The 115,993-nt window shown below is 41.5% G+C and overlaps 5 protein-coding genes across 14 annotated transcripts in view; 2 read left to right on the top strand and 3 right to left on the bottom strand.

The window, feature by feature from the left end:
- Positions 1–495: 495 nt before the first annotated feature.
- Positions 496–5,096, bottom strand: TMEM69 (transmembrane protein 69). Its single transcript, XM_046661943.1, has 3 exons — positions 4,962–5,096; positions 3,304–3,536; positions 496–2,127 (listed from the first exon to the last, which is right to left on the bottom strand). Exons 2-3 carry the CDS (start codon positions 3,343–3,345, stop codon positions 1,414–1,416), a joined length of 756 nt encoding a protein of 251 aa, XP_046517899.1. The 5' UTR covers positions 3,346–3,536; positions 4,962–5,096; the 3' UTR covers positions 496–1,413.
- Positions 5,097–5,134: 38 nt separating this feature from the next.
- On the top strand, positions 5,135–57,760 carry GPBP1L1 (GC-rich promoter binding protein 1 like 1). 5 transcript variants are annotated; one of them, XM_046661938.1, is made up of 12 exons: positions 5,135–5,267; positions 27,434–28,457; positions 29,057–29,171; positions 31,378–31,507; positions 32,443–32,729; positions 44,089–44,161; positions 45,820–46,013; positions 52,342–52,482; positions 53,189–53,347; positions 54,817–54,941; positions 55,884–55,986; positions 56,866–57,760. In XM_046661938.1, exons 3-12 carry the CDS (start codon positions 29,112–29,114, stop codon positions 57,016–57,018), a joined length of 1,425 nt encoding a protein of 474 aa, XP_046517894.1. In that variant the 5' UTR covers positions 5,135–5,267; positions 27,434–28,457; positions 29,057–29,111; the 3' UTR covers positions 57,019–57,760. The 5 variants fall into 5 exon arrangements, with proteins under 5 accessions (XP_046517894.1, XP_046517897.1, XP_046517895.1 ...); XM_046661941.1 differs by lacking the exon at positions 5,135–5,267 and adding an exon at positions 6,138–6,257; XM_046661939.1 differs by lacking the exon at positions 5,135–5,267 and adding an exon at positions 6,159–6,286.
- Positions 57,761–59,998: 2,238 nt separating this feature from the next.
- On the top strand, positions 59,999–71,219 carry CCDC17 (coiled-coil domain containing 17). 6 transcript variants are annotated; one of them, XR_006888662.1, is made up of 15 exons: positions 59,999–60,305; positions 60,389–60,463; positions 60,583–60,784; positions 60,869–61,031; positions 61,223–61,306; positions 61,397–61,515; positions 61,795–61,905; positions 62,117–62,262; positions 62,342–62,439; positions 62,578–62,808; positions 62,971–63,181; positions 63,254–63,364; positions 63,648–63,976; positions 65,477–65,644; positions 70,707–71,219. XR_006888662.1 is itself a non-coding variant. In XM_046661746.1 (13 exons), the coding sequence occupies exons 1-13, from the start codon at positions 60,132–60,134 to the stop codon at positions 63,741–63,743; spliced, it is 1,821 nt and encodes a 606-aa protein (XP_046517702.1). In that variant the 5' UTR covers positions 59,999–60,131; the 3' UTR covers positions 63,744–64,171. The 6 variants fall into 6 exon arrangements, 3 of the variants coding, with proteins under 3 accessions (XP_046517702.1, XP_046517705.1, XP_046517704.1); XR_006888661.1 differs by lacking the exon at positions 65,477–65,644; XR_006888663.1 differs by lacking the exons at positions 65,477–65,644; positions 70,707–71,219 and having other exon boundaries at positions 63,258–63,364; positions 63,648–64,171.
- Positions 65,756–96,781, bottom strand: NASP (nuclear autoantigenic sperm protein). Its single transcript, XM_046661745.1, is given in 16 exon segments — positions 65,756–65,944; positions 66,422–66,550; positions 67,241–67,318; positions 67,408–67,464; positions 68,193–68,359; positions 68,473–68,661; positions 69,028–69,101; positions 69,213–69,298; positions 69,691–69,770; positions 73,934–74,417; positions 74,419–74,930; positions 75,631–75,740; positions 76,681–76,761; positions 78,428–78,538; positions 82,481–82,531; positions 96,588–96,781. Coding segments are annotated over 16 exon segments (2,349 nt in total). The 5' UTR covers positions 96,647–96,781; the 3' UTR covers positions 65,756–65,863.
- An 11,962-nt stretch (positions 96,782–108,743) lies between these two features.
- Positions 108,744–115,993, bottom strand: part of AKR1A1 (aldo-keto reductase family 1 member A1) — a 10,761-nt gene continuing 3,511 nt past the window's right edge. Inside the window, exons 3-10 of the mRNA XM_046663488.1 lie at positions 113,911–113,997; positions 112,056–112,175; positions 111,738–111,889; positions 110,891–111,086; positions 110,117–110,316; positions 109,779–109,851; positions 109,553–109,639; positions 108,744–108,904 (exon numbers count right to left, since the gene is read on the bottom strand). Coding sequence (XP_046519444.1) covers positions 108,839–108,904; positions 109,553–109,639; positions 109,779–109,851; positions 110,117–110,316; positions 110,891–111,086; positions 111,738–111,889; positions 112,056–112,175; positions 113,911–113,991 — 975 coding nt within the window. The 5' untranslated portion in view covers positions 113,992–113,997 and the 3' untranslated portion in view covers positions 108,744–108,838. The remainder of the gene's footprint in view (positions 108,905–109,552; positions 109,640–109,778; positions 109,852–110,116; positions 110,317–110,890; positions 111,087–111,737; positions 111,890–112,055; positions 112,176–113,910; positions 113,998–115,993) is intronic.

Raw genomic sequence — 115,993 nt, forward strand, 5'->3', positions numbered from 1 at the left:
TTCTATAAAGACCCTATCTCCAAATATGGACACATTCTGAGGTATTGAGGATTAGGACTTCAACATGTAATTCAACCCATAACAAGTGTGTAAGAAAATAAACATGTTACCACTCTAGATCCTGATCTCTTCACAGCAAGAATCATTAGAGTAGAAATCACATGTATATAATTTACTTATGAAATTTAACTAATATTTGAATACGTATATTATGCAAAAATAACACATACCAGGTGATACCATTTCCTGATTTATATTCTTACACCATTTAAAATGTTTTTCTTTTTTTATGAGACTAAGACTCCCAAGAGACTAGCTTTTCAAGTTAGAATCCAGGGTGTTGCTTTTGCCATTTTAAAAAAGCTTCTCTGGGGCCAGCCCTGTGGCAGAGTGGTTGAGTTCGCACACTTGGCTTCGGTGGCCCAGGGTTTCGCTGGTTCTGATCCTGGGTGCGGACATGGCACCGCTCATCAGGCCATGCAGAGGCAGCGTCCCACATAGCACAACCAGAAGGACCCACAACTAGAATATACAACTACGTGCTGGGGGGCTTGGGGAAAAAAAACATTGGCAACAGATGTTAGCTCAGGTGCCAATCTTTTAAAAAAAAAAAAGATTGTAAAAGGCTTCTCTGAGTCAACATGTAAAACTAGATGGCCCTGCTCTTTACAACATCAAGGTGGCTCCAGCTTGACTTTTCCTAATTTATATGTACTAGTGGCTTTATTCTTTTAACTATTTTTGACCAGCTGGTGTTATGTTTCATGATTAGGAGATAAGTTGCATCAATACTCTGCCAAATATCCTGATAAAAACTGGAAAATATATTCAGCTTTTCTTTGAACATGGCTTCTCCTTGTGACACTCCCTACTGACTTTAGAGCCACAGATCTTTCAGCTCATATAACTAGGTGATACCAGGTAAAATGAGCTTGGAAATGCAATGCCCAGAGGCAAATGCAATGAAAACTCCACACTGGAACCACCTATTATTTTTAGACACTCATGGATACGAACCTTCCCTCTTGAAGTGGGAGAATCGTGTGTGTTTTTTTCCAGTGATCACAAGGCTCTAGCAAAAGGGATTTTTCATCTTTTTAAAAATCATTTTGCATTTTTCAAAACAATTAAAACACTGAACTGTTTAAGTGAATGACTGCATAATTCATAAAAAGACTGAATGAGAACTGTAACCTAATATTACATGAAAAGGACTTATTATGGGTTTTCAAGCTGTTGCTTAAGTAATTCCTATGAAACAAAGATTTCTAGAAATGAAAATAATCTGTGAAGAATAAATTACCATTGGTGGGAAAAAAGAGCCAAATAGGAGAAGTACAGAAAGGTGATGCCAAAACACAACCTTACAAGGCTTGTAGCCAGCATGCTAACATCATCCTCATAGTTTTATATTTATTCTGCTTGACCTGGTCTCTTGGGTCCTTTCTCTGGATAAATATCTTTAACTAGTAAAGTGATTAAAAATGACAAAAAAGCCACTGAAGTGACTACTATCCTCAGGGCTTTGAACCAACTGGGATAATGTGGCAAGAGAAAAAGTTCAAAGTGTAATGCTATCCCCAAACCTATTATTACTGTGACTATAGCTTCACTGAGTCTTTCTGAAATAAGGAAGGCAAACCATGAAAACAAAACAGGAGCAGTACTGTTAGCTAAATTGAGGAAGTCTGGTTTGGCTGGACTACCTTCTGGCAGAGCAAAACCCCACCTGATCCCTCCCAAGAAAGACAGGAAACTGGCTCCATAAGCCATCTGAGTAAAAGCTAATAAGGGGATATAAGTCTTTGTCGTCACCATGACCAGTGGTGGAGCAATGAAGGGGATTAGTCCTGCCAGAGTTATATATAATGCTGGCTTTGGGCTGTCAGGCAGGTAAGTCATGGTGCTCGGGGACCTGGCTGGAACTACTGCTTGCTTCTGCTTCTTCTTAAAGCTGCACGGGGAAGTATGATAGTATTGTGTCTTGCTCATACACACTGGAAATGTTGGGAAAAGCCAAGTCCTTGGAAACAAAGGGGAAAAGTTCTGCTGGAGACATGTCTTGAGAGAAAACGTATCTATTCTCCTGCTGGCACCTAGTCCGACTGTGAAGGGGTGCTTCAGCATCTATAGAGAAAATAGAACCAGAAGGAAAAAACAGATTTAAAAAAAAAATCACCCAATGTCTTAGTTAATCCCAATTTGAAACAACATAAAAACAAACCATATGCTTTCTGTTGGCATATCGAACTTTACAGAAAGGTTGAACTGACTACAGGGTGAAAATATCACAGGCTAAGACTACTAAACAGCTATACAACATGCAAAGGAAACTACTGAATAGAACCCAGTGATGTTTCTGCCTACCACTAATCTTACCCTGTGAGAGAAAAATCTGAAAGAGGAACAAGTAAAGACTAAGTCTTTTGTATTTGGCATGCTAAACTTTTTTATTTATAAATTGCAAAAGCAGCAGCACTAATTACTGTGGGAATGCTATTTTATGTATAGAAAAGCAATCTACCTTCCAGTTTAGCTTTGTAGACAATGCACACTTTTCATAGCTCTGTGCCTTTCCACATGTCTGCCTAGAACTCTAGCTTATTACTTTTCTACCTAGGGAACTCGTCTTATCTTTCCAAATTCAGCTTGAAGCTTTCGCCAATCTGATTTAATGCTCCTATAAGTAAGTACCCTATGCACACTTCCATCATAATTCTCACAATGAATTAAATTGTGTGTTTACTTGTCTGTCTCAGCAGACTCAAGAGCCAGGACCATATTTTTTTCTTTGCCTTAAAAAAAAAATATCCAGTGCCTTTCCTGGTACATGGTCAAAGTAATAACCTTTCCTGCTGATTCTGTGCTTTAGTGAGCAGATTCCAGACTTCAACTAGTGAACAGATCAACAGTAACTCAAAAAGTGTTGGATGAAAGAAAAAATGAAACAGTTATTTAAGAATCTTGGTGATTCCTCAAAATGGTAGGAATGATTCCACCTTGAGGCCTTTTTTCCCATTTGTCTAGAATGGTCTTCCCTGAGCTACCTCCATGGCCCCTTCCCTCATTTCTGACCACCCTGTTTATAACTGCAATTCTAAATCTATTGTCGACACTCTCTGCTTTCCTTCCCTGCTTTATAGTTCTCCACAGCACTTACCACTTGACATATTAAATATTTTACCCACCTCTTCCTCTCCTTATCTGAATATAAGAGAATAAGGAGCTTTGTCTTCTTTTTCACTGCTATTGCCCCAGCAAAGCGAGGCAGGTAGTGCTCAAATATTTGCTGAATAAACCAACCTTTGAAGATGCTTGAGAAAACTTCTTGATGAAGCGAAGCATACTGGGCCCAGTTGAAAGTCTTGCTCAGGAAGATGCCAGACAGTTCTGATTAATGTAGTTTTACAGCTAAGTGGGGGGGCTGAATCAGAAGCATGCTGCTGTGTACAAGACGTCACTTAATTTTCTTCATTTTATACATAATTTTTTTAAAGTAGTAACTCAGCAGAATTTCTTCCATATAACACAGTTTCCTTTGAAAACAATCATTAATGTTTTCAAAAAATCAGTAACACATTAAGTAAATAGATCCTTTTCTTCTCTGAACCGTTCATTTAGCTTTTGCTTGTTGGTGTAATAGAAAGATTAGTGCACCAAGACAGAAGATCATACCTCCGTCATTTCCCAGCTGTGTGACCTTGGGTAAATTGCTTGCTTGAAGTGCCAGTATTCTCATCTTTAAAACTGAAGGTCATAGGTTCTCTGTTCTCTTTTTTCCCCTTAGCTATCTATTTTGGAGCTTAGGAGTTTACAGCTCAAAATACTAATGGTAGCAATCAATACAATTTACCTGTAAACCAGGCACTGCAACTATGAGTTTTATATGCATTAACTTATTTAATACTCACAATAACCTCATCAGCTGGTGATAAGAGAGTGTAGCCTGTTAAGAGTGCATACTTTGGAGTCACACAATCTGGGTTGGAATCCTGGCTCCACTACTTATTTACTACGTGACTTTGCACAAGCTATTTAAACTTGCTATGGTGCAGTTCACTCATTTTTGGAATAAGGATTATAATAACCACATAGGGTCGTCATAAAAATTGAGTTAATTAATGTAAAGAGCTGACAACTGTCCCTGACACAAAGTAAGCACTCAAAAAATCTTAGCTATTATTCCCACCTTACACAGGAGGGAATGGTTAAGAACCCTGTCTAATGTAAGCAGCCAGTAAGTGGCTGAGTGAGAATGTGACTCCAGATCTGTCTTGCATGAGTCCTACTCTTGACCAGGAGAAAGGTGTCTAAAAAAATCCAAAACCCACAGTTGCTGCTTAATTAAAAAAAATATTGAACTAAATTCTTGATCACAGATCTTAGGGCTGGTTCAAGAAATCTGTATACCAGTCAGTGTCTTTATTCTATACATAAGGAAACAAATAGGAATTAAGTTATTTTGGGCCTTTGAGTAGATCTTAGATGACACCCACATCCACTTCCGGACTCCCAGACACACATATCTGCCGGGCCCACACACTGACTTTTGCTCAAAATTGCTTGTGTAAGGGCTTTCCAGACCACTCCACTTAAAATCTCAACGCTCCCTCCACCTTAGGAGTAGCCTATGCCTCGTGACACGTGCTTTCCAACTCACGAGTATTAAAGCAAAAAACAATGATAGCGTAAAGCCCGGGGACGGCAACTAGTGAGGTAATCAAGGACAAAGACCCAAGGGTCAATCCGCTCAACTTAGGTGAAAACGCTCAATATTTCCACTGCCCCAAAGGACAGAGTTCGAACTGCAAGCCTCAAAGCCGACCTCTGAGAAAAGAAGGCGGAGTTTGGACGCAAAGATCCTCGGGAAGCTGCCAGGCAGTGCCCAAGACTTCTATTTACTCCCAACCCTTGGAGCCCCCTCCCCAACCAGCACTCGTGACAGCAGCCCTGCTACTTACTTGCCAGCGTCGCGCCAGCAGATGAAAAGATGAGCTGCGTGAGCAGCCAGGTGCTCATGAAAGGCACTTCCGGCAAGTGCGGTTAGACAACCCCCCACTTCCTGAGCACCGACAAAAATGAGTCCGGGTGGGGACTGGACCAGTGCTAACTGGTTCCGACGCCCGGCTTTCCGTCTTGGGCCATTCGTTTAAAATCTTAATTCTGGTGGAAGACGGCTTGTGAAGTCTGTGGGGTACCAGAACGGTCCTTGCCTCTCTATTCCAGGTTTCTGAGCCAGCAGAATCGGCCTCGGACAGTTTGGGAAGGTAGGGTGAAACTACTGAAACAGTAATGGCGGTAGAGGAAGGTAGGAGAGATTTGGAGTCTAGGCCAAGTGTGACTTGGCTAAATTACTGGCCATCTCTGGAACTCATCTTTTACTTTGCAAAACAACAGGGTTTCTAGGTTCAACGGGGCACATCTCACGTAGCATTAGGGTCCTGAACTACTAATCTTATTTATGGGGGAAAAAAAACCCGTTTGTACTTCCATTCTCTTTGCTAGGACCTGGAACCTTCATTGAGAAATAAAGAGCACAAGGGGGAGTATTTGCACTCCCACGAAAGGTGTAGTGATAAGAGCCCTGGGCTTGGTGGTGATCCGAGAAGTTAGATCATTCCTCCCGTTCCTCTCGCTTTAACTTTTATTTGTTGTCTGTGTGACCTTGGGCAAGTCCCTTCCTTTCTCTGGGCCTCCATTTCAGTCTATGAAAGGAAACAGCACCAGGCAATTTGGGCGTCCTTCCCGAAGACAACTAATAGGGGAGCTTAAGGGGCCCACGCCGGCCAGTTTCTCCGTTCCCCAGATTCTAGGTAGCCTAGCTTTCTGGTTCCCGGCCATCCTATGGCTTAGCTTCCCGTGCAGGATGGGCTCACAGCGAATTCTTCTAGTCGCGATAGCCTTTCATTTTTATTTCCTTTTTCGTCTGTCATGGCAGCGCCGCTCCTTCCCGTCGTGCGATACCCAATGAGACTTTGAGTCGGAGAAACAACTTCTCCGCCTTGGCACAGGGGCAGGCTCGGACCAGAAATCCGTCCTGCGCTGGGCCGGGGGCGTGACGCCAGCCGTCGGGCGGAACTACCACTCCCAGCGGGAAGCGCGTCGCGCCAGCCGCTCAAGACTCCAGAGCCCGGCCGTGTAGCCGGCTGGGGGCTGGAGTCTTAACGACACGCGCGCGTGAAGGAAGGAAGGAGCGGAAGGTGGGAAGGCATCGGAACATAAGCTCCTACGAAACCGCTTTGCTAGTACTTGTAGAGGTAGTTTGGGGACGCGTTCTTGCCCAAAGGTGGGTGTGGGAGGGTGAAGAACGAAGGGGCGGGGAAAAACGGGTACATGTATGTACATATATACACACCCACTCATTTACACGCGCTCAGGCCCTCGTGTTGGGCAGGGGGATTAGAAGGGGAGTACCAAACTCAGTTGGTCTCCGCCCCTGAGGCGGCGCGAGGAAAGGCAGAGTATTCAACTCAGCAGAGGGGCGGGGGTGACAGCGCGCCGCCCCGAGCCGCGGTGAAAGGAGCTGGGGGCGGGGCAGGGAATAACCGCCGTTCGCGCGGCCGAGCGTTGACGGCGCGAGGCGCCAGCAGGGTCACCCGAACGTGGCTCGTGCGCGTGCGCGTGCGCCCCTGTGGGCGGTGCGAGTGGTGGGCGTATGTGAGGCGGGGTCGGATTGGAGGAGGGCGGGGCTGTCGTCGCTCCTCCCCCTCCACCCTTTCTGCCCCTCCTGGGCCGTGTGGGTCGGGCAGCCATTTTGGGAAGAGCTTTGTTATGGTTGTGGGCCCTCCACCTCTTGCCGGATCAGGAAGCTGGGGACGCGCCCTCCGACGCCGCGTCTGGTCCCTAGCTGGAACCCCGTCGCTGCCAGGTGAGTGGGAGTCCCGCACAACTGGGCAGTAGGGGATCTTGAGTCCTCCCGGAGCAGGGCTCCGCCCGGTGCCTTAACCGGCCGGCTGCTGAGACAAGTTAAAGGAGGCTCTCACACAGGTGGTTGGGTGTGGGGCGGCCCGGGGGCGGGGAGCGGAGCCGTCGGTCGTGTGGTTCGGCCGGGGCACCTCCCCCCGCTGGGGAGCTTTGCACTGGAGCGTCGCCGTGGCTCGGCCGGAGCGCCGCGACTTCAACTTTGGTCTTCGGGCGAACGCTCACCTGCGGCTCTCTGGCTCCTCTCCAGGCGTTCCGGCTTGGTGGGTGAATGTCTCGGTTTACGGGCTTCTTGTGCTTTCCTTCTTAAATTGGAGCCAAGGGCTTTTGTTTTCCAATGAAGGACAATCTAAGGAGGAAAAAATCGTGTTTAAGTCTAATTTGGAGTGTCTTGAGGGGAAAAGAGGAGCTGTAACCCCCCCCAGCGTTGCTGTTCTCCTTCGTAGCGAGGGGTCTTCGTTGATTTAGATTGTCTGTCTAGCACCTATCGACCCCCTCTCCCCCGAAAAAAAAGCTGGTGGATCTTGAAGTGTTTCAACGAGGATTTTTTTTTCTGTTTTAAACCTACTTCTCCCCACCGCCGTGAAATTCAAAGGAAAGGCTGAATCTAAAATGGCTGTAGCTTGGGGAAGTGCCGTGCGCTTCGGTAACTTAAATACGTTAACATGTCTTAAATGTTTAGTTGTTTCTCCTGCGGGGACAACAACTGAATCGTTTCATCTTTTGGCCTTCTTGGAATTGGCGTCTCATCTTGAAGAGTCCTTGGTAGGTGAAAACAAAGGTGAGGCTAAAGAAGTTTGCTTACACCAAAAGTTTACATAAGAGTGGGTGCGGTTTTTTTGTTTTTTGTTTTTATGGTTGCTTATGGTTTTGAAATTGTGCTGTGGTGTTAATTTTATTAGCCAACTTTGTGCTCTGAGGTTGCTTTGTCATATTTGTTGAAGTACTTGTTCCTAACTTTGGTATTTATTACTTACCGGGGGAAAAACGGAGTTAATGCTCGTTCGTGTTTTAGTTTAGTAACAGAAGTCACGTTCCTTTGTAAATCCCATCCAAAAGTAGTTGATTGGTAGTCTTCGGTAGACTTAGATTTGTAATTTGAACTGCCGGCCTTTTGTAAGGTCTTTTATTTTATGTGTAATACTTGAAGGGGAACTAGAGTACTGTTAAGTTTGGGACATTTACTAGAGAATTGGAAGACGACAAGTGAAAACAAACTTAGATGCTGGGTTCTTGATTGTTGTGCCCTTTCAAACAAAAGCCTGTCTTTTTGTTTGCTTTTTTTTTTTTAACCATTAGATCCAGAAGTTTAGCTGAAAACAAAAGGCATAGAATGGAAATCAAAAACAGTGAACTTCGGTGTTTGGAAAGGTGCTTGAGTTTCAAGTTGCAGGCTGTCTAAAAGATAAAATAATAAAATGCTAATTGTGAATGAGAACTTTGGGATTAATAGTAAAATAGAGAGTCGTCTTTCTTAGGGAGTCAGTTTCAATTTACCTTCCGACATTCTTTCAGCACAAAAGTTCATTTTTGTCAGTTCTACTAGGATTTTTTTTGTTGTTCTTAAATTATTTTGGTGGTTTGTACAAGAAAAACATTTAAAGTTAAAAATTATATGTCAGTTGCTTTGTGTTTTGCTGTTGTTGCCTACTCGACCCGTAAACCTAGGTGAGAACTTAACTCTAATTTTTTTTTCGGGGTAGTCAAAACGGTTTGTATGTATTGATATAAACTCTCATTCACTTGATTTCAGAGCTCTTGAAATTTTGTGGGGCAATGTTAGGAAGCCATTTATTTTGAATGAATTCGACTTACTGGATTTTTCATTAGCGGCTGTTTAAAAGCTTGGCTGAAAGGGGCACATGCAACCATTTTAGTAAGTTTGGAATGATGAGAAATCTGGGACACGCTTTTGCTTATTCATTTTTAAATGCTCAGTTAAAGAGAAAAATGCACAATTCTGAATCATACTTCAGCAGATTGCATATCTTTGTTTTATGCTTAATTGTATGCACTTAATAATAGTGATAACTCTAATGTGCCATGGACTGTTGCTCGAAGTGCTTTATATTTATTAATTTGTGTGAGGTAGATATTGTTTTATTCCCACTTTTTAATTGAGCAAATAAGTCCAGTGACTCATCCAGCTAGTAAGTAGCAGAGTCTATATTCACACCGTAGCAGTCTGTTTCTAAGTCATTATGCTTAACCATTATGGCTGCTGCCTTTAACCATGGAAATAAGACTATTGGAAAGATGAGAGGCACAAAAAATTTTAAAGGATCCCAACTAAAAAAGTAGTTCATGAAAAAGGGAAATTTTGGTGTTTGTATTAATGGTTTTTCAGATGGATGGTAGCGGGTGGTGGGGGGAATCTAGGTGGTGCATACCTCCTCACGAGTAATATAGTTATTGCTATTGTCTGTAATTTAATATGTGGTTGTGCTGAGACCTAGCTGCCCAAGTTATTTCTAAATCAGATTCTGATTTTTATTTCCCGCTGAAGTCTGCCCAAAACAAAACTGCCTACAATCAAATTTGAAAAATGATTCAGTAAGAGGAACTGAACTTCTTTGTCTACAGGTGTATCTTAACTAATGAGATAAAATATTGCAAGTGTTATGTAAATTGAATTTTTATAGGTGATTTCAAATATACTAGGCAGACATTTAAAGGAATCTAATAGTTATTTTCCTTGACTAAAGCAAATAATCAGCCTTTAATAGATCTATTGGGCAAATTTTAAGAGATGCTAGAGGCTACTATGGTGCTAGTTTCAGTGTGCCAGGGGTAGGAATGCCCAGATGACCATAAAACAGTCCTGCCACCAAAGAACTTAGTAGTTTAACAGATAAGCGTAAAAATATTCACAGGATAACAACATAGAAAGCTGTCTTTCTTAAAGGAGTTCATTTTTAACATACTCATTAGTTTACCTTCCTTCTCTGTGATAAAACTACTTTGCCTTGTATTAACCAGATGTCAGGCTAGAGAATCAGGAGCATCAACAAAGTTTTGGTACACTTTTATGAGCAGTAGGTCTGTTTTTGTGGAATAAGTTTTGTTTTCAGAAGAATCAAATTCATTTAAGTTTGGCTATACTTTAAATTTAGATTACAGATTCTTGTTTCTGCTGGTTATGTTTAAATTTCATTATATATAAAAAATTCTCTTCTGAATTATTGCTGTCCTTGAAGTTTATAAGTATATTGAAAAGTTAGTTAAAAGGTGGAGCTATTCCAGTGTACCTGCTATGTGTTTATGAATTATTAGCTCTACTTTTTAATTAGTCTTACTAAGTATGGTGGGGAGGGTAGTGGGAAGCATTTATTGTGGGCTTTGTAAGCTAGAGGCTGTAATGGGGTCCAATATATATAATCTCATTATTCCTTAACAGACTTGTTTAAAATGGATGATATTAACCCTTCTACAAGTGAGCGTACAAAAGTTCCAAGAAGTTAAGTATAACGTAATGAGAGATGGGAATTCAGGCAGTTTTCTCTGCTTCTAAAGCTTGATTTCTACCACCACGTCATGTAGAGAGAAGTCATGTATAGTAATTTAGAGCACCAACTTTATGGACTGGGTTTGAATCTCAGCATTGCCATTTACAGCTTTGTGACCTTGGGGGAGTTTTAGGTGAGTTTCCTATGCCTGTTTCTTTCTTTGTTAAATTGGGATAATGGTACCTTCTCATAGGGTTATTGTGGTAAATAAATGAAATATTTGTAGAGTTTTTTAAATAATGCCTGACTATAGTAATCACTTCATAGTTGTTAAATAAACTGTATGAAATTGTCTTTAATAGACATTCTTTTACCTGTCGAGTGAAATTCGGTAAAATGTAAACAGATTGTTGCAAGTGGAATTCTTTGATTTTTGGATTTTGTTTTCTTGGCTAGTACTTGACTGTTGACTTTTTCTAGTTTATTTGAATCAGGATCTAGGTCCACACACTGTAATTGACTGATAGTCTTTCAAGCTTCTTTGTATGTTTTTTTCCCTTGCCCTTTGTTGAAGAAACCAGTCATTTGTCCTGTAGAGTTTCCCACATTCTAGATTTTCCTGATTTCCTATAACTTGGTAGTTGGATATAGAAGCATAGATTAAGATTTGAGTTTGCTAGGGGGAGAGTGAGGAAAAGACTTTGTAGGTGATTCTGTGCATTTGGGGATTTTGTTCAGTGGTTCTCATCTCTATCGTTTTCTTAAATTTCTCTCGAGCAGCATAGAGTTAATTGTATGATTATTTACCCTCCTTCGATATGCTTGTAAAATGGAGTGTTTGGTTTGCTCCCCTACCCAATTCAGTATTAACTTTTCCAGGTAGTTTGTTTCCTGTCCTTCATTTCTTCCTAGTGTATATTTATTTTATTATAACAGAATTGAGCTAGGGGCTGGCCTGGTGACGCAGCGGTTAAGTTCGCACGTTCCACTTCGGTGGCCCGGGGTTCGCCGGTTTGGATCTGGGGTGCAGACATGGTGCCACTTGGCAAGCCATGCTGTGGTAGGCATCCCACATATAAAGTAGAGGAAGATGGGCATGGATGTTAGCTCAAGGCTAATCTTCCTTAAAAAAAAAAAAAAATAAGCTAAATATGCTGGGTTTGCAGTGGTTTTGTTTTCTTGGTTTTGGTTTCTAGTGAATAATTATCTCAGCCTATTTGGTCTGAAAATTTCTCTTCTCAAAGTGCCTTTTTCCCCCTGTTGTTGATCCCCCCCAACCATTAAGCATTTTAATCTTAACACTTATTGAGTACTCACTGTAGGCCAGGCGGTCACTCCACCCCCAAAACATCCAGGCACTATTCTTGGTACTTTACATATATTCGCTCATTTAATCATCAACTTTCCAGTAGTCTCCAAATTACAGATAAGAATTTGAAGCAAAAAGAAGTGAAATGACTTGCCCAAAGTCACACAGCTAGTACATGGCAGAGCCAGCTAGATCCAGAGTCCACTCCTCTAACTGAAAAGTAATATTTGGATTGGAAGCAAAGTTTATTCTTGAGAAGAAATTTTTAGAAATGCTTGTAAGTAAAATGAACTTGAAGTAAAAATGTATGTCTCATGATATAGTAGTTACTACTGTTAAATCTCTCAATTATAAAAGCTGTGTAGTTTTTAAATGTCACAAATAGCCTATTTTATATTCATAGGAAATTGGAGCCTGTCAGAGTAACCGTAGCTGCAACTATTTGATAAAAGTTATCACTACGAAGTGGCTTGTTTCTTCGTTGTGTAGTTGATACAGTGACATTTGGAGCAAATGCTGTAAAAACATTTTTTGCTGGTTCTAAAACCTTATAGTTTCTGGTACTTACATAAATCTTAGTTATCTGAATCTTACAGCCAGAATTTAATGTGTCACATTGCATTAGGTCATAAATGTACTTCTGTAATATACTATTCTTGTTTGGAACTGTTGTGATTTAAGTAAATTCTGTTTCCCTTAGTGGGATAGTGAGTGTTTAGGTATGGTTGTAGCAAGTGTTGTGACATTTGAATGACAAAATATTGGAAGGGAGATTACCTGAGAAAGGTTATAAATTTTCCTCTTTAAAAATTTTGTACTTTGTGAAATTACTTTCAGGAAATGTTTTTTGGAATAATGAAGCGGAAGAAGGCAGAATGATTAAAGATTATTACTAATGGGAAGACTGGCAGAATTCCTGTGTTGAACATTCTACCACTTGAGCCTTAAAGTGATTTTTATTGTTTCTTTTGTCTCTTTACCATTTTAAGCCCGTTCCTTTTTTTTTTTTTTTAAGTTTTTTTTTTTTTTTTTTTATGTACAAATAACTAGCATCATTTCTGCCGTCGGTAGATGTCTCGAATAACCCATTCCTGGAAGGTCACTCAGTCCAACTTCACGAAGCCGATGTCCTTGGCGTACTGGCGGAAGCACTGGCAGCACATGTTGAGGCCGTACTTCCGGATCAGGCCGTGCCTGTTCGAGCAGACTCATTAAGCCCCTTCCACTATTGCCTTTTTGTGTTTCTTAGTGAGAAAGAAAGCTGGAAAGGCTGTGTGTGTTAACTTGTATGCATACACATATCTTGTAGATACACTGCCTGTCCCGGACCCCTGGCAGCTGTCACCCAAGCTGTGTGAATCAAATACACTTGACTAGGGACTTGCATGTGGAGTGAAAGATGCAAAGAAGGAAGGACAGTTTAGAATTCATTCCATCAGCTGGTAGCAGTGGCATTGCTAGCAGAGCAGTTTCCTAAGCATGCTCTTCCTGTGGTGTGACCTTGGTTGATGATTTTGACTGCTGAGTTTTACTTGGTTACTGCAGGTTTGCCAGGTCAAAGAAGTTCTCATTCATTCTCTGAACTCCCAGTATCCTTCTGATAAATTCCTTTTCTGCTTCATCGACCTAAACATGGTTTCTTTTTTTCAGCCAAAGATCCTGACTTGTGAAATTGGCTAATATAATTTGCTCCTTCTAGAAGATTTTGTTACTGGCTCTATATAGGGTAGTCTCCTAACTCGTGAAGTGAAAAACTTCCATGCACGTCTGTCTTTTTTTGAGGAGGAGGAGGATTAGCCCCGAGCTAACATCTGCTGACAATCCTCCTCTTTTTGCTGAGGAAGACTGGCCCTGAGCTAACGTCTGTGCCCATCTTCCTCTACTTTATACAAGGGACGCCTGCCACAGCATGGCTTGCCAAGTAGTGCCACGTCCGTACCTGGGATCCGAACCGGCGAACCCCGGGCCGCCAAAGTGGAATGTGCGCACTTAACTGCTGCACCACCGGGCCGGCCCCATGCATGTCTTTTTTAAAGACAGTCTTAGACAAGAATTTTACCTTTTATCCACTCCCAGTTCTTTTTGTGTGTGTGTGTTTTTGTGAGGAAGATTTGTCCTGAGCTAGCATCTGTGCCGATCTTCTCCACTTTGTATGTGGGATGCCTCCATAGCATGGCCAGTGAGTGGAGTGGGTCTGAACCGCGAACCCCAGCCTGCCCAAGCAGAGCCTGCGGAACTTCAACCACCCTGCCACGGGGCCAACCCCTATCCACTCCTAATTTTTTTTTTAAGATTTTTTAATTTTTTTCCTTTTTCTCCCCAAAGCCCCCCAGTACATAGCTGTATATTCTTTGTTGTGTGTTCCTCTAGTTGTGGCATGTGGGACGCTGCCTCAGCGTGGCTTGATGAGCAGTGCCATGTCCACGCTCAGGACTTGAACCAACGAAACACTGGGCCGCCTGCAGCGGAGCGCGCAAACTTAACCACTCAGCCACGGGGCCAGCCCCTCCACTCCTAATTTTTAAAAGCAGTAGTTCTCAATCTTTTAAAATTTATCTGGGGTAAGGCCTGGGCATCATTAGATTTATTAAAGCTGTCCACATGATTCTGTCTTCTAATAATTGTTTTATTATTACAAAAGCAGTATATGTCCTTTGTAGACTATTAGAATATATAGATATGCAAAAATGAAAACTCAACATTCCCATCATCCAGAAATCACTGTTAATAACTTCTGGTGCATTTCTCCACAGATCTTTCTCTAAGCACGTATATGCAGGTTTTTATTTTTATTTTGCTAAAATGAGATCAACTTGCAACTTGCTTTTTTAGTCAGTGATACCTTCTCTTCATGTGAGTAAATGTTTATTTCCTCTAATATCCAGGGGCTGTTCAAATTTCCTTTCCTTATTCAAAAAAATGTTCATTACAGCCGGCTATCCAAACTAATATCTGATCTTGGACCTTGTGGTATATAACAGTTTAATTTCCTTATGTCTCTTTAGCTTAGCATAGTCCTTATTTTTCAGTGACACTGGCTTTGAGACTGAACTAGTTGTCCTGAGAATGGTTTTGTACAGTTGCATTCTTCTGGTATCATTTAATTTGTTCCTTTAATTCCTGTATTTTTCTCTCAAGTTTACAGTTAAAAGCTTGAGAGAGTCACATCTAAACATTTTTCCTTAGAATGCATCATAGTTCTATCTCATTTTGCATCACGTTGTAAAACACATAGTACCTGGTTGACCTACTTTAGTAATGCTAGGATTGATCCTTGGATTAAGGTGATGGTAGTCCAATCCATATATTAAACAGTAAGTCTTCTCTTCTTGCAACAGGAAACTGATTTGCGTGGTGTTACCTTGCACTAAAAGAGTTCTCAGTCCCTCATCAATCATTGACTTAATTTAAAAAATAGCCTTATTGAGCTATAATTTACATAACGTAAAATTCACCCATTTTATACTGGTACAAAAACAGGTGCACAGATCAATGGAACAGAATTGAAAGCCCAAAAATAAAACCACACATCTATGAACAGCTTATCTTTGACAAAGGAGCTGAGGGCATACAATGGAGAAAAGAAAGTCTTTTCAACAAATGGTGCTGGGAAAACTGGAAAGCCACGTGTAAAAGAATGAAAATTGACCATTCTTTTTCACCATTCACCAAAATAAACTCAAAATGGATCAAAGACCTAAAGATGAGACCTGAAATCATAAGTCTTCTGGAAGAAAACGTAAGCAGTACACTCTTTGACATCAGTATTAAAAGGCTCTTTTTGGCCACCATGCCTTCTCAGAGAAGGGAAACAATAGAATAAACAAATGGGACTTCATCAGATTAAAGAGCTTCTTCAAGGCAAATGAAAACAGGATTGAAACAAAAAAACAACCCACTAACTGGGAAAAAATATTTGCAAGTCATATATCTGACAAAGGCTTAATCTCCTTAATATATAAAGAACTCTCGCAACTCAACCACAAAACATCAAACAACCCAATCAAAAAATGGGCTGGAGACATGAACAGACATTTCTCCAAAGAAGATATACGGATGGCCAATAGGCACATGAAAAGATGCTCATCATCACTGATCATCAGGGAAATGCAAATCAAAACTACACTAAGATATCACCTTACACCTGTTAGAATGACAAAAATATCTAAAACTAATAGTAACAAATGTTGGAGAGGTTGTGGAGAAAAAGGAACCCTCATACACTGCTGCTGGGAATGCAAACTGGTGCAGCCACTATGGAAAACAGTATGGAGATTCCTCAAAAAATTAAAAATAGAACTACCATACGATCCAGCCATCCCACTGCTGGGTATTTATCCAAAGAGCTTGAAGTCAGCAATCCCAAAAGTCCTATGCACCCCAATGTTTATTGCAGCATTATTTACAATAGCCAAGACATGGGAGCAACCTAGGTGCCCAGCAACAGACGAATGGATAAAGAAGATGTAGTACATATATACAATGGAACACTACTCAGCTGTAAAACAGAACAAAATCATTCCATTTGCAATAACATGGATGGACCTTGAGAGAATTATGTTAAGTGAAATAAGCCAGCGAGAGAAGGATAATCTGTGTATGACTCCACTCATATGAGGAATTTAAAATTATGGACTAAGAACTGTTTAGTGGATACCAGGGGAAAGGTGGGGTGGGGGGTGGGCACAAAGGGTGAAGTGGTGCACCTACAACGTGACTGACAAACATTAATGTACAACTGAAATTTCACAGGATTGTAACCTATCATTAACTCAATTAAAAAAAAAAGATTGGTGGGTCATAGAAATTTTACAACTTCAGCTTTATATTCGCCAAACTGTTTTCTGAAGTGGTTGTACAGGTTTACATTCCCACTAGCAATATATGAGAATTCTTTGTTGCTTTCCATCTTTATCAACACTGATTAGTTCAGAATTTGTTTTTGCCAGTTTGGTAGGTGTGAAATAGTATCTCATGATTTGACTCAGGTTTTTAAAGTGTGAATTTGTAATTCAAGGTGATGTTTTATGCAGTGTTTTATATTATTTCAGAGGACTTGTGTATCACATGCATGTCTCTTATGGGCAGGCTAATTTGTTAAATATCCAGTTATATTTTTTGATGGAAATAGCTGTGGTCATTGAGTTGGTACTAGAAATAGAAATTTTTTCCTTTATTGGACCCAATCATATAATAGACTTCATTTGTCTATATTAATAACCATGGTATTAATTCTTTTCTTTTCTTTCTTTCTTTCTTTTTTTTTTTTTTTTTGAGGAAGATTAGCCGTGTGCTAACATCTGCTGCCAATCCTCCTCTTTTTGCTGAGGAAGAGTGGCCCTGAGCTAACATTCATGCCCATCTTCCTCTACTTTATAGGTGGGATGCCTCCCACAGCATGGCTTGCCAAGCGGTGCCTTGTCCACACCCGGGATCTGAACTGGAGAACCCTGGGCCGCCAAAGCAGAATGTGTGCACTTAACTGCTTTGCCATCCTGCTGGCCCCAAGTATTTTCTTAATAGAAATGTTGCAGTGGAAAAAATCTTAAAGGTGTCTTATATCGCCTTTTGGTTCATTGAAAGACATGCTTAGATTTCATGTCCTTTAGAAATTCTTAGATAGGAATTTATCTCCTCTGAAATTAAAATAAATACTAAAGTAAAAAATGACGTTGGGCTCTTTGCTGGGCTGAAGTATCAACTGAGGATTGAAAATAAATGAAGCAGGGCACCGGTAACTCTTGTGTTCTCCTTATTGAGGACTTAGGAGGGAAACTGATGTGCAGACAGTTAGGAAATGAGTATAGACTATACTGTAGGGATACTTAATCCTTTAAAGGAAGTGAAAGTAGTAGACATTTAAACTTTAAGTAGTTTTCTTTTCAAATTGTGAGATTTGGAAAGGAAATATTAGAGCCAGTGAATATTTGAAGATAGGCAGAGATATAGTCTTAGGCTCTGTAATTTAAGGAATAAACAATGTTAAAGGAGAGCTCTTAAGAATAGTAAGATAAAGGAGATACTAATTGATGGAATTGTCAATATCTCTTAAAAAGAAATTATTTAATAGGTATCTTGTCTGTACTAAGAGATTATTCCATATGCTGTTAATCCCTAGCAACTGTGCCTCATTTATACCAGAGGTAAGTATGTAAACAGGTAAATGTAATGCATTGTGAAGGATGATGGAGTATAGGTATTTCTGTGATAGAGTGTTTCATGAAGTAAGAATTTATATGTCACCTATTTAGAGGCGAGAACTGAAGACTTGAGTGAGATAGTGAGGAGATTCCAGAGAAATAGGAAAAGTGCTGCATCAAAGCATTTAAGTAGCTGTTACATTTACAAGGCAACAGAAAAAAGAAAAGAAGTAATCACAAGGTAGGGAGAAGACCAGGATTATCTTATAGCAGGGGTTCTCTGACGAAGATTTCACCAACCCCTTGTGTGAATATTGTCGATGTGAGGATGCCAACTTGTCTTTCTTTTTCTTTGATTTTAAGATGAGTTGTTCTTTTTCCCCAAGGTTTGTCTTTCTTTCTTTTATGACGTTATTGCCTTTTCTTTTACGAAATGGTAGTATTAGGGTTTTTTTTAAATGTTCTCCTTATCCAGATAAAATAGTCAACCAGTATCAGCCTTTGAAACATATTTTGAAATTTTATAGCTTGATGCAATCCACGTCTGAAAACTGCTAATCTAATGATGTAATGTCATAGAAACTAGGAGAAGGGATTTTTAACGTGGAATTGGCTCAGGAATGTGTAAACAGTGTAAGCCAACTGATTGAAGTGTTAAATGTGAAAGGCAGGGGCCGGCCTGGTGTCTGAGTGGTTAAGTTCACGGGCTCTGCTTTGTCAGCCCAGGGTTTCGCCAGTTCTGATCCCTTGCGCGGACATGGCAGACATGGGGGCCTTTGGGGAGAAGAAGGAGGAAAAAAAGGGGGAAGATTGGCAATAGATGGTAGCTCAGGTGCCAATCTTAAAAAAAATAAATGTGAAAGGCAACACTATAAAACTAAGAAGACAATAGAGGTAAATAGGTACATTCTTTTTTTTTCCCCCCCGTTTTTTTTCCCCAAATCCCCCGAGTACATAGGTGTATATTTTTTAGTTGTGGGTCCCTCTTTGTTGTGGCATGTCAGATGCCGCCTCAGTGTGGCCTGAGGAGCGGTGCTGTGTACGGCCCAGGATCCGAACCAGCAAAACCCTGGGCCCTCTAGGCCCCCTGAAGTGGAACTTGGGAACTTAAACACTCGGCCTCAGGGCAGCCCCAAGGTAAATTCTTTGAACCTTGGAGAAGGAAGACTGTTATACATAAGATGCAAAAATGTAAATCATACAGGAAATGATCTACAGCTTTGACTACATTTAAATTAAGAACTTGTGTTCATTGGGGCTGGCCCCATGGCCCAAGTGGTTAAGTACAGGAAACCAGTGTTTCTGCGGGTTCAGATCCTGGGTGTGGACCTAGCACCGCTCATCAAGCCATGCTGAGGTGGCGTCCCACATGCCACAACTAGAAGGACCCACAACTGAAATATACAACTATGTACGGGGGGCTTTGGGGAGAAAATGGAAAAAAAATTTTTTTAAAGAAGTTGTGTTCATCAGTAGACACCTTGTGAAGTTGGATAAAGTATTTGTAATGTCTGTCATCAGAGATTAGGGTCATTGTATTCTCTTAGTTCAAATAAGAGAAAGATCACTGACCAAAAGAACAGTAAAAAGATAGGAGTAGGTATGTTATAAAAAAGGAAACATGAACAGCTGATAAATAGATTAAAAATGCAAATGTAGACCACAGTAGGTGATCATTTTATACCCATCAGCCGAGCAAAGAATAACTGCCAGTCTGGCAATGCCTAGCTTGGTGAGGTATGGAGCAGATGGAATTCTTAAAATAACCACTGCTGGTGGTGTAAACTGGTAGTGCATGATTGGAAAGCAATATGGCATTGCCATGGGAAGTTGAAGATAAACTACCTATTAGCAGTCCCTTTATTTATTTATAGACTGATTCACCATATATTTAGTGAGTACCTACCATGTGCTAGGCAGTGTTCTTTTTGCCTTGGTTCAGTGGGAGACAGTGAAAGATAAGTTATATAGGTGATCAGTGCTATAGGAAAATGTTGCTTATTATTAGAATGAAAGCAGTTCAATGTCAGGTCTCTTCTTGTTTTTTCATTTTTATGGATATAAGTTCTAAGAATGTTATATGTGGTTTGTTATATCAGTGCCACTCAGTTCTTTGAATCTTTAGAGTTATTTACGAAAAATTATTTCCTAATCCATCATCAAAAGTTATTTTTAATAATCTCTTAACTGAGAACTAGGTTACATCCTTTTTCAGTTCTGTGGGCTACACAGATTGTAAACTGCCTGATCTATGAAATGATTTGTTACCCAGTCATTAAATTTCTCAATTTCTAGAAGATACACCCAAAAAAGACTTATCAAATGACTAAATTATATCTTTTATTCTTGTATGTAAAGGCACTTTGTATATTGAGCCATAAAATTAAGCAAGATTGGTTAAAAAGCACTGCATATTTTTGGATATTCCCATAGGTTTTTTAAAAAAAATCTATATTAGAGCCAAACCTCAGTGATGTTATAGAGGTAACTTTTGAATTATTGTATATAGTATAGAGAGAATAGAAATTTGATTTCTTGGTTGAACATGTGCTTATAATTATGCTTTTGACAGAATTAAAATGGTGCCAGCATCTGAGAGGGAGAGATTATTTGAGTTAAATGAAGTTTTTTTGTTGTTTTTAAGTTTAGGGCGTTACATCCTAGAATGCATTTCAGAACATTTGTCCTACCTAATATGTAGATGTAGGTGTTCTGTTTTTAAGAATGCAATTTATGTTGCTAGGAACTTTTTTTAAGAGTTCCTAAAGAGTTCATAAAGAGTCCCTTTAAATTAACTAAGTATATGGTAGGGATGATTAGTTGTGCAGTGAAATACTTGACATATGACAGTGAACAAGACTTGTACTAAAGTAAAAATGAAAATAGATTTATCGTACCAAAAACCTTTCAGATGGGGCTGGCCCGGTGGCGCAGCAGTTAAGTTGGCACGTTCCGCTTCGGCAGCCCAGGATTTGCCGGTTCGGATCCCGGGTGCGGACATGGCACCGCTTGGCACACCATGCTGTGGTAGGCGTCCCACATATAAAGTAGAGGAAGATGTGCATGGATGTTAGCTCAGGGCCCGTCTTCCTCACGAAAAAGAGGAGGACTGGCAGCAGATGTTAGCTCAGGGCTAATCTTCCTCAAAAAAAGAAAGCAAAGATGCCACAAGAGGTTCTTTCTGCAAAAGGTTATCAAGCTTAATGCCAGCTGACCCTGGCTAAAAGGAATAAGTGGACATGGAGACTTTGAAAGGACCTTCCCTACCTTCCACTTGCCTAAAACTGATCTGCCTCAGAAGGCACCTGTAGTTAAGGCATCATGTTGGTTCTTCTTTCTCATCTCCCTGGTTCACAAGTGCCATTGTCCCTCTCACCCATCTTACTATCGTATACTACCTCAAGTGTATTAAAAAGAAAAATAAGTCTTTTGATTCATCTTGGAGTGTTCTGGTTGTAGGATGTGGTGACAGGAGCGATGATAATTTTTAACAGCCTCACCTCTTGGTCTCCTTACTAGTATCAAAGAATGTCTTGCTTCTGAGAGCAACTATGATTAAAGCATAGAGAGTGTGGGTAAGGTATAGAGCCTTATTTCTTGTAGGTGACAGATTCACAGCAATGCTGCTGGTAAAGCATGCTGAGAAAAGAGCAATCTCCTGTAAAGCTTGGCGAGGACTTGTTCATCTGCACCTGAGACTGTGTCCTGCTTGCACGTTTTCCATGATTCCAAGTTGTTGAGAGTGAAAAGGTCCAATTTACTTCCAACAGATCAACATTACATCTCTGAATAAATGAAAATATTATAAAGTTTGAAGCATGTCTTTTTAAAAAAGGGACTATATTAAACATATGTTGAGGATTTACATTACATTTTCTTGAGTAGTTATTTAGGACATGAACCTTTTAATTAACTTTTGCTGAAAGTTTTTTTTTTTTTAAGGAAGATTAGCCCTGTGGGATGCCTGCCACAACATGGCTTGCCAAGCGGTGCCATGTCCACACCCGGGATCCGAACCAGTGCACCCCGGGCTGCCAAAGCGGAATGTGCGCACTTAACCACTGCGCCACTGGTCCGGCTGCTGTCTTTGCTCTCTTTTCCTCAGCTAGCTGTGAATATGGCAGGTCCTTGGAGCTTCATGGCTCAGTAGTACATGTTTTGAGTTATTTTTCCCAATGAGGAGTTGGATTTATGGGTGCTGATCTTACAGGCTAAGGATATTAAGATTGTACTTTTATTAAGATCAGGAACCATGTGCTTACCAGCCACATTTTATTAGGTGCCTTTTTTCTTATCCCCGAGGAAGATTTGCCCTGAGCTAATATCTGTGCCAGTCTTCCCCTATGTTGTCTGTGGGTTGCCGATGAGTGGTATAGGTCTGTGCCCAGGAACTGTTGCTCTAGTGGTTAAGGTTGGATGCTCTCATCCAGTCCAGGGCCCAGATTTGTTTCCCAGTCCTGGAACCACACCACCTGTCTGTTGGTCATCATACTGTGGTGGCTGAGTGTTGCTGTGACACTGAAAGCAGTGCACTAGTATTTCAAATACCGGCAGGGTCACCCATGGTGGACAGGTTTCACTGGAGCTTCCAGACTAAGACAGACTAGGAGGAAGGACCTGGCCACCCACTTCGGAAAAAATGGCCATGAAAACCCTGTGAATAGCACTGGAGTGTTGTCTGATAGAGTGTCAGAAGGTGAAAGGATGGCGCAAGAAGACCAGGCAGGGTTCAGCTCTGCTGTACAACGGGGCTGCTAAGAGTCAGAATTGACTTGATGGCACTAACAACCACAGTTCTTAAAGTGTACAGTTCAGTGGCGTTAAGTACATTCACAGTGTTTTGCAACCATCACCACTATCTAGTTCCAGAATTTTTTCATAATCCCAAACATAAATCTGGTATGCATTAAGCAGTCACTCCCTCCAGCCCAGCCTCTGGTAACCACTAATCTGTTCTCTGTCTCCATGGATTAGATATTTCATATAAATGGAATCATCTAATATGTGTCGTTTTGTGTATCTGGCTTCTTTCACTTAGCATAATGTTTTCAAAGTTCATCTGTGTTGTAGCATGTATCAGTACTTCATTCCTTTTTATAGCTGAATACTACTCTGTTATATGGGTATACCACGTTTTGTTCATCTGTTGATGGATATCTGGATTGTTTCTCCTTTCTGGCTATTGTGAATAAAGCTGCTGTGAGCATTCACTTACAAGTTTTTGTGTGGACATATGTTTTCATTTCTCTTGGATAGAAACCTCTAGGGGTGGAAATGTAGGTCATGAGGTGACTCTGTGTTTAACTTTTTGGAGAACCGTCAACTGTTTTCCACAGCAGCTGCACCATTTTGTATTTCTATCAGCAATGTGTGAGGGTTCCAGTTTCTCTGCATCCTTGCTTTATTATAATTTGCAAAAATTAATTCATTAAACCTTTGGATCCTTACCACATGCAAGGCACCGTGCTAGATGCTATGTGAGTTTCAAAGAAGGGCAAGGCAGGAGTCTAGAAGCAGTAAGTTTTTGATCTGCTGGTAGTTAAGGTCAAAATTTGTAACTGTCTTGGAAAGAGTAAGTGTCGAGTGCACTAGAAGGCACAATTAAAGTATTTTGAGGATTTCAGAGGGGGAGATTACTTGTGAGAAAAGTCTTATTTCTTGACTGTCAGACCAAGAAACTTTAATCCAATTCTGTAGTTGGTAGGAAGCCAGAAAATTTGTGGGCAGGGTAGTGATATATTTTGAACCTGGATTTAGGAACAGAGACCTGGCAGCCAGAGTAGAGGCTGAGCCAGAGGGTGGAAGAGACTAGTAGTGAAACCAGTTTTTTTTATTGGAGAGTAATTGAAACCTAGAGTGACAAACAGTTATGGAACCTAAGGAATGGAACAGACAGGACTTGGAAACTCTTAGATCTTTAAAGTCTCCCTAGATCTCATCTCTTCTCCTGACTCTGAACATCGTCTACCAAATACTGACAGTTCCCAAAATTCTGTCTCAGGAACCACCTCTCTGAGCTCCAGAACACATACTTGACATCTCATTTAAAAATTTTCTTTTTAAATCTTGATTTCCCCTCCAATCTAGTCTTGCATAATGTTTTTTTTTTTTTAATTCTGAGAGAGTTTTAAGTGATGTATTTTTCCTCCTCAGAATCTCTCCCCAGTAAGCAAAAGCCCCTCTAATTAGTCATTCTATAAAAATAGCCACAGCTATAAAAGGCATCACTGAAGAACTTTATGAAATTTTATAAAAAGTTACAAAAATTCACAGAGCAAAGTAATTTCATTACAAAAACGTTTGACTAATAGAGAACTTAAAACAAAATGCCCATGGTTTTACCACCCTAATGAAACCATTATTGGTATTTTGTCATGTTTCCCTTTAGTTTTTTCCTTCTAGAACAGGAATTTCTTTTAAAGCACAGGACTTTGTTTTATCTGTCCTCTTTCATCATCTTTTATTTGTTCCCTTTTACTAAACATTCTCATTTGCCATCCATCTCCTCCCCACCACATACTCTGTACGTGCAGGCGCAGACCACACTTTCATAACTTTACAGCCTAGGTGTTGGAATATGTTGAGGATGGTGAGTAAGTAGTTGTTATGGAATCTATAACAGCTTGAGAATTTTCAGACCAGTAGCAAAGCATTGCCAGTTAATATTTCCTCTGCAATCACTACCTTAACTGGGACTCTGCTTAGAGAAACTTGGGGTTGACTGTTGACTGAAAAGATGGTGTGTAAGTGTCAATTGGAAGACTGGAACGTGTGTAATGGGGTTTCAAAGGGGGAGATGTTTATTTAAAATTCAGACATTTTCCTTCATGTCTGTTTCATAACCTAATGGGTGCTTCATCTCACTGCCTTGTATTTCAGGTTCTCTGTGGTTTAAGCCAGAATTCTTAAGACAAAAAGTATGCAATAAATAGTCAATTATGTCTTTTCCATAATGAAGTTTGATTTGATTGATATTTCCATAAGAACCTATTACAGGGACATTGTCATCATACTTATTACTGGGAGTTGCACATGTAAACCTATATAAAAACAACTCTGAATTATACTGAATAAACAGTAGCCAGTCAGCATTTACTCCCTATACCAGCAAGTGATGTGATGATCATCCACCTAGTTGTACAAGCTAGAAATCACAACATGAGCCTGGATTTCTCCTTTATCCCCAATATCCCACTGGTTGTGAAGTCCTGCTTATTTCGCTTCTTCCTAAATATTTTGTGAATATTTTAATTTGTTTATATTAAGAGCTGGTCTTCCCTGGAGTGTGTCCTGCAGTCAGTCTTGATTTTAAAAATCTCTAGACTGATTATCCAATATCAAGGGATTATCCTTGAACTAACTGTTCTTTGTACGGGCTGGCCCTAAACTTCAGGCCTGGGCCAAAGTGCTAACCACCTCACTCCCAGCTCACTAACAAGGCACCTCTTTGCTGCCCAAGAGAGCAAATTACAGGCTTCTTTTTTTCACCTGGGACACTTTAAGGGGGGATGGGGTTTGTCTGATTCACATTTAAGTGTCCGTGGTGTATATAATAATGTAATATAGGTCTATCAAGTTTTCTGTTACTGTGCCGATTTTGCCATTTCATAGAAATGCATCTAGTTTAAGATTTTCAAATTTATTCACATATAATTGCTTGTAATATTGTTTTGTTCATAGTATTTCTTAATCTGTTGTGTGTGTTTACCCTTTTTCATTGTCTTTATTTGTATCTTTTTTCCAAGCAAGTTTACCACTTTGTCTCTTATTAATCTTTTTCAAAAGGATTATCTTTTTTTTAATCATCTGTTTTTTTCTGACCTTATCTTTTTTTGCTTCTTTCTATTTCTTCAGGTTTGCTTTACTGCTCTTTTCCCATCTTCTTGATTAAAATGCTTAGGTTAGTTTGTTTTTAGTCTTGTTTTAATAAGGACAGTGTTTATAAAGCTTATTTTCCATTAAGTACTGGTCTAGCTGTTATGTTGCAAGTATATAATCTTAGTATTTTTTACTTTTTGATTAATTCCCAGTATGTAACCAGCCTCCAGTTGCCACCTCCTCTCTTGCATGGATTTCTTCCTCACCACACCCAGGTTGCAACACTTGTGCAAGGCACCTTGCTGCGTGGAAGCCCTCAACTTGCTTGACCTTGTCCCTCTGCTAGGATGCACTCTTTATTGCATTGAGGCACCCACATTCTGCGTTGGGATGCCTTCCTCCTGGGACGCTCACCTTACGTTATCCAGTGGGCTCTGACATCCTGCACTGGGCTGCTGCCATACACACAAACATTTCTCTGTCCTCCACCCTGCATGGACACCCTCCACATCCTGGTTAGGTCCCTGCACCTACTCTGGGCCTCTGCAGCTCCCCCTCTGCCGCCCATGGATCCTTACCTTGCTTGACCTCACCTAATGGCTTTGGACAGGATTTCTTCAGGAAGAGGAGGGAGAGTGGGACTTACAAGAGAAAGTTGTTTTCTAACTTTAATACTATATGGTCAGAGAACATAGAATGTTTTATGCTTTGGAATTAATTGAGGCTTCTAACTAGTATAACTTCTAACTTCTGATAGTTTTTATAACTGTTCCATGTGTGCTGAAGGAATATATATACTCTGGATGATTATGTATATCGTAGGTATTTCAACTTATAAATTACGTTATTTAAATCTTTTACCTGACTCTCTATATGCTTGTTCTGTTAATACTCATAAGTATTACAAGTTTATAAAAAGTAGAGAACACCTGAATAGTGTCATACCCATCATTCAACTTAAGAAATAACACATTACAGATGCAATTGAAGCCCCCTGGGACCTCTTTTTGATTCCTTTCCCTTCATTTCCCCACAGAGGTATTTACTATCCTGAATTTGATGTTCTTATTCTCATCAACTTAAAACAGTAGAGCAAGGCTGCCAGTTGATTATATGAGAAATATCCACCAAACTAGAATTTACCAGCATAGAGTAGACTTGCCCACAGATGTAAGCATTCTCTTACATCAGAAAACTTTCTAGCCACTGGAAGAATGTTGGGGATTTGCCAAAGAAATATTTGTGCATCTGTTACTGCATGTCTTAAGTCAGCATTAGAGCTTAAGTCTCTTAATTAATAACTAGATATCTAAAAATATGTAAATATATATACAAAGAGTACTATGACAGATGTCTCATTTTTAAGGATCTAGCTGTGGTTAGTACTAAATAATTAGGTAGTTGATGACTGTGGTAGTAAACCAGAAAGTTAAATAGTCTCTTTGACCACCCATGGCAAGCTATTCCATGTATGAGAGAAAATCTAGATCTAACAGACTCATTAATTTGCATTTCTGAATTGCCTTTGATAGCTAATTGGAGAAATGGTTATATGAAAAAGCAAACTCTATTCAGGTGACTTTTCTAAAGTCCTTTAAAACAATTCTTAAAAGAATTGTAGCCAGTTATTTTGTTGCTATAGGTGGTGGTGACACATTAATGTCTAAATTGGACTTGAGTCTTGACTCCTAGGACCTTTATTTGATTGATCGTTTGACTGTGTCTCATTTTAGCAATTATATATAATAATGATTTTGCCTCTTGTGATACTATGTATTATTTTGTTTTTTTATTTATAGTGATTCCTGTGGCCTTTTAAATGGTTGAATAATGATGGACATGGATTCAAAATAAGTGACTTTTCTACTGAAGCAGTAGAAGATTCTTCATATCACCTTCCAGTAGCTCAATTCAATCTTCAGGAAGGAGCAGAACACGTGAAATACAGAGAACTGAGAGAAGAAAACTTCACTTTGGAACTTTCTCCTTGACTCCCCCTTAGCCCCTGTCTTTCTGCTTGTTTTAGTTTTGCTCTGAATTTATAAATAGTGAAGACCAAAGAAATAGAAGATACATTTGGGAGCTTTATACCAAGAAATTTGCCTTGAAAGCTGCTATTCTTTGGAGGGAAAAGTATATCAAGTTCCTGTCTGATTTTTTTTTTTTTAACAAGATTTCTTGTGTCCTTAGATTTTGAAGGAGAAGACAAATATAAATACCTATCTGCACACTATTTTAGCAGCTGTGTAAGAATAATGAGATTTGTAAATTAAAGGCTTTATCATGTGGATGTTTTGCCACTGGAGTTGACTCCTGAGAAGATCTTTTGTAGCTCTTTAATGTTATATTTTTGATCTATCACTTTGATGACATTATTTGCCCACACATGAGTCCACCTATTTTTCTATCTGTGACCTTGTTATGAACAGTGTTTGCACTCACTGTCCAAATATCCATGTATTATCTATTTAAGCAACATCATAGTGCCATCACCCAAGGAAGTTGAATGAGGTGAACACAGACATAGGTCTTTCCCCTTCCCCCCATTTTTTAAATGTAACAAATACTTTTTATGTTCCCCTCCCCCCTTCCCCTTTCCCCTTCCCCCTTTTGGAAACGTGTCAGGAACTAGATAGTTTAAGATGAGCAATTAAGGGGACTGAGAGAGTGAGCCACACAGAGTCTGGCTTCTTTGTGCTTCATCACAAGGCGTGCTGCTGGCCAGCCTAATTAAGCACCCTTTTAACAAGAGAACTTCGTGGGAAATCCAGCTGGCAGACTCAAGGAGTTCAGGAAACAGGACCACAGAGGTTACACTCTGGGGTAAATATGCTCCTATGCCTAACTTTGGAAGAAGACTGTGTATGTATATGTATCATGGAAAATATCTACTGCTTTCTGATGTTTAATTTTGGAGACTATCAGTAGAGTGCTTTGGAGACACCAATGGATCTCTCAGGAAAAATGACTCTAACTGGTGTTTAAGGAAATTAATGTGAACTAAATAGAAAAACTCTGGAGAGGTTGTATCACCCTTCTCTAGGAAGATCTTTTGTACTGTTTTTGCCGGAAGTAACCTGAGGACCTGAAGCAGATTAATCTCTTTTCAAGTATCTGTAACTATGTAGATGTTTATTCTTAAGGTTCTTCTGATATAACTCAAGAATTCATTAGCTTCTTTCATATAATCTTCTAGAACTATGTCACGTTTTTCTGTTTATGTTTTTTTCCATGGTCATATATTCACAGACTATTGCTTTTGTTTAGAACTTCTCTGAAGAATAGAGCCTGATAAGTAATCTGGAGAGGCTCAGAGGGCAGGTCTTTCTGTAAAGAGAGTATCGTAGAGAAATCATTGGCTCATTTACACAATGGTATCGTGTTCTTGTAAGCATAAGTGATTTGAGTTTTCTCATTTTCAGATCCTGGCCATGAGGTTGGATGCCTCACCTTGCTGAAAAGAGACACTGGACCTAAATGGCGCAGCATGACTTTGTTCCTGCTTGGCTAAATTTCTCAACACCACAGTCAGCTAAGGTACTGTTCTCCATTCCTGTAGTAACAATCCAAATACCAGTTCTTTTCATCTCCAACTGGTCTATGGCCTCTGTTTTATACTCTAGGTGTGTTTTGTATATTCAACCTTGCCTGAGGATTTCAAATGTGTTTTCATAGACGTTACCTTTATTTTAATAGTATATAAATTAATAGGCATCCAGTTCAGTGTGTGCCCTACTACTGCCAAGTGTCCCACTTTTTTCCTTACGTGCTAAGCTGTCTCATTACGTGACACACTGAAGACTTCCTGTGTAAGCTGCAGCACACTTTGGAAGTAAAACATACCTGCTAACCTGTTGTCGAGGACAAAGGGGCAGGCATAAAAGGGAAATGGTTTCTGGGGAAATGGACCTTTAGAATGTGCGCACATTTGTCTAAAGTAGTAGATGAGGAGGAAGGAAAAGGAGAGACAGTGATTGATTGACTACTACATGGATCTCATTAAATCCTAGAAATTTAAATCCTTAAATTGCTATTTTAGAGGCAATAATCTATTTAATGATTTCAGGGGAAATGTGTGTTGTGTTAGGGATAAAGACAAATGGGACAACTAGTTCATATAGAATAAAGTAGCCCTAGTCACAGTACGCAGAACAGCCTAAATTATTGATAAAGGAAATCTTTGGGAAGCTAGTAAACTTAAAAATTCTTCTCATTTTGCCAACTAATAGACAAGGGACAGAGCTGATAGGTAGTCTTAAAAAAAAATAGCCTGTCTTACCTGTATTTAAATGTGAATTTTGGGGAAGATGTTCCTCATCTATCTGCACCACAACCTTTTGCTCTCAATTTCATTTTGAATTGCCCTTGTGAAATTCCCAAGATCTCATAATTTATATAATCTGACCCAAGGCTAGGGGGTGGTAGGCCTGAAGGATTAGGTATGGGATCCAGGAAAGCATTTAAAATTAAAGTATGCTGAGGTTATATCTGCAGAGTTGTTGATTTAGCACAACGAACTAAGTGAAAAAAATTAGGAAATATTTCAGTATTTCCAGTAAAGCTGTTGTAAGCAAAGTTGTATGGTACTGGCATAAGGATAGACATATCAAGCAATGGAATATAATAGAGAATTCAAAAATAGTTCTGTACATAAAATCAGTTGATTTTTGACTAAAGTGCCAAGGTGATTCAATGTGAAAGTGATAGTCTTTTTAACATATAGTTCTAGAACTGGATATCTGTCTTGGGGGAAGGGAAAGAACCTCAACCTTTACTTCATACCACACATAAAAATTAACTCAAAGTGGATGATAACCTAAATTGCAGAGCTAAAAACCATAAAACTTAAAAGAAAGAATAGGAGAAAATCTTTGTAACCCACTAGAATGGCTAAAATAAAAAAGACTGACAATACCAAGTATTAGTGAAGTTATTAATAATAAGAAAATAGATGTAAGGATGTCTATGCCCCAACCTATAGTTTTCCTATATGCACTTGTCAAACATACTCATACTTTTCATGGCGTTTTAGACTTTGGCCTCTATCATCTGAGACTAAAGAATGTCATAGAATAAAATTAATTTGAAAAAGGAAGGGACATTAGAGACCATCTATAATAGTGGTTCTCAAACTGCCTGCTTTTAGTTGTTAACCTCAAAGACTTATTTTCCCTGACCTCTTTCCTCGAGTGTTAATGAGTAAAATGGGGATGATACCAAATTATAATAGTATTATGAGTATTAAGTAATGTTTGGAAATAAGTGTTTTACAAAACTATAAACACTCTGTGTAGTTGTTAATGGCCTAGCAAGGTGGTATTTAAACATTCCTTTCTCTTCACTTGTGGAATAATTTACAGAAATAATAAAGCTGTTGAGAATTTTTTAAAGCAAACATCTTGCTTTTCTTTTTCTGTTGCAAGATTAACTTAGTATTTTTAAGAGTAAAGTTTTGGGGCTTATTCTTTATGGATATTGACAGGATTCTTTTCCCCTCTCTCATGCAAACAACTAAGTGTTGTAACTTCGTTTTCTCCCCTTCTGGGATAAAGGAAATGAGTTAATGATTGAATGTGTAACCTAGGGCTCATCTAACTGAGAGGCCTCTGGTACCCTTATGCTCATAATGGGGGTTTCTACTGCCATTATTACTTGTTTTCTAAAAGCCTGATACAAAACTTAAGATACTGAAAGAGACTCATATCTACTTACCTGTTTACCTCTCTATACTTTATCGTCTTAGTCACCTACAGCCACCTTCGAAAAACACGGAGAGCACCTACCCCGAGGAGATGGTAGATTTGGAGTAAGCCGTCGTCGACATAATTCCTCTGATGGCTTTTTCAACAATGGACCTCTACGAACTGCAGGAGGTGAGCCATGCCCAACTTCCATGAGTCTATTTAAGCTGCTCAGGGTAAGCCCAGGCTGGGGTTGCATGTCCATAATTTTGAAATAATGGTCCTTTGTAAAAATAGTTCTCACCTAGATCCTCCAGTAGTCATTACTCAGCTACATTGGCTTTCTAACATTCTTATGTTCTCATGAGTTATTTATTCAATTGAAGAATTCATATAGAAATTACTTAAAAGAAAAAGATGTATTTTGTGATTGCTTTTTTTGGGGACTTAATCTTTTATTTACGAAGTCTCCTGGGGGCTGGCCCTGTGGCCGAGTGGTTAAATTCACGCACTCTGCTTCGGTGGCCCAGGGTTTTGCTGGTTTGGATCCTGGGTGTGGACATAGCACCGTTCATCAAGCCATGCTGAGGCGGCATCCCACATAGCACAATCAGAAGGACCCACAACTACAATATACAACTATGTACTGGTGGGCTTTGGGGGGAAGACGAAGAAGAAGAAAAAGATTGGCAACAGATCTTAGCTCAGGTGCCAATCTTAAAAAAAACAATAGGGGCCAGTACCATGGCCGAGTGGGTAAATTTGCGCACTCTGCTGCGGCAGCCTGGGGTTTTGCTGGTCCGGATCCCAAGCACAGACATGGCACCGCTCATCAGGCCATGCTGAAGTGGCGTCCCACATAGCACAACCGGAGGCACTCACAACTGGAATATACATCTGTGTACCAGGGGGCTTAGGTGAGAAGCAAAAAAAAAAAAAAAAGATTGGCAACAGATGTTAGCTCAGGTGCCAATCTAAAAAGAATAAAAATTAAAAAAAAAAAAAGTCCCCTGAAGGGCCTTTCAGCAGTACCATACATAAACCAGATCAGGAAGCATCTGGCCCAATTGTTTCTGAATTTCCAGGAAGCACACAATCTAATGTGCTACTTTGCCTTACTATTCTAGATTCCTGGCACCAGCCCTCCCTGTTCCGCCATGATTCTGTGGACTCTGGTGTCTCTAAGGGAGCACATGCTGGAATCACAGGGAACCTGTCTGGTTGGCATGGCTCTTCCCGAGGTCATGATGGCATGAGCCAGCGTAGTGGCGGTGGCATAGGAAACCATCGCCACTGGAATGGCAGCTTCCACTCCCGGAAAGGCTGTGCCTTTCAGGAAAAGCCATCTACAGAGATTAGGGAAGAAAAGAAAGAAGACAAGGTGGAAAAGTTGCAGTTTGAAGAGGAAGACTTTGTAAGTATGAAGGGTTAGATGTGTAGTTAAAACCTAACAAATAATGTCTTAAATATAAGACCCTGTTAGTAATGAGAACATTTCAGGAATTACTAAAAAGGGAGTCCTTAAGTTTAGATTTTTGTTTTTAGAGGGAGAGAGTTGATAGTATGAAGATGATGACCAAAATTCCTATGTAACTTTTAGCAAATTTTCATGTTTTTCGTCTTTATGCCTTTGAAACTTTAAAAAAAAATCTTTAATTTCCCTTAAGTTTTATAAGGTTCAATGTTCAAATATAATTATGTAGTCTTGCATGTTAAATGTCTTTCTCCAACTATCATAAGAGGTTTTTTCTCTTGATTTTACCCACTTATATAAAAAAATTGTGATAAATTATAAATATGCAGTCAGGAGTATTTTAGCTATTGTCTATATATTCAGTAGCCACATCCCTGGTGGTCTAGTGGTTAAGATTCACTGCTCTTATGCTGTGGCCTGGGTTCATTTCCTGGTCAGGGAACCACACCACCTGTTGGCTGCCGTACTGTGGCAGCTGTATGTTGCTGAAAGCTGTGCCCCTAGTAATTCAAATACCAGCAGGGTCACATGGTGGACAGATTTCATTGGAGTTTCCAAACTAAAACAGACTAGGAAGGAGGACCTGGCCACCCACTTCTGAAGAACTGGCCTTGAAAACCATAGGAATAGCAGCAGAGCATTGCCTGATAAAGCACCGGAAGATGAGAGGATAGTAAAAAAGATGGGGTAGGGTTCTGCCTTACTGTATACAGGGTCACTAGAAGTTGGAATTGACTCGATGGTGCTAACAACAAAAAGATATTCAGTAAAACTTAATGCTATTGTGTGTTGAGTTAGTGCCTTTTGACCTCTAAACCAAAAGTAGAATTTTTAGTGCAACTTAAAAAAAAAAAGTTTAATATATTTTATTTAACCAAATATATCCAAATTATTATAATTTTAACATGTAATCAATATCTTAAATTATTAAGATAATGTTATATATTCTATACTTGTAGCACATCTCAATATAGACTACGCACATTCTGAGTACTCAACAACCACATGTGGCTAGTGGCTACCATATTGGGTAGTGCAGCTCTAGTTATTTTTAAGTAGCACATTAGACCAGCAGTCTCTACTGTGACAGCCATTTTAATATGTTAATAAAGCCAACTAAAGAAGAGTCAAATTTAGGCGTCAACCCCTCTTCTCCTGAGTCTAGCAAGTGTCTTGGGGGTCCTTGATTTAAATGTTATTTATCACTGTGAATTCTTACCCCCAGGCAGCTGTCCTTCAAAGCGTTAGTCTTGCAAAGGTCTGTTTTGTCCTGACATATTGAATATTTGTCCAGAATGTTCTAGATATCCAGTATTCCAGAAATTACTATGACACTAAATTATAACTTTGATTATTTATTCAATAAAATTTATAAGCAAATCCAAGAAAGACCAGTGGGAGTGATTAAGAAACAAACTCTTGGGCTAGCCTGGTGGCGCAGCAGTTAAGTTCGCACGTTCCGCTTCAGCGGCCCAGGGTTGCCAGTTCCGATCCTGGGTGCGGACATACACACCGCTTGTCCAGCCATGCTGAGGCAGGCGTCCCACATATAAAGTAGAGGAAGGTGGTCACGGATGTTAGCTTGGCTAATCTTCCTCCAAAAAAAAAAAAAAAATCTCTTTTGTTCATCACACTTTGGGAACTCGGTGAAATCCTCATTAAACCAGCAACCAAAAAAAGTTTAATTATAGTCCTATTATAAAATGAGTTTCTTTTTGTACTTTTAATCTGCATAATTAAGTAAAACCCACTGTAATTATTTATATCTGATGTGAATATTTATGTAACATACATCTTAGATTATGACCACAGCCAGTGAGCATGTAGTAAACAAGTTTATTTGGGTCTCTTTAGTAGTTTTGTTTCTTATGTGCCTTGGTAAAAAACAGTTTGTAACAAATAAGAAGTAGTGTGGGATAAAGTGGAAGTTATTTAGAGTGCCTTTTAAACTACTCCATTATCAGTTCTGGGGCATTCCCAGTGGGAAATGAATTGACAGTGGAAAGATAAATGTCAAGGTAGCATTAGTTTCACCTAAGTGGTTTACAGGGAATTTTGCTATCAAACCTGAACAAGGTCAGTAAAGGCAAATTTAGCATTTATGTTTTTATGAAATAATTCTGAGTGTATGTAAAAGTATGGAGAAAAATAATCAAGCAGTCACGTCACCTAGCTTCGTGAAGTACTGACATTTTGCGAGATATGCCCTATACCATTCTTTTACAAAAGAGACAAGATATTACAGGTACAGTTAAAGCTTCCCTGATTGTATTCTCTTCACTTTCTCCGAGAGGTACTCACCATCTTTGATTTCAGTGTGTGTCATCCTTAAGCATGTTTTTGAGAAACTTTTACTGTATGTGTGTATCTGTAAATAGTCTATAATATCATTTTGCCTGATTTTGATCTTTATATGAATAGTATCATATTGTAATTTTCTTTTATTTGCTTAAAGTTGTTTGAGATTTATCTGTGTTGATAGATATGGCTTTAGATTAGTGGTTCTCAACCAGGAGCAACCTTGCACCCCAGGGTACATTTGGCAATATCTAGAGAAATTTGAGTTGTCATAACTGGGGGTAGTGCTATTGGCATCTAGTATGTAGAGATCAGGGATGTTGCTAAACATTCTACAATGCACAGAATAGCCCTGTAACGAAGACTTAACCAGCCCAAAATTTCTGTTGTACCGTGGTTGAGCAACCCCGCCCTATCTTTTCCACAATTGTATAGTAAATATTCTGTTGTGTGAATGTACTAGATTTATTTATCCATTTTCCTGTTGACAGACATTTAGTTTGTCAAAGATCTTGTTTTGGAGAATAAATCTAAAGGATTAGAACTGAGGTATTGTAACTAAAGAAAGAAGAGTCAAAAATGAGATTTCTGTCCAAAGTGAGTTGATGAATAATAATTAATTTGAAAAGGAAGCACAAGAGGAGCAGAATTGTAGGGAGTAGATAACAAATTCTTAGGACCAAAGAGAAGGGTGAGATCTCGAGATAGGCACATGGAAGTAGAATAATATTTGAGGTTTGTGCATGGATAGAATCACCCAAGGAGAGTAATATATACCGACAGGAGGCCTAGAGCAGATACCTGTGAAATAGCAGTAAACTGAGAAGTAATTGGTTGAAGAAGAAAGGGGTATACCAAGAAGGAATAATAAAAAATAACGAAGGTATTTTGGGACCTAATTGTTTACAGTGGGTTTTCTATGTATATTTTTTTCCATACTGTACATCATATGATTGGGAAGTTATTTTTCTGTTTTGAAATAGTATTAGTTTAATGTTATTAACAATCCTATATTGTTACCTTGGACAAGTTAAATAGCCCTGATTTTTCCTGAGTTGTTAGGTAGATAGTAATGTCTTCCTTGCAACATTGTAGTAAGGAGTGAAGATCACATATGATGAATGTGAAACATTTACAGACCTTCCCACATAGGTTTTTAAATAGTAGATATTATTAAATGTGGGCGAGAACTTTGGATTTGGCAGTTTGAGGTGACCTTTCAAAGGTTACTTTCAAAAGTGATGGGCATGGTTGAAGACTCTTCTTTGAAGAAAGAGAAGCCAAGTGTGAGGCTGGAGTTTCTAGGATTGAGAGACTTTAATATGTTTGGAACCTGAGAAGTAAGAAATTTGTAGAGAGGAAGGATTCTGAGAGGATGGCAGCAGTGTAGCAATAGTTTTTCAGTCTCCCCAAATTCTCCAGTAAAGGCAGTGCTCCCTTTAATATTAGGAGCAATGTTAAGACATTTACTCTCACCGCTTACATTTAGCATTGTACTGAAAGTCCTAGCAAGTGCAATAAGGCAAGAAAAAGAAATGAAATTGCATACAAATTCAAAGGAAGAACTAAAAGTCTACTTGTAGGTGACATGATTGTTTACATGGAAAATCCTAAGGGCTCTATAAATTACAAGCTTTTGGGATATGAGGTCAATATAAAAAAATCGTCTTATTTTTGTATACTAGCAACAAGCAGTTGGGAAATAACATTTTATAAAATGCCTAAAGTAAAGTGAGCAAAAACTGCTTAGGAATAAATTTAACAAAAGATGTGAAAGACATCTATACTGAACCTCAAAATATTGCCATGAGAGCGTAAAGATCTAAATAAAAGGAGAGAGACACCATTTTGTATGGGAAGCTTTGACTTGGAAGACTCAACAGTTAGGATATAAATTCTATAGATTCTGCACAACCCCAACCAGCATGCTTTCTTATAGAAATTGACAGAGTTATCTAAAATTTATATTGAAACACCAAAGACCTGGAATATCCAAAGCAATCTTGAAAAAGAACAAAGTTGGAGGACTTATCGTACGTACCTTGAAGACTTAGTATAAAGCTGCAGTAGTCAAGATGATGTCACATTATATGTCTGTATCCTCTACCTCATAAGCATACAAAAAAATGAATTTGAGATGGATTATAGACCTAATCCATACTAGACTTCTGAATAGACCTAGAAGCTCAAAACTATAAAGCTTTTAGAAGAAAACTTAGAATATCTTTCTGGCTTAGGGGATAGAAAAATATTTCTTTGAACACAAGAAGCAATAACAATAAAGGAAAACATTGATAAATTGATTTCATCAAAATTGAAAGCTTTCTACTTATCTCACAGACTCAGAGAAAATATTTGCAAAACATATGTCTGAAACGGGACCTATATCCATATTATGAATAATTCCGACAAATCAATTAAAAAAAAATCATGAGTAAGACTTGAATAGACACTTCACAAAGGAAGATATATGAATGGCCAATAGGCACATGAAAAAAATGATCACTGTCAGTCATAAGGGAAGTGTGGAAATTCAAATTAAGACCGCTCTGAGATACTGCTACGTACCCACCAGCATGGCTAATATTTGAAAGTATGGAAACACTAAATTTGGTGACATTTTAGAGCATTTGGAACTCTCATATATTGTTAGTAGGAATGTGAAGTAGTACAGGCATTTTGGGAAAAGGTCTGGCAGTTTTTAATAAAACTAAATATAAACCTACCCTATGACCCAGTACTTCCACTTCTAGGTATTTACTCAAGAGAATTGACAGTTGTATTTGTGTTTATTGTAATTTTATTCATAATAGTCCTGAACTGGGAGCAATTTAAATATCTGTCAACACAAGAATAGAAAAATTGTGGTGTAACCATGTAATGGACTACTTACTAAGTAATAAAAAGGAGTGACTGATACAACAACATGATGACTCTCAGTGAAGCCTTACACAAAAGGGTACATACTGTATAATTCCATTTATGTGACATTCTAGAGCAGGCAAATAATCTATGATGAGAAAGAAAATCAGAACAACGGTTGCCTGTGGGAAGTAGGGATTGACTGGGAAAGGGCATGAAGGAATTTTCTGGTTGTAGGAAGTATTTTTTATCTTTATATAAGTTGGGGAGGTGTAAGCATTTTTCGAAATTCATGAAAGAGTATACTTAGTATTTGTGCATTTCATTTTATGTAAATTTTATTTTGTTAAAAGATAGATTAACATCACCAGTCATGGGACAGCTAGATATCAGAAGCCTCCTGAGGTGATGCATGGAGGATGCACTATCACCTTTGTGAATTCCTTCCAAAAATGCATAGCTTGAGAAAACATCACACAAACTCAAATTGACGTTTCCACAAAAGATTCTACAAAAGAACTAGCCTATACTCTTTAAAAATGTTACGATCGTGAAAAAAAAGTTCCAGGTTAAAGAAAACTAAAGAGAGAGGACAGCTAAAGGTAACATGTGAACCTAGATTGGATATTAGATGAGGGAAAAAACATTATTTTTTAAACTTTGTTTTGCTACAAAAGGCATCAGTGTTGCAGTTTGAGTAAGAATTGTAGATTAGATAATAGTATTTAATAATGTTAATTTCCTGATTTTTATAATTGTACTATGATTATCTAAGAGAATATTGTTTTAAGGAAATACAAATAAAGTATTGAAGGGTAAATGGCATCCAGTCCTTCAACTTGCAAATGTTTCAGGAAAAAAGTATAGAGAATGGTGGAGCAAATGTGGTAAAATGCTGACATCAGAATTTAGATGCAAGAAGTACAGGGATTCTTTGTATTATTTTTGCAAATTTTTGTAAGTGAAATTATTTCAAAATAATAAATGAAAAAACACAAAGCAAATGGAATTGAAGAACCAAAAAACCCATGAATGTCATCTACAACAAAAAACAGTGAGGTATCACAACATTAGGGACAAACCACCAAAAGTAGCGTTAGCATTTGTGCGGGAGAAATTGAAGGAAGCAATAGGGCATCTGACAACCCCAGGATTCCCAAAAGAGCTAACACTTGTTCTAGAAAGCTCAGAGGGCTCGTTTGAAAAAGCAACTAGAAATTAGGAGTGGCTTTCCATATTCGAAAAACTAGTAAATACAGAGGTTCTGGGATGAAATATGAAGGATCTGACTGGACCAATCAGGAGAGAGAAACCACACAATTGTTTGATGAAAGGAAAGTTTATAATATGAAGAATTATTAACTATCACAGGATTGGGGTGATGAGTGATTGGGTAGTAAGAAGTAAAAAGAACTCTAAACAATATAGAAATAGCAGATAAAAGGAGCAGCCACTAATCCAAGGGCTAATTTAGAGTGACCAAGGAAGAATCCCTCATCCCCCCGTCACACTCCAGGACTGAGATCCAGACCTTTTTGAAAAGGGCTTAGCTGTGGCTCACTTAATGGCAGAGCAGTTGCTAAGGTGCTTCTCCCAGGAACAAGCTAGAAATCTGCCCACTAGAGTACCTGGTAAAGCTGTTCATGGGAGATGTCACTCTGCTACAAAACTACTCAAGTCAGAGCTCACTTGCACTGTAGTACCTGGCTTAGCAGGAAATAGAAGCTACAGGTACTTGCTGAGTAAACACCCTGGAACAGGATGGAAAAGTCTCTCCATTGCTCTCTAGTGATAAAAGTTAACATGCCAGCTTACAAAGGGAAAATTTTAAACTGCTCAGATAAATTTACGCAGCAAGCAGAAAGGATGTCTTTGGAACTAAGAGGCAATAAATATTGATAAACAGCACAAGTTCTATCATTGTTCATACTAGCGAGCTAATATTCCCTTCCAGAACAAAGCCCCTCACTGAGGACAAAATTTTGGAAATAGAATCTATGTTGAGCTACGGAGACAGAGACAATAAAGATAAAACAAAGGGAAGGTTCAGATGGGGGGGTGGGGGCAGCCAGGACATCAAAGAAAGTAAACCACTATATTTTTGAACACTCCATGGAAACAGAAGAGAGAGCTCTAAAGCATGATGTTAGAAAAGCTGTCTTGAGCCACATTCACAAAAATTAGTCATATGTAACCGACCAACGTAAAAGGGTCAAGGGAATAAGGAGCAGAATAACATCCCTACAGGGAATGCAAAGTATACCTGTGAGACATATCCACAAAACAGCTAAGAACTATAGCTGCTATTTTAAAGTTTAGCTAAATGATACCAAGAAAATAGTATAAGAACAACATAAACCAGATAATCTCAAGGTGCTAGAACTCTGGAAAGAAGTAATAAAAGATTTCAGAAAAAGGAAGAGTAAAAAAAGTAACGGAGGATAAATACTAATTTTTTTCAAGAGTTAGAAGACAGGAAAAATTTTAAATGACAGAGAAATAAGAGTTGAGAAAAAAATGATACAGAAGTTTGGCAAAAAAGATCCAATATATGTATAATAGGATTCTCCCCTCCCTCTGCCCCCCACCAAAAAAAAAAAAAAAAAAAACAAAGGAACAGCTTAAATGCTAAAAAGTATAATTCAGGAATAATTTCCTGAAATACAATGAAATTTGAAGCTACAAATTGAAAGGAGCGCCAAAGAGTGGACACCTCAAGACTCAGAAAATTCTAGACTCAAGTGAAAAAGAAAAAGATCCTTTGGGCATTCAGACATGGAGACCAAGTAACTTATAAAGAGAAGGAAAATAGATAGACTTTGATAACAAAGCTTTATAACAGAAATCAGTGGAGTAACAATTACAGTACCTACTCAAGGAAAGAAAATAGGAGCTGAGGGTTTTTAGACTCTCTCAAACTTATCTTCACTTATAAAGGTCACAAACATCAATGTGTGAGAACTTGGAATATTGTTCCCAAGACTTTTCCTGAGGAAAGTACTAGAGAACAGGATTTAGATAACCAAACTAACCAGAAAGATAACAGAAAGGAAGGTGGTAAATATAGGGTTAATTGTAAAACTAAGACTCAATGAGAATTAAAAGGGAGTATAGCATGTAATAGCTATGGACTCTGACAGTCCAGATACAGCATCACTTTTAATGGGAGAATGAGGAGAGCATGTGCCAAGAAGTTAACATTGTGTTAATCACATTGGTGGTGTAATATTGTTATTCTGAGACTGTCGTATGTAGTATGAGATAAAACAATTGAATACGATATTCTATACCTTGTGTCCTTGAAAATCAGAATCTCAGTGTAGAAGAAAGGAAATAACAGATACAAGATAGAAGATGTTCAGTAAAAACACAAGGTACTTAATTTGAATCGGAAATATCAGTAAGAAGTCATGAGGTATTTTATCTTTGAAAATGTGTAGATATGTATTCAGGCTCTGTCCACTGAAAAGACCTAAAAACCATAATCAACCAGCAGTGAGCATCTCTAGTGCCCAGATTGTGGTCTGAAAATCCTGTTGCTGGACTGGATATTTACAAGCTAAGTTCGGAATATTTTGTCATACTGCATAGCAAAGAAGTGATTATAGACTACTAGGGTTGTATCAAAAGGATTCAGAATCCAAAGTAAAGAGATTCCCACCAGCTGAACATGGGATATTTCATGCAATTAAGGATAACAACTTTAAGAGTTTGAATCACATCAAATATGATTAAATCTGTGAGTTCACAATAATACCTCACTTAAGAAACAAGCATGTATTCTATCTTTTCCATGTGAATCGTACCACAGAGTCACCGAATAGATGAACGGAAGTTCCTTTTTGGTGGAAGTATACTAGCCAATGAAGAAGGAAGATCAGGGGCCGGCCCCATGGCCGAGTGGTTAAGTTCACGCATTCTGCTTTGGTGGGCCAGGGTTTCGCCAGTTCGAATCCTGGGTGCAGACATGGCATCGCTCATCAAGCCATACTGAGGCGGCGTCCCACATGCCGCAACTAGAAGGACCCACAACTGAAAATACACAACTATGTACCAGGGGGCTTTGGGGAGAAAAAGGAAAAATAAAACCTTTTAAAAAAAAGAAGGAAGATCATTGTTTTGCTGCTTGTGTTAACTGTTATAGGCTTTGAGCATCAGTATCTACCAACGTCACAAAAAGAAGCACAGCCAGACTTTGTATGTCTCCTAATGGAAGAACACAAAACCATCAAGAAGTTTCCTTGCCAATGCATGTGGGGGCAGGGTTCTGTAGCCACTAGAACCAACTACCAATTTATAGGAAATAGGTGTAAGATTTTTTAAGGTGACATATAGATTAAGAAAGTTGAGATGTTTTTTGGAGACAAAACTATTGTTTTGAGGGATACACACTTGGGTGGTAAAAGAGAAGCAAAGAGGTGATCACCGTAAGTAAGGATTATTTTTAAAGATCAGGGAGGGATTTTTTAAAAAAATTTTTTTGAAAAAGGCTTATAAAATGTTTCTGGTTTGGCCGGTAATGTTCTGTTGCTTAAACTCAGTGGTGATTACAAGAACTTTTGCCCATCTGTTTTATGCAGTTTTCTGTATTTGTTTTATACTTTACTGTTTTTAAGAATCAGTGGAAAGAGATCAATATCACATGAATAGGATCAGTATCTCTGAATACCCTAATAGAACGTGACTAAGAACACAGGCCTATTAAAACAAGAAACCATAGCGTTTGTTCATGGGGACTCCTTCTTCCTATACTATTCCATCCAGAGGAGTGTATTTATCTGTCCTCCTTATTCTGTCTCTGATTGTCCATTTATATAGTGAGTTGGTAGGTTCAGTTTGTATCCGTGTTTGTTCTATGCCAGTGGTTCTCATTTTGACAGGTTGAAAATACATACCTATTGGGGCCCCACCCCTGGAGATTTTGATTCGGAGACTGTCGTAGAGTTTGGGCATCTTTCTGTTTGTTTAATGTTCCATGGGCAATTGTGCTGAAAAGCCATTTTCATACTCTATTACCAAATTGTGAAGTTTGGGCTTGGACGCCAGTGTCATCCTGACACTCCCTAAACAATTAGTGTTAAGTCCAGTCTACTGCTCTTAACACTTCTCCGTCCTTCCCCTCATCTCTTCCTCTACTCTCATTGCCTTTATTACTCTCCTGGACTATGGAATTGGTCTCCTACTTCATGTTTAAACCCCACAAATACATCCTTCAAGCTTTGGTAAACTAACAATTGGATCATGTTAACTCTGAGCATAAGAGATGGATCCCCATTACCTACAGAATAAAACTCAGTCTCCCTAAGAAATAACTTCACAGTCTGGCTCTTGCCAGACATCCCTTTCCCACAGAGGGTCCGCTCCTTCCCTAGCACTAAGCATGCTGAACTGTTTGCAGATCTCTGAATATTCTTTTTCCTGCTTTTCTGTCTTGATGTTCATTGAGCATTCTGTTCCTGGAATCACCCATTTTCCAGCTTTGGAATTCATCATCACCTCTAATGAAACCTTTTCTGTTAGCACTTCTCTTACGAGTGGAATTGACTAGTCCTTCTTTAGTACTCCTCTTCCCTGATGTGAATCTTTATCATAGTCCCTGTAACCTTTTATTGTACTTATTTGTTTATAAGTTTATTTTTGTAGTGAGACTGTGACCCTTGTGAGGACAAGGGTTGTTCTTAATTGTCTTAATTGCCTTTGTATTCCTGCTCAGTCCCTGGCACATGGTCTGCCTCTGCCCTAAAGCAGTCTTAGAAAAGCTATGAATACTATACATTTCGCTGACCAGATTGTGCTCCTTAAATCTGAGAAAAGTGATCCACGTTCTTGTTCATTCAGCTTTCTTTGCCTCCTTATTTGGCATACGTGTCCTATAGGAAGATGAGAACTTGCACATTTAGTCTGTTTATTAAAAAAAAATTAAAATCCTCTTATATTAAAGGAAATGAAACCCAAGAGAGCCTATGATTAATGTAAGATCTATTGTTTTTCGACATCTGTTTGTTAATTCTGAATACAGCGTTAAATAAGTGCTGCTGATAGATAATTATTTGATAGGTTCCATGATAGTGGCTACTTTGCAGAAAGTGCCAAAATGATTAGCTTTCTGTATCAACCATTAATATCCCTTTTTTCCTAGCCTTCTTTGAATCCAGAAGCTGGCAAACAGAATCCGCCATGCAGACCTATTGGGACCCCTTCTGGAGTGTGGGGTAGGTAGATTTTACCATTTTAAAAGCCCAATTTTAAGTTTTTCTTAAGAAAAGGAGAAAAAAATTCTTTATCTCTTGTTTGTTTCTTTATCTCCTGTTTCTCATCCCATCCATTTGCACATGGTAACTAACACCTATTAGCTCATACTCTGCCCCCCAAAATATCATTGAAATGTACAGTCATGCACTGCATAATGACATTTGGTCAATGATGGACCTCCTAAATGACAGTAGTCCCATAAGATTAGTTCCATATAGCCTAGGTGTGTAGTAGGCTATACCGTCTTTGTGTAATGTTTGTGTAATAACACTCCATGATGTTTGCACAACAACAAAATCGCCTAACAACAAATTTCTCAGAACATATCACTGTCGTTAAGCGATGCATGACTAATGGTAGGGGAGTCAGAATAAAGGCACTTGAGACCTTGTAGAGCTCTGAATTTGGAAGCAGATTTTAAGCAAAGGGAAAACAATAGAAAACTCATAAGAAGTAGCTTTTAATTAACTTTGCTAATTAACTTGTAACAAATTGAATGTTATGCGTTATAGTTGTCTCCTAAATTCTGATGGGCATACAAAACAATATATTCTAAACATTGTTCCATGTTACTAAATAATCTTCTAAAATATTCTTTGAAAGGCTATATATTACCACATTCTATAGACCATTTTGTTTAACCAGGTTCCAATTGTTGACTTTTTTTGTTTCGTTGAGATTTTGGGGGCAATTATAAATGATGCTTGTGGGGCCGGCCTGGTGGCACAGTGGTTAAGTTCACACTCCACTTTGGTGACCTGGGGTTCACGGATTCATATCCCAGATGCAGACGTACACACTACTCATCAAGTCATGCTGTGGCGGTGTCCCATGTACAAAATAGAAGAAGATCAGCACAGGTGTTAGCTCAGGGCCAGTCTTACTGAAAAAAAAAAAAAGATGTTTATTGTATAGGGCAAGGGGAAAACATATAAATACACACATTTATATGTATGTGTTAGGAATAACTAGCCTTATAAAAAAATTAACACAAATCACTATTTCAAACCAAACCTGATCTGTGGCATTGAGATGTTTGGCATTTACAAATTGGACTCTCCTAGTCCCTATAGTAGACACATTCAGTAGACAGGCGTCTTACTGGGAAGGCTTTAGCATATCCCAATGTAGTTTGGATCTTGAGTCAATAGGATTATGGGTGATTGCTGTGCCGTTTCCCCTTGGTTAATGGTGTATAGCTTTACTTTAGTTTGCCTTATCAGAAGGTTTCATGGCAGACTCTTTTCCCCAATTTCCTCATTCCTCTCCATTCCCAGCTGACAGGAGCTGCCACCCTTAGATACCATTCTTTGGTCTATGGCTGAGTGATCACACCATACTCTAGACATCTTATACCCCTGAAGGACTGCTAACGTCTTTGGGCTTTCTGGTTGATTTATGAAGTTAGAATGAAGTGCTTCAAATGCTGCCTTTCTTCCTACAGTACCCAAGTAGTGTCACTTTCAAGAGTATCTGTCAAGTGCACACCAGGAAATGTTTGTCCCTCAGTCTCCACTCTCAGCTCTTTGTTGAAAGTGAAGCCTTTTTCTATAAATTGTGCTTCCTGTTAACGAATGGATTTGACATTCTTGTGTCTCTCCACTGTTGTATTTCACAGAAAACCCACCTAGTGCCAAGCAACCCTCCAAAATGCTAGTCATCAAAAAAGTTTCCAAAGAAGATCCTGCTGCTGCCTTCTCTGCTGCATTCACCTCACCAGGATCTCACCATGCAAATGGGAACAAATCGTCAACCATGGTTCCAAGTGTCTATAAGAACCTGGTTCCTAAGCCTGCACCACCTCCTTCCAAGGTATGATTTGGAATCAGTGTAAGAACCTTATACAGCAGATGTTTGGGAATAAATCAAAAAATTTTAGTAAATTTGTTTTTTCCTGTTGAATCATTCACCATTCATTCATTCAGTGCCTGTGATGTGTATAGTATTGTACTCTGTCTCCAAACTGTTGCCAGCTGGATTTTTAGTAGGCTTCTCACACTTGTTAGCTTCATTTCATAAACCTACTTATCCTGATTTGCTGTTTGCAATAAAAGCATCAGCATCCATCTGATCACTTGGGATATCTTGGCTGCTTCTTTCCTGCTCCTCACTCACTCCCCTTTACCAAGCAGTTATAAAGTCCTTGTCAGTTATTGCCTCTGTGATATCCTAATGCCTCGTACTGGTGTAATATATCCTTCTATTTGCTCCTCTCTACGTATTCGTCTTTCACAGGACTGCCAGAATGATTATCGTAAAACAATTTGCATATATCACATGCTTTCCTAAATCCCTTCAGTGCTTCCAAACCATCTATAACACGGGTTGGTGAACTTTCTGTAAAGGGCTAAATGCTAAATATTTCAGGCTTTGCTGGTCATATATAACATATGGTCTTTGTTACATGTTTTGTTCTGTTTTTTTTTTTTTTTAACCACCCTTTAAAAATATAAAAAACTTTATTAGCTCCTGGGCCGTACAAAAACAGCTTCAGGAGGCCAGATTTGGACCATGAATTGTAGCTTGCCACTCCTTGACTTTATAATGCAGTGTACACACTCCTTGGCAGTGTTATATATAGTTCTTTATAGCCTAAGCCCAATCTATCTTTTACATTTTACTGCCCTTTCTTTTTCTTTCCCGGGAAATTATTCATCCTTCAGGTTCATGTCATTCTTTCTCTGAATCCTTTTCTATCACATACATCTAAAGATCTAATTTATTCTTGTATCTCTGTAATTGAATAGCACTCTGTGTTTTATCACAATATCTAAAGCACTTCATTGCGTCTGTTTATTTCTTCACTTGGTAGTAATCTCCTTAAGGGCAGGTTTCAGGTCCTTTTCATATTTGTATCCCAAGCACCCTGATAATAATTGCTTGAATGAATTCCAGCCACTATAAGGAAACAAATAATTAGAATTTACTGGGAGAAAAAACAGTGAGCATTAATTAATTCACTTTCCTCTAGATGCAAGCACTGTGTTTGCTGCTTATGAGCAATACAAAGAAGTACAAAATGAGTCTTGACCCTCCGTGAGCTGAAAGTCTAATTGAGGTGACAAGATATGACAAGATAAAAGCTCCTATTATTGCATATGAAATAAAATAAATCCTAAACAGATTTGGAATAACTAAATTAATTAAACACTGTTTACACAGTTCAGAGGAGCAAGATCAGCTCAGACTATGACCATCAAGGAAAATTTTACTGAAAAACTGATTTGAACTGATCTTTGGAGGGTGGTCCAGGTTTGGATAGGCAGAAGAGTCTGGAGAGTATTGTGAATGTTAAAAGAAGAGATAGGTAAATAAAAGTTCTGAATCCAGAAAACGCTAGGCATATTTGAGGGATAGTGAATGAACTATTTTAATTATTCCTGGTAGCACTGGAGAAATATCAGGACTGAGGGTCATTATCCTCGTGATAATGAAGCTTTTAGGGTAGATAAGCTTCTAAGGGAAGAGTATCAAGAGGAGTAAAGAATGGGAAAATAAGACTTGAGGGAAATAGTTAATATTTCATAGATAGTAGGAAAATAACAATGTAGTCAATAGGACTGAAAAATTGTAATTCAGACTTAGAAAAAAACGGTGTACTATCACAGAAAGGATGAAGAAAATCTGTAGCAAGAAGCCCCTGGGGGCAACTTGAAATATACCTGAAAGAGGACATTAAAGGAGCATAGCCCAAGGAGAAATGAGTGGGAATATAACTGATTGACAAGTGGAATTATCTTTGAAAAAGGTGTGCAGGGTACTTGTTCCACTGATGTAGAAGGGAAAGAATGAATTCAAGTCGAGAGCAGCTACTAAAAGAAACAGTGTAGCATGGAAATTAACAGCAGGGCTTTGCTGTAGACAGATTCTACTTTGCACCTTCTTTGTGATAGAACCTTGGGCAAGTTACTTAAGTTCTAAGTGTCTGTTTCATTATTTATAAAATGGAGGTAATGGTACCTATCTTTTAATGTTTTTATGAGAAGTGAGAAAATTTTGTAAAGTACTTAAAACTGGCATATAGTAAGTGCTAATAAATGGTAGCTGTTATTATCAACATTTTATAAAGAGTTTTCATAAGTGTTACTTCATTGAAATGTCTGCATGCATTCTGTTAGTATATAGAAAGTCTAAAAGTGAGTAAGACAATACCATATTGTCAAGGATCTCAGAAATCTTCTGGGAGTGAAGAAGTGGCAAGGATAAAAATCATGGACACAGCATTTAAGATCAGTTAGCCCTGTTGTGTAGGACTGAGTTAAGGATAAAATGAATTCAGGAAAACTAATGTAAAGGCTGCCGTTATCCTTGTAAATGGTAATGAAGCTTGAACAGCGGTGGTGAAGGTAGGCAGAGAAGGGAGGTGGCGATGGCACCTAGTGGGAAGCTAATTAGACGGGAGAAAAACAGGATACTGAGCATTCTTCCCTGGGAAACTGGGGTAACTCTGCAACCATTTCCATAGGGTTAGACAGGAGAGAAAGATGAGTTTTCAGGAAAAATTAATGAGAGTGGTTCTGGTTACCTTGAATGTGAGATACTAGAGAAATGAAGAGGTGTGGTGACTAGTAGGCAGATGTGGCTTTATCCGTTCATTCATTTTCTCTAGGCATTCAGCAATTATTAAACATTGAGTACTAGGTACTAAAAGCTGTGTGTCACTAGAGGCACAAAATTATCTCAAAGAATTTGCTGTCTAGTGGAGAGAAAGATATAAAAAAAATCATTGTACTCTTCTGCCTGGAGAGGGTCAGAGTCTTTACAGACAAGATCATATTTGAACTGGGTTTTGAAATGGCAAAGGAAAGAGAACTGCCATTTGTTGATATCTTACTATGTTCCAAGACATGCATTAAGCCTTTTACATATTTTATAACATTTACTCCTCTAAGCCTATCATATATAAAGTTATGTAACATACAGTTACATAGCTAATAAAGTGATAGGGTCAGGACTCTTAAACCAGGTTTGTCTGACTTCACACCAGGGCTCTTACCACTGCCCCAGAATATCTCCCATCTTGAAGGGTAAAAAGAAGAGAGGAAGTTGAGAATTCAGGTTTTAGAGTCAGACTTCATGCTGCTCCCTAGGGCTGTGATTTTGAACAAGTTATTTAATTTTGTTAAACTTGTTTCCTTAAAAGTAAATTGGAGGGGCCATGGCTGAATGGTTAAGTTTGCATGCTCTGCTTCGGTGGCCCAGGGTTCACCAGTTTGAATCCTGGGCACAGACATGGCACCGCTCGTGAAGCCATACTGAGGCAGCGTCCCATATGCCACAACTAAAAACACACAACTATGTACCCGGGGGGCTTTGAGAGAAAAAGGAAAAATATAATCTTTAAATAAATAAATTGGAGCTAATTATCATTTGTCATATAATTGTGGTAAAAGAATAAAATTGAAGTTCTGAAAGTACTCGGAATATATTACTGGCACATCCTAAGTAGTCAGTAAATGGTAGTTTGCAAAAACAGTAGAAGTTTGTTAGAGAGCAAGTAGGTGATCATTCCAGGCAGGAGTATTGTTACCCCCAAAATTTGGAGGCAAAACATGCCAGGTTTGGGAGAAGACAAGTGGTTAAATATAGTTAGTAGTTGGGAAGTAAGACTAAAGCCAAATGGTGGAGGTCTTTGTAAAAGCTCAGGAGAGGCTAGGGATAGAGAGACAGTTTTACATAATTTTAGCAATTTAAACAAACAGTTACGAATAACTAGTTTTTCTAATGAAGTTCACCTAGGAACAGATTCCAGCAGAAGAAGAGTACTGAGACTAGAACCTTGGAGAATGCCTACATCCACTGAACAGACTGGGAAGAATTCAGGAGCTAAGGAGAGTGAAGTATCAGGGAATTGAGAAGGGAAAGAGGGACAGGTTGAAAAAAGATGGGTAACGAGCAGTCTCTCATTCTCCAAAAACAGATACTTAAGAGCTGGCCTTGGAATATAATATGAGGACAAGATTTTTGTTTACTTACTCAAAGAATTATTTTATTAAAATGGGGATAGATAGAGGCTGAGTATTGCAGGGAATTAAAAACTAAGTAATAATGAGCAATAATGAGCACTGAAAGACAGCAGATATTGACTCATGCAGAAAAGTTTGGCAATAAAAGGATAGTAATATAAGGGAAAATAAATCTGTTTAGTTTTTTTCTCTTAGTTCAGTAAGATAGCTTAGCATGTTTGTAGATAAAATAGAAGAACTTAATTGGAAGGAGATTAAAGACACAAGGGAGAAATAAATGGTAAATTCACAAAGGGAATGAACAGATGTAGAATGGTAGAAAGGGAGGAGGAAGCTATTGAAGGAGCTTGAGGTGCAAAGGAAAGAATTGGGGAAAGTTTGGATTCAATGACTTCTGACTTACTCCAGTAGGAAAAGGCAAGATCAACTGAGGTGGAGAGTATTGGGGTTGATTTGGAGTCTGGAGGAAAGGAGAGGACATTTTAAAAAGAAAGCAATGGTTGATATTGGTTTACTTTAGTGGATTTCCACATAGGTAGTGCCTCTAATAAAAAGGGGTGCGGGGCATAATGTTTTTCTCCATTGAGCAGCCAGCTATACCATAGTGTTTGAGTTAGCTGAAAATTAAGATTAAGTTGGAATAGAGTTGGGCAGAGATGTGAGTATCCTGTTGCAGGTAACACTGTCTGGTTCTACTATGGCAGAAACCCAAGTGTTTTTGTGCCCTGAGTTGGCAGTGTTAAAGACAAGACATCTGATGACCCTCTCCAACTTTTGGGAAGCCACTAGGGAACTATCATCTTGGATAGTTAGCCTGACATAAACAGCCTATCTTTAGATTTTCATCAGTGCAAGAAAAAAATCAATCTCCATTCCAGTTGGGTCATTGCATCTCTTATCTGCTTGCTTGTTCTTTTTGGAGGCATTGTGAAAAAACAATGTCACATACTGGCTGAGTAACTTTGGACAAATTGCATGACTGACTTAACCTTAGAGTCATTCTCTGTAAAAAAGTTGACATAATAATTATACGTGAATGGGTTAAGAATTAAATAAAACCGTATGACAAGCATGTGGTTCATGGTAAATAGTTAATTCTCTTCCTGAAGCCTGTAGTATCCTCTTTAATACCAAGAAAGAAATTCTTTTCACTCAGACCCTTCCTTTGTCCTGAAAGTCTCTTAGTTCTAATTGTTTCATTCTGGGAAAATGGACATTTTTCCCTTACTTTAGCCTCACTCCATTGACATGCCTCATCTTCCCTATTCTTCTGAAACAGTGTGATTGACTCAAAAAAAGAAAAGGATTATTCCAGCTATACTACACTGCCATCGTAGTTGGGGCCAGGGGCAGAATGACAGAATGGGCCCACACCCCACAAGCTGAGCAAAAGAAGGCCTCTGGACTAAATTGGGATTGTCCAGCCATTCACATTGCCCACCCTGGCTTGGAATTAGTCCCCTGCCATTGAAGTTCCCGGAAAGCAGCATTTTTCTGATGTGCCTTTTTTTCTTTCTTTTTTTTTTTTTTTTTTTTTGTAAGGGTACTGGATTACATCAGAGGTTAACAAACACACCATAAAAGAAAACATTTTGGGGTCAGATAAGTTTGGAAAATGCTACATATTATATCTGCCTCTCAAATTCACATGTGCATATTTTGAGAAATAGCACAGTAAAGGAACCTGTTGAGGGGCCGGCAGAGTGGCATAGAGTTAAGTTTGCACGCTCTGCTTCAGTGGCCTGGGGTTTGCAGTTTCGGTTCCCGGGTGTGGACATAGCAGTGCTCATCAAGCCATGCTATGGCGGCATCTCACATAAAATAGAGGAAGATTGGTACAGTTGTTAGCTCAGTGCCAATCTTCCTCAAAAAAAAAAGAAAGAAAGAAACCTGTTGAATTTTATTCACCCCAGCATCTTCCAAGCTTATTGAACTAGAGCTCTCTCTCTGAGAAGTACCTATCAGTATCCCATGGCCCTTCTGGTTCCTGTCTGCCTTTTTCCTTCAAGTGTGTAACCTCACAAAGAGGTTACATACCTCCCAAACATGTTGAGACAGGTAAGTTCTGGGAACTCATGTTCCCACATACCATTTCACTCTTTACTTTATGATCTTACTAGCTGAGCTTCTGTCTGCTTCTTGTTCTGACTGATTTGTTCTTTCTTCCCATGTAGCCCAGTGCATGGAAAGCTAACAGAATGGAACACAAATCAGGATCCCTTTCTTCTAGCCGGGAGTCTGCTTTTACCAGTCCAATCTCTGTAACCAAACCAGTAGTACTGGCTGGTGGCACAGTTTTAAGCTCTCCCAAAGAGGTGAGTGAGGAGAAAGCTGTGTAGTCTTTTCTAAAGTTGCCATTTCCCATTTACTTACACTAAGATATGTGGTGTGACATGTACTGCTCTAACTCCACTTCTTTTGTAGCTGTGCTTAGCTCAGACTCGTTCATTTACTGGTGATTCCTGTTAGCATCCAAAGATGGGCAGTAGCAGGATGGGGCAGTTGCCGTGTGGTACACCAAGGTTGGCCTGTGTTAGACTGGCATTATACCGGTATCTGTATAAGCTGTCCAGTCGTAACCATAAAAACTCTGCAAAGGTGAAGTCTGTTTAAATGAAAAGGATAGTTTATTTTTGGTAACAAACAGAATGATAAATAGGCTACCAGATTCTGGAAATCAGTACCATAAAAAAGTAACCCATAGGGGTTGGCCCAGTGGCGCAGCTCTGAAGTTCACACATTCCGCTTCTCAGCGGCCCATGGTTCACTGGTTCACATCCTGGGTGCGGACATGGCACTGCTTGGCACGCCATGCTGTGGTAGGCATCCCACATATAAAGTAGAGGAAGATGGGCACGGATGTTAGCTCAGGGCCAATCTTCCTCAGCAAAAAGAGGAGGATTGACAGTAGTTAGCTCAGGGCTAATCTTCCTCAAAAAAAAAAAAAAAAAAGTAACCCAGAGAATCTGGAAGTTCTTGCTCTTTGCTGTCAGGAGCAACCTATTTGTGATATCTGCCTAGAGTCCCTCCAGCACCACTCCTCCGATTGAGATCAGCTCCTCTCGTCTGACCAAGTTGACCCGCCGAACTACCGACAGGAAGAGCGAGTTCCTGAAGACTCTGAAGGATGACCGGATTGGAGACTTCTCAGAGAGCAGAGACTGTGACAAGCTGGAGGATGTAAGCGCATAGGGTTTTTCTGGGGCAACTTAGCTGTTTTCCTTTGTTATGTGTGCGCTTTTTTTCTTCTGAAGGGAGAAAGATATGGCAGGTTTTTTAAATGTACAGAGATTTATCTGTAGGAGTGACAGCCTATGAAGTGAGTAATCCTCTCTTCAGCAGATTTCAAGTTAGGGCTTATTTCAGTGATAGTTGCGTTGGGAGTCAGGGTTCTTAAACAGGCCAGCACTGCCAGTAAGTCTTGAATTGGTCAGTGCTGTAAGAAGTTGACAGGGGCCGGCCCCGTGGCTGAGTGGTTAAGTTTGCGCACTCTGCTTCGGCGGCCCAGGGTTTCGCTGGTTCGGATCCTGGGCACGGACATGGCACTGCTTATCTTGCCATGTTGAGGCAGCATCCCACATACCACAACTAAAATATACAACTATACTTGGGGGATTTGGGGAGCAAAACAGAAAAGGAAAAAAAAAGATTGGCAACAGTTGTTAGCTCAGGCGCCAATCTTTAAAAAAAATAAGTTGAAAAATTACAGAAGCTTTTGTCAGTTAGGATTATATTTAGTGGCAATATAAGAAAATCTGACCAACAGAACCATCAAACAAGAGTTTTTGTATTCTGCACCAGGAAGGTTAGAGGTCACAGTCCAAGAGGTCATGCCAGCTCATTGGTATTATCAGGAAATTTGTAACTTTTGGTTACCTTGGACTAGGATAGTTGTGCACCTCTGGGCTTCCAGTCCACATTCTAGTTAGGGAAAGGACAGAGAGCCAAAAACCTGAAAAGGGATGTCTGCCCCTTTTTTAAATGCTTTCTTCAAAGCCACACCTGCAGTTTCCACCTGTATTTCATTGGCCAGCTGTCAAATGGCCACTCCTAGCTGCAAGGAAGTCGTACGGGAGTGAACTTTTTAAAGCTGAGTGTGTTGGTTCCTTAGTCCAAGTCAGTAAGGAAGAATAGAGAATTGATACCGCACAGGCATCTAGTAGCTTCTGCCACAGTTGACATGATATGAAGTTAAGATGGTGGCCAGTTGGTATCCTTTGAAAATCTTAGCAAAGTGAACAAATCCTCATTTTATTTATTTATTCATTTTTTGCTGAGAAAGATTGGCCCTGTGCTAACATCTTTTGCCATTCTTCCTCTTTTTGCTTGAGGAAGATTGGCCCTGAGCTAACATCTGTTCCAGTCTTCCTCTATTTTGCATGTGGGTCATTGCCACAGCATGGCCACCAACAAGTGCTGTAGGTCTACACCCAGGCACCAAACCCAGGCCACTGAAGCTGAACTTGCCAAACTTAACCACTTGACCACAGGGCCAGCCCCCAAGTCCTCATTTTTAAATGGGGAAGACCTATGGGTTAGATTTTCTTCTGGAAAGCATTTTCCTGTATTAGGATTCCTTAATCTTGTAGATTGCTTATCTTACCCCAAAAGATCATTAACTAAGTGTGTCCTTCCTTTCCTTATTGCAGCTGGAGGACAACAGCACTCCTGAACCAAAGGAAAATGGAGGGGAAGGCTGTCATCAGAATGGTCTTGCACTCCCTGTAGAGGAGGAAGGGGAGGTCCTCTCACACTCACTGGAAGCAGAGCACAGGTGAGAGAGGATTGGATTACAGGGCATGCTGTGTGTGGCCTGCAAGGAGCTTGAAGATACTTAAGAAGACGTCTCAGATTGAGTCCAGCATACAGAGAAACGTGCCCACAAGCACCGTTAACTTGTTCTCTGTATGCTCCAGGTTGGCTTGTTGCCCACTAGGCGCTGCTTTAGAGACTCGGCTAGCTTTCTCACACTCTTCTCTCCAAGGTTTTCATGTAGTTTAGTTTCAGGCTCAGTTTATGGCTCCAGTTGGAGCGGAGAGAGGGGATCTGAGACTATTGTGCTGGCCCCTGGGACCCTCCTGGCCCAAGTGAGCACTTACCGTAGGACCCCCTAAAGGGGGGACCTTGGGAGGCGTGAGACCCCCATGTGTGGAGCTTGTTCTTTAAATGAGGGCTTTGAACATAGAGCAGCCAGCTGTCTGGGCAGCTGGATGACAGGTGAGGCCTGCCAAGCATGGCAGTACCTTTCTGAAAGGAGGCTTCTGTCCAGAGGAACTTTGGGAGTCAGCAAGATCACAAGATTATGAAGGAGTCCACAATGCCATGAAATTGAAAGAGAACTTATGTACATGTGGAGATGTGTTAATCTGCTCACAAGAAAGAAAAGGGAGATTTCTTCCTCTGTTTTGTCTCTGGGACAGAGAGGGCTTTGCAGTTTGGCTTGTCTCTCTTTGCTGGCGTATTTTCTGCTGCTTCTACTGTCTCTTCTCTATAGCTCTTATCGTCTCAACTGTGGAGATCCTCCATTTAATTAGAAGCACCTAAGTAGCCATAATTAAACCTTATCCCAGTGAGGAGAAAAGAAAAACCAAGTTTCTTCTCTAATATCCGAGTGGATACCATTCCCCTGGGCAGGAAAGTTTTCTTTGGAAGGTTGTGGGCTTCCCACTTATGCTTAAAGGTGTCTTATTTTCTTTGCCTGACCTGCCTCCACCAGGTTGTTGAAAGCAATGGGATGGCAGGAGTATCCTGAAAATGATGAGAACTGCCTTCCCCTCACAGAGGATGAGCTCAGAGAGTTCCACATGAAGACAGAGCAGGTATGTCAGAACCCTTCCCGGGAAGACAGTTAATGACAAGGACAGAAATGAGACAGTCATAGCCTCTGGGAGCCTAAGTTTAGTGTGAAGAAGGACATTGAACAAGAAAGTATAAGTTGCCATAATAGACATAGAGAGGAGCATCTCATTTTGCCAGAGCAATGGGAATCTTCAGTGGTGGAGACAAAAACCACATCAGTAGGTAGCAGATTTCAGAAAGAAGTATGTTCTTTCATCTTGGAAGCTCTAACCTCTTAGCAGAATCACAAAGCTGGGCCCCAGAGTTAGGAGCTGAGCCCTGGGTCTCTCGGGGAGCAGGCTCACCCTCCTATGCCTCCAGGCCTGGGTTTCCTGCGGGTCCTCTGGCCAGAGCCAAGAAGTCAGATGGCCTATTTGAATTTATTTAACAAATGCTTGGATTCTTTCTCCAAGTCAAGCACTCTCAGATATTAGGGTTTACAGCAGTGGACAAGACAGAGGGGTCTCTGGAAACCTCATGCAGCTGATGTTCTGCTGATACCTATTTAAAGCATAAAGAGCAATTGTGTTAAGTCCTATAAAGAGAAGGTACAGGCCGACATAAAGACTGCCACTCAGCGCTCTTCCCCCGCTCATTGACTTCACCTAAGAACTCTCAGAACTAGGGAATCTCAAGCCCTACCCCAGAATACTGAATCAGAATCTGCATTTTGAAGATCCTTAGATGATTCGTTTGCACATTAGAGTTTGAAAAGCACTGGTCTAAGAAATCTTCAGTCTCTTAGAAGGGCCCTCCCCCTTATTCCGCCTAGAATCTAATGGAGGCCTGGCCTTTCCTGGGTCCCATGGGCCAATGTAGTTATTGATTTCTTTTTTCTTTCTTTCCCGTGCTAACCACAGCTGAGAAGAAACGGCTTTGGGAAGAATGGCTTCTTGCAGAGCCGCAGTTCCAGCCTGTTCTCCCCTTGGAGAAGCACTTGTAAAGCAGAGTTTGAGGACTCAGACACGGAAACCAGTAGCAGTGAAACATCCGATGACGATGCCTGGAAGTAGGCATATCAGTGCTTACAGTTCAGTCTGAGCCAGTAAACTCCGCTTGTGTGTTTGGGGAGTATACAGGAGAAAGCGTTCTTTTCCTTTTCTTAGGTTGTTGTTGAGTACTTCGTGCACAAGGGAAATAATCCTATCCCAAAGAGAGAGCAGTTGGCTTGTTGAGCTTTCGTTGTTGTTCTTCCCTGTTATCTGCTTAATAGAGAGAAGTTTGTGTGGTGGGAGAGATTTTTAAAATACACACACACACACAGTCTATATGGGGCGATGCACAGGTGGGAGCTGGCTGTGCAGAGTGGAGGAGACGCGGGTCTGCAGCAGCAGCTTCTACTCCCAGCCCTTGGGGCACTCACCCCTGTGCTCAAGCAATCATTGTCAATGACAAAGTGACTATTGAAGTTATAATTGTATTAAATTAATGCTAATAATTTGGATATTTTATTTTCTTTTTGGCTGCTCGGGTAACATTAGCCCTTAACCAAGCATATGTGGTTTCTTTTTTTTTTTTTTTTTTCCTTTTTGGGTACAGCTGTAAAATATTTGGATATAGAAAAATGTTGTGTTATTCTTGCAGCCTTGATATTCAGGGTGGATTGTAAAATATAAATTTTTGTGAGATTTCAAAGATTAAGATTATTTTGATAACATTATTTACAGATTTAAAAGAAGTGGTTATCACAAGTCTGTTGAGGGGAAACTACTGCATAAAATAACTAACTTGGAATAAATATTTTGCATCAGTTTGGATTGTCTTGTGTAAGAATATATTTTCTTTAAAATTAGATGAATGGCTTCTTTTTTAGGGGAAATGCTTTTAGAAGTCTGAGGGAAATCTGAATTCAGACCCACTTGTTTCTCCTTACAGCAGATACTTTTTCAATGCAGAAAAACCTGTGCAATAAATTACCAGTAATAAAATCAGAAACCCAAGTTTCCTTCCTGAAACTGTTTTTTGCTGCCCGTGTGTTTAACAATGTGCATATTTTAAGGAAGGCCTGTGCCTCAATTTCCCTGCTAAATAAGAACTTAGGGAGGAAGGCTTAGAGCTAATGCTGGCTGGCTGGCCAGTGAAGGAGGCAGGGTTCTTCATTCAACAAATACTTCCCAAGTTCTTGTGTGTCCCAGGCATTGTGCAAGGCTCTGGAGATACGAGGAGTGCCCAGCCTAGTACAGAGGAGAATAAACACGTTAAAAATGAAACCTTAGGGCTGGCCCAGTGGCATAGTGGTTAAGTTCACACACTCTGCTTTGGCAGCCCCGGGTTCGTGGGTTCGAATCCTGGGTGCGGACCTGGCACCCTTCATCAAGCCATGTTATGTAGGCATCCCACATTCAAAATAGAGGAAGACTGGCACAGACATTAGCTCAGCAATGGTCTTCCTCAAGCAAAAGGAGGAAGATGGGCAACAGATGTTAGCTCAGGGCCTTTCTCATCAAAAAAAAAAAAAAAACTTAGGCCGAGATCTGTTGGAAAAGCAGACGTTTATTGAAACAACAAATATTTAGTGACACTGGCACTCTTTGTCCCTACAGTACATAGTCTCTAATGGATATAGAAGTCCAAGATCATACTCTAATGGGAGACAAGCAGAGGAGTAACAGGCCTGATAGCATGTTAGAAAGATAACTAACTTGTATTGTGGGCTCCAGAGGATGGAGGCTAGAGGCAGAGCGACCAGCATCACATTTGCTAGGTTAGATTCTAAAGGCTAGGAAGGCAGAGCGCCTGTCTGCCATACTCCCTCCTGCTCGTGGTATAAGCAGTCCGTGTGCAAACTGTGGAAGTGGTTGAGATAGAGCAGTAAGAACTAGAACTCATTTCATTCAATATATTTTAAGACATGTACCAAGAATAAGAAACTTGCCATTTAATTTTATGACACTCCATTAATTGTGAATCCTGATTTCAGTGTTGTTAAAAAATGTGCATTTTAGAATCAATGAAATACTATAAAATGAACTAACTTGGAAAAGTATTAACCTGGAAATGAGAAGAAGGTTGAGACAGATTCCACCTGTTTGGCCTTGGGCTTTGCCACTTACTAGCTTTCTTAGAACGAATTCTAAAAAATTTTCCTTTTTCCTCACTTGGAATTAAGCTAGACTAAGATCACGTACTTTGAAACTCTTTGGAACCTGCTGCTGGGGGTACCTTGGCCTTACATTCCAGTGGTGGAGCGGCTCCCGTAAGTCCCTATGTTGTTTCGAAAACGGTGCTTGTTTAGAAACATGGAGCTAGCTGGGAGCACCTCCAATAGATGCCTGTCTTTCGGGAGGTGGTGGGGAAATTTGCCGGCAGGAAAGGGCCTGCCTGGGCCCTGGCCGGTCTCAAGTGAAGGGGTGCCTTTCTGTGTTTGATTCCCTCCTCCGATAGATTAATTACCGTCCGCCCAGAACTTGCATTCCTCAGGCTGTGCTGATTATCCTCCCTCTACAGCAAAACCCCAGGAGTCAGGGAATGGGAGGCAGACCACTAGCCTCAGTGTGACTTGGCTATGCAAAAGCTGTGGTTGCTTCCAGGGAGGCACAGTGCAAGGAAGAGCATTTCAGCCTAGGGGAAAGACATGGTTTCCAGGCAGAATGCCCCAAGGGGCAGACTGCCTTCTCTTCTCCAGGTGTTCCCTGGAATGGAGAATGACGCTAACTCGCGTTACCTCTACTTGGGCAAAACGGCAGTGAACATAACACTTCCCTGCCAGAGGCTATTAAATGACCAGAGATGGAATACATCATGCGGGCCCAGCTGGTCTAGGAGGCAGCTGTTTGTTCCCCTTTGTTTTATTAATGCATGCTGAGAAAACAAGGTGTAGTGTTAGAGACTTGCCCATGCTCATGAAATGAAGTGGGACAGACTTCGTGCTGTTTTTTCAAGCCAACGGCTCCTCCCAAAGGTGACCAAGCCTTCCACACCCGTCCTCCAGATCTGCCCAGACCTGTAGTTGCTGCCCAGGGAGCTAAGGCTCCTCCCCAAACATAAACTCGATCTTGAAGCTACAATAGACCTGGCCTTTCTTGCTGCCTCTGGCTTTCTGTCTTTCATCCTCCTCTCCCTTTCCCCAGCCCTCTCTCCTGTCTCCTACAGGTCTTGGCTGGTGTCGGGAAAGGGGTCCCATCCCATGGCCTCTCACTTGGGGGAGCCAGGGTTCCTGCCCTGTGGGTCCTGTGACATGGTTTTCCGCTCCTGGGCCCTGTTGGCCACCCACACTCAGCGCTTCTGCATTGGCCGTCTGACCCAGGAGGTGACACTTGGAGCACAGCTCTCAAAAGCCACTGAACCACAGGGCCCCACGGTAAGGGGCCTCTTCCATGGCCATGGGTGGGTATTCAAGCAACCATGACTCTCAGGATTCCTCGCCCCACACCGTGTCCCCAGGTTGTGCCACAAGAACATCAGGGCCTCCTAGAGCAGGAGGCCAGCAAACCGGCTCTGAAGAGGCTAACAGAGGAGGTACACCGGTGTTCCCCACAGGCTGGAAACTGAGCATCCTCTCCAAACCTGTACATCATGCGTGGGTCAGATTACCCATCCCAACACCCCTAGAGATGGCGGGGTACCGTTATTTCCAGGTGCAGGGGGTGCGGCTGTACCTGCAGGAAATGCGACCCAAGATAACAGAGGTTCCCCCGAGGTCAGAGGGGCCGACTCAGGGCCCCAGCTCCGAAGCTGCTGGGAGCCCAGGCGAGCGGCTGCGGGCGCTGCACGGGTCTCACGCCAGGCGCGTGGCGGAGACGGAGGCACAGAGCCGGGCCCTGGAGCGACGCGGCGAGGGTGAGGGGAAAGGTGGAGACTAGGGGCTCGCCCTTTGCCTTGAGGTTACTCGGACCCGGTCGACTTGGTCCCTTCCCCCCGCAGAACTGAGCCGGCGCCTCCAAGGTTTGGCCCGAACCCGGGGCGGGATATCACGCCTATTCGGCCTGGAGCGGGAGCTTCGAGAACTCCGAGCAGAGGCCGGGCGAACGCGGGGAGCTCTAGAGGAGTTAGGGGCGCGAGTTCAGCAGCTACTACCCGAGCCTGGGTGACACTCCGCGCGCGGGATCCCGGAGCGTCTCGGAACGGGCGTGGGGGCGGGCCGGGGAGGGGCGGGAGGCGCGAGGCGTCGGTCCGGACTCAGCTGGATGGCCGCGCCTGTGAGGTCGGGGAGGGGCGGGGCTGCCGGAGGCCAGGTCTGGATCAGTGACAGCTTCTGCGCGCTGTCCCCGACCCCAGCACCCGGCTGAACTCCTCGCGAGAGGCAGAACTCTGTTGTCCGGTGCTACAAGCCAACCCAGGGACTCTGGCTGCCGAGATCGGGTGAGGTCCGGGGCCCGGGGTCGGCCATGGGGCGAAGCTCTAATCAATTCTGGAAAGACGCTGCCTGCCTTCTTGTCCCCTACTCCCTAGGGCTCTGCGTGAAGCCTACATTCGAGGCGGGGGCCGGGACCCCGGCGTTCTGGGCCAGATATGGCAGTTGCAAGTGGAGGCATCAGCCCTGGAGCTTCAGCGGTCGCGGACCCGCAGGGGTGAACAGGAGGGGCCAGCCAGGAAGGCCTCTCAGAAGCGGTGGTCTTAGTCCTGGGAAGAGAGAAGGGCGAAGGGTGGGAAGCGAGGGTGTCTGGCGTGGGAACCACCTAAGCAAAAGCCCCGAGGTAGAACACTTGGGTGGTCTTTGTGGCAGTGGCTAGAATATTAGGTGACAAGTCCAGCCTTGTCCAGAGAGTCCTAAGGCTGGAGAGCTGCTCAGAACCGGACAAGTTGGTCACCAGAGGTCAGAGGTGACAAGTAAAATTTGTTCATCGCAGGAAGACGGACAGGTGCCGCATCCGGGGAACTTCTATTAGTGGAGGCAGAAAACCGGCGCCTAGAGGCAGAAATCCTGACTTTGCAGAGGGGCGGAGGCGCAGCGCCCTGGGGTCAGTGGCACCGTAGTCCCACGCCGTGTAGCCCTCCCCTGCAGGCTGGGCTTGGAGGAAAGGGTTAGAGGGACTGTGCATGGGGAATGAGACGCGTGTTTGCGCCCCGTCCGTGCGTGTCCACGCGCATCTCCAGGTGTCCGTGTGTGGGGGTTCGCCTCTCCGGGAAGGGGTATTCTCAGCCCACTTACTTGCTACGTCCTGCACCTAGGGCCCGGAAAGCGGGGACTTGTGGCCAATCCCAGCCCACGCCTGAGGAGGGAAGATCCCCCACGCCTCCCGCCGCCAGTGGCTCCCCCTCTGCCACCGCTTCCACATTCGACAGGCGGCCTATTCTTGGGTGGTCCGGAAAATGCTGTGAGGACCCAGGGGTTGGGGGCGGGGGGAGCATAGGCACCCAGGAAGCCTTCTGGAGGGGTCAACTCTTCCCCCACAGCCACAGCTTCCTGCAACCGTGACCAGGAACCTGGGCCTGGATCCACACTTCTTCCTGCCCCCATCTGACGTTCTGGGCCCTGCACCCTACGACCCCGGGTGAGGCCTGCTTCATCCTTTGATATCCTCTGTGACTTCGTCATTACCACTGGTTAAGGATACCCACTTGGGCTAGCTAGGGCTGGGGAACTGGCTGGAGGACGGGGAGGTGAGAGGAGTTGGGGTGTGTGTGTGTAGGTGTGCACTGAGAACTGTGTTCCCCAGAGCTGGCCTGGTCATTTTCTACGACTTCCTGCGGGGCCTTGAGGCTTCTTGGATTTGGGTGCAACTAACGACTGGTTTGGCACGAGATGGACAGGATACAGGAGGGACCACAGTTTTGCCCCCAGCCCTTTGCTTGCCCCCGCCTCCAGCTCCTGGGCCCATGGGCAACTGTGCCATCCTTGCCAGCAGGCAGCCTGTACCCAGGTCAGTAGATGGGGATTATGACTTTGGTGCTCTTTGCCACAATTGTGGCTTGTCCCTCATTCTGCTAAGTTTGTTTATCTGTACACAAGGCCACTGGCCCCGAGGACCAAGTCCTAGCACTTACAGCCAGTTCTGGCTCTGACACCTGTTTGGTTGTTTTAGACTACCACCGTCACCGTCAGTGGCCTTGGTCTGTGAGCTACAGGCCTCACAGGGCCTGGCCTGGGCTAGGGCACCGCAGCCAAAGGCCTGGGCCTCACTGGTGCTATTTGACCGGGATCAGAGGGTGCTAAGTGGCCGTTGGCGTCTCCCACTTCGAGCTCTTCCTCTGGACACCAGCCTGGGCCTTGGGCAGCTGAATGGTATTCCCCAGGTGAGTGTGGAGGATGGGGACTGGGTCTACTCCTCCAGGGTACAGATGTAGTACCATTTCACCTCTCCCCAGGTAGGTCAGGCTGAGCTCTTTCTGCGGCTGGTGAATGCAAGAGATGCAGCTGTCCAGGCACTGGCAGAGATCAATCCAGCAAGTGCCCACGAGTACCAGTACCCACCTCCGGTGAGGGCCCAACTAGAGCTAGGGACACCACAGGTGTGGTTAACAGCCAGCCTTTGTTGACCCCGATACCAAGTCACTACCAAATGCTTTCTGTGGATTAACTTGCGACCCTCACACATCCTATTAGTTAGGTCCTATGTAAACAGATAAGGAAACCAGAGCACAATGAGGTTAATTGCTTCACAATCAGTAGTCAAGACTCTAAGGCAGTCCCACTGCAGAACCTGTGCTGTTAACCACTACATAAACCTTTTGCTAAGGACCCGCCCTCCCTCTTCCACAGGTGTCCAGCTCATCTTCACTGGGAGCCAGCTCCGCTGCCCCAAGAGCTGGCTTTGTTGATCCCCCTCCTCCTGCAGAAGAGCCCGTCGGCTGCTGAGTCAAGGAGAGGGATGAGGGTTTGGGCCCTTGTGGCTTTCACGCACCCCCACTGGCTCTGAGTCCAGAAGAACGTGGCTATGAGTAGCTTAACACGCATAGGACTAGGGCCTAAATTGAGGCCTCTTCCCAAACCTGCAGCTTTACTCCATCATGTTCTGACAGAGAGTCCAGCAAACAGCAGACATGAGCACAAAATATGAGCTCCAACCACAGCTTTACCACCTTCCACAAGTACGTGGCCTTTCCTTAACTGTTTTTTTTTTTTTTTTGTAAACAGATTGATGTGAGAATTAAATGAATGCCAGGTATTTACAATACTGCCTGGCACATAGGAAATTCTTTGAAAGGTGGCTAGGGCGCACTCTTTAATTCCAGCTAAAGGAACTTGATAAACTCATTCCCACATGTCTTTTTGCTAAAGCCAGTCTTACTTCTTCATTCAAATTCAAGCTTCCTCAGGCCATCCTTCCAGGCTTCTCAAGGCAACCCTCAAGGACATCCAAGAAGCCTTATAGACTTACAGATTCAAGGACAGGGCCCGGACCCAATAATGTTCCTCTCAAGTCGGGGCGGGGCGCGCTCATGTGAGCTGTAGCTGATATTTGATATTGGGCCTGGCCCAGACCCCAGTGTCAACCAAAGGTCAAAGGCCTGGGAGTCAAGTATGTCATGACTGTGTTGGCCTGACCAAAAAAGTAAATAAAAATAGAATAAAAAAGCCTCAGGATTTGAACCATGCAACACAATGGCATCTTCAGGAGGGAAGTTCAAAGCCAAAGATCCTGCAGCCACAAGTTACTGTAACTAGTCCAGAAAAACTCCAACTATTTTCTCTCGTATTTAGAGAAACAAATATAAACCCTGAAAAATGGGGTTGGCTTGGGGGTCAGCAGAGCTCCCTCTGCCTCCAGCACTTGATGTTCAAACAGCCGGTTTTAATCTACTGTCTGTCTAGTGCAGTAAAGTAGCCCTGTGGGTGTCACAATCATTAAATCCCCGTGGGTATTACAGGGCAGGCACCATTTAGAATTCAGATCCAAACAGTGCCTGGTGCACAGCAAGCTCTTAAACTAAGGGTCTGGTCAGAGGCAGCTCAGTCAGAGTCTCACACTAGCCCTGAGTCCTGGACATCAGAGAGGGCCCACTGGCATAGCTTTAGCGCCAGTTCCCTGAGCACCAGCACCTTTGGACTGGGCATTCAGAATTGCTGGGCAAGTTTCTGCCTTTCAACTCCACATCCCACTCTGAAATACTCCAGACAGCCAGGGATCCTGCTGTAAGATCTTTAAACACCAGTCCAGACTAGGAGCTTTGTATTAGCATCTTTATTTGAGAAGTCAAAACTGCAGACGGGGAACAATTCCAAGTGTTGATATATTTCAACCTTTCTGTACAAAAAATAACAAATATTAACTCAGCCAGCCAGCCTCCCCACAGATTCTTCCAATCTCATCCCAAGTGTACATCAGTCAGTCCTTCAGCCACTTTCAAACCAGAAAACTCAATTCTCTACAATGAGCGTACCAGTTTTCCTCAAGGATCACTCACCACCCCCAAGCTGTCTTCAGTTCTTTACCAGGACAGGATTATGGCCCCAGCTGGAAACTAAGTGGATAAAAGACAGGTACCACCCAAGGCCTGCCTTAGAGGCTGTTATCAGCTCACAGTCAAAGTCCATTGAACAGTATCAGCACCAAAGAGCAAGATCTTCACCTCGTCTTGTTTCTGTAGCCCCTACCAGGGACAGCACTACTGAAGCTCTGCAAGACAGCTGGGTTCAGTCAAGTATTTAACATGGAAACACTATAGCACCATTGGAAGACAAAGGGCCCACAGCCACACCTGACTTCATCACCTCCACATCACACAGGAATTTGGATTAGAACTTCAAACACAGAGGTCAGTAAGAGAACAGGAAAAAAAGTACCTTTGGCCATTACACAAAACCCAGAGTGCTCCAAGGCACAGATTCAGCCAATATTTAAGAAAAAAAACAGCAAAGCCTCAACCTTTGCTTACAATCTTTATTGAAGTTATACAAAAAGAATCCCCCAAAAGTGAAAAAATACATTATATACAAAAACACTTTCCCTCAGGAGGAAGGCTCTGTTCCCTCTCTTAACAGGCAGTGCTTTCAACTGTAGCTCCGGCCTCCACTGTCCCCTCCACTGCTGCCTGGCTTTCAGCCTGATTCTCAGCCTGGAAGATAAACAGGGAGCCTGGGCATAAGTGACCCTAGTTTCACCCATTCTATCTTTTACAACTGAGCAGGCTTCAGTCAGAGGAAGTAAACACAGAACCCCCAAACTCTGCTTTGCTCCCTACACTACATGGCAATGACCAAGTATAAGGCCGTTTCCTAAATTCTCTGTCATAGGGCTGACAGAGCCATTCATTGTTCATTCATTACATGGAAAGGAGAAAGCAGAAGGGACCCAATGGTCTTGCTGATCAAGTGCCTCCTCATCCGTGCAGAAGGGGATTGTGGTAGGTATATAGGTTCCATTTGTCCATAACCATAACCGTGTCCTGCACAAGCATTGTTTCTATGAGGCTGCACTCAAGCAATCCAAACAGGTTCAAGATGGGGAACATGCACTTGGGAGGACTGGTAGCCCCAGGCCCTGAGAACAAGGGGAAATGAGGCAAGAGTCCAAGCCCTGTTTAACTGCCCACCTCCTCTTCCATGTTTTCGGAAACTTCATTTCCACTAGAGACAGCATCCCCACTGCCTCCATTCACTTCCGGCTCTTGTTTGGCTTTCTTTGCATCATCTTTCCGGGGGCTCTCTTCCTCTGGTTTCCTCTAAAGATATAATTGTGAAGGCTTCACAAATGTGCTTAATGTTTTTAAAAAGACAACTGCAAAACACTTCCTTAACACCCCCCTCCCAGCCATGGTGCAAAGATCCTAACCACCAGGATTCACAGCTCTAGGGGTCTGTCCCCAGCCACAGGAGGCAGATGCCAACCTGTTCTCTGCAGAATGAACTGGTCTGCCCCAGCATACCAATTCAGCCTCTCTAGTGGAAGGGTCAGGTAGGGGTGAGAAGCAGATCTGAATAATAATGAAACGCATGTTTGAATTCCTGCATTTGAGTCAGGAAACAAGATAGGAGGTGAGACTCTCCCAAAACTATTGCAACCACAGGCAGAAGGCAGACTCACAGGAGTTTAAGTATCAGCAGGCCTGCTGCTGAATGACTAAACTACTGCCCAAGAAAAAGCGGGGTTTCCTCCGAGGATCTGACCAATCCTCAGCACAGCTTTCCTGAGAGTCCTTGAGCTGAAACAAGTCAGGAGAGCTGTGCTACAAGAGGTATTCAAGTGAAAACTATCTTCACTCACAAATCCTCCCCACCTTTACAAAATGAATGTCTTACTGTGCCAAGTATTAGGAGTGTCTAGAGGAAAGGTATTCCTCATGTATCATTTGGAGGGGGAAAAAAGCACACTGGGAAGAAGACACAAAAGAACTAACTGCATGTAGTTTTACCTTCTTTCTGACAAGATGGGAAATATCTGTCACACAATTTGATGAGGAAGCACCATCTGTCGGCTTTCTATTGGCAATCTGGCAAGAAGGAAGCTTTTGTTAGCAATGTGTATGAGAAAAACACTGAGGCCCAATACTAAGTGACAAAAAATCACCTGAATACCCACCATGGAGACTGAAGAGCCTCCTCCACTAGGAGTGAAACCTGAAGTAGAGCTCTCCACCTGTGAGAGATGACAAACGACAAGTGGGTCCCAGGATAAAACCCACTAGGTCGTCCACAGTCCTGCAAGTGCCCACCATCCAAACAACAGATTAAGACCTCAAATACTAGTGTCCTCCATATAGTAGCAACATCATGCACCCCCTCTACCTGCACCTGCCACCCCCGACCCCAGCACAGGCAGAGCGTAGACATGAAACTAAACCCTCCATATCCTGTCATCATCAGCAGGACAGAAAGCTCCCTGACATTCCAGCAGCCAAAAGCAGAACCAGGCAATCTGGGGTTAAAAGCCTTCAATATCTCACTAACCTATACAGAGGAGTTCTCAGAGATGGAAATAATAGCTTTCATTTGTAAGCAAATATTATTTGTCTTCTACTGTCAGAAATATAACATACAGGTACCATTATCCCGATTTTACAGATGAGTCAACTAAGGCAAATAAATGTTAAATAAAGAAATGTTAAATAACATGCCCATGGTTGCACATAGTAAGTAGCAGAGACAGAATTCAAACCCACACAGTCTGGCTCCAGAGTGTATTCTCCTAAGCCTTACAGTATTTGATAGGAATAATTAGATAAGTTCCCACACTTCCTCTGACCACCAACTCCCCAGAAACCAAGTCATGACTAAAATTTCTAGCAAATGGAACACTAATACCATGATACCTTCAACAATATCAAACATGCCGTTATCAAAACTTTAAAAGGAAACCAAACCAACCAGAGTTGCTTTCAGAGCCAATTCAGCTACATTCCCACTATGCTGGGACTCCTTTGCGTCTTCTATCTTCTCTCTAATTTCAGGTAGCAGTTCCTTCAGCTCCTCAATTTCTTTCTCGTATTCGGTAGGTGATCCTTCAGCCTCCTTCATCTGCTCGTTTAGTACAGCTACAAAGAACAGGCTGAAGTGATCAGTAATAGTTATCACAAAAGGATCCATTTTTTTACCTTGTCAATTACTGGATCCACCCAGATCTTAAAAACAGCTCATGGTCACTCACCCATTCTCCTCTCAATAACTTCAACAGACTTGCTGAACTGTGCCACTGCCTCATCATACTGAGAGTTGTACCCGTAGGCCAAGCCCAGCTGGTAGTGGGTCTCTGCAAGGAGACGGTCATGGGCTTCCAGGTATTGCTCCTGCAGGGTTAGGCATGCCTGGAATTCCTCCACAGCTTGGACGTAATTCTCTAATCAAGAGAAAAAGGACAGCAAGCAATAGACAGCATTAATATATAGTAATTCTAAATTTCAGACCATTCTGCAGGAAGGCTCCCCCATTTTACATTTCATTTTTCTTTGTAGCCATCTCCAGGACCACTGACTACAAAAAAAAAATTTCAAAACTACTAAGAAAATCTACTGAACGACTTTCGGTTAGAGTATCAGTTAGAAGAGATCATTCGTTATTCTAGGGAGTATAAAGAACCCAAACCTACTGTCCTTTTATAGCAAAAGCCCACAACTTATGATCAATCAAGCTGGATTTTAAGGAATCACAGGAAGAACGGGGGGAGAGTCGGGGTTAGAGGAGAGTAAAACAGAAGATGTCTTACCAGATTCAACACTGACTTCTCCGAGTTTAAGATGTGCCTGCGCAGCATAAAGCTGAGCTTCTTTTGTTTCCTGCCTAGAAGCAAAGGTGATCAGAAACCATAAGAGCATTTGTCCAACCCCTAACTGCTTTCTGTTTTCAACCAACAAGCTCCCACCCTGAGCCAAGAAGCACCAAGAGTTTTACCTTTTAAAAATGATCTTTGCTAAATCCAGCATATCCCAGGCAAGCTCTAGGTTCCCAATCTCCTCCTCTTCATTTTCTTGAAGAGACTGAAGTATATCCAAACCATTGGTATTAGGCAGAAGTACAAGACAGGCATCTTTATAAATCTTTTTACAAATCTAAATGTATAATTTAGTACGGCTTTAGAAAACAAACAAACCCTGATATAGGATTCAAAATTTGGACTTTCTCCCTAAAACTTACAGAATGGGTTCCTACCAAGTTTCTATCCCAAGTCATCACCTTATGTCAGTGATATTTGACAGTGATATGTTGGGTCCTGTCTGTTAGGGTCAAATGGATCTATCTATTCTAGGCATAAATAAAGGGTCCCCAATCCCTAACTAAAAAATAGCTATCTATAATAACCACACCTACACTAGTAAGCCAGTCCTACAATAAGAAAACTAACAATGATACTGAACAAATAGTAATTTACCTTGTTTTCAAGAATTGAATCATTTGGTGTTTCTTCAGTCTTATCATTTTCTTTATCCTCCTCTTCTGAGCCTTCAGTTTCTGCAAGCAAAAATTCCTCAGTATTGAGAATACTAAGGATACCTCCTGACTAGTCAGAGATTCCAATAAACATCGGTAAAATAATCCATATTCTGAGGTAGGAAGGCCAAATGCTAACTAAGCTAAATCAGTTAACATCTGAACTGGATTTAAATATAAAGCCAATGGTTGCAGTCTAATTCAAGTCTAATCTAGACTTAGATTGTGTTATCTTATAGTGTCTATGGTTCAGGCCTTCAACAACCAAAAGGCTGAGTGTTTCTCTTCTAAAAGTCAATCTGGATCATTCAGATCAAGAAAGATTAGCTGCTGCCTCTTGTTCATTAGAAGCTCCCATCTGCTCGGCCAGCAGTTGGAGGCCTCAGCCAACGTTCTTGGTGTCTTTAAGTCACTTGTTAGATAATCCTAATAGGTTGAGAAAGTACCAAAAGTTAAATTACTCCAGTCCATTCAGAGCAAGAATCCCTAAGAGACTAGCCTTCCCACAATAGAACCGTGGAGAGAAAAGCATAGCCCTTACCAACTCTCACCCATGAGCATGCCACAGACTCCAGCCAGCTCCAGCACGTACAGAATTTGAATGAGCACCACTACAACCACTTGTTCTAGTCCAGTACCATGTTAAATTTGCAGCCATACTGACACATTGTGTCATACTGGCATACACTCACAAGTCAACTGCCTCTAAGGACAGGCTGCTAATAAATAGCTCCACACACCACTTAAAGTTCACAATGTCAAGTGACTAAAATGGGCTTTTGGGGATACAAACAATTCATGAACTGAGTATAGTGTGCCTACCTCTGCCATCTTTCATTAAGTATTTTTTTTTCTTTGAGGAAGATTAGCCCTGAGCTAACTGCTGCCAATCCTCTTTTTCACTGAGGAAGCCTGGCCCTGAGCTAACATCCGTACCCATCTTCCTCCACTTTATAGGTGGGATGCCTACCACAGCATGGCTTGCCAAGCGGTGCCATGTCCTGACCCAGGATCTGAACCAGCAAACCCCGGGCCACCGAAGCGGAACATGCGAACTTAACCACTATGCCACGGAGCCGGCCCCATCATTAAGCATTGTTAACGCCAACACAAGAGCTCAACTAGACTCCTAACAACCTATGATGGGAATTTAAAATATGGCAAATTAGGCCTTAGAGCCATGAAGTCAGGTTAAAGGACTTTTATAATTTCTAGCACTACTGCTTCTGGATGGGAACAGGCACAGAAAATTCCTATATATTATAAATTAGTAAGACAAACTAAAGTCCTCCTCTAAGAACCAGTTACAAGTCACAAGCAATTAACCTCTGTTTTATCAAGTTAACTCACTTTTCTCCTCTTGACCATGTAATTTAGTGCTTCTGAATATCCACCAGCACACACCATTATCCTTCCATGCCCAAACTGATAAGTGGTTTGCGTACTTAGTTCCTTCACATTAGACTAGATGGGTGGTTTTACCGACTCTGATGATGAAGCCCATCCTCCAGGAGAATATGCAAGACAGGTAAAGTAGACCTATGCATTTCTCATAATAAACCTCCAAAAAAACACCTCATTCTTCCGAATTTGCAGGAAAAATTAACAAAATGTTTATTGTTATTCTGTATTAATTATCTCCTATCTATTCCTATTCATACAAGAATGCTAGAAGATGACATCTAATTTGGCATAGACTATCTAATTATTTGGAGTTTTACATCAAATTTGAGTCAAGTGTGAGAAAAATACTGGTTTCTTTTAAGGAATCTGCACTACCTTCAAGAATGATGGAGAAGAAGCTAGGTTAATGAGAAAGTCATTACTTTTAAAACAACACTTTCCAACCTGGTAACCTGTACCCAGGTATTAAGGAAACGCCTGAGAAAGTCATTACTTTTAAAACAACACTTTCCAACCTGGTAACCTGTACCCAGGTATTAAGGAAACGCCCTGATATCCTCAGTAAAGAGATCTGCTAAAATATTTTTGGAGCTGCTTCGAAAATGGAATCTTCTTTGTGGTATGCACATTACCATCCTTCAGAGAAAGGGTAACACTGTTTTATACCATTTCTCTGATCTCATAGCCTCTTCAAAACATGGGCACATAGAGTAGTGCAAACAAGAATGACTCTTAGAGGCAATCTGTTCCTTCTCTGGTTTTTCCAGCACTCCCAGAGGATGAAGCCAGGTAACCACTACAGTTTGACCAGTATAATCTGAGCAGGGGCAAGCTTTATGCCTAAAAGTTTGAAATTTTGTTTACTTACCAATCGTATCTAGCATGACAATTAGAAAAGACCAGACCAGTTATCTTTGTAAGGGATATGGACAGCCCAAGAGGTGGCAGGAAATGGGGTTTCAAGAGAAAACCACTTGCAAGATTCCTGCAGGCTAGTACTGCCGCAGATAGAGTGATAAAGCACTGAAAGGAAGAGCCTGGGCCCTAAAGCCAGATGTTCTGGGTAGCCCCCGGCCCTTACTGGCTGTGTGACTAGGGCGAACAACTTTACCTCTTTCTGCCATTTCTTCATCTGTAAAATATGGAAAACTGCACTTTTTTATAAGTAGAACAGCACCTAGCACACACACTAAAAAAAATGCAACTAACGACTCCTAGGACTTACGTAAGTAATTTTAAAAAAGCGTGACTAGGAAATTTCTGGTAAGAGATAGGTTAAGGGAGAGGATGTAAAAGTTGCCTTCCTGAGTGTGAAGTAGCTTGGGAAGGACAATACATTCAAGTCAGATCTATGGTCGGATGCCAGTACTACAGACTTACTATTTGGTCCTAAGGAAGTCACAAAACCCCTAAACTCCAATTCCTGCATTGCTATAATTGGAATAATGCTACCTAGTACATAATATTAATGTATTTGAGAGAGCTGTAAAAATGCTGTGATCCAACTTAACAGTTTTTGAACAAACTATGGAGAAATATGACATCTCTACTATAGCTTATTATTCAAAATCCAACTTGAGAGAGCCAGCAGAGCTTTTCACTATCTTTGCTCACTATCATTAAAGATCAAGACATGGGAGTTTTTAAAAAATTGAGAAATACAGTTCTGTGTTTTTTTTCATAAAGAATTCCTAGAGCCCAATAAGCAGCCCAATGGTGCTACACTTCTGGTTACCATGTCTGTGCTGGCTGGAGTGCAGGGACCTGCACATAGGTAGAAGGAAGTTTACCAGAATGAGCTGCAAATACTAATAATGGGTCTTTGAAAAGCTAAAACTTTAGAGAACTCTTGAAGTAGTCTGGCAATTATATTAAGTAATAATGATTAACTGGAATATACCTGTGCTTATTAATACCAATGTTAGATGAACCTTATAGACAGTAGAATCCTCAAATGATAGTACAACTCAAGTCAGACGTGCCAATTACGTAATTACTAATTAGAGGCTTATACATCTTGATGAAACTGAATCACAATTAGACCAATAATCCTACACAAAGCAGCCATACTTCATAGCATTCTAAGTAACAGAAACCAGTTTAACAGCCAAAGCAAGCATGAAATGGCGGGGAAAGAGCAAGAGGGCTAATGGTTAAGTTTTTTGTTATCTTTTGGAAGGGGCTAATTTAACTAATGTGAATAAGCCTCTAAACGTCCCTGAAGACTAAAAGTAAAGAGAGTCACCAGAATTCTTTTGCTGTGGTGATAGAACATTCAAGAGTTAACTATCTTCACTTAAGTGGCATGCCTGCTTAAGTGTACCAATTCAGTGGATTCTACTGCTCTAATCCTGCTTCCTAAAGCAGAGAAAAGGAACCACATGAACAGTAAATAGAAAAATTCAGAGGCATGCAAGTGGACATCCATTCAGCATTCTCTGCCAGCCTAGCCCACAGTCTCCCTACCTCGCCCACAACCCAGCCACCTTTATTGGCTAGTATGGTGCAACAAGTTACTGATAGCTAGCCAAGTCTCAGAAATCACAGAGGCCTATTTTGCAGTTAGTAAAAGCATTAGTTTATAAGCCAGCTAAAGACTTGCTTTTGATTTAACTTCACAACTTATCACAACCTTCTTAAACTACCCCATTTTCATTTAGCTCTTTCCTAATCCAAAGGCAGACGGAAAATCCTGAATGGAAGGCTGACTTTTACCCAGGATTAGTGAGTCAAATCCAGAATGTACTCCACCCACTGTAGCTCTTGCATATCCCGGTTACCTTCACCCTCTTTCATCTGTTCTTCTCTCTCTTGTGTTTCTTCATTAGCAGCTATCTTAACTTTGTCTTCAGGGGATTTCTCAGTAGCCACCTGGGCTACCTCAGTCTCAACCTCATCTCCAGCTGCCTCAGACTCTTGTATCAACAGCTTAGTCTCCTCCTGGCTAGGAACAAACTCTGCCCTGACATTCTCCTCTAGTCCTGAGCCATTTTTTGTTTCTGTTGGTCCTTCTACATTAGTCTGTGGTTCAATAGGAGTCTGATCTCCTGCAGCTGACAGTCCATTGACTGTACCATCCTTAGGGAAAACTGTGGCCTCCTGCCCAGGCTTCTCAGAGACTTCTGATCCAGCTTCTGCAGCCTCTGTTGTCACCTCTGGTGACTCTTCAGCAGGAGGCACTTCTTGCCCTACCAGCTGCTCAAGAACAGCCTTTCTTGGATCATTTTCAGAGGCAGCTACCTGCTCCCTTGGCTCATCCCCCCCCCATATCAACTGGCTTGACTGCTGGATCTATAGGCTCGGCTTCTACCTCCACTGCAGTGCACTGCTTTTCTAGAGTTACAACAGGCTGCTCTTCTGATGCTTCTTTTGGTTTCTCCCCTATGCTCACAATTACTTCTCCCTGCTTCTCCTGACCTCCTTTTTCTCTGTACTCTTCTTGGACATAAGTTCCAAAACCTGGTTTTCCTTCCTCAGCATCTGATGCTGCCTGTTCTGGCTTCCCAGAAGTGACCTCAGCTTCCTTTAGTCCTGGTGCTGCTGCTCCTTTTGTCTCTTCAGTGGTTTCAGTTAACTGATCTGGAGTTGATTCAACTTTTTCCTGTAGTTCCTCTGCAGGCTCACTTACATCCATATCCTCTCTTCCACCCTTCTCCATTTCAGTCTCCTGCTCTTTTTCAGTTTCAGGCTTTACCAGAGACTTGTCTTCTGTTTTTTTGCCTTCTTTCTCTCCCATGGCGTCATAAACCTGTTCTCTCAACTCTTCCCTTGCTTCCTCTACATGGTTAAAGAACATGAAGCATAAACATGTCTTCCAGTTTAATGATAAAGGCATAAATGGAAACTAAAAATACATTCCCTTTAAACTTTCAAACAGCCTGGCTTAAGTTTTAGCAGATGGCCTAAAAATTATCTGCCCCCTTGAGAAAAGCAAAGGGAAAAGTCCCAGATAGCAGAGCAACTTATTGCAAAAGAAACCCAAGCTCCTTAAACTACATATTGTTTTACTTGAGCATTCTGATTATCACAGTTAGGTAAGAGATGCCAAGCTTTACATTCCCCTCTAAACATTATAGACCTCCATCTGATATGTGAAACTCTAGTAGCCAAACTCAGGTTAGAAACTGACATTTCTTAGACACAAAAAATGTAACAGGCTCCGAAAGCACTGCTATTAAACTAAGTGAGCTGCACAGACTTTTAAAAATTTGCATCAGAAAAATATTTAAGGTTGTTATAATATTTAAAACATCAATTTAAATAACCAGATTTATTTGGGAAATTAAGTTATCCTGTTACAAAAGCCCACTGTCAGTTTCAATAAGTGGCTACCTCCACTGCAGTCTCCACCAAATGCAGGTGTCACCCCGGGCATCTTAGGAAGAGACCATACAGGATAGGGAGAGCCCTATTTTCATCACTTGTACATGAGAAATATACGTCGCATCTCTTGAATGTCACATGCAACTCCACATACCATCTATGTTATCATTATTTTCTACCAGAGATTCGTCTTCTGTTTTTTCTCCTTCCTCCTCTTCCACATGCACACCTTCCAGAGCATTTCCCAACACACCATTCTCCATTCTAGGAGAACAAAAGGAGAAAGCACCAAAGGTATGATGGCTAGAACCTAACAATTTTTGTAGTCCTATGTTATAAAAGCAATAGAAGAGTAAGCAAGTGCAGAAAACTTAAACTATAAGTACTCACGGCAAGAAAAGCAATGATCAAAACTATTAATATAAATTAAAGCTATAAGAGCACCGAAGGAAAGAAGCATACCCTTCACCCAGCCACCTTAAAAGCACTGATGACTCATGTCAAAAAAAAAACACATCAATATATATTCCCTTCACAATAGGGTCATAATATTTCCCCAAGTTCACATCCATCGACATTTCTCCACATGGCCAAAAACATTCTGGCAAGATTTTCATGACAAATCATCAGAATGCTCTACAAAATTAGAAAATTTACCAGAACTGAGATTAAGTAGATCACAGATTATTTGCTAGTTTGTGTACCCTCAATATATTTTATTCTGGTTAATAAATTCTGGTGGAAGATACGCCACAACTTTCCAACAGTTAAGACCACTTGTGAGTCTTATTTACTAGATATTCTCACATGCGAGTGTTTTCAAATTGTCCTTCATTCAGTCCTTGTTAAACAGGATGATTGTTTTGGGATAAGAGTGCTTTTAAAGGTTTTCTCTCTGTATCGGACTTTGATAAATTATTGACCATTCACTAATGGAAAGACTTCTACTTCTAATGACCCCAAAAGTCAAAACCTAAGTATAACTTTGCTCTTAGCATCAAAATTCTAAAAACTTCATTTCAAAACTTCCATCAATATTTCATGTTCCTTCTACACTCCCTTTCTTAGTAAAACTGGTCTCACATAGCTCATGTGAAATCTCAAAGCTAGTAAACAATTTTAGCAAACAAAGAAACAGTTTGTAAATAGACCATTAAGGTGATGCAGAACATCCTACTTATAAACTGTAGCTTTAAAGACATACCTTGCCAACTCCAGAAGTGATTTCCCATAGAAAAAGAAGGCTTCTCCACACTCATTAGCAGTCTCTCCATACTTCTTACCTCTACAAAGAGAATAAAAATCTAAGATCTGCATTAACATCTACTCTAAAACATTTATTTCTGGTTCTTTAGTTATAGAATGACATTTCTTCAGAAACACATCCTTCTAGGAAACCAATAGTCCCATCTTCTTGCTTTCACATCAAGGTCAAAGGGACTTTAAGAAACAGTGCATAAAGTTAACGTATATAAAAGCCTTTAAAAACAAATGCTTAGAAATACAAAGAGCACTATACATAAGTGTTAGCTATTAATATTTAGACAGAGAAGAGGGAGGGGGGAAAAATCACACGAGTGTGATAGATGGGAAGGAGGAGGTACTCTCTGGAGTAAGGAGACCAGCTTTCATGGAGTAAAGGAATGGCATAAGTCCACACAAAGTCAGGCCAACCAATGAACTTGAGTCTAGTGAGAGCAACTAGAGACACTAAGCAGGAAGTATGGTGATGAAGACTGTGTTTAAGGGTAGCCTACTAGATTAGAATAGTGTATCTCAAACTTTCCTCCTAAATACCCTTAATGGCAGGACAGTGAGAATATTGATCTCTCTAGGAATCTGGGAGGAATAAGCTAAGAATGTGTTTATTCGTGCTTAATCTCAAGAACTTGGACTTTAATATTTTACACTGTAGGATAACCATACATTTTAATATAAAAATACCTAAATACTTAGCATCAGATAAAATCTAGGCTCTACTCTTAGCACACCACTGAATGAATATCAGAGCCCCAGTTCTTCAGGCCCAAGTGGTAAGAAACAAAGAGGCCAGAGGCCAGGAATCAAACAAGAGATTATTGCAGACATCCAAGAATGAGATTCTGTTCTAGATGTTTGGGAGAGGGAGTGGAGGCTGGGAAAAGAATGGACTGATGACCCTGACTGACTGAAAAGAAGAAATAAAAAAGCCAGAGGCTTTAAACCATAGTGAGCCTCAAACTTGAAACCCAGATTTATTCTAAGCCTTTATTTTATAAGGAAGATGCCTTCAACACAACCGTATATAGTGTAATCAACTAATTAGGAAACATGACTAACTTCAACTGCTATTGCTAATAATATCTTAGAGGAAAACTAGCTCAAACCGAGTCATAGGCTAAAAGGCTATTGCTTAAAGATTTAACTTATACGTTTTCTGTCTCAACTCCAGAGATACATTAAAGTCTTTGGTTACAATAAATCACTTTTGAGGCACTAACATTAACCTGTCCCCCAAAGATATAGATATATATGGCCACCTGGTAGTAACTGCCAACTTCCAGTAGTTGCAACAGATAAGAAAGGTGTTTAAGAATCTATGAAAGATGCTGTGCTATTATTAAATAGCATTAGTGGCAGGGTGACCACCATCATGGCTTGTTTGGGACAGAGGAGTTCCCCAAACACAGAACTTCCAGTGTTAAAATTGGAAAAGTCCCAGAACAAACCAGGACAAGTTGGTCACCCTGATCAGTGGCAAGAGGAAAACAAATTACCTTATTCAGGAAAAATCAAAGGCTGAAATGTTCAGTGCTTTGTAGGGTTTATAGTTAGTTACAGGAATAAACTCATAGGTGAAAAATAATCAAATCTTTTGAACTCTTGCTCTTCATTTTTTCCTCCACAAAACAACTTTTTATGACTTACGTTTATAACAACATAGTATCACATCATGGCAAAACAGTACTTACAAAAGACTGGCTGCTTCCTGGAATGCATTAACAGCTGCTGGAATATCCCCCATCACCAGATGTTTCTGTCCTAAACCCAATAGTTTCTTAGCTTCACTATCCACATCCAGACTGCAAGAAAAAGATTCAAGTGTCAAATACTTTTAAAATCAACACTTTTTCAATACCTGCTACATCTAAATAATAGTTTCTTTAATTTCTTTAAACCTCTGAACTACTCTGGCAAGGCTTAGCTAACCCACACTTATTTATCCCACACTACAAAAGCAAGAGAAATTTCAAAGGCAGTCTTCTCAGTTTGACTAAAATATTTTCTCTTAACAGTTTATCTACTCACAAAGTCTATATTGCATGTTACTATAAATATTTGCTAATTAAGCAACAGATAAAGATGGAATCATAAAAGAACCATAAATTCATAAAGCAAGTTGTACTAGCATAAAGAAAAATTAAATCAAGAAACAAAAGGCGGTGATCTCAAGATCAAGACAATGTGGTATTGGCATAAATAAAAGCAAATAGATCAAATGGAACAGAATTTAAAAATAGATCCACATATATGGCCAACTGAAATTCTGACAACAGTCCCAAGCCAATTCAATGAGGAAAGAATAATCTTTTCAACAAATGGTGCTGGAATAATTGGATATCCACACGCAAAAAAGTGAACCCCACCCTTATCTCACATCATATACAAAAATTAACTTGAGGGCCGGGCCCAGTGGCACAGCGGTTAAGTGCGCACATTCCGCTTTGGCAGCCCGGGGTTCGCCAGTTCGGATCCCAGGTGCAGACATGGCACTGCTTGGCAAGCCATGCTGTGGTAGGCGTCCCACATATAAAGTAGAGGAAGATGGGCACGGATGTTCGCTCAGGGCCGGTCTTCCTCAGCAAAAACAGGAGGATTGGCAGCAGATGTTAGCTCAGGACTAACCTTTCTCAAAAAAAAAAAAAAAAAAAACTAACTTGAAATGGATCATAGACTTTTTTTTTTAAGATTTCTTTATTTTTTCCTTTTACTCCCCAAAGCCTCCCAGTACAATGTTGTATATTCTTCGTTGTGGGTCCTTCTAGTTGTGGCATGTGGGACGCTGCCTCAGCGTGGTTTGATGAGCAGTGCCATGTCCGCGCCCAGGATTCGAACCAACGAAACACTGGGATGCCTGCAGCAGAGCGCGCAAACTTAACCACTCGGCCATGGGGCCAGCCCCAGATCATAGACTTTCTAAATCTAAGATTTAAAACCATAAAACTTCTAGAAGAAAATATGGGAGAAAAATCTTGGTAACTTTGAGTTTGGCAAATACATCTTAAATATGATGGAAAAAGCACGAACTATGAACTAGACAGACTATTAAAACTCCAAGAAAAATTCAATTTTTCATTCAAACAATCAAATGAGTGCTTTTCCTAAAGACAACAATCATTCCTACTTCAGTATGCAGATCTAGTAACCATATTTCCAATTTTGTCATACAAAATATAAAGCCATGAAGTGAAGGGCTGAGAATAAACTTAGCTTGAGGCACTTCATCACGAACATTCTTAAGTGAAACAGGTGTAGTATTTTATATCACGGACATTCCTAAGTGAAACTGGTAAAGAACGACAAAAGAACTACTCATACTGTTTGGTGCCACTGCCTTGACTTATGTTAAGGGGCCAGCAGGTTTATCCACCATTGCTTTTGCACCGTTAGTGCCAATGTCAATACAGTAAAAAAGACAAATGGTGTTCCTTATTATGAAAATAGTTTTGATCTTGCAAAATCTCTGAAAGGGTCTCGGGGACCCAGCAGTGTACAGACTATACGTTGAGAACTGCTGAATAAGAGCACGGACTGACGTCCAAAAGAGAATATGTAGTACAGATTTATGGCAGAGTGTTAAGAAATTTCTCTTCCTATTGCTTACTCACTGAACAAACAAAAATAGAGGGGCTGGCCCTGTGGCCAAGTGGTTAAGTTCGTGTACTCCGCTTCGGCAGCCCAGGGTTTCGCTGCTTCGGATCCTGGGCACGGACATGGCACTGCTCGTCAGGCCATGCTGAGGCGGCGTCCCACATGCCACGACTAGAAGGACCCATAAACTAAAAAATATGCAACTATGTACTGGGGAGATTTGGGGAGAAAAAATCAGGAATAAATAAATAAAGTAGAATCATCAAGTAAGAGCAAGAAGAGAGGTGATGGTATTGAATGTTTAAGAAAATGTTAAGAAAAAGTCCTTCAGCAGAATGGGAAAATAAGTTGACTGGGGAAATGTGCTATAACTGCCAGATAGTACTAAATATCCACTTCAGGTCAATATGAATTTATAATGAGGCTAGTCATGCTTTTTCCTTTTTTGTTTTTGAGGAAGATTAGCCCTGAGCTAACTGCTGCCAATCCTCCACTTTTTGCTGAGGAAGACTGGCCCTGAGCAAACATCCGCGCCCATCTTCCTCTACTTTATATGTGAGACGCCTACCACAGCATGGCTTGTCAAGCAGTGCCATGTCTGCACCTGGGATCTGAAACGGCAAACCCCAGGCCGCAGAAGCATAACGTGCAAACTTAACAGCTGTGCCACCGGGCTGGTCCCTAGTCATGCTTTTTCCAACCAACCTTCATGTTTGTCTCAGAATCAGTATCATCCTCTTCAAAAAATCATAAATGCTTATAATATTGCTAATTCCATATCAGCACTGTGTTGTAGGGGTCAGGTAGCCAAGCTCTATTTACACTTTATGCTCAGTCCAGAGATTTAAAAACTATGGTATATCCAAGAATAACCCTCTAAAAAGGTTACATGAATGTGTGTTTAGGACCAATCCTGAGTGGTACCCCTCCTTCCACAAAACCAGACTGACTCACAAATCATTACGTAGTATTTCTAGAAGACACAGTTTAAATAACCAAGATGAAAAGAGGATTTAAGACCACAACATGAAAAACATGAAATAATAAAACAAACAAAAAAACCTAAAGATTCGTTAAAAACAGATGTGCAGATATTCTGCAGAAGGATGAAACAGATTTTAGAACAGTGATTCTCAACCTAAGTGAGCTTAAGAATTATCAGGAAGCTTTTCCAAAAGACACAAACCTGAATTCTATCTCAAGCTTAAATAAAATCTCTAGGGGTACAACCTAGGCACCTTACCTTTTGGATAAGCTTCCTAGTTAATTATGCTTACCTCTGGTTAAGAACTTTGGTCCCATCAAGATGAAGAAGTTATGCAGAAGTAGATATGGGCTCAATATAAAATTTAGAACTTTTAAACTAGAATAACAACAAAATTCAAAATGGCAATCTTACAAAATAGACACCTAAATCAGTAAAAGTATTCAAAGAAAAATAGGTTAGCATTTGCCAGGCATGTACTGAGTAAAGAGAAGAACTAAATAACTTTCACTTCTACTATTTTAAGCAAATGCAAAAACCCTGAAGATATCAATTGTCTGGACTCCATACTTTAAACTACAGACAAGTACCTTAATATTCAGTATTGTTACCTATTAAATATAATGAAACGAACTGCCCTCAAGTTATATAGTTTATATTCCAGATAAAAATATAAAATTGGGGCCAGCCCCAGTGGCATAGCGGTTAGGTTCAGCGCACTCTGCTTCAGCAGCCCAGCTTTGGTACCCAGGCATGGACCTACACCACTCATCTGTCAATGGCCATGATGTGGTGGTGGCTCACAAACAAAAAGTACAAGACTGGGGTGAGCCCCATGGCCGAGTGGTTAAGTTTGCATGCTCTGCTTCGGCAGCCCAGGGTTTCGCCGGTTCAAATCCTGGGCACGGACATGGCACCGCTCATCACACCATGCTGAGGCGGCATCCCACATGCCACAAGTGGAAGGACCCACAACTAAAAATACACAACTATGTACCAGGGGGCTTTGGGGAGAAAAAGGAAAAATAAAAATCTTTAAAAAAAATTTTTTCTTTAATTTTTAAAAAGTGGAAGATTGGCAGTAGATGTCAGGTCAGGGCGAATCTTCCTCAGCAAAATAAATAAATACACAAATAAATCTAAAATTGTACCATGTAAATAATCTTACCTCTCCACTTTATTTGCAGAGGTAGAAGGAGCAGGAGCATCATCTTCAATTCTGTAATGAAAAATTAAGGGGAAAAAAGTAAAAATGGAGGCTATTTTAAGCCTGGAAATTAAATAAAGAAAAACATAAAGCCAAAAGAGCTAATGCCCAAATGATATTAAGATCTTAAAAGTAATATTTACTGGACTATAACTAGTTTTTGGGTGGTGAACATGATGTAATCCGCACAGAATTCAAAATATATTATGATGTACATCCAAAAGCTATATGATGTTATAATCCAATCTTACTGCAAAAAAAAAAGTAATATTTACTTACACTATCAAATTTAATCCTTACCCATTAAATATCTGTTAAATGTTTATTTGCTAGGCATGAGAAATACTACAATAAATAAGACAGTCACATCCTCGCTTTGATCAGATGGAAGATTGGATTTATGATCAGATAGAAGAGAATGAAATATTTGTTATAATGCAACATTTGCATTCCTGAAAAATCTCATTCTGCAAAACTGCTCACTAAAAATAAGGTTTATGGTTCTAAAAAAGGAAGAAGCAAAGTTTCCCAGAACATTCATTTTTGAAAAATGCTAATAAATCTTTAAAACATTTCATAGTTGTGTTTACTGAAAAGATCTAGAAATAATGACCAACTCAGTAGAAATGAGTACCCTCTTGCAGCCAGACTGTGTTCCCGAAAATCCATTTCCCACTAATAGGAACCAATTATTGAGAAACAGTAAATCCTAAGCCAGGGCAGGGGAAGTACAAAGGTGAGTCTGGGACAATTTTGTGCCAGAAAGCAACAAAGCTATATCTAATATTACTTGGGATCATAACTACTTATGGTCATGCCAAAGGAATTATAACGCAAATACGGAGAATCTGAGGAAAGGCATAGGAAGAGTTCTTTGTACTATTTTTGCAACTTTTCTATAAATTTGACATGTTTCATAATAATTTACAAAAAAATTACAAAAGCACACTCAGGAGCCACCCTGAATAAAATCCCACTAGCCAAGAGAGTCAATTTGAGCATTGACAAAGATAACTAAAACGGACTGAAAAACTTCGAACGTATTTAAATCAATGAGTTTTCAATGATACAAACAAAAACAAAAAAATTATTAGTCATCTTTGGAGAAAGACAAGAGACCACTGAATTATTTTGAAAATTAAAAATGAGCGGGAAGAATTATTTACCTTTTCTTTACAATACAATTGTACCTTAGGTAGGTTTTAAGACAGGGTTGACTTAAGTTATTACTAAGGAACTCTATATATTGACACCATGAACTTGATATTAATTTAAATCTTTGCCATTTTTACCTGCTCCACCACTGGTTTTCACCTCTATCCCAAAGGCAATATTCAGACAAAGACATATATCATTTGTATGTGTGCCCCCAAAGCACACCAGAGCTTAAATCAAGAACCACTACATCTCAAATGAGCGCCAAAAGTGCTGTTAGCTGTGGTGAAATAGAGAAAAGGGAAGCACAGCGGGGAAGGGGTAACTTTACTACCAAGTACTAATAACACCTCAGAAGGAATAAATTAGAAGTGGAATACAGAGAGCAAGAGAGCTACAAGCATGAGAGAAGAGAAAAAGCTGTAGGAGAGAACAGGGCTCTCCAGTAGACATTTCTGAAAACGCCCCAAAAAGTTAAAATATACACACACAAACAGGACAGAGTCAATTAGTTTTACACATTTGGACTTTCTTATTTAGCTACACCAAACTTATGAAAATAGATGTGCAATATATGCAATATGGATGAAACAAATGAACAATGAAAAGTTAGCTTGTTCAATTCAATAAATATTTAGTTAAATAGACATTTTAATACCTAGTATGTGCTAAGCATTGGAGAGTCTCCAAGAAAAACAGTTAAAGCAGAGGGGACAACTTGTTTAGAAGCACAGAGAAAGGCAGAGGAGAGGAGATTAAATGACTATTGGGGGAGTACTAGAGTCTGAGTTCTAGAACATGCTTTATAGACAACAAGTTGTCAGTTACTTTCAGCAGGATCCAAAATCTTTGCTCCCAACTACTGATCCTTTTGTGGATATTATACTGGTCTACTAGTTTGATGAAAAGCCCTAAGGAAAGGGGAAAAAATGGAGTTGAAAATAAGCAGAGACTTCACAGACAGAGCCACAGGGAGGAGGCATAATTTAAAAGGCAGTGCTTCCAGCTGCAGGTAAGCAAGCAGGCAATCTGCCCAGAACCCTGCAATGGCCTTGGATCTTTATCTACAAACACTTTCTATCATAGTATGTTCAAAATTTCACTAAGAGGTTATTCTGACCAAATCCTCTCAGAGCTTCTCAAGTTACCTGTGAGTGAAGGACTAGATTTTTTATTTCCAATGTGTAACAGATGGGTTTTTATATAAGAGAAATGTCAAATATCAAATTTCTTTGTTTCAAAATGCTTACTCCAGATTTTTATACTTCTCTCTTTGCAGACCAGTAACAGAAAGTTCACAAACTAGCACAATGAAGTAGTAACACAAATGTCCCATAAGAGTATGAGTACTAAAAATAAACACATTAATGCTGCACATACATGCTACAAACATTCAGGCACCAGTGGCAACAGGAACACACGAAATGTTCTGTACCCCACACAGGTAAGGGGTGATGTGCAATACTATTTAACTTTCACTATTAGCCATGGTGGAAGTGAACAGGGACCAGACTCAGCCTCCCACCTCAAACAACTAAAAAGAACAGCCAAAATACATGAAACATCAGTTTTCAGACACTGAACAACTCGTAGCACAGGACAGTGATCTGAGAGAAGGCAAACAAATGAGGTGAACCCTACCATTATCGCCAGCTTACCGCCTGGAGAGTTTTGTCCACAGCATACAGGAGGAAGCCAAACAGAGTCCATCTCACAGAAGTGAGGAGACAGAGTTCCAGGTTTGGGGAGGTCTAGGTGGCGGCAATTTACAGGACAGAATAGAGAGGAGAGAGCGAGCTCTGGAGATCTGCAGAGGGTTCCCTCCAGTCTTTATCTAAGTCCTGATCGGTTTATGCACAAGAAAAATGAGGCGTGGGAAAGAACCACCAGAAAGGAGTAGATGGAACAATCCTCAGAGATCATACAGGGTCTAGAATAACTCATGTTCCCATAGCCAGGGTAGACAGACCTGCTACCACACAGGGCATCAAGTACTACTTTAGCAATGGCACGAAAGACCATTCCAGACCTGCCTAACAAAACATAAAGGCAAACCTCAAAAGGACTGAGGTTACTGTTACTGTTTCCAAGAAAATGCATCTCAAACAAAGTCAAAATATATTCAAAGGAATAAAAAAAATTCTGTACCCAACAAACATTACAATATCTAAGAAATTATATAAGTAAAAAAATTATCAGGCAAATAAAGAAGCAGGAAATTAAAATCCATAATGGAAAAAAGTAACCAACAGAAAGAGACCCAAAAGTGACCTAGATGACAGAATTAGACAAGAACGTTAAAGCAATTATTTTAAATATACTCCACATGCTCAAGAATGTAAAGGAAAGCATTAGCATGATGATGAGAAAAATAAGATATTTTTTAAAAAGACCCAAACCAAACTGCTGGAGATGAAAAATACACTTTACAGGATTAACAATGATCAGACCTGAAGAAAAAATTCATGAATTTAAGGATACAGCAGTAGAAACTATCAAAAATGAAAATATCGAGACTTGAAAAAAACAGAACAGAACTTTGGGAATGTGAGACACTAAGCAGACTAACATATGTTAACTGGATTCTCTGAAGGGATTGAGGGGGATGGAGTAGGAAGGAAAATATTTAAAGAAATGATGGCAAAAACAAAACAAAATAAAAACAAAGTTTTATTTTATTTTCTTTTTGGTGACAGAGATTGGCCCTGAGCTAACACCTGTGCGAATCCTCCCCCATTTTCTATGTGGCATGCCACCACAGCATGGCTCGATGAGCAGTGTGTAGGTCTGTGCCTGGGATCCAAACCCACGAACCCCAGGCTGCCAAGGCAGAGCACGCGAACAGAACCACTATGCAACCAGGCCAGCCCCTTAAAATATTTTTTTAAATTGGAGTATCTACCAATATGCTCACACAATCAGCTCAAGTTGAACAGGGACCAGTCACTTTAAGGGAGAAGAATTCACTACAATCCCCACCACTTCACTTTTTCCTATCTGGCCCTCTAGGCTTAACATTTCTCTTTCTTTTTTATTTTTTTTTTCTTTTTCTCCCCAAAGCCCCCCGGGTACATGGTTGTGTATTTTTAGTTGTGGGTCCTTCTAGTTTTGGAATGTGGGATGCCGCCTCAGCATGCCTTAACGAGTGGTGCGATGTCCGTGCCTGGGATTCGAACTGGCGAAACCCCGGGTGGAAGTGGAGTGTGCGAACTCAACCACTCAGCCACCAGGCCAGCCCCTATGCTTAACATTTCTAAGCACTGCTACAGAACACCAAACTGCTAAATACTGGTGACTGTTTGGAAATCAGAAAAGGAGGAAAGGTAGTCCAGAATTCTATTTCTGAGGTTGGGAAACAGTGCTATCCAACCAAAATAAGGTTTGAGAACAGGATTCATTAGTGAAAATTGAGGGGGTTACATATGCTGATTTTGAGGAACACCTAAATGGACAATGTTCAATACCCAATTCAGAGCAAACATTTGACTTCCAGACATAGCACATGCAGTACCTATTCTATTTTCATTCAGTTCTCTCAAAAAAAAACTTGTGGCAGGTGGCAATATTCCTATAATCCCATTTTACAGAGAAGCAACTTGCCCAATTACACAGATGACTTAGTAACCTAATGACCCAATTATAACTCATACTCTATTCTAATTGCCTATTGACTTTCTGTATTCCCCATCAGGATTAAGCTCTAAGGAAAGAAACCACATCCACCTTATCCTAGCTGTATCCTAGCACCAAACACAAGGCCTGGCACCTAATCAATTATGTGCTAAAATAAGTGATCAATTCTGAATCACTAGGATAGGATTAGGGCAAGTGACTTTGCCACTTGGCAAGTGAGGTGCCTCAGTTTCCTCAACCATAATTAACAACACCTCTCTCATAAGATTTGTTTTGAAAATTAAATGAGAAAGTTCACAAAGTACTTTGTTCAATGCTTGACACATAAGGAGTCAATATATTCTAGCAATTATTAACAATGAAAGAACAGAGAGATAGGAAGAAATGGAGGTAGTATCAAAGGAAAACAAAATGAAGGAGGGAGTGTCTGGTATCAGATACAGCAAAAAGGTTAAGAACTAATGAGAAAGCTAAGAATGAAAAAGACTAATTTAGCATTTAGTGATCAATGATTACTTTCAGCGATGTTGTTCAAATGGCACAAAGTTTTCAAAAAGAAGTCAGATTGAGGCAGGTTGAACAAATGTGTATAATCTCAGAACACATCTGTCCTATTCTTTTGACCTAATGACCACAAGAAACTGAGATATTATTCATCTTCTCATCTCTAAAACCTAATGCATTAAAATATATATTAAATACATTGGTTAAATTAAGCAAACAGAAGGGAAGAAAATAGGGACTAGGAATGCAGACTCTTGTCTAAAGAAATTTAGCTATGAAGGGAAGAACCAAAGACAGGAGCTAAATAGAGATATGTGATAAAGAAAATGTTTTTAAATGCATCCACTTTAAGATGTTTGATTGCAGAGGAGACACTGCTATCTGAGGGGAAGGAGAGGAAGCATCAAGAAGAGACCAAACAGGTAGTTGCTGCTAGACAACTAGACATAAAAAGCAAATCTCCAAATTGTTTTATCTTCAAAATATTTTTTTCCTTCACATAAACCCTCACTCTGTGAAGAAATTATTCTATTCAGATTTTTCTTTTGGAAACTCTTAATTTCCACAAGAACTCTCAACTTCCAGCCATCTATTCTGTGTCTGCTAAAGCAGAGCAGCTGAATGAACATCTGAAGGAAACATACAACAGCACTGACTGGACTCATTTTAAATTCTGGCCACAAATCTAAAACAAGAACAACATTGGCAATCCTACCACATTCCTTAGAATATCTGTCACCCAAGTCTCCAAAATGACTCTTTCTCTCCTCAAATCTCCTATACCATACTCTACTCCCCAGTTACTTCTGGAGGATCTTATCTCACACTTCATTGAGCAAAAAGAACCATTAGGAAGGCTCCTTTCCTTAACCACCAAACCTAACTTGCTTGCATAGGTATCCATATCCTCTGCTATCCCTATTTAGATGAAGTTTCCCTGCTAAATCTTCACATAGCTGGTCCCTTTGTCATTCCTATCTCATTGAGACAATCCATAACCACCCAATCTAAATACGCACCCAGTTACTCTGACATCACCGTAAAATAGGGTAAACTAAAATAATTATCTGCATAGCACTTTTTCACCAACATCCTCTAATCTATACGTTTATTGTCTTTATCCCAGTAGTGGAAGCTCCATTTGAGAGCAGAGACCTCTTATGTCTCCTTAACTAAGGTACCTCTAGTAACTAAAACAAATGCTCAACATACATAGGGAAAATATGCTTGTAACCGGGGAGGAAAGAAAACTGCTTCACAAAATTTTCCTAAAAGAATGAATCTTAGTTAACTTGTAGAAGCTCCCCACTACTGCCATCACGGGAAATGAGAAAACCAAGGGCGACAGCAGCAGCCAGAAAGAGAATCCAGTTTTCCTGAGTCCTGATCATCATAGAAACTTAACATCATCTGTCATTCCCCCTAGAAAGTTTTAAGTTACCCTTACAAATAAATCCAAGTTCAATGTCCACCTATGATAGAATGGATAAAGTGTAGCATATTCAAACAATGGAGCACTATACTGCAGAAAGAAAGAAAACAGTACAAGAACATGTAATGTGGATCAATCTCATAATGTTGAGTATAAGAAGCCAAACATGACTACATACTGAACAATTCCATTTATATAAAGTTCAAAACCAGTAAAAACTAATCTGTGCTTTTACAAGTCAGAAGAGCTGCACTTGGTGGGAGGAGTATGACTAAAAGGGGGATTCCGGGTTCCATATAGTGTTTTGTTTCTAACTTCCCTTTACGAAAATTCACTCAGCCGTACATTTACCTTTTCTGCATTTTGTATTGTTATACTTCAATAAAATGTACTGAAAAACTGACAGGTAAATTTCTTTTTAAAAGTTCAATGATTTGCCTTGTACTTTTACCTAAAAGAAATTAATGTTTAAAAAGAACTATCTGGGGGCCAGCCCAGTAGTGCAGCGGTTAAGTCCGCACATTAGGCTTCAGCAGCCCGGGGTTGATCTGTTTGGATCCCAGGTGCAGACCTACACACCGCTTGTCAAGCCAAGCTGTGGCAGGCATCCCACATATAAAGTAGAGGAAGATGGGCATGGATGTTAGCTCAGGGCCAGTCTTCCTCAGCAAAAAGAGGACTGGCAGTGATTGTTAGCTCAGAGCTAATCTTCCTTAAAAAAAAAAAAAAAAACCTATCTAAAATTAAAAAGCAGGGATCTGCAATTAATAGAATTCTTTTGACTCAGGACGTGGCTTCTTTCTGCCAACTAAAATTTCCACTGCATATTTAAATGGGAAAAACAAAAGGACCTCAGTTTTGGTTTTCTTGAGAAGTTTCTTTGCAAATTTTATTATTTTCCACTAACTCCACAATTTATACTTGACCTTGTCAGTAACAAGGAACTGAAGGTTAAGAAGTAGAGGATTACGCATCATCGCTGATCATCAGGGAAATGCAAATCAAAACTACACTAAGATATCACCTTACACCCGTTAGAATGACAAAAATATCTAAAACTAATAGCAACAAATGTTGGAGAGGTTGCGGAGAAAAAGGAACCCTCATACACTGCTGGTGGGAATGCAAACTGGAGCAGCCACTATGGAAAACAGTATGGAGATTCCTCAAAAAACTAAAAATAGAACTACCATACGATCCAGCCATCCCACTACTGGGTATTTATCCAAAGAGGCTGAAGTCAGCAATCCCAAAAGTCCTGTGCACCCCAATGTTTATTGCAGCACTGTTTACAATAGCCAAGACGTGGAAGCAACCTAAGTGCCCATCAACAGACGAATGGATAAAGAAGATGTGGTACATATATACAATGGAATACTACTCAGCTGCAAAACAGAACAAAATCATTCCATTTGCAATAACATGGATGGACCTTGAGAGAATTATGTTAAGTGAAATAAGCCAGCAAGAGAAAGATAATCTGTGTATGACTCCACTCATGAGGAATTTAAAACTATGGACCAAGAACAGTTTAGTGGATACCAGGGGAAAGGTGGGGTGGGGGGTGGGCACAAAGGGTGAAGTGGTGCACCTACAACATGACTGACAAACATTAATGTACAATTGAAATTTCACAAGATTGTAACCTATCAATAACTCAATAAAAAATAAAAATAAAAATAAAATAAAAAAGAATCACAAAAAAAAAAGTAGAGGATTACGAATCTTTATTTGAATGACCCCAAATATTAATTTTTTTTCCAGAAGGAAAAGTATTTCCCTTTCATTTGAAAAGCCAATTTTTTGTTCATCCCATGCTTATGATCTTTTTTGTGTGTGGTAAAAAAGACACAACATAAAATTTACCACCTTAGCCATTTTTAAGTATACACTTCAAAGGTATTAAAGTATATTCACATTTTTGTGACAACAATCTCCAGGACTTTTTCATCTTACAAATCTAAACCTTTATACTCAATAAAAAACAACTCCCTTTTTCCTCCTCCCCCCAGCCACTGGCAACCATCATTCTACCTTGTTTCTATGAATTTGACTACTTTAGATATCTCGTCTAAGTGGAAACACACCACTCGTCTTTTTGTAACTTTTTTGTGACTTATTCCACTTAGCATGATAGCCTCAAGATTCATCCACACTGAAGCACCAGAATTTCTTGATTTTGGGGCTGGCCTGGTGGCGCAGTGCTTAAGTTCACACATTCCGCTTTGGCAGACCGGGGTGCGCCAGTTCGGATCCCGGATGCAGACATGGCACAGCTTGGCAAGCCATGCTGTGGTAGGCATCCCACATATACACAGAGGAAGATGGGCACGGATGTTAGCTCAGGGTCAGTCTTCCTCAACAAAAAGAGGAGGATTGGCAGCAGTTAGCTCAGGGCTAATCTTCCTCCAAAAAAAAAAAAAAAATTCCTCATTTAAAGACTGAATAATACTCAATTGTATGTATATACCACACTTTGCTTATCTATTCATCCATCAATGGGACATTTGGGTTGCTTCTAGACCTTAGCTATTGTGAATAGCACTGGTAAGAATGTGGGCATGCAAATATATACATCTCTTCAAGATCCTGTTTTTAATTCTTTTGGATATATACCCAGAAGTGGGATTGCTGGATCATATATGGTAGTTCTACTTATAACTTTTGGAGAAATCCCCATACTATTTTCTATCATCCACCAACAGTATACAAGAGTTTCAATTTCTCCACATCCTTGCCAACACTGGCATTTTTTTTTTTAAGGAGCCATCCTAATGCGTGTTGATTTACATCTCTTATTAGTGATGTTAATAAGCACCTTTTTATGTTTCTTGGCCATATGTCCGCTTTGGAGAAATGTCTAGTCAAGTACTTTGCTCATTTTTTTTTTTAAAGATTTTTTTTTTCTCCCCAAAGTCCCCCAGTACATAGTTGTATATTCTTCGTTGTGGATCCTTCTAGTTGTGGCACATGGGACGCTGCCTCAGCGTGGTCTGATGAGCAGTGCCATGTCCGCGCCCAGGATTCGAACCAACGAAACACTGGGCCGCCTGCAGCAGAGCACACGAACTTAACCACTCGGCCACAGGGCCAGCCCACTTTGATCATTTTTTTAATCGAATTATTTTATTTTTTTTGTTCTTGAGTTGCAGTTTTTAATATAGTTTTTAATATATTCTGGATATTACCCTTATCAAATGTATGATTCGCAAATATTTCCTCCCATTTCATTTTTTGCCTTCCCACTGTTGACTGTGCCCTGCAATGCGCAAGTTTTTCCATTTGATGTAGTCTCATTTGCCTATTTTTGCTTTTGTTGCCTGTGCTCTTGGTGTCATAGCCAATAAATTACTGCCACGTCCAATGTCATGGAGCCTTTACCTTATGCTTTCTTTTGGAGTTTTATAGTTTCAGGTCTAACATTTAGGTCTTTAATCCATTTTCAGCTCATTTTTGTATATGGTGCAAGATCCTTAAGGTTCCAACTTCATTCTTTTGCATGCGTGTATCCAGTTTTCCCAACACCATTTATTGAAGGGACTGCCCTTTTCTCATTGAGTGGTCTTGGCATACTTGTCAAAGTTCATTTGACCATACGTGAGGATTTATTATTTCTAGGCTTTCTATTCTATTCCATTGGTCTATTTGTCTGTCTTATGCCAGTACCATAGTTTTGATTACAGAGCTTTGTAATGTTCTGAAATCAGGAAATGAGTCCTCCAACTCTGTTCTTTTTCAAAACTGTTTTGGCTATCGGGGGTCCCTTGAGATTCTATATGAATTTTATCATAAACCTTTCTATTTCCACAAAAAATGCCATTGGGATCTTGATAGGGATTGTGTTGAACCTGGAGATCTCTTTGGGTAGTGTGGACATCTTAACAATGTTAAGCATTCCAATTCACGAATAGGGGATGTCTCTTCATTTATTTCTGTCTTTAATTTCTTTCAGCAATGTTCTGTAGTTTTTACCACAAGTTTGTACAAGCCTTTCACCTGCTTGGTCAGTCTTATTCCTAAGTATTTTCTTCTTTTGATGGTATAGTAAATGGAACTGTTTCCTTTTCACATTGTTCATTATTAGTGTATAGAAACACAACTGATTTTTGTGTTGATTTAGTATCCTGCAACTTTGCCGAATTCATTTATTAGTTCTAACAGGTTTTTTGTGGAATCTTTAGGACGGAACTCAGTTTTTAAAGTGCTAAGTGAAGAATACTTTTAGGCATGCATATAAGCATTATCAAGGTGAATGGATGTGATGAGTAAACTGTCTTAAGAATATAAGATCATTCTCATCTCATTCAGAAATAATTTCAACATACTTATTCCATTTATTTTTCTGCCTTAACCTTTTCCCCTCACGTCAAAAAAGCACCTTGACATTATTATCAAATAACAGAATTCATCTAAAACAGTCTTCTAAAAATGGTAATTATTTGGAGGTCCACCAGAGGGACTCTTCCCACTTACACATTTGAGCTAATATACTGACCTAACTCCTCCACTTCACCAAAAAATAGGTACCCAGATATTTTGGTTCAATCTTTCACACAAACATATTCTAATTACAATGACATTAATTCATCATAAATCCACCAATCTACTCAAGAGGTTATCTTAATCTTAAACAGCAAAATACTAAGTACCAAAATAAGCCCCACACCAACACAGATGAAACAAACCAGGTGTGAAAACAGAAATGATAAACCCCAGAACTTTACTCTAAGGATTACTGAGCTAAACTGCTTGTTTGCATTTTGATATCTCTCCTCTAAAGCAACAAATAGGCAGCTCAGGAATTATTATAAGACAGCTAAGCCCAAAATTCAATGTATCACACAAGACTTCTTTCTGAGCTTTCTCATTCCTCCTGGTCACTGCAGTACAAACTGCTATGTTCTCTATCTTCTGAAACAAAGAAAAAGGTTAAGAATTAATTAGAAAGTTAATAATGACATGGACTGATTTAGCATTTAAACAATCATTGATTACCTTTAGCAATGTTGTTTAAATGGCATGAGGAAACAGAAGCTAAATTGAAGCTTTTTACAGATGATAACACTGTGGTCCAACATCACTACTTAAGCAATGGAGCTGCTATCAAAATCAACTCTGAATTGAGGTTTATTTCTCATTCCATTCTTTCTCTCTACTGGTTTGGAAGTTATACATGTTTTTATTCTTTCAACGGTTGTACTGGAATTATAATGTGTATTCTTATGACAGTCTAAAATCAAGTCATCTTCTTTACCCTTCCCCTTAAAGGCTTCAACTCTGAATAGCCCCACCAACCAACTTAACTGAGGAATGCTGTCTTTATTGCTCTCAGACTAGCTAATTAGGTTTTCATGTAATTTCCTCTCAGGCAAGCTTTTTGGTGGGTAATGAGGGAATAAAAACTTGAAATACTAGAGTTTAATCCAGACTCTGCCACCAATTAATTTGTCAATTATTTCTCCATTCTAATCTTGGTTTTTCTCATCTACAAAAGGAAGATAACTACTTCACGGTATACTCACATAGATCAAAAAAAGACATTCAAGAAAGCACTCAAACACACAACTGCCCCCAAAAAAGCACTCAATACCCACAATCGCTCGGTTTCAGTTTGCAACTTAAGGTAGGAGGAACTTAAACGGTTTATTTTTCTTTCTAGACGTACATACGTAAACTTTCTCTGTCTATGACCTGCCAGGAAGCTGAAGACTAGTTCACTATTAACCTAACTTTGGCTAGACACAGATAACACCCGAAAATCTGCAAGAGATATTCAGTGCGTGATTTTATCTTTTGAAAAACATCGCTTTTATTAAGTACTGTAGAGGGCAAAGATTCCTCTAAGTGGAATCATGACTGCTCGAGTTGTCTAGCGCACCGAAAAATGGTCTCCTGAGCATCGCTCTCAAGCAAGGAGTTCTTTTTATAATAGATACCACACGACTCCCAAACCCAATCTATTCCAGTCCTCTCAAATCAACGGGTAGAGAGGGTGAAAATGAAGTTTGAAATTAAAATTGTATTTCTCAAGAGTTCCCAGACGATTCTGAGGTGGTTTGAGAACCACTGCTCAACATGAACCCACGGGGAAACGACCCAAAAAGTGGTTAAGTAGAGCATGTAGAGATAAGTAAACCTCTGGTAACTGTAAATGTACTAACAGAGTGTAAGCCCCTAAGAGGACCAACCATAAAAACCTCACAGCACCCTTTCCCTATAATTTATAGAGAAGGAAGCTAACTTCTAAAGTGCACAAGAGGAGGAAAAACATAAAACCAGGCTCCTAAAAAACAAGGGAAGATTGGGAAGTCAGACCTACTGGATGGAAAAGAGCACTTGCTTCCTCGAATTAACGGAGAGTTTCCCTTCACTGTTCAAGAAATGCCTTATGTCTTGTGAGGGGCCCTGTGCCGCCTTCAAAGCAGTCCTATCTTCTGCCCGGTCCTCCTACTACACTTTGCGCACACTGCTGCCCATTAATTAACCTGGCAACCAAACACTAGCCGCTGCAAGTGAGGACCTCGACGCAGCGCTGGGGGAAGATGCTCGGCGTCCCGATAAAATCCCCCCGAAGCAGCCAAGTCTCTAGCCAACACTCCCAAAGTCTAAAGAACCAAGATGCTCTCCACCACAGGCCGAAGAACCAGGCTAGCTGGGAGCAGAAGGGCGCGAGGCGAGCGACGAGACGGGGCGGAGCAGGCTGCACCGCGCCCCGCCGCGGCTGTCCGAGGCTCTCGCCGAGCCGCCCGGCCCCAAACAATGGAGTTTTCCCGCCTCCTCAGGGCCCCGCCCCCTGCTCCAGAGCCCGCGGAGGGAAGCGAACGCACGCGCGCAAGACCCCGCCCCCCGAGACGCCCCGCCCACTCCGACCCCACCGGTCCAGCCTCCTCCCTCGTGCAGGGTTTTTTTTTTTGGCGCCAAATCTCCGTTGGTTATTTTCCGGGGTTGTTTGGGGATCCTACTGGAGACGCGCGCCACAAGTGCGGAGACAGTAGGGGCGTGAAGGCTCACCGGCGCGCTGTGGTCCCGCCTCCCCGCCGATAGCCCCAGGCCGGGGGAGGAAGGAGAGGGGCAGGCGATGGAGACAGCCGCCGCTGCCCCCGGCAAGATGGCGGCCGCGAAAAGCGGGGCAGGGGGCGCCAGCCGCCCAGCGTTATCGCTAATGCGCGAGGCTCTCTGCAAGAGGTGGGCTTCCCCAGTGTCCGGGCCCCCCCGAACAGCGACAGTTGCTCACTGGGAGGCAAGTCTTCCCACCCACCGGTCTGTCCGTCTCAGGGAGCCCCCGTCCACCACCCCCTCCCCGCGGACTGGCCAGTGCTTCAAGCTCTCCACGGTCCCACTTACTTGTCGGCGGAAGCCAGCTCCGCGGCGATGGCGGCAGTGGCTGTGGACTCTGCGGCCATCGTTCCGCTGAGGTGGTGAACCAGCGGGCGGAATAGAGCCTGTGAGAAAAACAGGGAATTTGGGACGCCAGAGACTTATTCAGGGACAGAAAATGGCAGATTGGAGACCCCGCGCGGCTGGGCCCTCTTATATATCAGGGCCCTTCGCCCCGCCCATCCACTTCCGGGTCCTCCCCCTCGAGTTTAAAGGGCCAGGACTCAGCCCCAGTCCAGCCCAAGGACTCCCTCCGCCCCCGCCGTCTGGTTCTGCAGGGTACTTTCCTTCCCTGGCCCGCCTTCCTCACAAAAGGCAACTTCCTGCTTCTCTGGCAAGTCGCGTAAGAACTGGAATCTTGGTATTACAACTCCTGACTGGGCGTCGGCCAACGACTAACACAGACGGGGAAGCTGGTGCTGCTCTGCATGTTTGGAGCGACCGCCGAGAGTCTCTTTCCGGCCCGGATACTCAGGGAGCTGACAGACTTTCTGTCCGTCCCCTCAGTCGTAACGTACGGACACGGTCGGGTACAGTAGCAACGGCTAGAACGGAACTCCGTGAGAGACGCGTGGCTCTGAGCCTCAGCAACAACTGACGCAAGAAAATGCTGTTCTAGGATTGGCTATCGCTGAAACTACCCGCGCTTGATTCAAAGTTCTGTGCTGCGGCGGGACGCGGCTGGCTCCTCCCTCCGGGCCCGCCTCCTTCGGCAGGACCAATCCACTGCCGCCATCCTCTCGGGCCCTACCCAGACTCCGAATCTGAGTAGCTCAGTGCGCCCAGTGCTTTCCGGGCGGTTAAAGTACGATTGATCGTTTGCCCGCTACGTGCGAAGGTACTGTGATTAGACACTTTAAAGCTACTAGCCGTCTTATTTAATCTTAACAATAACGCTACTGGTGAGATCAGTGTCATCAGCCCCACTTGGTAGAGATAGACACCAAGCTTCAGGGAAGATGTGACTTGCTCAGAAAGTTGCAAGACAAGTCGGTTATGGAAAGCAGTGTACCTCATTTCCTGCAACTGGCTGAGTGGAAGATAACTGGCAGGCTGAAATGGTTGTACTTCGTCACATCTGCAGCATATCCATTGCCTTCCACCGTGGCCTTGCCTACAATGATCAGAACAGGGATTTTATTTCCGTCCAGATTTGGGCACACTGGGAAAGATTCCTGGGGTGGATTCTTAGGCCACTCTGTCAAGGCTCAGGCAGGTCGAAATCTTTGGGGTATAAAGCTGGACCTGAAAATGCCATTTTCTGTGGCAAACAGATGTGGGCTCGCCTGTTGTTAGCTGGGTGACCTGAGCCAAGTCATGTAACCTTTTAAGATTAAATGTAAAATGAGGACAATAATAATATCCACCCCTTAAGGATATTGTGAGAATTAGAGGTAAAGCTTGCTTCAACAATCAGCGCTGTGTCTGCTCATGCTAATCACTCATTAAATGGTTACCACAGTCTGATAACATGGTGACTGGAGGTTTGGGGTGGGTGAATGGGAGATCTTTCCAGACTCCTTTGCAGCCAGGACTAGGGCCTGAGAAACCCAATCCAGTAACTTGTGTGACTCACTCATCTGTGAAACTAATATTCACTGAGCAACTGTTATGTGCAAAGCCTTGTACTAGGTCCAAAGGACAAAAGACATGATCTCTGCCGCTGAGGAACTCAGTCTTATGAATAATATATATTAAGATTTTATTTTTTTTCCTTTTTCTCCCCAAAGTCCCCTGGTACATAGTTGTATTTTTTTTTTTTGAGTTGTGGGTCCTTCTAGTGCGGCATGTGGGATGCCATCTCAGCATGACTTGATGAGCAGTGTCGTGTCCAGGCCCAGGATCCAAACAGGAGAAACCCTGGGCTGCCAAAGGAGTGCACAGGAACTTAACCACTCGGCCACGGGGCCAAACCCCGAATAATATGTTTATAGCAGATTTTTAATCCAGCCACTTCTCACAGTATTTAGTACTTATACTACTACATAGCCTCTGGTCTCCACTTAACCTTTTCCAGAAAAATATTTTAAAAATGTAAATCAGGGGCCTGCCTGGTGGTGTAATGGTTAAGTTCCCCCACCCAGCTTCCTTACCCAGGTTCGCAGGTTCAGATCCCCACCTTGGACCTACATTGCTTGTCAAGCCATGCTGTGGTGGTGACCCACATACAAAATAGAGGAAGCTTGCTACAGATGTTAGCTCAGCCACAAGCTTCCTCAAGCAAAAAGAGAAAGATTGGCAACAGATGTTAGCTCAGGGACAATTTTCTCACCAAAAATAAAAATAAAAATGTAAATCAGATCATGTCACTCTCCTTGAATAGCTTTCTATTGCTCTTAGAAGAAATTTTGAGCTCCCTATTGTGTATAAGGTCCTACATGATCTGTCTCCAATCCACTCTCCAAATTCATCTCATATTACTCCTCTTCCTTCACCATATTCCTACTAAGCTGATGTCCTTTCTCTTCCTCTGAATGCCCAAGCCCTTCCTCATGTCCAGGGGCCTCTGCACTTGCTACCTCACTGCCTAGAATGCTCTTTTCCCAATACTTTGAATGACTAGATCCTATTTTATCCTTTAAGCCTCATCTGAAATGTTACTTTCCCAAAGAGGTTTTCCCTGACCACTCAATCAAAATTAGCTTCCCTTTGTTTATTTCTCCCATTGTACTTATCAAAATCTAAGGTCATTTACTTTTTTTTCACTCTCTTCTAAGTATATAGGCTCCATATGACCTTTTCTGTCTTGTTTACAGCCAAATCCCCAATGCATACAACAATGGCTGATTCATACTAGGTGTCCACAGTGAATTTGTTTAATGCATAAATGAATGAATGAAGCAATCATAGTATAATCATAATTAGAACTGGAAAAAATTTCATTCAAAATATATTTACTTAAAATAGAAACCAAGATTTCACAGTAAGTAATGAGGATAAATGGGACTTTATCTTGGGGGAAAAATAAAAGTTATATTTAACAAGATTTAGGGAGGACTTGCAGTTAAAGATGGTGAGTTGAACACATAGATTAACATCCATTCCCTTTTGAAATCTGTCTACATAACAATAAAGAAATGTATTTGTTTTTTAAGGTAAAACTCACAAGATCAAAGAGAATGGGAGAGGAAGCAACAGCAACAAAATTTTAAAAGCTCAGAAAGAGATGGACAAGTAGTAACTGACCTAGCAGACTAAGAAAGGAGAATCCCAGTGGGGAAAGCCAAGAGCAGTCAGATCAACAATACAGAAACCACAAACGGCTCAGGAGTTGGTTGGAGCAGATACCTCTATTACTAGGGGAAGAAGATAGGGCTGAGAAAAGTGAGTTAGGTTGAAATTTTTTAAGAAGCAGTTAGGCCCTCTAAATCTTCTCTCCCAGGCAAATAGAAGACTAGAAGTTTATTTTCTGGAGAGGGTAAAACAAAATGGATATTGAACTGACTGAAAGTTGAGGGTAGATGAAGGATGTTGAAAAGAAAGGGATTAAACAAATGATTACATACAAAATGATGAGACCTTGTGACAGACTACTAGTCTCCCAAAATCTATTTTTCCCTTCTTTTATAGTAGCAATAGAACCCTGATTTTTATTTACTTATGTCTTTATTTTTGTGCATAGCCACAAGAATAAAAACCAAAACTGTCAATGTCCCTTGGAGCTAGAAGTATTCACATAATGACATTCTGGTCAATGGAAAGTGAACAGAAGCTATGTGTGCAACTTCCACGTAGAGACATCAGAAGGAAGGGGCTAGTCTTTCAGAAGACATGGTGATGAACCATCTTGGATCGTGTCAGTCAGGGCAATGCCCCAGGAAGGACAAAGTAATACAGAAAAAGAAGCCTAGGTTCCTAGCATCATGGAGCCACCATACCAGCTCTGGACTGCTTACTCCCAAAATGTTATATAAGAGAGAAATACACTTCTTAGATATATCCATCATATGTCAAGCAACAACTAGCAGAATTGCAAAGAAATAGAAACAAATCAACAACTGTAGTTGAAATTTTTAACACGTCACTCAGAAATCATTATAACAAGCAGACAAAAAATAAGCAGAGATATTGAAGACATGACTAATACTGTTAATATACTCAAATGACCACATATATATAGAAATCTATGCTCAAAATACAGCAAATACACATTATATTCAAACATTATAGATTATTTACAAAAGTCGACCATATATTAATCTACAAAGAATGCCTCAATAAATTCTAAAGATTGTTATCATTATCATAGAGACTATCTTCTCCAACCACAAAGCTTTACTGCATTGCAAATTAACACTTATATGTAGTAAAAATAATATATTTTAATATATAATAATAATTATATATATATAATAATTAATATATAATTAATAATATCATATCTGTTTAGATAGCCCTTGGATTAAAAAATGATGAAGGAAGCTAAGAAATACTTAGAACTGAGTGATACGGAACACACTACATTTCAAAATCCACAGGACACTGGGGCTGGCCCCGTGGCCAAGTGGTTAGGTTCGCGCGCTCCGCTGCAGGCGGCCCAGTGTTTCGTTGGTTCGAATCCTGGGCGCGGACATGGCACTGCTCGTCAGACCACGCTGAGGCAGCGTCCCACATGCCACAGCTAGAGGAACCCACAGCGAAGAATACACAGCTGTGTGCCGGGGGGCTTTGGGGAGAAAAAGGAAAAAATAAAATCTTTAAAAAAAAAAAAAAAATCCACAGGACACAGATAAAGCTGTATTAAGATGAAGAATTACAGCTTTCAAAAAATTTTATCAGGGGCCCTTCTGGTGGCAGAGTGGTTAAGTTTGTGCGCTCCACTTCGGTGGCCTGGGGTTGGCCACCAGGATCCCGGGCACAGACCTGCACACTGCTCTCAAGCCATGCTGTGGCTGGCATACCACATATAAAGTAGAGGAAGATGGGCACAAATGTTAGCTCAGGGCTCATCTTTCTCCAAAAAAAAAATTGTATCAGGAAACAAAAAACTACCTAAAAATTCAACTTATGAATTTATTTATTTATTTATTTAAAGATTTTATTTTTCCTTTCTCTCCTCAAAGCCCCTGGGTACATAGTTGTATGTTTTTAGTTGTGGGTCCTTCTAGTTGTGGCATGTGGGACGCTGCCTCAGCATAGCTTGACGAGCAGTGCCATGTCCGCACCCAGGACTCGAACCGGCGAAACCCTGGGCTGCCGCAGTGGAGCACACAAACTTAACCACTCGGCCACGGGGCCAGCCCCTCAACTTGTGAATTTAAAAAAAGAACAGTGGAGAAACCTCAGACAAGAGAGAAAGATATAAGATAGAGCAGAAATCAAGAGAAAAGAGAGAAATAAAGGATCAATAAAACTAGAGACTGGTTCTGTGAAAAATTTTAAAAATATATAGAAAAAATATATAAATAACAAATGCAAAAAAGAAAATGCAGAAGAAATAATTATAGAAACTATAGACAATTTCAAAATAATTGAATTAAGAATAACTATATGCTAATAAATTTGAAAACCTAATAGAGTGGTCCTAGGAAAAAAGAAAATGCTAAAATTGGCACACAAAGAAACAGAGAGCTTAAGCAAAGGAAATCATGAACAAAACAAAACAACAACCCACCAACTGGGAGAAAATAATTACAAATCATAATATCCAACAAGGGGTTAATTTCAAAATATATAAAGAACTCATACAACTCAACAACAAAAAGACAAACAACCCGATCAAAACATGGGCAGAGGATATGAACAGATATTTTTCCAAAGAAGATATACAGATGGCCAACAGGCACATGAAAAGAAGTTGAACATCACTAATTATTAGGAAAATGCAAATCAAAACTATAATGAGATATCACCTCACATCCATCAGAATGGCTATAATTAACAAGATGAGAAATAAGTGTTGGAGAGGATGTGGAGAAAAGGGAATGCTCATGCACTGCTGCAAACTAGTGCAGCCACTGTGGAAAACAGTATGGAGATTTCTCAAAAAATTAAAAATAGAACTACCATGTGATTCAGCTAACCAGTTACTGGGTATTTATCCAAAGAACCCGATATCAACAATACAAAGAGATGTATGCACCCCTATGTTCACTGCAGCATTATTCACAATAGCCAAGATATGGAAGTAAACCAAGTGCCCATCAACAGATGAATGGATAAAAAATATGTGATGTATACATACAATAGAATACTACTCAGCCATAAAAAAGACAAAATGGTCCTATTTGCAACAACATGGATAGACCTTGAGGGTATTATGTTAAGTGAACTAAGCCAGACAGAGAAAGACAAACACCGTTTGATTTCACTCATATGTGGAAGATAAACAAACACATGGATAAAAAGAACAGATTAGGGGCCAGCCCCATGGCCGAGTGGTTAATTTCAGGTGCTCTGCTTCGGTGGCCCAGGGTTTCACCGGTTCAGATCCTGGGCGCAGACACGGCACCACTGATTAGACCATGCTGAGGCGGTGTCCCATATGCCACAACTAGAAGGACCCACAACTAAGGTGTACAACTGTGAACTAGGGGGATTTGGGGAGAAAAAGCAGAAAAAAAAAGATTGGCAACAGTTTTCAGCTCAGGTGCCAATCTTAAAAAAGAAGAACAGATTAGAGTTCTAATCTAACCAGAGGGGAAGGTTGGAGGGGTGGGTGAAAGGGGTAAAGGGGCACATAGGTATGGTGATGGATAAAAACTAGACTATTGGTGGTAAGCATGATGCAATCTATACAGAAACTAATATATAATAACATACACCTGAAATTACATAATGTTATAAGCCAATACCATCTCAATAAAAGAAAAAAAGAAAGAGAGGCCTTACGTAGATCAATAAATAATAAAATAATTGAAAATGGTAATCAAAGTCTTCCCACCATTTCCCCAAAATGTCCATATGGTTTTATAGGTGAGATTAACACATTTTCCAGAAGTATTTCCAGATATAGAAAAGAAGCAAAAACTTTTCTATAATAGTAATAGAATCCTGATTTTTATTAACAAGATTTAGGGAAGACTTCCTGTTAAAGATGATGGGTTGAACACATACATTCATAGATAGCAAAAAAAAAAAAAAAAAAAAAAGCTAATGTAGTCTTGATTCCAAAATAGGAAAATATGAAAAATCAAATCACAGGCCCCTTTCACTTATGAATGTCATTGAATGCATCCTAAAGTATTAGCTAACCGTACTCATTAGGATGGGGTAAGTTTTGCCATGGTAACAAGCAACCCCAAAACTTCAATGGCCTCATACAATAAGGTTCAGTTTCCAGTCATAGTGTATTTTCATCTCAGGTCAGCTGGAGGCTCTGCTCTGTGTCATCCTCACTCTGATCTCAAGCTGAGAGAACAGTGACCACAAAGAAAACAGAGCATTGCTTGTCACTGTTTCGGAGAGAGAGAGAGAATGAATCGGAACTCACACTTGCTCTTAAAGCTTTCACCAGGAAACCAACACATACCACTTTTTCTCTCTTTTCATTGACCAGAACAAGTCATGTTAATGTCCCTGGAATAGTAGAGTAAAGCTTTAATGCAAAAAGTGACACCTTGGGCCACAACTAGAAGGACCCACAACGAAGAATATACAACTATGTACGGGGGGCTTTGGGGAGAAAAAGGAAAAAATAAAATCTTTAAAAAAAAAAAAAAAGTGACACCTTGGAGCTTCACAAATAGAAGTATCATCTCATTTCTGTTGTGGCAGAATCAAATGACACTTGACCTTATTATCATAGCTCAAGGTGGTGTTCGCACTCTTGTCAACACAAGCTATTAAACTGTAAAGTCAATTAGAAAGGGATACCCCTAAGATTAAAGAAAGTCTTGCAGGGCCAGCCCTGTGGCCCAGTGGTTGGGTTTGCACACTCTGCTTTGGTGACCCAGGGTTTTGCCAGTTCAGATCCTGCATGCACACCTAGCACCACTTGTCAGGCCACGCTGAGGCAGTGTCCCACACGCCACAACTAGAAGGACCCACAACTAAAATATACACCTATGTACTGGGGGGGCGGTGCTTGGGGGAGAAGAAGGAAAAATTTTTTGAAAAATTGATTTAAAGGTAATTAAATCTGGACTAATTATTCTGGCGAATAGTATGTACTCTCCATGTATTTATTACACTAGTTTGGGCTTGCTTGTCATATAGTACAAAACCAATTAAAACCTTGAGAGGCCAAAGGCTGAAGAAGTAGAAGAACAAAACAAAGACATATATCTGGACGGGCATATTTATAGCTTCATATATACAGGTGTCAAAGTGTGGATGATCCACAAAGAGAGGAATACAAGGGGAAAATCAATAGAACTTGTCATGAACATTCTAGAAGCTAACATCTCAACCAATAAAGAGATTTTCAATGTTTTAACGTTTTGTACAAATATCAAGACTCCTCCATAGGTCATATTTTCCTGGACAAATACTGTTACCTCTTTCAAATGTATGTTATCAGTCCTCTTTCTCCAAGCACACTTTTATTTTTTTTAATGTGGGATGCCTACCACAGCATGGCTTGCCACGCGGTGCCATGTCTGCACCCAGGATCCGAACCGGCGAACACCGGCCCCCGAAGCAGAACACGTGCACTTAACCGCTGCGCCACTGTGCCAGCCCCTCCAAGCACCCTTTTTTAAGTTTGCTAACCTTTGACTACGGGGTTCACATTCCTTCCCCTACAGAATGTCACAAGGTCTCAATTTTCCTACTTGAGTGTGAGACAGCCCCTCCTCCCTTGCAGACCACAAGGCAGTTTCTGAAAGGAGTCTTAGACCGTACTTATGTGTAAAGAATTTTGATGTAAGGAACTGGAATGTGGTGGTGCCAGCCTCTAGCTGGTGAGCACTCTCCTCCTTCCTTCTGGAATGTCGTCTTATAAAGGTAAGTCTCATTTTAAAATTCTGAGTCTGTGGTCTTTATTCGAAACAATAATCATATATAAAGAATCTTGTTTGCGGGGGCCGGCCCCGTGGCTGAGTGGTGAAGTTCGTGTGCTGTGCTGCGGCGGCCCAGGGTTTTGCCAGTTCGAATCCTGGGCGCAGACAGGGCACCACTCATCAAACCATGCTGAGGCGGCATCCCACATGCCACAACTAGAGGAACCCACAACTGAAAATACACAACTATGTACCGGCAGACTTTGGGAGAATAAGAAAAAATAAAATCTTTAAAAAAAAAGTGTGTAAAGAATCTCTTTTGCAAAAATACTTGAGGACTTGATATTTTCCCCAAAAGCCTTCCTTTATACTTTCATATTCCAAATATCCTCTTTTAAAGTCTAGTGTCCTCCTCTTTGATTTTCTTTTCCAGTTAACTGTCAGATCCCCACTTTTCAATGGCTTTGGGTACAATGTGTGAAGTTTTCCAACATCACTTTCACTGTTTCATAAAGTATTGCATCTTCTGTAAGACTTGCAATTTCACTTTGCAGTGAATGTGCACTGTACTGTCCAGTGACTAGACAAAGATGTCAACAGAGAAATGCTAATGTTAAGCAGGGTGAGATGTTTGAGTCAAAAATAATTTTTTTCTTCTTTTTCTCCCCAAAGTCCCCCAGTACATAGTTGCATATTCCAGTTGTGAGTGCCTCTAGTTGTGCTATGTGGGATGCCGCCGCAGCATGGCCTGATGAGCAGTGCTAGGTCTGCACCCAGGATCTGAACCAACGAAACCTCAGGTCGCCGAAGCAGAGTGTGGAAACTTAACCACTCAGCCACGCGGCTGGCCCTCAAAAATAATTTTTAACTAGTCAGTTTATTATTGAGTTAGCTTCACGTTATGACAACTTTTGCTTCTTTATATGGGCTGAATTGTGTCCTCCTCCTTCAAATTCATATGCTTAAATCCTAATCCCCACACTTCAGAATATGACTCTATTTGGAGACAGGATCTTTAAAGACGTAATTAAGTTAAAATGAGGTCAGTAGTCTGGGCCCTAATCCAATATGACTGGCGTCCTTACAAGAAAAAATTTGAACATAGATGTGTACAGAGGGAAGACAATGTAAAGATACAGAGAGAAGATGGCCATCTACAAGCCAAAAAGAGAGACCAGGAGCAGCTCCTTCCCTCATGACCCTCAGAACGAACCAATCCTGCTGACACTGTGCTATCACACTTCTACCATCCACAACTATGAGAAAATACATTCCTGTTGTTTAGGCCACCCAGTCTGTAGTACCGTTATGGCAGCCCAGCAAACTAACACACATCATACTCAAACTACCTCATCACCGTGAAACTTGGACCATGAAACTGTGTGAGGGAGCTAGGGAATCACACAGTAAGCCACCTGGGGAGGGTGAGATCAGGATAGATGTCCCAGAAGAAGTGACAGCTAAACTGAACGTTTAAGTAATAGGTATTAGTCTACACAGTGGGCTAAGGGTCAGAATGTTCCAGGTAGAAAGGACCAGAGATGAAAAGACTAACTTCCAACATGCCTCCCTCCATCTACTTTTTCTCTCTCTAAGCCATTCTCTCCACTGCACCAGAGTTGTGTTTCCTTTTCTTTTTTGTTTTTTTTAAAGATTGGCCCTGAGCTAACATCTGTTGCCAATCTTTTTTCTCCTCTTCTTCTCCCCCCAGTACATAGTTGTATATGATAGTTGTAGGTCCTTCTGGTTCTACTACGTGGGACGCCGCCTCAGCGTGGCTTGACCCACACCCAGGATCCAAACCGGGGAAACCCTGGGCTGTGGAAGTGGAGCATGCAAACTTAACGACTAGGTCACAGAGCCGGCCCCACCCAGCGTTGTTTCTAAGACACAAATCATGCCACGTTATTTCTGCTCAAAACTCTTCCATGGCTTCCCGCTGCATTCAGGATAAAAAAAATAAATCTTAACCCACTCTCCTAGGCCCTCTATCACCAAGCCCCTACCTAATTCATGCCATTCCCCACCCCCTACCCAGTTCACTTTCTGTTTCTGCCACACAAGCCTTCTTCGGCTTTTTCCAACAGCTTCTTCCAGTTTCAAGGCTTTTCCCCCAAGCTATCCAATTTGCATGAAACACTATTCCCACTTTCACCTCTAGTAACTAATTAATCCTCATTCATACTTCAGATCTCAGCTGATTAAAACAGTAGGCTTCTTGCTCTGCACTTTTTTATAGCACTTCTTCCAACTGTAATTAAACTAATTATGCAATTACCTTAAAGTGTGTCTTCTCAATTAGACTGTAGGGACCTATGTGTCTTGGTTATAGCTATATCCCCAGGGTCTAGCATTGTGCCTAACCCATATAAGTACCATTTGTTGAATGAAGAGCAACAGTTCAACTGGAAAACTAAAATGAGTCTTGAGTGACTCAAGTTTAGAGGGATTTTCCAAAAACCCTCCTAAAACCTCAGTGGCCTCTGGTGGGACTAGAAAGTATGTAAGGTAGGACCTTAGGCGCGGAGTGACAAGCTCTGGGCTGACTCTGCCTCCTTCAGGTAGCCTATGCACACTGTAGTGTCTGACACAAAAAAGCCCCTGTCCCTACTTTTCCTGATTTTGCAAGCTGGGACTCCCAAACTTCTTTTTCTTTAAAGATTGGCACCTGAGCTAACAACTGTTGCCAATCTTGTTTTTTTTTCTCCCCAAAGCCCCCCAGTACATAGTTGTATATTCTAGTTGTGAGTGCCTCTGGGTGTGCTATGTGGGATGCTGCCTCAGCATGGCCTGATGAGCAGTGCCATGTCCAGGACCGGGATGTGAACTGGCAAAACCCCGCATTGCAGAAGCGGAGCACGCAAACTTAACCACTCCACCACGTGGCTGGCCCCCCAAACTTATGAATATAAGTTTTTCTGGCTCTTCATATTCCTAAACCTAGGCACTGATCAGGATAGGGGGAGGAGGCAAGGTGACCAATTTTTGGCATTCTCCCTAACACATCTCTGGGGCAGCATGCAGTGCTAAGAGCTGCCAGTAGATGGCGCTATTCCACTAATGTATCTAATTCAGGAAAGCAGAAATAGAATTCGGCCACATCCTGGCTCCTCCAGAATCAAGAAACATAAGGAAGTTTTTGGGCTCAAGGCAGGTCACACCCAGCATCCCTAGGTCTGGCATTCCTAAAGGAAATAGTTTCCATCCCAGGTCAGACCAGACAAACAAGACAAGCAAGCAGTGTGGATGCTCCAGTGGCTTTATTAATTCCCTCTTTCTGAGGGTGGCAGGACCTCATAGCTAGAGGGCTGGAAAGGAAGCCAGGAAGCTGTGGTCTCAGTATGGGTCATTAAAGGGGTACAGAGGATGCCCTGCATCTCTCGGGACCCTCTTCCCGTCCACCTGAAAAGAGAGAGACAAATGACTCCCTTAGGAAGAACTGACATTTCAAAGAGGCAAAGAATCTTTCCCTGAATCTTCCTGGACAACCTCACCTGTGTACAGCAGCATGTCAGATGGCAGTGACAGGGCCTTGGCCTCAGAGAATGCCACACTATCAACAGCATTCCAGCACCAAATCCATAGCCTGGTATGTAGCTGACCTTGCCCTCTAAGAGTTTGCAATCTCAGCTGGAATAAGGAACTCTTTATTTCCCTATGTGTAGCAGGCTTCAACCCCACATCAATCCCCCCAACAAGGTTGAGAATACCTTCTAAGCTCCCCTCACTTATTTCATTTCCTGAGAACTTGCTATGTGTCAGGAACTGGGATCATTTCACAGACAGGAAGCTGAGGCTTGGAGAAGTTAAAAAAGTCATTCCAGCTTACAAGGTATCAAGAGGCAGGACTGGACTCAGAAGCTATACGCCTTATCCCTGAGCCATACTACTTCTCCAAGCTCAATCAAAAAGAGCCCATTGCATCCAGGACAGCAATCCTACCAACAACATCCTGCCCCTCCTCTGACCAGCAAGGTCAAGGCCAGACTTGGCCCAGAATCCCGCCCCAAATCTCACATTCCCTGACTCTGGGGGGTGATACATACTCACCATAAGCATGGGCACAATGTATCGCCAATTTTTATTCAGGGCATCTAGCTGCTTCATCTCTTCTGGGCTAAAGGTGAAGTCAAACACCTGGGGATCGGGAATGGGGGTCAGGAAAGCCAGCTTTGTGAATGAAAGTAAGGGTTCCCGAACAGTGCCTTAGCCAGGTAGAGTTGGGGCCAGACTGCGTCCCAATGGGCTAAAGAAGACAGGACCCATCACCAAGTACCTGGATGTTCTGAAGGATACGGGAAGGTGTGACACTCTTGGGGATGCAGATCACTTTCCGCTGGACCTGCCATCTAAAGCGGGGCATTGAGGTAGATGAGGAAGAGGAGTCAGTATTCATAAGCATGGTTTTGTCCTCTGTGCAACCTTCCCTAGGCTCCTAGAGTCCCTGAGCCCCAATGGAATGGGGAATATGCCTCAGAGTGGCCTTCCCCCAGATTCACACGGCAAGATTCTCAGCATTATCCAGGCACTTGGATAAAGAACACTTCAGCTCTTGCCTCCCAACCCAGGAGCCCTCTCCCCGACCTGACCTCCTTTCCCCAAGACTGCCCGCACCTGAGCAAGATCTGAGCTGGAGACCGGCCATACTTTTCAGCCAATGCCAGGACCACTGGCTCCTCAAGCAGGACAGGCTCATTAGGATCACGCCAAGCGCGATCAGAGGAGCCCAGAGGGCTATAAGCAGTCACCTCCAGGCCGCGTGCTTGGCAGTGGGCAATCAGCTCGTTCTGAGCCAGGTATGGGTGGCATTCCACCTAAGCCAAGAAAGAACGCATCACCATGGGGTGGCCACACCCAGCTTGCCTGGCCCCTACAAGACATGCAAGTACTGACCAACCCTGCATTGCTGACACTCCTACTTCTCCTGAGCCTGCTTTTCTCATTCTCCAGTTTCCACTGTCTGTTTTATTCTCTTCCCACATTTCAATGCCCTTCTTTTATTTTTTTTTTTTGAGGAAGATTAGCCCTGAGCTAACTGCTGCCAATCCTCCTCTTTTTGCTGAGGAAGATTGGCCCTGAGCTAACATCTGTTATCTTCCTCCACTTTATATGTGGGACACCTACCACAGCATGGCTTGCCAAGTGGTGCCACGTCCGCACCCGGGATCTGAACCAGCGAACCCCAGGCTGCCGAAGCAGAACGTGTGCACTTAACCACTGCGCCACTGGGCCAGCCCCTCAATGCCCTTCTTTATGCAGAGGATTTCTCCACCAACACTCCTGATAATTTGCTAGCCATTTCCACGAAGCAGACCCATCATCTGCTCACTCATGCTCTTGCTCACACACCCCTCCCCCGAACCAACCGATCTGCTTTGCTGTGCTCACCTGCAGGACAGCTGGGCGCACAGAGGCCACACTGAGCACATCATCAATCTGCCGACTGTTGAAGTTGGACAGGCCCAGCGCCCGCACTAACCCCTTAGCCACCAGTGTCTCCATAGCCTTCCAGGTCTCCTTGTAGTGGGTGGAGTCATAGCGGACGGTCCCATCAGCATTCTTAGGGAAGGGGTTGTCTCCCTGCCTAAGTGAAAGACAGCCCCCCAAGAGTGGGCACAAATGCCAGGCTCCTGCCTGACCTGCCCACGCAGCTACTCTATGTCCCATACTCCAAGCCCGGGAAGGGCAATGGACCAAGAATGGGAAACAAGCACGGTTTTTTACCCTTCCAGATCATGACCCAGGTGTTAACTCTATATGGAATGCCCATTCCCCCTCTTCTCCTTCGTAGACACAGATTATATCACCTTTCCTCTGAGAAGTCTTTGTTAACTCCTTCCTCCTCAAGGGGCTATGTGCCGTGGCCGAGGTCTTCCAGCACAGGGCACAGAGCTGATGGTAGACTCCTCTCACCCCCTTTGCTGGAGCTTATTCTTTACTGCGACTCCAGGGCCTTGCTCAGCAGAAGCTAGTATGTCTCCTGAATTAATAAAGGGAGCAGGAGGGACCACTCATGCACACCCTAGGATACACACCCTGTGAAGCTGTCCTCCTTTTTTCTGTAGCTAAACTCCTGGCTTCTGCAGTAGAAAAGGCTGAGATCCTATGGCAAGGTCCTTAGCTTGCCACACAGATAAGTGTTCCTCTCCTGCTCTGCCACTGTGACTTATGGTAAGTTACTAACACAACTCCTCCAACCCCCACCTCCCTGGATGAAGGCCCTGGCAAGGCTCACTCAAAGGCAAAAGGCCAGTGCATCAGGTAGAGGTCCAAATACTCCAGCTGGAGGTCAGCCAGTGTCTTCCGGAGGGCAGGCTCCACATCCTCGGGGTGGTGCTTAGTGTTCCACAGCTTGGAAGTCACAAACAGCTCCTCCCGAGGTACTGCCTGGTACAGGGGGCAGGACCCATTGTGAGAAGAACCATGGGTACCCAGTCTCACCCACCCTCACCTCTGGGAGAAGAATCAGAAGGAAACTGATGCCAGATCCCTCCAGCCGCAGCCCCAGCCTCTGAGCTCTCTCACCCCACTCATCTGTAGCTCTAGTCCTCACCTTGCCAGGTCCCACATTCTCCTTCAGGGCCTCCCCGATCTCGGTCTCATTGCCGTAGACAGCAGCACAGTCAATGTGGCGGTAGCCTACACTCAGAGCATACTTAATAGCTGCTTGTACCTGCCAGGTGGGAGAAGCAGAGGTTTCAGTTCTGTTGGTCTGGCCCAGAAACTGCCCTCCTGTGGGTCATTAATGTGGGCAGGGAGCAGGAATATACGACTGCAGTCATCTACACAGTGGGGGTGAGAAGATGGAAAACGCTTCTAGTCTAGGGGACCAGAAGCCTCTTCAGAGTCCCCAAATCCTTTGTCTTCACCCCACTAACCTCCAGGGTTCCTTCCTACGCAAGCAGTGTCAGCAGGGCCCAGCAATAAACTAACACTGCTTTCTTAGCTAGATGCTCAGAAGATGGATGGATACATTGACAGAGGTCAGAAGTATAGGTCACGGAGATAGGTCCCCCCACCCTGAGAAGCTGGTTAGGGAAACGTGATACACAGGTAAGTAATTCGTAGGCCAAGGCTATGCAGAGAGACCCTCAGGGAGCCATACAGACCAAGTGAGCTCTGGAAGCTCAAGTGAGCAGAAGAGGTGAGAGGGGGAGAAAACTAAGGAAGGCAGAGAAGTGAGATGGAAGCTGGGCTCAGAGCCCTCTGTCAGGAGAGAAGAAAGCGGACATCAAGTAGGAGGACAGGTCAGTCCATTTGCTAAAAACCAGACTAGAAACATGATCTCAGAAGGAGAACCAAGGGTGCCAGGCCCTTGACATTCCAGATCCTCATCTAGGTGCAAATCTTAGCATCCACACGTACTCGCCTCACCTCTGCCCCTAGCCCTGCTGCCCCCATCATCGCCCTGGTTCTGACCTCCACCCACTGCCTTCATCTAGCTCCTGGACTTGTCCTGGGCCATGTCAGTGCCTGCCTGGAGCACAAAGACCCCGGCTCCAGGGCCCTAGGCAGCTGTAGGAAGAAAAGTAAGGGGAAAAAAGGCAGAGGTTGTCCACCCACACCACAAATACCAACTTAAATCCCTGAGAGAAGAGGCTGTTCTCCCTGCTGGAGGCCCTCCCAAACTTAATCCCCAAACTTCTCTAAACTCAGACTCAGATTTCTAAGGAACAAGGAAGCAGCCCTGGGGAGATGCCTCACTCCAGGTGGGAGCTTGATCTTTAGTAGCGTCGACCCTAGGAAAGCAGGTCTCCATTCCTAGGCTCCCCTAGGCTGGTAGGGTCTACACCAGGGGGCAATAAACTCCAGCTAGCGGCTGCCTTTGGTTTTTTTCAGCCCTTGAGCTAAGCACAATTTTCACATCTTTTAAGTGGTTACATAAGTACATAATTGCCTCCATTTTGCAACTTGTCCAGCAAAATCTAAACTATTAACCATCTGGTTCTTCAAGAAAAAGTTTGCTAACACAGTTGACCTAGTTATTCTTCAAACCCTGACACCTGCGGCATGCCTACCTCCGGACTGAGCACTAGGGAGACGCTCTCCCCAGGAGCCCAGTGTGGGATACATGATCACAGCAGAGGGTGCTAAGTACCATATGAGGGGTCAGCACAGGGCCGGGCACAGAGGCACTCAGTGTAGATCCAGTTAGAGGAAGGGTTCCTTTGCATGCCCTTGGCCCTGCTGGGCCCCTCAGGCCCTCCTCTGAGTCAGCTGGGGAACCCAAGGCTCACTGCTGGTCCCTTCTTCCCTTGTTTCTTCCAACTGCCCTCCAGCCTCATCCCCTACCCAAAGTGGAGTATGGGGGTGGGGCTGCTAGGAAAAATGCAGGGACCCTCTCCCAAATACTACCTTTTCCCTTGTAGAGGTACAAGAAGCCCTTCTCCTCTTCCCCCATCCCTCACCTGGCCAGGCTCGCTCTTCCAGGTGCCCAGTCCAATCAGGGGCATCTTCTGCCCAGTGTGCAGGAGAACACAAGTCGCCATTGCCCCCTGAAACACAGATGGCAAGAGAATGGTGTGGCAGTCAGTGTTTCTGCTTGGGCCTCAGCTGTCCACTGGTCAAGACTCCAGTAAAACATGGGTGGGAAAGGGGAACAGAGGTGACAGGAGAACAAAGATGCAGTTGCATGTATGTGCCTGTGAGCAGAAGCAACTGAGACAGGGTACCCAGAACCAACCAAAGCCAGTAGCTCCTGGACAAACACTAACTGGACCCCCAGCCTAGCTGCCCTTCCTTCTACCAGGCTAAAGGTCTGTGTTAAAGAGCTCCAACACCTAAAAACAAAGGCAGAGTGTGTCTCCAAAAGTACCCAGACTTGATTACATAACGTCTCTAGCCAGCGTAAGACAGGAAAAGGTCAGTATGAACCAAAGCAAGACCAGGTGACAGAACAGGTTCAGGAAAGGGTCACTCCTCTGAGGAGGGAATGAGCATTCCCAGGAGGTTGTCAGAACTACAGAGTCTCTCTGAGTCCCTCTCACAGAGATCTGATCGGCCATGCTGCCAGGCCCAAGTGGGATCTTATAAGAAAAGTATACCATTTTCTAGATGAAAAAACAGGCTCAGAGAGGTGAAGTTATTTGCCCCAAATCAACATCTAAGAAGTGGCAGAGACAAAGATCCAAGGAGGAGCTAATGGAAAAAGGCAAGAAAAAGGCAGGTAAACACAGATCTATAAAATACACGTGGAATACCTCACAGTAAACACATGTACAGTGTGCTACAGAAAAGCAAGTGACTTCTGTAGGGCAAGGACCGGGGAACACTGACATTGGCTTTTAAGAATGAGATGGACTTTCCCAAGAGTCGAGGGGAAGGGGAACTAGACCCAGGACATCAATGCAGCAGAAAGCAGTAAATTACACGTACAAGAACATTTCCGACTGAACAAAGCATGTGAGTGATCGGAACAAGCGCCTTTGGAGAGCTAGGCAAATCAGAAGTCTCCAAATGGCCCAAGAATACTCATTCAGTCAGCAAATGATGAATGCTCCCGGCCTTGTGCCTGACCCAAGAGACATAGGTATTCAGAGTCCCTGCCCTCCTGGAGTTCACGGTCTGGTGCGGGGAGGATAAAGGATGTCGGCACAATGTATAAGAGATATGACCAAAATCTGCACAGGAGCTGCAAGAAAAGAGTAACCCGGTAGGATGGCTCCTTGGAGATGACATCTGAGTCAAGTCAAGTCTTAATAAACAGGAGTCATCCAAGTGAAAAAACGCTTGCCATCCCAGGAGCAAATAATGTAGAAACAACCTTTTCCCTTGATCTCATCAGTACTACAAAGATCACTCTCGCAGCACTGGATTTCATTGCCAGCAGAGCTTTTATAAATATGACCTTTGTTTCCAAGTTCTGAAAGGACATCAAGATTATTATGGTAGAGCAAGGGTAAGACAAGTAATGAACACAACCAACACACCAAAGGTGTCATTCCTAATACTTCTGACTCAAGGAGAATTTTCCAGTCTAGTGTAACCTGATTATGCTAATTATGCTCTTTTCTGCTAAAACAGAAACAAAACGTTCAATGTGGGCAGCAAACCACTGATCAGGGAGGGCAATACTCTTTGTTACCAAACTTCCTAGGGATCAGGCAAGCATGTCTGGACTTCACAGGAGGAACTAGCCTGCCAGCTGCCACCAGGCTCTGTGATTGGTTTCTTGGGCTTGCTCCCCAAACAACTGACCTGTTGGCTTCTCCTCGATTTCCCAGCACACATGGGAGGGCTCTGAAATTACACCTGGGCTAAGAGCTTGAACAAAAACCTGGCCTAATGGGAAAAGGAAGAAGAAACCCGATGCTCCCTTCTCCCTTTTCTTTTGCTGGTGAAACTGAAAACCAAAAGGGCTGAGGCTTGGGGGCTGGGATCATAGAGGTAGGAACACCTAACAAAGACATGCAAAGAACAGAGCTCCAAAGGACGGAATGGAGAGGCCACAGCAGAGGACAGATGTTTTGTTCGAGGATAGTTAGTCGTCCT

The sequence above is a fragment of the Equus quagga genome, chromosome 5 (genome assembly GCF_021613505.1).
Source record: "Equus quagga isolate Etosha38 chromosome 5, UCLA_HA_Equagga_1.0, whole genome shotgun sequence".
NCBI classification, from domain to species: domain Eukaryota; kingdom Metazoa; phylum Chordata; class Mammalia; order Perissodactyla; family Equidae; genus Equus; species Equus quagga.

What these genes read in the sequence shown, in the direction of transcription:
- CCDC17 (XM_046661746.1), top strand. Translation starts at nt 60,132, where the DNA reads ATGGCCTCTCACTTGGGGGAGCCAGGGTTCCTGCCCTGTGGGTCCTGT. An exon ending in GCGGTCGCGGACCCGCAGGG is followed by an intron (nt 61,516 to 61,794) that starts GTGAACAGGAGG and finishes TGTTCATCGCAG; the next exon opens with GAAGACGGACAGGTGCCGCA. An exon ending in CCTGCACCCTACGACCCCGG is followed by an intron (nt 62,440 to 62,577) that starts GTGAGGCCTGCT and finishes GTGTGTGTGTAG; the next exon opens with GTGTGCACTGAGAACTGTGT.
- TMEM69 (XM_046661943.1), bottom strand. Translation starts at nt 3,345, where the DNA reads ATGCTTCGCTTCATCAAGAAGTTTTCTCAAGCATCTTCAAAG. An exon ending in TTTCTCAAGCATCTTCAAAG is followed by an intron (nt 2,128 to 3,303) that starts GTTGGTTTATTC and finishes TTTTCTCTATAG; the next exon opens with ATGCTGAAGCACCCCTTCAC.
- GPBP1L1 (XM_046661938.1), top strand. Translation starts at nt 29,112, where the DNA reads ATGGCGCAGCATGACTTTGTTCCTGCTTGGCTAAATTTCTCAACACCA. An exon ending in CAACACCACAGTCAGCTAAG is followed by an intron (nt 29,172 to 31,377) that starts GTACTGTTCTCC and finishes TTATCGTCTTAG; the next exon opens with TCACCTACAGCCACCTTCGA. An exon ending in ACCTCTACGAACTGCAGGAG is followed by an intron (nt 31,508 to 32,442) that starts GTGAGCCATGCC and finishes TTACTATTCTAG; the next exon opens with ATTCCTGGCACCAGCCCTCC.